The sequence below is a fragment of the Dromiciops gliroides genome, chromosome X (assembly GCF_019393635.1).
Source record: "Dromiciops gliroides isolate mDroGli1 chromosome X, mDroGli1.pri, whole genome shotgun sequence".
Taxonomy (NCBI): Eukaryota; Metazoa; Chordata; class Mammalia; order Microbiotheria; family Microbiotheriidae; genus Dromiciops; species Dromiciops gliroides.
The window spans coordinates 31,855,264-31,997,150 of record NC_057867.1 but is presented as its reverse complement, the minus strand read 5'-3'; the positions used below and the strand labels follow the sequence as shown (position 1 = coordinate 31,997,150).

At 46.9% G+C, this 141,887-nt stretch overlaps 4 protein-coding genes across 7 annotated transcripts; 2 read left to right on the top strand and 2 right to left on the bottom strand.

Annotated features, from left to right (window-relative positions):
* Positions 1–11,161: 11,161 nt before the first annotated feature.
* PNCK (pregnancy up-regulated nonubiquitous CaM kinase) lies at positions 11,162–19,914 on the bottom strand. 3 transcript variants are annotated; one of them, XM_043974956.1, is made up of 13 exons: positions 19,824–19,909; positions 19,330–19,395; positions 18,591–18,696; positions 17,727–17,858; positions 14,853–14,927; positions 14,514–14,652; positions 14,177–14,300; positions 13,729–13,804; positions 13,078–13,190; positions 12,873–12,951; positions 12,700–12,787; positions 12,297–12,452; positions 11,162–11,914 (listed from the first exon to the last, which is right to left on the bottom strand). In XM_043974956.1, exons 3-12 carry the CDS (start codon positions 18,665–18,667, stop codon positions 12,333–12,335), a joined length of 1,023 nt encoding a protein of 340 aa, XP_043830891.1. In that variant the 5' UTR covers positions 18,668–18,696; positions 19,330–19,395; positions 19,824–19,909; the 3' UTR covers positions 11,162–11,914; positions 12,297–12,332. The 3 variants fall into 3 exon arrangements, with proteins under 3 accessions (XP_043830891.1, XP_043830890.1, XP_043830889.1); XM_043974955.1 differs by having other exon boundaries at positions 19,330–19,398; positions 19,824–19,906; XM_043974954.1 differs by lacking the exon at positions 19,330–19,395 and having other exon boundaries at positions 19,824–19,914.
* Positions 19,915–64,630: 44,716 nt separating this feature from the next.
* SLC6A8 (solute carrier family 6 member 8) lies at positions 64,631–76,686 on the top strand. 2 transcript variants are annotated; one of them, XM_043974233.1, is made up of 13 exons: positions 64,631–65,795; positions 69,701–69,832; positions 69,993–70,242; positions 70,386–70,518; positions 71,551–71,685; positions 72,120–72,223; positions 72,348–72,472; positions 73,518–73,630; positions 73,745–73,882; positions 73,978–74,080; positions 74,214–74,280; positions 74,443–74,613; positions 75,088–76,686. In XM_043974233.1, exons 1-13 carry the CDS (start codon positions 65,528–65,530, stop codon positions 75,101–75,103), a joined length of 1,755 nt encoding a protein of 584 aa, XP_043830168.1. In that variant the 5' UTR covers positions 64,631–65,527; the 3' UTR covers positions 75,104–76,686. The 2 variants fall into 2 exon arrangements, with proteins under 2 accessions (XP_043830168.1, XP_043830167.1); XM_043974232.1 differs by having other exon boundaries at positions 64,636–65,795; positions 74,214–74,314.
* Positions 76,687–79,003: 2,317 nt separating this feature from the next.
* On the bottom strand, positions 79,004–112,954 carry BCAP31 (B cell receptor associated protein 31). Its single transcript, XM_043974287.1, has 8 exons — positions 112,811–112,954; positions 111,523–111,638; positions 110,583–110,683; positions 106,896–107,043; positions 84,937–85,072; positions 82,479–82,596; positions 81,419–81,519; positions 79,004–79,716 (listed from the first exon to the last, which is right to left on the bottom strand). The coding sequence occupies exons 2-8, from the start codon at positions 111,612–111,614 to the stop codon at positions 79,678–79,680; spliced, it is 735 nt and encodes a 244-aa protein (XP_043830222.1). The 5' UTR covers positions 111,615–111,638; positions 112,811–112,954; the 3' UTR covers positions 79,004–79,677.
* A 358-nt stretch (positions 112,955–113,312) lies between these two features.
* On the top strand, positions 113,313–133,395 carry ABCD1 (ATP binding cassette subfamily D member 1). The gene is made up of 10 exons (XM_043974424.1): positions 113,313–114,861; positions 119,603–119,783; positions 123,981–124,123; positions 124,234–124,408; positions 126,502–126,596; positions 127,814–127,959; positions 128,097–128,242; positions 129,692–129,776; positions 131,169–131,294; positions 131,633–133,395. Exons 1-10 carry the CDS (start codon positions 113,938–113,940, stop codon positions 131,859–131,861), a joined length of 2,250 nt encoding a protein of 749 aa, XP_043830359.1. The 5' UTR covers positions 113,313–113,937; the 3' UTR covers positions 131,862–133,395.
* The last annotated feature ends 8,492 nt before the right edge of the window (positions 133,396–141,887 follow it).

Here is a 141,887-nt window from a genome sequence, read left to right as displayed (position 1 = left end):
ACAGGGAGCAGATATAATCACAGATTCTCGGAATGTCAGAGCTGGCAGAGACCTCAAAGATCCATTCGTCTGACCCCTTGGTTTTTATACATTTGGAAACTGATGTGCAGAAAGAGGCAGAACATTCCCCCAAATCACACAGCTAGTAAATAGGGCAGGAATCCAATGGGACTATTCAGATTTGTAATCTGGCATTTCTTTTTTTTTGTTGTTGTTGTTTTTGTTTTTTCGCGGGGCAATGAGGGTTAAGTGACTTGCCCAGGGTCACAATCTGGCATTTCTGAACCCAGGAAGCCAAGCAGGATCAGGGCCCCACAAGGAGATTGAGGTGGAGGGGGTCTCCTGTCCAGGGTTCACCATCAGGGAAGCAACAAATGGGCTCAGAAGGAAACCAAGGGCAGAGGCCCCAGGTGGACCATGGCTCCGGCTAATCATTCTCAGCCTATCTCTCTTCCTGCCTCCCCGGAAAGAGCAGCCAGCCCAAGGCTGTTCAACCCACAGGAAGAACTCTGGAAGCTTGGTTAATTGGCTGATAATGAGAGCAGAGAACATCAGGATCTCAGAAAGACTCTCTCCCCAGAGGTCAGCCCTAAGTCCTCATCCCCACCTCCCACATATCCTATCAGCTTCGATCCAACCATAACTAGAATTCCTTGCATCTGGGGCAAGGACAAGGCTACAAAGCACTGGCTGGGCCTCCCCCACTTAGGAAGAGGGGGAGAAGAGGTCAGACAAGGAGCTGGCCCCAACCCACCATCTGCTGGTGTTCCTATTTGAACAAATTCTTCTTGATACCTTGGTATTCCTCCTATATTTCGGGAATGCAAGTGGTATCAGCACTTCCACCCCCCAAACTGGGCCCCTTGGGGAAAAGCCCCAGCTGTCTGCTTGCCTTAACCACGGATCTAATCCTGTCTGGGATTTTCGAGGCTTCCTGGTCTCAGTCACGGAATTGTCTTCTCTCCCTTAGGATGGGCCAGGCCTAGAAAGGACAGCAGCGAGCAGCAGCGAGTTATGGAAATCTTCAAGGCCAAATAGCCCAATCCCCTGTGAAGGGACACTCTTTACCTGGGCTACCTTCGGAACAAGGCTGAGGACCTGAGCTCTGAAAGGGGCGGGTTGCTTTTCAGTGGGCTCATCTCTACTTTGGCCAGCCCAGCCCCTGGGGGGGGGGGGAGGAGGAAAAATAACCTTGTTCTGCACCATGAGATCCTGAGTCTGCTCTTTGGGATTTGGGCAAATCTCTCCAAAAACTGAGTTCCAATCCTGCCTCAGAGACTGACTGAGTAAATCACTTAAGCTCCATGAGCCTCAGTTTCCTCATCTGTAAAATGGAGATGATAATAGCACCTACTTCATAGGGTGATTGAGAAGTTCAAATGAGTTAAGGATCAGCAAAATGTATAGCAAATGATTATTACTGTGGTTTCCCCTCCCCTTCTTAAGGAAGATGGACAGCTTGAAATGGAGTCCCAGCCTTGTCCCACCCAGCCCCAAACTAGAGCAATGAGTACCCTCCATCTGTCACAAGGACGTTATTAAGGGGAGAGTAGCCAGAGCACCGAGGTTAACATCTAGCCTCTGCTACTTAGGCCTTGTGTGACTTTAGGCAAGTCTTTTCCTTTCTCAGGATTATAGTTCCCAGCTCTGTAAAATGATGTGATTGTATCTGATCTCTTCCTGCTCGGATTCTTTCCATCCCCAATTACATCCTCTCCACAGGAAGTTTGTCTTCTCAATCACAAAGAGGCAGAACTGTATAGTGGAGAGAATGCTGCCTCAAGGCTATGGAAGACTACAATTCAAATCCTATTCCAGACTCTTAGAAGTTGTATGACCCTAGGCACGTCCTTTAACCTCTCTGAGCCTCAGTTTCTCCATTTGTAACATCAGGATAATATAAGTACTGACCTCCCATCACTGACCCACAACTCAAACTGAGATAACATGCAAGGCGCTTTGCAAACCTTAGAAGTTTATAGGAATGTCAGCTGCTATTATTATCATTATTAATGGCTCCTTTCATGTAGTTTCTCCACACGCTCCAGCCTCCCAAATCCTCCAACTTTCACTTGACCTCAGCAATCCTTCACGCTATCATTCCCCTACAAAACAAGCAAAATCTGAGGGGAAAAGGCACCTGCCTTCCTCTCCTTTACTTCTCTACAATGGAACTTTCAATCTCATCATTCACTTGGAAGTGTCCTCTCCAAAATTACCAGTGATTTCTTACTTGCCAAATCCAACTGCTCTCTTCTTAGCGTTGATGTTTCTTGGCCTATTGACTCCTCGGCTCTTTTCCCTGAGTTTTCATGAGCCTGCTCTCTCCTGGCTCTCCTATCTGTCCTCAACATCCTTTGCCGGCTCACCATCCCTATCCTGCCCTCTAAGCATGTGTCCCCCAAGGTTCTATGCTTGGCTCTCTTCTCTCTTTATACCCTTTCGGGAACCTTATCAATGGCTAAGGGTTCAATTAGCTCTGTGTAGATGACTCACAAATCTCCCAAAATCTTAGTGCAGCTTGAAAGCTTAATAGATTTAATAACCTAAAGCTCCACTAGCGCTTTGGGGACCCCTTATATATCCAGCTCCAGTCTCTCTCCAGAACCCTAGTCCTGCATCTCCAACTGCCCTATTGGATCTCCCCAACTGGTCTTCCCATAGACGTCTCAAACAAAACACAAATCACCAATCCAATTGATAAACACAATAGACTGAGAACTCATTGACTTCATCTAGATTCCTTTCCAAGCCAATGAATTGCCTGGGGGTGACCAGACTTTGCCAATTCTAGCTTCTGATTATTTTGTAGATCTCCCAAAATTCTCCCCTCCAGAGATTCCCAAGCTTTCTTTTTGTATTTTTGCTTGTTATGTAAAACAGATTACTTTAAGAATTTACGAGATACTTAACCCTCACGAAGATAATCTCTCCACTCTCAGGACTTTATGTAAAAGAATTTAGTCAGTGAAACTCTGAGATAAATTAATCCAGAGGCAATTTTCCCTCTTTTGGTTCGGTTAACCGAAATAAACCCTGTCCCCAGTACCCATATTCAGGTATTCCTAGCGCTCCCTATGGTGGTATCCCAAGTTATAACTCCTCTGCCCTGATTAAAGACCTTCATTTTATTATATTGATTGTTTCATTAATTTCCAGGTTGACACAAATCATTCTCCACATCATTTACCAAAGTGATGTTCTGGCTTCCTTCAAGGTCTCTCATCTTCTGCAAGAAGCCTTTCCCAATCTTCCTTTTTTTTTAAAGGCAATTGGGGCTAAGTGACTTGCCCAGGGTCACACAGCTAGTAAGTCTGAGGCCAAATTTGAACTCATGTCCTTTAAACTCCAGAACCAGTGCTCTATCCACTGAGCCACCTAGCTGTCCTCCCCTCTCCCCCACCCCCATCTTCCTTGTTCTTGGTTCCTTCCCTGTGAGACCACCCCTAGTTTATCCTGTATATGTCGTGTTTGTAATGGGGGGGAGGGTGTTTTGTTTTGTGCAGATTGTCTCCCTGTTAGACTATGAGCTCCTTGAAAGCAGAGATTTTCTTTTGCCTTTCTTGTTTCACCAGTGCTTAGCACAATGCCTGCTACATACACAGTAGGCACTTAATAAATGTTTGTTGACTTCACTTGCTATTCCTAAAATATAGATCAAACTATGCCAGGTTCTTACTCAAGAAATTTCAGTGGCTCCTTACTACCTCTACAATAAAACATAAATCTTTCATTTGGCATCAAAAAGCCCTCCACAATCAAGTTCCAGCTTAACCTCTCCAGGTTATACTGTATTGCACTAACTCAGGTTTCAGGCCACATAGGCCTATTTGCAATTCCCCACACACAGGATATTCCAACTCCAAAGTCCTCAAACCTGGAAGGCACTCTCTCCTTGACTCTGAATCTTTAGTTTCTTTTTTTGTTTGTTTGTTTTTGTTTTTTGTTTTTTAGTGAGGCAATTGGGGTTAAGTGACTTGCCCAGGGTCACACAGCTAGTGAGTGTTAAGTGTCTGAGGCCAGATTTGAACTCAGGTACTCCTGACTCCAGGGCCGGTGCTCTATCCACTGCGCCATCTAGCTGCCCCCTCTTTAGTTTCTTTTTAAGGCTCAGTTCAAAAACTGCTTTCTACATGAGGCCTTTCCTAATCTCAAATTAGTAGGGCCCTCCCTCCACTATTATTTCATATTTATTATGTCTATATTTTGTATTATGCATATAATTTGTATGTATAATGATAACTACAAAATTTACAGAAAACTGATTCCCCACCCAGGCAGGTGAATTGCCTGGGACTAACCAGTCTTTGTCAGTTCCAGACCTCCCCCATCTTCCCCCCCAAGCAACTTACCCCCTCCCCAAGTTTCCCCACCTCACTCCCCGGACTTTATAATTATTATGTGAAAGAGTCCATCTACATTCCGTAGTTTCTATTTAGAGTTAGTAGCCCTCTATACTTAGGAGCAGTTCTAAGGTTTCTTTTGTTAAAGGTTCATTTACATTAAGTAGTTGTACATGACTCTGGAGCAATCTTTTGGTTCCTTTTTGTTCTGTTACCCCATAAAAACCCTGTCCTCTGTTCCCATCTTTGGGTATTCCTAGCTTCTGAGCTTTGCAATACCATCAGCTATAGTTCCTCTTAGTTCCTTATTTCTCCTATATTGATTATTTCCTTAATTTCCAGGTTAACAATAAATTACCCCCAAAATTATTTTATTGAACCAGAAAAAGTGACAAAATTCATTTGGAGGAACAAAAGGTCAAGAATATCAAAGGAATTAATGGGGGAAAATGTAAGGGAAGGATTGTAAACTATACTATAAGGCAGTAATTATCAAAACTATCTGGGGGGCAACTAGGTAGCATAATGGATAGAACACTGGCCCTGGAGTCACCAGGATGTGAGTTCAAATCTAACCTCAGACACTTGACACTAGTTGTGTGACCCTGGGCAAGTCACTTAACCCCAATTGCCTCTGGCTACTGACTAAGAAATAGAAATGTGAATTAATGCAACAGAGTAGATACACAATAACACAACATACAGTAATAAATTATTATAGTAACCTTGTGTATGACAAACGTAAAGATTTAAGCTTCTGGAATAAGAATTCACTATTTGGTGAAAATTGCTGGGAAAACTGGAAAGCAGTCTAGCAGACCAACATCTTTTTTTCCCCACATTTTTATTTAAAGTTTTGAGTTCCAAATTCTATCCCTCCCTCCTTTCTTCCCTCCCCTCCTTAAGGCGATAAGCAATCAGATATAGGTTATATATGTACAATTATGTAAAACATTTCTATATTAGTCATTTTGTATAAGAAGACTAATACAATAAAAAAAAATGAAAGAAAGTGAAAAATAGCATGCTTCAGTCCATGTTCAATCAATCAGTTCTTTCTCTCTGGAGGTGGATAGTCTGCTTCATCATTAGTCCTTTAGGATTGTCTTGGATCATTCTATTGCTGAAAATAGCTAGGTCATTCACAGTTCTTCATCCAACAATATTGCTGTCACTGTGCACAATATTCTCCTGGTTCTGTTTACTTCAGTATACATCAGTTTATATAACTCTTTCCAAGTTTTTCTGAAATCATCCTGCTTGCATAGACCAATTTCTTACACCATTTACCAAGATAAAGTCAAAATGGGGATAGAGCACTGGCCCTGGAGCCAGGAGGACCTGAGTTCAAGTCCAATCTCAGACACTTAACACCTACTAGCTGTGTAACCCTGGGCAAGTCACTTAACCCCAATTGCCTCACCCCCAAAAAAAAAAAGTCAAAATGGATATATTATCTAGATATAAAATCACATCATAAGAAAATTAGAAGACATGGAGCATATCACCTATTGTCATGAGGGTGGTGGTGGGAGGAATGTGGGGGTCCTTAGGTATTATTCAATAAAGAATTATACTTGGAGGCAGCTAGGTGGTACAGTAGATAAAGCACCAGCTCTGGATTCAGGAGGACCTGGGCTCAAATCCAGTCTCAGACACTTCACAATTACTAGTTATGTGACCCTGGGCAAGTCACTTAACCCTATTGCCCTGCCCCCCCCAAATTCTTTTAAAATTCAAAATAAATAAATAATTACACTCTTGCACATAGTCTAATTAGAATTAAAGTGGTCTGTTATTTGGCACTAGAGCAAGTGACCAAGGGGTAAGTCAAAGACTTCACCCCTAAGGTAGAAGAGCTTAGAAACATCTTCCTCCCAGAATAGAAGGAAGGTATGATTTGCTATGATATCTAAAATCTAATGAGTGGTCACCCCAAATTAGAAGCTTTAGCAAGAGTTTAGACTTTTAAATATTTATTAAGGTGCAATCAGAAGTTGGTGAGGAAAGAGAAAGAGGCCAAGACTCCTTTATCTATCTATCTAAGAGAACCAGCATCTCTCCTCCAGCCAAGCTGAGGTCTGGGGCCGAAAAGGACCTCGCCACTCCTTCCTCCTCCCAGATGCCTCCTGTCCAACAGGAAACAGGACCATCTACACACACATAGACACACACAGAGCTCCAAGCTAATTGTTTTGTTGTTGTTGTTGTTTTGTGTGTGTGTGTGTGTGTGTGTGTGTGTGTGTGTGAGGCAATTGGGGTTAAGTGACTTGCCCAAGGTCACACAGCTAGTAAGTGTTAAGTGTCTGAGTCCGGATTTGAACTCAGGTACTCCTGACTCCAGGGCCAGTGCTCTATCCACTGTGCCACCTAGCTGCCCCGCTCCAAGCTAATTGGCTGGTAATTTTGATTGACACAACTAACAGGCAGTTCTATAGATGTAAGTTCAGGATGCCGGGCAACTTCCAGACTCTAAAGTCACATGGTTTCTAAATCACAGGCTTTCTCCTCATGGTGGAGCTTCCCTGCAATATCTGTCCAGCAGGGGGTGTCATTCCAATTCTCACAGTGGCAAAAGCCTTTATAGAGATAGAGGGGGTGAACACCCAAAAATGGCAAGTTCCTTTTTGGGATGGGGTGGGGAAAGCCTAGATGTTGTCATATTCTTAAGAGTTAAGGGGGATTTTAAAAAAATGATGGTCCTTGAAAGAAGCAGGAAAGGGCCAATGGAGTAGGAGAAGTACTGGGGGAGGAGTGGGGCAGTGAATGAGCCTTACACTCATCAGAATTCTCTCTAAGACCTTAATCTCATCAGAGTTGGCTTAAGGAGGGAATAACATACACACTCAATTGGATGGAGTAATCCATGGAACCCTGCGGGAAAATAGGAGGGGAAGGGGATACTGAGGAAGGGGTGAAAGAAGGGAGGGCAGAGTGGGGGAGGGGGAAGTCAGAAGTAAAACACTTTTGAGGAGGGATAGGGTAAAAGAAGATAGAAAATAGAGTAAATATCATGGGGGAGGGAATGGGATGGAGGGAAACAGTTAACAATAGTAACTGTGAAAAAAATTTTGTCACAGAGGCAAGAGTGATGTGAGATGATGATGATTGTTTAATGAATGATTGAATGAAGATGAGAATTGATTGATGATGAGGACTGATTGATGATGATTAAATTGATGAAGATGGGGATTGATGATGGTGAGAAATGATTGGTGATGATTGATGATGATGATAAAACACGTGGTACTTACTTTCCTGGGCTATTGTGAGGAAAATTCTTTGTCAGGTATAAGGTACTATATAAATGTTATCTATTACTGTCGCAAGAATCAACCTCATGGGTTTATTGTAAGGAAATCTCTCTTTAAAGTATTATATAAATGTAGTTTACTATGAAAAGAATGATGAGCAGGATGCTATCAGAAGAACCTGGAAAGACCTACATGAGCTGATGCAACATGAAATGTACTGTATATAAAATAACAGCAATACTGTAAGATGATCTGCTGTGAATGAGTTGATTATTTTCAGCAATGTAAAGATTCAAGACAACTCTGAAGGTCTTGGGGAAAATGCAGTCCATCTACAGAGAGAGAACTGATGGTGTCTGAATATAGATTGAAGCATAATTTTTTTTGTTAGTTCCTTTATCTGAAGTTTTGTTTTTGTCTGTTTTCTTTCACAACCTGACTAATGTGGAAATGTTTTGCATGACTTCTCATGTATAGCTTATATTGAATTGCTTGAGTTCTTGGGGGAGGGGGAGGGGGAGGGGGAAGAGAATTTTGAACAAAAAGTCTTTAAAAATTTGATGTCAAAATTTGTATTTACATGTAATTTGGGAAATAAAATTCTAAAATAAAAAGAAAAGAAAAGAAAGAAAAGAAATGATGTTCCTGACCTTTGGAGTTATCTCTGTCTCCTAGCTCATGTCAGGTGGTATCCATGCCTAATTGACCTTCCTGCCCTATAATGTTATCTCCCCTTAATTCTTGGGTGTGTCAGTCCTGGTATCTAGTTGGTCAAGCTAAACTTTAATAGTCCCTTAATCCTGTTATCTGGTCACCTTTGGTTTTGCTTCTCACTGGAGAAACTTCTGATTTATTCTAAGCCCCAAGTCACTATCAAACTTATGGATAGGAGAAGAATTTATGAATAAACAAGAGACAAGAAATGGATAATTTTTACTACATTAAATTAAAAAGGGTTTGTACAAATAAAAACAATGTAGCCAAGATTAGAAGGAAAGCAGAAAATTGGGGAAAATCTTTATAGACAGTTTCTCAGATAAAGGCCTCATATTTCATATATATAAAGAACTTTGTCAAATTTATAGAAATATGAGTCATTCCCCAATTGATTAAGGCTGAAAGGATGTGAACAGGGAGTTTTCTGATTAAGAATCAAAACAATTTGCAATCATATGAAAAAATACACTAAATCATTATTGATTAGAGAAGTGTAAGTTAAAACAACTTTGAGATGTCATCTCATACCTATCAGATTGGCTAAAATGATAGAAAGGGAAAATGACAAATGTTGGAGGGGACATGGAAAAATTGGGATACTAATACACTGTTGGTAGAACTGATCCAACCATTTGGGAGATTAATCTGGAGTTATGCCCAAAGAGCATTACCACTGTTAAGTGTTTCCCAAGGTGATCATGGAAAAAGGAAAAGAACCTATATGTTCTAAAATATTTAAAGCAGCTCTCTTTGTGGTGGCAAAGAACTAGAAATTGAAGGGATGTCTGTCAATTGGGGAATGACTAAGTAAGTTGTGGTATATGGTTGTGATGGAATACTATTGTACTATGAGAAATGATGAGCAGACTGATTTTAGAAAAACCTGGAAAGATTTACATGAACTGATGCTGAGTGAAATGAGCAGAACCAAGAGAACATTATATATAGTAATAGCAATATTGTTCAAAGAACAACTGTGAATGACTGAATCATTCTGAATATTATAAATACTCAAATCAACTACAAAGGACCTATGAAGATGCTATCCACCTCCAGAGAAAGAACTGATAAATAGAAGTATGCATAGTATGGTTTTACATATATATGTAAAATATATCTTATTAAAAATATATATCTTATATTACATATATATGTATATGTGTGTGCATATGTATCAAATGGTGACCTTCTCTAGTACTGGATGGAAAGGGAGGGAGGGAGAGATAGTTTGAAATTTAAAATATAACAAAAATGATTTTTTTATTTAAATTTTATCCATTGGTGAAGCAGCGTGTGGTAGGAATCAGGAAAACCTAAGTTTATGTCTCGGCTATGTGACCTTGTCCAAATTACTCAACCTCTCAGTGCTGTCCAACACTAGAAGTTACAGAGTGGGCACTGACCTGCATTGTAGAGGGAGTTAGGAAACACTGGACATTCCCTACACCACCAAAATCTCATATTTGATCTGAAGTGAACATACTTTGTAAATACTTTTCCATGAACACACTTCTCACCAGCAGAATATGTTTCTGGAAAGCAAGAATATTTTTGTTCTCCTCTTGGTATCCCCAGATGCTACTGTTATGGGAATGAAGTGGGGCCCAAGAAACCTAAAGATCCCCCCCCCCAGCCCAAAAGAAAGAATCCTTGAACTCTCCCAGGGGAGGGGCAGCTCTGTCTCCCATCTCCAGAATGGGTGTTGCTGCTTAAGACCCTGATCATTGACATGCAAGATATGGATGGGTGTTCCATATCTTCTTCTTTTTTTTTTTTTTTGGTGAGGCAATTGGGGTTAAGTGACTTGCCCAGAATCACACAGCTAGTAAGTGTTAAGTGTCTGAAGTGGGATTTGAACTCAGGTACTCCTGAATCCAGGGCCAGTGCTTTATCCACTGAGCCATCTAGCTGCCCCTGCATATCTTCTTGATGCCCCATTATTCCTTTTCTTTTTCTTTTTCTTTTTTGGTGAGGCAGTTGGGGTTAAGTGACTTGCCCAGGGTCACACAGCTAGTAAGTGTTATGTGTCTGAGGCCGGATTTGAACTCAGGTCCTCCTGAATCCAAGACCAGTGCTCTATCCACTGTGCCACCTAGCTGCCCGATGCCCCATTATTCCAAAACTCCCCTCCCTGTTGTTACATTTCCCTCCCAGTTCTTTGTAATGCTCTTCCCTTTCTTTGTTTTGTAAAGATACAAAAGACCAGTCTTCTCTTATTCCAGAGGGACAGTCACCATGGTGATCCATTCCTGGCCATATATTCCTCTCCTAATAAATTCTCTTTTGATTTTACAAAATTTGTGGTGAGTCTCCAATTCTTTGGGTGAGTTAGCCCCCCAAACCAGGTCACAAGTCCCCCCCAAACACTACCATAGTTCTTGTTGGACTGAATGAAATGAAGGCTTCCGGTATGGAGACCCTGGCCTTTGCTCAGCTCCTGCCAGGCTTCAGCTGGCACAGATAGGAGAAGGCAGCCCAGCCCAAAGACACTGCCATCTCCCTCAGTGTTCTGCCCCATCTTGGTGGAAGGAAGGATGTAGCATTGATCACCTTCTGTTGGAGGGTACCCTGTTCTTCCCATTCAGTTTTCAGGGAACCCCATTAGCCACCCATCTCCTGATATCCCCTTCTCTAAAACTGTCCACAGAAGATTGAAATCCAGGAGCCAAAGCTTCCCATTATCCATGGAAGGCCCCAGGGATCTAGCTGTAGAGTCAGGAGATCCCAAAGAGAACATTTGCACACACACACACACACACACACACACACACACACACATACACACACGCAGCCGCCGCCACCACCTCTAATGATCATATCTTCTCTCTCTCTCTTTTTTTTTTTTTAATAATTTTATTTGCTTGATGAAATGGTAAATGCTGGGTCTAGGGCTGCTAGGGACAAGAAGGACCACAGATAGACAAACAGACAGACATGCCCTGGGTCAGAAGAAAGAGGGAAAGGGATTCCCCATTAATGGAGGAAACAAATTTTGAGCTAGGAAAAACTTTAAAAGACCAACTGAGTCCTTTGCCATCCATGTTAACTGTTGGAGAAAAGGAGACTCTGAGTGTGAAAATTGCTCACTCAAGAGCCTAAAGCTCCTCTGGGATTTGTAGTTCCAAAAGTCTCCATCATTGATCTCCCCCCAACTCTGCTCTCCTCTTCACTGCATCTCCTATGAGGGGGTTGAGGCCCCAACCCTTTATTGGGCCCTTTCAGAGGGACTAAGACAGCCACAGGCCCAGCCCTCACTTTGGGGAGCAGCCCCCTCCTCCTTCCAGCTTCCTAGGCTACACTTTCACTGGGACCTCCTCAACACCTCACCCACCCTCCATGCAGCACCACTGTCACCCCTCAAGCAAATCTGGAATTCCCCAAGACTGCCCCTACCAGTCCCGGGCCTCCACACACAACCAGACAATCCGGTCCAAACCAAGAGACCCAGTGATTGAGGGGACAAGGGTGCCAGGCACAGACAGGGAGAGGGAAAGAGGAGGAGGGCACTCAGGGCACAGGCAGGAAAGAAATTGAGGGCATCATCCATAAGAGCCAAAGGGGCTCTTCTTCCAGCACTTCCAGCTCCAGGTGAAGTGATTTCTGAATTGGGGAATTGGAAAAAGAAAACTAGGCCTCAGACCCCAGCTCCCTGACCAGCACCCAGACAGAAGGCTCTGCTGAAATGCTGTGGCTCCCCATTATCCCCAGGCTCAAATTCCAAACTCTTAGCCTGAAGTTCCAAGGGAGATCTCTGGCCCCACCCTCCTTCTCCTCCAACCTGTTCTCCCTTCTCCCCTTCATTCCCACAAAACTCATTCCTATCTGAAGCTTTGTCCACTGGGTGTCCTGAATTGTCTAACTCAGGTGCCGCCTCCTCCAGGAAGCCCTCCTTGTCCTGCCCCTGCCACCTCCAAGCAACCACTACAGGCCTCAGGACTTGCTTTGTGCCCATGGCCCAGTCCTCCTGGCTGAGGGAACATACCTTGATGAATGGGTAGCCTGTTAGCATGAGGCATCATCACTTTTTCTGCTGTCCTCCCTGAGGGCTGGGCTCAGCAGGGCCCTCATCTCCATCTGCCTCAGTGCTCTGTCCCATCTTGGTGATGTGCCGAAGAAAGGATGTGGCATTGATTGCCCTCTGGATTGTGGGAGAGTGGCTATCAGTCCTAGTTTTGCCCTTGTCCTTCTTCCCAATCTATCTCAGGGTAACCCCATCACTCACCTTTCCCCAGGTCCTTTCCACCCCCAAATCCATCCAGAAGGCAAATCTTTCCATCACCCCAATGGGTCCATTGTCACCACTAAAGAGGGGGAGCCTAAGAGTTGGGTCTGGGGCCATTCATCTCTTCAAAGAAGTCCTTATCACCTCTGGCCTCCCATCTTACCTTCCAGTGGGTCCGGGCAAAGTTCTTCTGGATCTGCTCACTTACAGAACTGAGAATGTTCTTGTCCAGGGCTGTGTCCCCAGAGATCCTAGAGATGGGAAGGGGAATTCAGAGGGTCAGGAGGTGAAGGGGGAAGAGGGGACACCCATCTACCCCCTATCAAAGGTGCTTACCAAAGATGCTGCAGAGCTTGCTCGCAGCTGAACCGCCTCTCAGGGTCTCTTTCCAACAGGTGCCGAATAAAATCTTTGGCTGGGAGTTAGGAAGCTCCCAGTTAGGGAGGGCCTCCCTGTCAATAGTGGCCTCCTACATCACCCCCACCCTCAAGAAGGCCCCAGGACTCTATCCTCCCAGGGCCAGGAGTTGCTGCAAACTCACCCGAGTCAGAGATGTCATCCCAATATGGGGAGTCAAACTCATAGTTGGCTTTCAGGATCTGACTGAAGAGCTCCGAGTCATTCTCATCATAGAAGGGGGGGTAGCCGCACAGACTGGGGGGACCATGAGGATAGACCAATGCAAGGCAGGAGAAATACCAGAGAGGACATTAAGAAACAAATGATAGAGAGCAAGAGCATGTGCACACGAGAGAGAGAGAGAGAGAGAGAGAGAGAGAGAGAGAGAGAGAGAGAGAAGCAAAAGAAAGAGGAGAAAGAAAGAAAATGGGGGAAGAGAGAAAGAAAGAGAAGGAGAAAAAGAAAGGGAGAGGAAAAAAGAGAGAGGAGAGAAAGGAAGAGAGGGAGGGAAGGAGAGAGAGGGGGAGGGAAGGAGAAAGAAAGAGAGAGACACAGAGAGAGAGAGAAAGGGAGAACAGTGGGAGAAGCAAAGCCATCAGCCTGTTCAGGGTCCCACCTCCCAACCCTCTAAGTTTTGATCCATCCCCAGGCCTAAACTTGGCTCCCAGTTCCCCCCCTTTTAAAGGGTTAGGGTTAGTTATCTTAGGGTCCCCTCTCCACCCCCTGGAAGGGGCCTCCAAGCTCAGGGGTAGACAGAGCTAGAACAAGCAGATACCCATTTCTAGTAACTCACAGGATATAGGAGATGACCCCCAGGGCCCAGACATCTACAGCTTTCCCATAGGGCTTCTGTTCCAGGAGCTCAGGGGCTGGGAGCCAGGTACCCAGACACAGAGACGTAGAGAAAGACAGAGAGACAGACAGATGGACACACACACACACATACACACACAGCCGGAAGCACACAGAGACACAGGTATATAGGGCTCAAGAGGCAGAAAACGCAGTCCCCCTGGGCACCACCCTCTGCCAGCCTAGCCCACAGCAGAGAGCACCGTGTGTATGTGTGTGTGTGTGTGTGTGTGTGTGTGTGTGTGTGTGTGTGTAGCCACGTGCCTGCAAGAAGCTGTGCATTTGTATCCCTTTCTTAAAGTACCATCCCCATCCAACAAGCCACCGGGGGCACCCACCATGTCATCTGATACCACCGCCCTCCAATGCCCATAGGCGTTGGCCCTCACCGACATAGCCTGGGGTCCCACAGGCAGTGCCCAGTACATTGCCTTCCTGGATCTTGGACAGGCCAAAGTCAGAGATCATAATCTTCGAATCCTCAAAGGGGGTGGCATACAGGAGATTCTCAGGCTAGAGAGAGAGCACAGATCAGGAGAAGTTGGAGGAGCCCTAACCCTGGGCTGGCATTGAAATCTCCAAGGTCCAGGGCTCCCAGCTAGGCCCCTGGGAGGCTCCCAAGGAGTGGAGACAGGGCTGGACCAATCAGTGGCCGGAGGGGCCTCTGTTTGGCTACAAAGGGCGAGTTTGGCCCTGGGGGAAAAAGAACAAAGACTAAGCAGCTACCTTTAGGTCCCGGTGCACAATATCCAGGCTGTGCAGGTAGGAGACAGCTCCCAAGACCTGACCCACCAGGTGGCTGGCGTCCTTCTCTGTGTACGAGCCTCGTTCCATGATCCGTTCGAACAGCTCCCCCCCTGTCACCCTGGGGAGAAGGGGGCAGAGGAATTTACACTACTCTCCCCTTCCCTAGGCAGCGGCCCAACCCCCCTCCCTCCAATAGAATCGAAGCTACTTCGAGGCAAAGCTTGTTCTGTTTGTGCATCTGACACACAGGAAATTCTCTGTCAAGGCTGGTGGAATTGGGCCCCCTCCCCACCCCCTTCAGTGCCCCATGCCCCTCACAGTTCCATGGCCAGGTAGAGATGGGAGCTGCTCTCATGGACGTCTTCAAGAGCCACAATGTTGGGGTGACTGACCCTGGAATGGCAGCAAGGGTTTGCTATGAGGGGGGCTGCAGGGAGATGAGGGGACCGGGGCTGGGGAAGATGGAGAAGGGGTCAGGGAGGAGGAGCATACCAAGACCCACCGAGATCACTGAGACACTGAGACACACAGCTGTACACAAGCCCAGGGGGGCACACACACACATACATGCACACAGACCCCAAATCACCATTCAGTGAGATGCTACCAAGTGCCTACCATGCACTATGCTAGGCTTTGGGGTCTCAAAAACAAACCCATTATTTGTGTATCTTTCCCAGATAAATAAATATACACAGGGCAGAATTATTAAGTAGACTGCCCCTTCTCCTTGATGAGCCCAGAGTCATCAGATCATAGATTTAAAGCTGGAACGGGCATTAGAATTCATCTAGACTTCATCCCTTCACTTTAACAGACAAGGAAACAGGCCCAGTAGAAGGGAAAGGACTTGTCCAAGGTCACCCATATGGGAAGTGACAAAAGCAGAATTTGAACCTAGGTCCACTGACTCCCTAAACAGTGCTCTTTCCACTTTCTGTGCTGCTCTATTCCCTGGTCCCCACTTCCCCCACATAACCTGCTCTTAGAAAAGGGCATGAGATGCCACTGGTTGATGGGGCCTAAGGCTTAACCTCTACAAAGGAACTGTTGCATCTTAACAAGGGACAGCTTTTCACCAAAGGAATGAATATCTAATGGTAATATTTCAGGCATCAGCTCCCACAGCCTTGACTATAATTTCTATGTAGATGACTGTCACCAACTGCCTGCTAGACATTTCTACTTGGACATCACATAAGCACCTCAAACTCAATATGTCCCAAATGGAATTCATTCTCTTCCCCCACAAATCTACCCCTATTTCTTTTTTTTTCTTTCTTGGTGAGGCAATGGGAGTTAAGTGACTTGCCCAGGGTCACACAGCTAGTAAGTGTCAAGTGTCTGAGGCCAGATTTGAACTCAGGTCCTCCTGAATCCAGGACTGGCTCTCTATCCACTGCACCACCTAGCTGCCCCCACCCCTATTTCTATCTGGGGCACCATCATCCTTCTAGTCACCCAGGTTCAAAACCTTATGGGCGTCCTCCACTCAGTCGTTTTTTAGTCATGTCCCACTTTTCATGACGCCATCTGGGATTTTCTTGTCAGAGATACTGAAGTGGTTTGCCATTTCCTACTCCACCTCATTTTACAGATGAGAAAATAGGCAAACAGAGTCAAGTGACTTGCTTAGGGTAACAAGTGTCTGAGGCTGGATTTGAGCTCAGAAAGTTAAGTCTTCCTGACTCAGGCCCCAACACTCTATCAGGCCCTAGACTAGTCTACCTCCCGCCTAGATTATTGCCACAGCCTTTTAATTGGCTTCCCTGCATCTAGTCTCACCCCTTTGCAACTCATGCTCCACATAGCTGGCCCAAGTGATATTCCTAACACATAGGCCATGCCACTTCTCCTGCTCCAGAAACCCTAATGGTTGCTTATTGCTTTGATGAGGAAATGCAAACTCTTTGGTTTGGCCCTTCATGATCTAGCTCCTACCAACCCTCTCCAGGCTTATTGAACATTAGTCTCATTGAGACATGCTCTTTTTGAAAAGAAAAAAAAAGAAAGAAAAAGTGCAGTGGATAAAGCACTGGCCCTGGAGTCAGGAGGACCTGAGTTAAAATTCGTCCTCAGATACTTGACACTTACTAGCTGTGTGACCCTGGACAAGTCACTTAACCCCAATTGCCTCACTAAAAAAAAAAAAAGAAAAGAGACATGCTCTTTTCCAGCCAAATCAAAATGTGCTCTGCCTATTCTTAAGGCCAATCCCAAACAGGGGTGCAAAGTTAGACATTGCACACACATATCACATATTTGTGCATATCAGTGTGTGGTGGGGAAAGGGGAAAGACTGATCAAGGGGAATTCTCTGCTCAACTCCATGAGCCCACATGGCAAGGAGCCTTTGTGAGGACTCTGTGTCTTCCTACAGAGGATGTGAACAGGGCTGGGGGCTGGGGACTGGGGGGCCCCTTTGGGAACACTGCAGGTGAGACCCTCTTCTGAAATCTCTTCACCTGCAGAGAAATTGATCAGTTGCTGGATGAGAGATGAATTATGGAGCTCCACCAAAACCAATCTCTTCATTCTCAGCGTGGTCATCAGATCCTGGGATCTCAACTGTGGAGCTTGCCAAGAAACGGAGGCCCAGGGAGAGGAGATGGCTTGTCCCAGTCACACAGTTATTGGGATAGCTACTGAAGATGTGCCCCACTCTATTAAGGGTCCTAGACAGAGGCCAGCCCCACCCCCCAAGGCTGTAAACTCAGTGTACCAACCCTGAATACACAGAGATCCATCTCAGGCCTCCTTGGCAGGAAGACCAGAAGCCAGGAAATATTTGACCTAGGCAGAAAATAACCAGTCCCCAGGAGAAATAGGCTAAACCCTCCTCTCATTTCCCACCCCCCCTCCCCTTCCTTTTTTCCTCCTCCTCTGCTTACCCCACCTTCTCCTCTTCCCTCCCTCCTCCTATCCCTCTCTTTTCTTCTCCCTCCCCTACTTTCCTTTCTCAGTATTAGACAGCATGCACACACACACACACACACACACACACACACACACAGAATATGACACACTCAACATCGCAGAGACACAAGAAATGCACAGCCACAGCAAGCAGGGTGTTGGGGGCCTATTGGGAGAACAGTGAAAATCTTCCACTCCCTCCCCCTCCATCCCACCACCCAAGTGAGGACCCTGCCAGGTATACCCCATCATCCCCTTATCCTGCCACCTCCTTACTTCTTAAGAACAGCGATCTCATTCTCGACAGCCACCTCCTTTCCCCTCAGAGCCTTCTTCGGGATACACTTGAGAGCCACAAGTCTTTTGGAGCATAGATTCTGGGCCAGAAACACCTCAGAGAATGCTCCCCTGTGTAGAAAGAAGGGTCCTGGAGGTATGGGGCTGACAGTGAGGTAGTGCTTACACCTCTAGGGGATCACTGACAGGCTACTAGGCCTGCTGAGGGCACTCATAACTCAGGGATACCAACACCCTGGCCTAATATAATTGAAAGGAACTAAGTCCAAATCTCACCTCTGCTACCTGTCCCTTCCCCTCACTGGGCCTGAGTTCCCTACTCTGTCAAATGAGGGAGGTTGGACTAGTTGGCCTCTAAGGTCCCTACCATCTCTAGATTTAGGTGGGAACCTATGTGTGGCTCTGAGTAAGTAATTTCCTCTCAGTGAGCCTCAGTTTCCACCCTTGTAATAGGAAGGGATTAGATTAGATTAGATTATCTTTAAGGTACCTCTTGGTTCTAGCTAGTACTAGCTAGGAACCCAAATACTCCTGACTTCACCAGGGCACAATCCCCCATTAGTTGAGAGCATCTAATACCAGAGTATCCAAAACAAAGACAGAGAGGTATCGGAAGGGCCCCAGTTACAGAAAACTGGGAGCCCGGGCCCTCACCTTCTCTCCACCCAAAGTAGGCCATGCCTCTGGTGCAAAGAGAGATTGAGAAGGGCCTTAAGACAGACTCAGAGAAACAGGAGATTTTGAGGGGCACTGTGGAAATGTCTGTGGAGGGAGGCCGAACATTTGTCCAGAGGTTGGACCAAGGTAGTCGCCCCACCCCCGCCCCCACCCTCTGTCACTCACGCCCCAAGTTTCTCTCTGATGTCATAGATTTTGCCAATATCCTCGGTCCTCTTCTTCCAATCTGAGCCCAACAGCATGTCTGGGAGAATAGAGGGGCTGAGCTGGCCTGAGGGCAGAATGTGGAGGAGAATTAGGATTAGAAGAGCACATCCCAGCTAATTTCCCTTCAGAAGGTTCAGGGAGCCCCCTGACCCCATAAATCCCAGCCCCCCAAGGGAGGACCCCTTCAGGAGGAGGCCAGCCCCCCTGGGGGGAGGGTGCATTCGGTGCTGGGAGACAAGATGCCCGAGTCTGGACAGAGGCAGGGCAGGGAAAACTACATGTCCAGTGTCTGATGTTGCCACAACATCTACACAACACACACACACACACACATGCGAGAATGCGCATGGGTGCGCACACACTGCAAAAATGAGAGGCTGGCTCCTTTCCAGCTTGAACATTGTATGATTCGGTGGTGCCATCCTCAAACATGCATCCAGACAGCACGGTACATGCAACATACACAAAACAGAAACCACAGTATCCAACCCAGCCCCAATCTACCACCCCCAGAAGTCCTCCGCTAAATACTCACACACACACACACACACACACACACACACACACACACACACGCCCAGTCTCCAGACTGCTCCAATAGCAGAAGGCATACATACCATCAGTGCTGTGCCCTACCCTGCCCCACCCCCACCCTCTCCAAACACACACACACACACACACACACACACACACCTACCTCAATTTCAATTCTGGGTCAGGAGGTTCCTTAGAACCAGGACAGCACCCTTGCCCCACTCTGCTCCTGCTTGGAATCCCAGGGGAGAGAGGGAGCCCACAGAGATTCGGGAAGCAGGGGAGGGGGAAGGGAAGGAAGAGTGTGTGTGTGTGTGTGTGTGTGTGTGTGTGTGTGTGTGTGTAGAGGTCTGCCAGTCTGCCTGACCACCTGCAGCTCTGCGGGGAGAGACCACTAGGTCTTGTGGGTGACCAGAGATTGCGCTGACTACAGTTTGCCTGTATCTCTTGAGCATCCAGGTGTGTCTGCATTGAAGGGGGAGGGGGGAAAGGGTGGGAAGAAGGGGATTGGCCGTCAGGTGTATCTGTGTGGCGCTCCAGTGCCTCTGTATACCTGTTCCCCCTTGGTGTGATGTGTGTGTGTATGTGTGGTGTGTGTATCTATCGTGACTGGGGGGGGGACGGTGGGGGGGAGGGAGGGGGGGGGAGAAGCCTTACCTTTCTCCAGCAACTTTCCCTCCAGCCTTGCTGTTCTCTCCCAGCCCAAGCCTTCTCCTCCCTCCTCATTCACCCCCTCCTTTTCCCTCCCTTCCCCCTGCCCATCCCTGCCTGCCTCCCCACTCTCCCTCCCTCTCTTCCTCCCTCCCTCCCTTCCTCCCTCCACTTCTCCTTGTAAGGACATCTAGAGAATCCTCCCAGGAGCCTACATCGCTATAGAGAGGGAGCCCCCAAGCTCTCAGGGTGGGTGGGAAAAGGGAGAGGAGGCAGGCCTAGCTTCTAAGGGATGCCCCTGCCCACCTCCCAGAGAGCCAGGGTGGGGCTAGGGGAGGATGGTTGCTGGGATTCAGGCTCCCCCCAAGCCAGAGAGGGGACCCCATGGAGTAAATGCTAACCCAGCGTCCTAGCCACCTCTCCCAGGCACGGTCCAGACAGAACCAGCTGCACAGAGACAGAGGGAAAAGGAGACATGAAGGCATGCCTGGGGAGAGGTGCAAAGATGGAGCCTGAGAAAACCAGAGGCAGAAACAATCGAGAATGTAGAGCGGAGACCTCCAGACAAAGGAAGAAAAAAGGAAAGAAAAGTAGCCCACACCCCCAGCCCCCTCCCATTGGGGCTCTTTATCTGGCAGGGGGGATTTTAATGGTGCTGGGGACTGGTGAGAAAGAAGGTCTGGCAAGTACATTAGAGGATGCAAGGAGGGGCAGGAGAGGACTGTGGGGGTTGATCCAGGTCAGGGGAGATGGTAGTTGCCTAGAGAAATGAGACTCTATCGGAGAATCCAGATAAATTGCCCAATTTCTCCAGGCAATACAGAACGGCCCAGCTACCATATTGGCTCAGAATTGAGGCTTCTCCAAGGAGGAGGAGCCAGGTTTCTCCTGCAGCTAGGCCTACACTGCCCTGACATTTCCAAACCAGCAAAGGGGATCTTGGATGGGTGGGTGAGGATTGAAAATTCCACAAAACCTCCCCCAGAAGAAAAGTCAAGGACAGGGGAGCGTTCACTGGAATGCTTTTGCTTTTTGACCCATACTGTCAAGAATGTCTGGCACATAGTAGTCACTTAATAAATATTTATTGATGGCCCCATTGGATCTGCCTTTAAGCCTGTCAAGCTTTCAGGAGAGGGACAAATCTACATGGGTTGAGAATCTTCCTAAAGCAAGACCTTGATCCAAAATATTACATGGCTCCCTATTCTAAATGGGATACTCTAATACTCCAGATAGTACCTGACCCGACAAGCGCAAGATACTATGCTTTTAATGTTACTGAAAAATGACATTAGCTTTTAAATTATTTCTTTGGTTTGTATCCCATCATCTTACACAGAGTAGATGCTAACTAAATGCTTATAGTTCTGAGGTTCTGCTTGATATCCATCAGATTGGCAAATTGACCCCCGCCCCAAAATGGAAAATGACAAATGCTGGAGGGTCTGTGGGAAAACAAACTGCTGTAGTACACTGTTGGTGGAACTGAGAACTGGTCCAGCTATTTTGGAAAACACTTTAAAACTATGCCCAAAATGTTATTAAATTGTGATCTAGGAATACTAGGCTTATATATCAAAGAGATCAAAGGAAGAGGGAAAGGATTTACATGTACAAAAATATTTATAGCAGCTCTTTTGGTGGTTGCAAAGAATTGGAAACCAAGGAGGTACCCATCAATCAGGGAAAAGCTAAACAAATTATGGCATATCAATGTGATGGAATACTGCTGTGCTGTAAAAAAAAAAAAAAGATGAAAGGGACAGTTTCAAAGAAACCTGGGAAGACATATGAACTGATGCAGTGTGAGTTGAACAGAATCAGGAGAACAATTTATACAGTAGCAACATTGTAAAGACAAAAAAGTTAGAAAGATTTAAGTCTGATCACCATAATGAACAATCATCATGATTCCAGGGATCATGATAAAATATGTTACCTACCTCTTGATTTTTTTTGTTTGTTTTTTGCGAGACAATGGGGGTTAAGTGACTTGCACAGGGTCACACAGCTAGTGTCAAGTGTCTGAGGCTGGATTTGAACTCAGGTATTCCTGAATCCAGGGCCGGTGCTTTATCCACTGTGCCACCTAGCTGCCCCTACCTACCTCTTGATAGAAAGGTAAAAGAATCAAGAGGCAAAATGAGTCACATTTTTGTACATGGACAGTGGGGGAATTTGTTTTGCTTCACTGAAATTCCTTTATTAGAGCATAACATTTTATCATTCCATCTTTTCCTCTGCCTTACAACCCTTTTCTTAGGGGTAGCTAGGTGGTACAGTGGATAGAGCACCAGCCCTGGAGTCAGGAGGACCTGAGTTCAAATTTGACCTCAGACACTACCTGTGTGACCCTGGGCAAGTCACTTAACCCCAATTGCCTCACAAAAAAACAAACAACCCTTTACTTTGTCCTTTTATCTCTTGGTTCTTTCCCAGGCCAACACCTCTGCACTGACTACATACACTCTTTTCCCTTCCCTATCTCAACCAAATCAACTCTACCCTATGCTCCACATTGAATTCCTTGCTTCTTTATCCTATACTGATCATGCCTTGCCAAGCACCAACTTTGAATTACTCCCACCATCCACTGCCTCTATGTCTATTCACATGTTATTGAATGGAGATGGAGAAAATCACAAAACTGGGTCCCCTACAAGTTTATGCTACATAATGTCAACTGTTCCCCCACTGCAGCAAAGCAATCCTTTTATACCTGCCTAAATCGATTCACTATTCCACACACAATAGTGGCTATTCAAAACTTTTACATCTTTTTTTAGTGAGGCAATTGGGGTTAAGTGACTTGCCCAGGGTCACACAGCTAGTTAAGTATTAAGTGTCTGAGGCCAGATTTGAACTCAGGTACTCCTGACTCCAGGGCTGGTGCTTTATCCACTGTGCCACCTAGCTGCCCCTAAAACTTTTACATCTTGAAGCCTTCCACGGCTCCCCCATCCCCCTCCCTCTTAGCTAAAAACCTTGCAACATACTTCACTGAAAACAAATTAAAGCCATTCCCAAAGAGCTCCCTCTTCTCCCTTCTCTTTAATTTTACATCACTCAGATGCCTTCTTCCACCCTCTCCTCCTTCATCTCTTTTGCACACAAAGAAGTGGCTGTTTTCTTTGCCAAGGCAAACCCTTCAACATGCACAAGTGATGCCACTCTACCCCTCTTCTTCAGAAGATTGCCTCCTCTATCATCCCCATTCTCTCACAAATACTCAGTTGCTCCCTATCTGCTGGTTGCTTCCCTATTGCCTACAAACATGACCATGTCTCTCCAATACTTAAAAAAAAAAAGACTTATTTGATCCATCCATCCAGGCTTGCTTTCAACCTGTATTTCTCCTCCCTTTTGTAGTTAAACACCTTGAGAAGACATCTATAATAGGAGCCTCCACTTTCTTTCCTCTCACTCTTGTCTTAACTCTCTACAGTCTGGCTTCTGACCTCATCATTCAACTGAGACTGCTCTCTCCAAAGTTACTAATTGATCTAGTGCCAAGTCTAATGGCCTTTTCGCAATCTTCATCCTTCTTGACCTCTCTGCATCCTTTGGCACCATTGATCACTCTCACCTCCAGGATACTCTCTTCTCTCTACATTTTAGTGGCACTGCTTTCTCCAGATTCTTTTCCCACCTGTTTCACTTCTCCTTCTCAGTCTTTTGCTGGATCTTCTGCCAGGTCACAACTACTAACCATGGGTATATATACCTACGGTCTGCCCCTGGGCTCTCTTCTCCCTCTATATTATCTCACCTGGTGATCTCATCAGCTCCCATGAGTTCAATTATTATCTCTAAGCAGATAATTCTCAAATCTATTCATCTAGCCCTAACCCTCTCTCCTGACCTCCAGTCTTCTATCAACAACTCAACAGCCAACTTCCATATTATCTTGATCTTTCCTCTCACCATTGTAGCTTTTAATTGTCAGGTTCTTTTTTTGTTGATTGCTAATTCTTCCAGCCTATGTCTTGATTTTGAACTTTATGCTAAAGTTGGATTCTGTTCCCAGAGGAGTGGGGAGGGGCACTGTCCCAAGCTTTAGGCTTTTTTGCACTGGTGTTTTTTTGTTTTGGGGTTTTTTAGTGAGGCAATTGGGGTTAAATGACTTGCCCAAGGTCACACAGCTAGTAAGTGTTAAGTGTCTGAGGCCGGATCTGAACTCAGGTCCTCCTGACTCCAGGGCTGGTGCTCTATCCACTGTGCCACCTAGCTGCCCCTGCACTGCTGTTTTTAAAGTTACTTCTGGGAGTTTGGAAGTTTCTGGTGCTTCCAAGGTAGTGCGATATAGGAAGAGATATGTTCACTGTTATCTTGGTCTGTGTTCTGGTCCTTAGCCAGGAAGGATCCCTAAGCCCTTGGGATGGCAATAGATATTGCTCCTCAAAGTCCCTGATCCTTTGTGACAAAAAGTGCTCCTTTCCACCCTTGAACCTGGAAGTGGGTATAAGCAATGGAGTTGCCAAACAGCATCTGGCCCTGTGTCCAGTGTTAGAACAGGGGACCCCTTGTAATCTCTTTGTGTGTGTGTGTGTGTGTGTGTGTGTGTGTGCACATGTGTGGCAATTGGGATTAAGTGACTTGCCCAGGGTCACACAGCTATTAAGTGTCAAGTGTCTGAGGTCGAATTTGAAATCAGGTCCTCCTGAATCCAGGGCCGGTGCTTTATCCACTGTACCACGTAGCTGCCCCACCTGTGATCTCTTTTTGACCAGTTGCCAGGTTCCCTTATTATCTCTGGCTTGAGAATTCCTGGAGCTGCTGCTGCTTCTGTCACCACCACCTGGTCCCACCACTGCTGTTTCATCCACATGGACTCAGGCAGCTTCCATCCCCAGGTCACAGATCTCTCCTTCCAACCTCCTAAATTGTCTTGGGCTGGAGGCATGTCTCACATTGACCTTTTGTTGGCTCTGCCACTCAAAAATTTGATTTGAAGTGTTATTTTAAAGTTGTTTAGAGGAGAATGTTGGGTTGGGAGAGCTTGGCTGAGTGCTTCCTTTACTCCAACATCTATTTCCTTATTCAGATCAAGGGCTTCACCATCCTCCCCATTACCTGAGCTCAAAATCTCTGTCATCCTTGACAACTCACTCACACAGCCCACATATCCAGTCTGTACCAAACCCTGCCCTTTCTACCTTACAGACATCTCTCAAATACGCCCCCTTCTCTCCTCTAACACTGTCACCACCCTGGTGTAGGCCCCCATCACTTTAAGCCTTCATTATTGCAATGACCCAACAGTTGGGCTGCCTGCCTTAAGTCTCTCCCCCACTCCAGTTCATCCTCTATTCAACTGTTCAGTGATCTTAGTCATCCCCCTTTTCCATTCACTAAATTCCAGGGGCTCCCTAAGAATAAATATAAAATCCTATGCTTGGCTTTTAAAGACCTTCCTTGCTAACCCAGCAGCTTCCTACCTTTCCAGTCTTCTTACACTTCCCCTCCTCCCCCTACTAATTACTCTGTAATCCAGTGACACTGGTCTCCATGGTGTTCCTGGAACATGATACTCCATCTCTCAGCTCTGGGCATTTTCACTTACTATCTCCCACACCTGGAATGTTCTACCTCCTCACCTCCATCTCCTGGTTTCCCTGGCTTATTTTAAGACTCAACTCAAATCCCAACTTCTTCAGAAGTCCTTTCCTGGTCTCCCCACTTCTCCCCATTAGCACCTTCCCTCTGAGATTATATAGTATAGATTTTATATGGTCTTAGTTGTTTGTTTGTCTCCCCATTAGAAAGTGAGATCCTTGAGAGAATGGATAATGTTTTCCCCTTTCTTTGTATCCTCCTCCCTCCCCCTGCCCCCCCACCAAACACACACTTAGCACAGTGCTTGGAACTTAGTAAATGCTGATAGGTTAGGTGGTACAGTAAATAGAGGTCAGACTTGGAGTCAGGAAGACCTGAATTCAAACCTTGTCTTACAATTTTACTTAGCTGTGATACCCTGGGCAAGTCACTTAACTTCTCAGCCTCAGTTTTCTCAATTGAAAAATGGGGGGGGGGGAGCAGCTAGGTGGTGCAGTGGGTAAAGCACCGGCCCTGGATTCAGGAGGACCTGAGTTCAAATGTGGCCTCAGATGCTTGACACTTACTAGCTGTGTGACCCTGGGCAAGTCACTTAACCCTCATGGCCCTGCAAAAAAACAAAAACAAAAAAGAAAAATGGAGATAATAGTGCCATGGGATTGTTATGAGGATCAAATGAAATAACATGTAAGGTACTTTGTCAATCTTACAAAGCACCATGCAGACACTAATTGTTATTATTGAGCATTTTATTATAAGGTTTCTGTTTTTCTTTTTTTTTTAATGGGGAAGTATGTATGGGAGAGAAAAAAACAGATGCTTATTAATTGTAAATGTTAAGAATACAATTTTTAAAAAGCAAATAGTGGTTAAAATATTAATACTGTACTTGGCATTTTGAGCACAAGTTTGCCAGAAACAGTTTTTATTAATTTAACATTATCCTAAATTTAAACATTTTCAGCAAGATGGTATAGTGGATGGAGCACAGTGCCTGGAGTCAAGACCTGAGTTTAAATCCAGCCTCAGAAATGCACTAGCTGTGTATCCCTGGGCAAGTCACTTAAACCTCTGTCTGCCTCAGTTTACACATTTGTAAAATGTGGATAAGATAAGCACCTACCTCGAAAGGTTGTTTTGAGGCTCAAATGAGATAATATGTATAAAATGCTTTTCAAACCTTAAAGTACTATGTAAATGCTATGATTATTAGAGTGAAATGTCAAAACTTGGCATAGTTGCTCCATGACCGTAAATATCTCCCTATACCCCAAGATATCTGAAATGAATTATCATTTATTTGAAAACTATGTTTACATGTAACTGGAAAAAAATACTTTTAAGACTGAAAAAAAACATTTATAGTTATCTTTTTGTTTGTTTTTGTTTTTGTTTGTTTGTTTGTTTGCTTGTTTTTTTGTGGGGCAATGAGGGTTAAGTGACTTGCCCAGAGTCACACAGCTACTAAGTGTCAAGTGTCTGAGGCCAGATTTGAATTCAGGTCCTCCTGAATCCAGGGCTGGTGCTTTGTCCACTGCAGTGCCACCTAGCTGCCCCTATATTAATCTTAAGAAAAAAGTCACATTATACAGATTGGGGTTACCTTTCCAGAGCAATCTTTTAAAAGCTAGCATCTATATAACATTTTGAGGTTTACAAGGTGATTTACCAATATTATCTCATTTGATTATCACAGTAACACCCATAATTATCCCAATTTTACAAATGGGGAAACTGAGGCAGGCAGAGGTTAAGTGACTTGTCCAGGGTCAATACTGCTAGGAAGAACTACTTAATCCCTTCCTTGACCACTCCCCTCCTTTCTGAATGGAGAAGGGTGGGTCATAGCACCATTCCTTCCAGGGATGAGGAAGGTGATGATCTTAACTAGACAAGAAATAGTTCTCATTTTATCTTTGAATTACACATTTTTCTAGAGGGAAAAGTCTGGAAAGGGTTTTTAGACTACAAAAAAAATTATTTCTCGATACCTTCAATTGAATTAAGGAGGAGATTTTTAATATGCCTCCACAAAATATAAAATAGGAAAAATAAAAAATAAATAAATGCTTGCTCCATTGGCTTGGCCACCATATCTTACTGGTGGCCAATCTCATTGGGATTAAGGGCCACTAAGAATGTCTGGGCCTTTTCAGCCAGTGCTGCCTGGTCATAGTTCTCTGCTGACTTCTTTTTTTTGTTTGTTTTGTTTTTGGCTTTAGTGAAAGCTTTAATCCTAGAAGCAACTAAAGAAGTGACAGTATTACAAATACAAATTCCATACAGCAAGATGCATGCAATGATCAAAATCCTAAGTATGAAAACAACCATGAAGAGCTGGAGAGAAGTTCAGCCTTTTACCTTTACTCTGTGTATATGTCTCTGCTTCAAATGTGTTTCTTGTAAACAATATATTGTAGGATTCTGGTTTTTAATCCACTCTGCTAACTGCTTCTACCTCTCTTATTTGGTTTATAAAATCCTTTTTGAGCTCTTCCAAGAAGGCTTTTTGGTCTTAAGACCAATTCTTCTTCCCCTTTAAAGCTTCACATGTAGGCATTTTATCATTGTTGTCCTCCTCTGAGTTTATGTTTTGATCCCTGTCGCCATAATAATTTTCTTTTTTTTTCTTTTTCTTTTTCTAAAATTTTTGGTGAGGCAATTGGGGTTAAGTGACTTGCCCAGGGTCACACAACTAGTAAGTCCACTGACTTCTTACTAGTCATGAGCTAGTCCATCCCAGACCCATCATACTGCTCTCTGGCCATCTTCATTTTTTGCTGCCACATAACTAACTTCCTCCCTGCCTCCCCAACTTCCACCCACCACTAACTCTGGGAACAGTCATCAAATCCATACTACTCATCCCGGAAAAGATGTGACAATTGCCCTATGGTTCCACTCACTATCCTTGGGATTTCCCAGACCAAAATACCCGTCCATGGCCACCACATGCCTATATGTATTGTTTCCATCTATTAATAATAATATCTAGTATTTACATAGCACTTTAAGGTTTGCCCAGCACTTTTATCTCATTTGATCCTCATGACATGAGGGAGGGGGGTAGGTACTACTATTGTTCCCATTTTATAGATGAGGAAAATGAGGTGGAGAGAAGTTAAATGACTTGCCTAGAGTCACACAACTAGTAAACAAATATCTAAGGCACAACCTGAACTCAGGTCTTCCTGACTCCACATCCATTGCTCTTTGCACTAGTACTATATGCTTCTTTTTTGTGGGGTTATAAGGGTTAAGTGACTTGCCCAGGGCCACACAGCTATTAAGTGTCAGGTGTCTGAGGCCAGATTTGAACTCAGGTCCTCCTGAATCCAGGGCTGGTGTTTTATCCACTGTGCCACCTAGCTGCCCCCGCAATATGAGACTTTATCTGAGACTTAAAGGAAGCCAGAGAAGCCAAGAGCCAGAGATGAGGAGGGAGTGCATTTCAGGCATGGGGGATGGATGGCCAGTGAAAACACTTGAAATCTAGAGATGTAGTTGTTGTTTGTCCTTCATTCCTGAGGAGGGCTATGACGTCAGGAGTGACTTGTAGTGAATTGGATTTAAGCGAGGGAGGGCTGTGCAAGGTCACCAACCTCACTCTCTCCTCCAGAGCCATCTGGGTCTGGCGGCAAAATATATATCTTTTTTTTTTTTTTTGGTGAGGCAATTGGGGTTAAGTGACTTGCCCAGGGTCACACAGCTAGTAAGTGTCAAATGTCTAAGGCTGGATTTGAACTCAGGTCCTCCTGAATCCAGGGTCAGTGTTCTATTCACTGTGCCACCTAGCTGCCCCAGCAAAATATATATCAAGATGACTGCAGATGTTTTAAGGCGATTGGGGTTGAGTGACTTGCCCAGGGTCACATAGCTAGTAAGTGTCTGAGGTGAGATTTGAACTCAGATCCTCCCAACTTCAGGGCCAGTGCTCTATCCACTGTGCCACCTAACTAGCTGCCCCTTACATCTAGAGATGTAGTGATGTGTGCTAGGAATAACTAGTAGGTCATTGTCACTGGATCACAAAGCACGTGTTGGGGTAAAAAGTATAAGAAGACTAGAAGAGTGAGGCTGGTTAAGAAGGGCTTTGAATACCAAACAGGAGTTTACATTTGATCCTGGAGGCAAGGGGGAACCACTGGAGTTGATTGAAAAGAAGGGTGGTATGGTCAGACTTGTGCTTTAGGAAGATCAATTTGACAGCTGTGTGGAGGATGAACTAGAGTAGGGAGAACCTTGTGGCAGGCCGACCCACCAGCAGGTTATTGCAATAGTCCAGGTGTGAGGTGATGAGAGTCTGCACCCAGGTGGGAGAAGTGTCAGAGCAGAGAAGAGGGCATACAGCAGAGATATTACAAAGGTAAAATTAACAGAACTTACCACTGATTGGATATGGGGGGTGAGAGGGAGTGAGGAGTCAAGGATGACCCTAGGTTGCAAGCCTGGGTGACCGGTAGGATGGTGGTACTTTTGACAGTAATAGAGAATTTCAGAATGGAGGAAGGTTTAGAGGGAAAGATAATGAATTTAGTTCTGGATATGGTGAGTTTAAAATGCCTATTGGCTATTAACTCAAGATGTCTAATAAGCATCTGGAGATGTGAGACTGGAAATCAGGTTAAAGTTGGACAAATAGATCTGAGTCATCTGCATAGAGATGATAATTGAAACCATGAGAGTTGATGAGATAAACGAGTGAAATAGTATAAAGGGAGAAAACCCAGGACAGGGTCTTAGGGAACCCCCACTGTTAGCAGATGTGATGTGGATGAAGATGTACCAACTGAGACCAAGAAGGAACAGTCAGATAGGTAAGTGGAACCAAGAAAGAGTAGTGTCCTGAAAATCTAGAGAAAAGAGAGTATCAAGAAGAGGCTAAGGAGCAGCTAGGTGGCTCAGTGGATAGAGCACGGGCCCTGGAGTCAGGAGGACCTGAGTTCAAATGCAGCTTCAGACACTTAACACTTACTAGCTGTGTCACCCTGGGCAAGTCACTTAACCCCAATTGCCTCACTAAAAAAAGCCAAACAAACAAACAAAAAGAAGAAGAGGCTGATGCAAAGTGTCAAAGGTTTCAGAAAGATCAAGAATCATGAATACTGAGAAGAGGCCATTAGATTTGACAAAAGATTAGCAGCTTCTGTTGAATCATAAAATTGGAAGTCAATCTAATGGTTAAGAAGAGAGTGAGAGGAAAAGAAGAGGAGGGACTAATTGTAGATGACCTTCTCAAGAAGTTCAATCCCCAAAGGGAATAGAGATATAGGACAATAGATAGTGGAAATGATGGATCAAACATAGTTTCTTGAGCACTGGAGGTATGGCCACATCTGTATATGGTTGGCAAACAGCCAGTAAACAGAGAGTAATTGAAAATGAATGAGAGTAGGGATGATAGTGGGGCAATCTTCTGGAAAAAAACAGGACGGAATGGAATCACATGCATTTAGAGGGGTTTGCCTTGACAAAGAGAAGGGTCACCTCTTCATTTGATACAAGGGTGAATAAGTGGCAGAAGGCACGTTGGTGATATGAGTTGAGGAAGAAAAAAGGAAAGGGAGCTTATGAGGAATGGCCTCGATTTTTTCAGTGAAATATGAGGTAAGGTTCTCATCTGAGAAGGTAGGGGGAGGGAAATCCTTGGGAATTTTGAGGAGGGATAAAAAAGGTTTGTAAAGGTTGCTGTTGTGAGTGGAATAGTGAATGAATTAGGGGGGTAAAAAAGGATTGCCTTAATCATCAGAACCATCAGATATTGGTTAAAAAATAGAGAGATAGATTAATGGAACAGGCTAGACAAGAGAGATTCAGAAACAAGAAAACTCAATAACCCAGTATTTGATAAAGTAGAAAACATAAGTTACCTAGGGAAAACTCTCTATTTGATAAAAACCGCTGGTAGAACTGGAAACCAATCTGGCAGAAATCAGGCTTAGACCAATATCTTATACCATACTTCACAATACAGTTTAAATGGATATGTGACCTTAATATTAAAGATCAAACTATTTAAAAAATAGAAGAGGGGGGCAGCTAGGTGGCGCAGTGGATAAAGCACCGGCCTTGGATTCAGGAGTACCCAAGTTCAAATCCAGCCTCAGACACTTGACACTTAACTAGCTGTGTGACCCTGGGCAAGTCACTTAACCCTCATTGCAATGCAAAAATTAAAAAAAAAAAAAGGAGAGGAAACAAATCATATATCTCTCACAGCCATGGATAAGAGATGTATTGTTAACCAAACAAAAGATAGAGAAATCGCAAAAGATAAAATAGATAACCTTGATTACTTGAAACAGGAAACCTTCTGTAATACAACATTAATGCATCTATAATAAAAAGGGAAGTGGTTAAATGGGAAAAAAAATCTTTGTATCAAAATTTCTCTGATAAGGGCTTGATATCCAAAGCATATGAACTATATCTATCTATCCATCTGGCTACACACATACATAGATAGATGCATATACATATATATGTATATTGTGTAGATACAGACATATATGAACATACACAGACATATATACATATATATGTATGTGTGTTTGTATAAAATAGCTATTCCCCAATAGATAGATAATGGACAAGTGGCTAAAGAATATGAACAAACAGTTCTTAAAAGAAAAACTGCAAAGTATTCACAACCACATGAAAAAATGTTCCAAATCGCTAATAATAGGAGAAATTTAAAATCAAAACAAACTCTGAGGTTTCACCTCACATCCTGCAAATTAGCAAAAATGACAAAAAATGGCCACAGTCAATGTTAGAGAGGTTTGGGGAGGATAGGTACACTGATACATTGTTGATGGAGCTGTGGAATGATTACAACCATTCTGGAAAGCAATTTGGAATTATGGGAACAAAATGACTAAAATGCCCCTTCCCTTTGAACCAGAGACTCTGTTATCAGGTTTATATGGCAAGGAAGCCATCAGTAAGAAAAAAGTCCTCATATACTCCAAAACATTTATGGCAGCACTTTTTGTGATAGTTAAGAATTGGAAACTATGTCCATCGATTAGGAAATGGATAAACAAATTGTGGTACATGAATGTACTAGAATACTACTACTGTGCTATAAGAAATAATGTATGTGAAGAATACAGAGAAGCATGAAAAGAATTATATGAACTGATGCAGAGTGAAGCAAACAGCAGAGAAAACAATACAGAGTAACTACAATGTAAATAGACATAATGACATATCCAAAAAAATCCAAAGTAAATTTAACAAAATTATAAAAATCAAAAGTGACCCAAATGAAGCTATATAAAAAGACACCCCAAACCTACTACTTAATGGAGGTGGAAGATGTTACACATTGCACATGGTTTTGGACTTTTTCAATCTATCAGTTATACTGATTTCTCTCTCTCTCTCTCTCTCTCTCTCTCTCTCTCTCTCTCTCTCTCTCTCTCTCTCTCTCTCTCTCTCTCTCTTTCAACCAGCTTTGTGTGTTGTGGTTGTCAGCTCCGACGAGCCTGTGCCCCTCCACCTAGGCCACTGCTACTCAAGCCTACCTCCTGGTTCTCAGCAGGGGTGTAAAATACAAGTTCTGCCTTAGCACCAGCATGGACCCCTGTAGTCTCCCCCCTGCCCAGGGCTCAGACCACTCACCAGACTGTGAGCAGACTGTGAGCTTAGTTCCAGACAACACTGGCACTTCAGTTGATTCAGAGGCTCTGGGGGGTCTCCTTCTCTGGTGAGGCCTTCCTGGGACTGGATCTGTGTCAGGGTGACTGTGGGGTTGGGCTTGACTCCTGTATTAGCACAGCAGCTCCCTCCTTCTGACCTTCCAAGCCATTCTTGGTTAGAAGATAATTTCAGCACATTCGTCTATGAGTTTTGCTGCTCTGGGCATTTTCCTATAGTGTTATTTGGATGTTTTTTGGAGCGATCGTGTCATGAGTTTGGGAACTCACTGCCTTTCCTCTGTCATCTTGGCTTTGCCCCAGAAGTCCCCTCTCTCTCTCAAAAAAATCCCACAACAGTACTATTTGTCATATGGGACAGCTCTTGGGGAGGTAGTAGAAGGGAAGGGTACATGTAATACTAGGATGATATTTTTTAAAAAGGGGGGGGGCAGCTGGGTGGTGCAGTGGATAGAGTACCGGCCCTTGATTCAGGAGGACCTGAGTTCAAATCCGGCCTCAGACACTAAACAATCACTAGCTGTGTGACCCTGGGCAAGTCATTTAACCCCAATTGCCTCACCAAAAAAATATAAATAAATAAATAAATAAATTTTAAAAAAATAAAATATTGATTAAAAAAAATTTTTAATGATTAACTTGTCACAGTGAGGGTCCAGTTGAGATTAGGTAACATAAACATATAGTGGACCCAGTCAGCACCAAGTTCCTGATTTTCTCCAACACTCTTCAGCAGCATATAAGTAGGAGCAAAGGCAGTATTTGTTGGGAGTAAAACAAGGCTAGGATTTAGGACAAGATCTTCAATAGGATAAAGAGGCAAGGGACTCAAAAGAAGGAGACTGCCAACAAGAAAAAAAAACCCTTCACAATGTAACCCATATGCATGATTTCTCTGTGTACATGCTGTGTTTCTCATCCCCCAACCCCAGTAGAATGTAAGCTCATTGAAGGCAGGAACAGCAATCTGTGTCTAGTGCATAGTAGGTGCTTTTAAAGTGTCTGTTCACGGGGCAGCTAGATGGCACAGTGGATAGAGCACCGGCCCTGGAGTCAGGAGTACCTGAGTTCAAATCTGGCCTCAGAAACTTAACATTTACTAGCTGTGTGACCCTAGGCAAGTCACTTAACCCCAATTGCCTCACTAAAAAAAAAAATAAATAAATAAATAAAGTGTCTGTTCAAGGGGCAGCTAGGTGGCACAGTGGATAAAACACTGGTCCTGGATTTAGAAGGACCTGAGTCCAAATCCGACCTCAGATACTTGACACTTATTAGCTGTGTGACCCTGGGCAAGTCACTTAACCCTCATTGCCCTGCAAAAAATTAAGTTAAATTCAATTTGGGACAGCTAGGTGGCACAGTGGATAGAGCACCAGCCCTGGAGTCAGGAGGACCTGAGTTCAAATCCAACCTCAGACACTTAACACTTAGTAGCTGTGTGACCCTGGGCAAGTCACTTAACCCCAATTGCCTCACCAAAAAAAATGTCTGTTCAATAAATGAGTGCATACAGTGCATCTTGTAATAATTCAGAAATCCCCTGATGGCAGTAAGGGGTGTCAATTTTCATGTTTATACTCCTCATGGGGTAGATACAACACGGGATGCGGCAGTTACTGGTTATAAGTTACTTGCCCGATTGACGTAGGGCTTGATGCCAGGGGCTGCATTTGACAGTGGGAGGAATGATTGAGTTCCACTGGACAGCTACCACCTGCCTTAAGCTGGGCAAACCCCAGCCAGTAAGGTGTTGTCCCGTCATGGTTCATCTTCCTCATTGGGTGCATGGGGATTAAGGTTACAGCCTGACAGGTGAACTGAAGCATTAGCACCAGCAAACAATAAAGTTAACTCACATTCCAAGCCACCTGCCCTAAAGTTGGGCAGTTAGAATGTCCAGACTATGATGACCAGACTCTCAAATGACCTAAAAGCAGTCAGAGACTTTCGGAAAACAGCGGTGATAAACAACGAGCTACGGCAACTAAATGTTGACATTGCGGCTTTGCAGGAAACACGAATCGCAGACTCTGGAAGGCTGAAGGAAAAGGATTACACCTTCTTTTGGAAGGGCAAAACTTCGGCAGAATCATGAGAACATGGTGTGGGCTTTGCTGTGAAAAACACGCTGCTGAAAATTATTGAATTGATCGGCGACGGTACTGAGAGACTGCTCACATTTCATCTGAACACAATCGAAGGCCCTGTGAACCTTATCAGCGTATATATATACACGCTCCGACATTAACAGCTTCACAACAGACCAAAGATGAGTTCTACAATAAGTTGAAAGTAACGCTAGGAGCTATCCCCAGATATGAATTCATCATTCTTCTGGGTGATTTTTTTTTTTAGTGAGGCAATTGGGGTTAAGTGACTTGCCTAGGGTCACACAGCTAGTAAGTGTTAAGTGTCTGAGGTCGGATTTGAACTCAGGTACTCCTGACTCCAGGGCCGGTGCTCTATCCACTGCGCCATCTAGCTGCCCCTCTTCTGGGTAATTTTAATGCAAGAATTGGCTCTGACCATGTGTCCTGGCCAACATGCCTCGGGTCATATGGTGTTGGAAAGATTAATGAAAATGGGCAAAGACTGTTGGAATTTTGCGCTTACCACGATTTGTGTGTAACCAACTCATTTTATAAGTACAAGCCGCAGCACAAAGTATCATGGAGACATCCCAGATCGCAACATTGGCACCAATTGGACTTAATAATAGCCAGGCGATCTGCTCTCAAGTGCATTCTTAACACATGGTCATACCACAGTGCCGACTGTGACACTGATCACTCATTAGTTTGTTGTAAAGTGCGGCTCCGGCCCAAAACATTGCATCACCTTAAACCAACAGGGCGATCTCGAATTGACACTAGCAAAACCATGAATTTCAGCATGGTGGATCAATTTTTGAGATCTTTCAAGAATGCATTGATCGCGTCTTCTTCTGCTACATCAGCTGCTGAAAAATGGAAACAGATACATGAGAGTGTCCAAAGACTTGCTCTTGATGTCTTTGGGAAGAGGACCAGCAAAACGAATGACTGGTTTGAAGCCAAGTGCAGTGAAGTTAATCCCATCGTTGAGGCCAGGCTAAGCGCTCTCATTGAATGCAAACGCTCCCCGAATGAAAGTGCTCTTCAGAAACTATGTGCTGCGAGAAGAAATGCTCAGCAAATCTCGAGGCGGTGTGCAAATGAATATTGGGTTGAGCTCAGTGAGGAAATACAGGTTGCTGCTGACACGGGGAAACATCAGAGGAATGTACGAAGGCATCAAGAAAGCTTGCGGACCCACTCAGAGCAAGACAGCTCCCCTCAAGTCCAGCACTGGAGAGTGCATTACGGACAGAGTTAAGCAAATGGAAAGATGGGTAGAGCACTCTTTTGAGTTGTACACCATCAGAAATTCTATCACAGAATCAGCTTTAAACATCATGGAGTCCTTCCCTGTACTGCAGGAGTTGGACAATGTACCCACACTTGAGGAACTTGAGAATGCAATTAGCTCCCTAAGATGTGGAAAAGCTCCGGGTATAGACGGTGTCACAGCTGAATTGATCAAATGCTCTAAAAACGTCCTATTAAAGACCCTGCATGAATTGTTGTGCCTGTGTTGGAAAAAAGGTGAAGTGCCACAGGATATGTGTGATGTCCGCACAGTTACTCTTTATAAGAACAGTGGAGACAGGAGTGACTGTAACAACTACAGAGGAATTTCACTTCTCAGTGTGGTTGGGAAAATGTTTGCCAAGGTCATCTTGCTAAGACTGCGTAAACTAAGACTGCGTAAACTTGCTGATCGATCGTGTTTACCCCAAATCACAATGTGGCTTTCGAGCAGGGAGGTCAACTATTGATATGATTTTTTCACTTCACCAACTGCAAGAAAAGTGCAGAGAACAAAGAAAACCCCTCTTCATTGCCTTCATAGACCTGACCAAAGCGTTTGATACGGTTAAGAGAAGGTCTTTTTGAAATTCTCTTGAGAATTGGTTGCCCTCCTAAACTCCATAGCCTTGGGGGCAACTAGATGGCTCAGTGGTTAAAGCACCAGCCCTGGATTCAGGAGTACCTGAGTTCAAATCTGGCCTCAGACACTTGACACTTACTAGCTGTGTGACCCTGGGCAAGTCACTTAAACCCCATTGCCTGCAAAAAAACAAACAAACAAACAAAAAAACTTCATAGCCTCATTCGCTCCTTTCATTGCAACATGCAGGGTGTTGTACAGTTCGAAGGCAACACCTCTGAAGCATTCTGCATAAACAGCGGAGTCAAGCAAGGATGTGTGCTTGTTCCTACGCTGTTTGGAATTTTCTTCTCTATGCTGTTGCATCATGCTTTTGGTTCGTCAACTGATGGCATCTATCTGCACTCCTGGTTGGACGGAGGCCTGTTTCACATCTGAGATCCAAAACCAGAGTGAGAGGTAGCACCCTTAGAGACCTGCTTTTCGATGATGATGCCGCACTTGCCTGTCACTCAGAGCATGAATTGCAGACCTTGATGGATCGCTTCTCCCAAGCTTGCACAGACTTTGGCCTAACCATAAATCTTAAAAAGACGAAAGTCATGTGTCAGAGCGCTATGTCGCCTCCATTGATACACATCGGTAGCTACCAGTTGGATATCATAAGCCAATTCTCGTATCTTGGCTCTATTGTCAGTGACAATTTGTCACTTGATTCTGAGGTCAATCAGAGGATTGGGAAAGCTACTTCAACCATGGCTGAGCTTGCCAAGCATGTCTGGGAAAACAGTAAACAACAAGACGAACCAAATTTGCTGTCTATAGAGCATGCGTCCTGAGTACCTTACTGTATGGTAGTGAAACATGGATTACATATACTAGACAAGAGAAGAAGCTTAACAGCTTCCACATGCGCTGCCTTCGGGGCATCCTTGGCATATCTTGGTCAGATAGGATCACCGACACAGAAGTGCTCCAACTCGAGCAACTTCTGAGCATCTACACGCTACTGAAACAAAGATGGCTGCGCTGGCTCAGTCATGTGCACCGCATGCAAGACAGGCGCATTCCTAAAGACCTACTCTATGGCGAGTTAGCCTCAGGCCAAAGCCCTGCTGAACGCCCCCAGCTCCGCTACAGAGATCTATGCAAGCTAGACTTGAGGGCTCTGGGAATGGACATCGGCAGCTGGGAGGAGATGGCCAAGGACTGCGCCCTATGGAGTTCAGTACTCAGGAGCAGCTTGCACACAGCTGAGATGGGCCTTCAAGCTCAGGAGGAAGAAAAATGAATGAGATGCAGGAACCGACAGGCAGCATAGAGTGAAGTTTTCTGATGTCCTCCTTGCGGCAGGAGCTGCGGCTCCTGTATCAGACTGCACAGCCACACTGTGGCCTGTGGCTCTTCAAGGCACTGATCCATGGTCCTCCACGACTGGTGGAAGCCTACTACTACTATCCCCAGCCACAATTGTGGGAGTCCTAAAGTCTCCCTCCAAGCCCAGTATCAAAATTTGAACACCAGTAGGAGGTTCTTAAATACCCTCAAATGGCTGAGGAGATGGTAAAAGGACCCTAAACTGTCTTGAATCTTCAACTCACCAGTAGCTGCTCAGCTATATTCCAGGGAAATAAGAGAACTTGCAGATGAGGTCCATGGGCCATTATTGGTGACATTTTTAAAAATCACGAAGATGAGTAGAGGTATCTCAGGACTGGAAGGAGGTTGAACATGGTTCTGATATAAAAAAAAAGATGGGCAGCTAGGTAGCACAATGGATAGAGCACCAACCTATAGTCATGAGGACCTGAGTTCAAAAATCCAGCCTCAGTTAAGCCTGGGGGAGAGAGAAAGAGAAAGGAGAGGCTGGTACTCAATTTGACCTCAGAATCCTGATGATGAGAATAATGATGATAACAATGACAATCATAGTGCCAGGTAACCCCCAAAGCTATAAATGTCCATATTCAGTATCTGATTAATGATCTCTGATCAATGTTCAGAAAAGGAAATAGAGAAATAGAAGAGGGTAGACAAGGAACTACAGGGCCCTGGGAAAAGGCCTCTCCTTAGGACTTGGAATAGATATAACTGTACTGAAAGGAATGAAGAATATGAAGCCTTAAAAGAAATATGGAAAGACTTGCATGAAGCAATACTGAACAAAGCTGAAGACATCTTTCAAAAACAACCAGACTCAGATGAAAAGCACGGGGCCACTCTGGTACTGACTCAGAATGCCCACACTCATCTGTTCTTTTACTAAAGGGGAAATGAGCTAGCTACAAAGATGCTGCATGGATTGTCAGAACTAGCACTGGTGTGGGGTTTTTTTCTTGTTTTACTGATTTGGGGGGGAATTCATTTGGGATCAGAATGGGGATCTGGATGATGTGTTGAGACAAAATTAATTAGTGGAAGGAAAAGAAAAATGAGATCTCTCCCAGAAACTCTAAGAAATCTCTTCACTCATGTGACAAGGTACAGGGGAAAGGATGCTGGATCAGGATTTATCCGACAAGTCCCAATTATTTCTCAGTCCCTTAGTGTCTCCTGAGTGAGGTACTTTATCACTCTGAGTCTCTAAATTGGACTAGATGACCTGTAAGGTCCCTTCTACCTCTAAAGCTGTGATCTCACAACTGAGCTGACTGAGACATTGACAAATTTAGGTTATCTAACCTTATCTGGGCCCTAGATGCTGCAAAGAAATCCTGTTATACCAGCCTAATTGATCGTCTCCTTAATCCCATCTTCTGCCATCTTCCCCAGCAGAATGCTTCCTCAATTATCTTCTTTCTTTCTTTCTTTCTTTCTTTCTTTCTTTCTTTCTTTCTTTCTTTCTTTCTTTCTTTCTTTCTTTCTTTCTTTCTCTCCTTCCTTCCTTCCTCCTTCTTTCTTTCTTTCTTTCTCTTCTTTCCTTCCTTCCTTCCTTTCTTTCTCTCTTTCTTTTTCCTTCCTTCCTTCCTTCCTTCCTTCCTTCCTTCCTTCCTTCCTTCCTTCCTTCCTCCCTCCCTCCCTCCCTCCCTCTCTCTCTCCTTCCTTTCTGCAGTCAGGGTTAAGTGATTTGCCCACGGTCATGCAGCTAGAAAGTGTCCAAGGCCATATTTGAACCCAGGTTCTCCTGACTCCCGGAAGAGTGTTCTATCCACTGCACCACCTAGCTGCCACCTAGCTGCCCCTCCTCTCTCTAATCTTAAAACTCTACCTATCTACTAGTTCTTTCCCTACAGCCTACAAATAAAGCCCAAATGGCCTCCATGCTTAAAAAGTCTTCACTAATCTCTACCAGTCCCTCATATACTTACTTTTTTTTTTAACAAGGCAATGAGGGTTAAGTGACTTGCCCAAGGTCACACAGCTAGTAAGTGTTAAGTGTCTGAGGCCGGATTTGAACTCAGGTCCTCCTGAATCCAGGGCCGGTGCTCTATCCACTCTACCACCTAGCTGCCCCCCCCATACACTTACTAGTCATGTACCCCTGGGCAAGTCACTTAACCCCAATTGCTTCAAACATCCAGTTGTCCTGATCTCTCTCTCTCTCTCTCTCTCTCTCTCTCTCTCTCTCTCTCTCTCTCTCTCTCTCTCTCTCTCTCTCACCACTGGACTCAGATGGCTCTGGAGGAGAGAGTGAAGTTGTGAGGTTGGTGACCTTGGACAGCGCTCCCTCACTTAAATACAATTCACTGCTAGTCATGACATCACCCTGATGTCATGGTCCTCTTCTGGAATGGAGAACAAACAACACAACAACCAGCCCCTCAAGCTATTGTCCTATATCTCTTCCTCATTTTCTCAGCCAAATAGGTTGAAAAGGTTGTCTATACTCACTGCCTCCACTTTCTCTCCTCAGCCCTCTGAAATCTGGCTTCTGACCTCCTCAATCTGCTCTCTGCAAAATGATCAATGATGTCTTCATTTCCATATCTTCTGGTCTTTCCTCAGTCCTAATTTTTGCCCACCTCTCTGCAACCATATTTAACCTTGTTGACCACCCTCACCTCCTGGATACTCCTCTGGGTTTGGGGACATTGCTCTCTCTGGGGTTTCTTCCCACCTGCCTGACCACTTCTCACTCACCTTCACTGACTCATCATTCAGGTCATAAACCCTCACTGGGAGTGTCTCCTACAGCTTTGTTCTAGTCCCTCTTCTCTTCTCTCTACAGTGACCTTATTAGTTCTCTCCATCAGATGACTCCTCCATCCATATATCCGGCCTAGTCTCACACCACTAATTGCCTATTGGATATTTCATACTGGATGTCCTAAAGGGTGATAACATTAGCAAATTAGTGGAGCATGGAAGTAATTACCTGTTATATCTACGGATAGGAGAAAAGGTCATGACCGAAAAAGAGACAGAGAGCTTCACAGGAGGTAAAACGGATAATTTTGACCACATAAAATTAATAAGTTTTTGCACAAACACAACCAATGCAGTTAAAATTAGAATACAAGTAGGAAACTTGGGGGGGGTAGAGAATGTTTGTAGCAAAGTTTTCTGATAAAGATCTCATTTCTCATTCTAAGAGTAACCCATAAATGGCCAAGGACTATGAATATGCAATTTTCAGAGGAAAAAAATCCAAGTTATCAATAGTCCTCTGATAAAATGCTCTAAATCACTAATAATTATAGAAATGTAAAGTTAATTAAATTTAATGTAAATTTAATTAATGAAAACAATTCTGAGGTGCCACCTCATACCCATTAGATTGGATAAAATGACAAAAGAAAATGACAAGGGGGACGCAATAGATAAAGCACAGGCCCTGGATTCAGGAGGACCTGAGTTCAAATCCAGTCTCAGACACTTGACACTTACTAGCTGTGTGACCCTGGGCAAGTCACTTAACCCTCATTTCCCCGAAAAAAAAAATTGACAAAGGCTTGTGGGAAAACAGGTACACTAATGCACTTTGGATGGAGCTATAAACTGGCCCAACCATTCTGGAAAGCAATTTAGAACTGTGCTCCAAAGGCTATTAAACGGGGGCAGCTAGGTGGCACAGTAGATAAAGCACCAGCTCTGGATTCAGGAGGACCTGAGTTCAAATCCAGCCTCATACACTTGACACTTACTAGCTGTGTGATCTTGGGCAAGTCACTTAACCCCCATTGCCCCACAAAACAAACAAACAAACAAACAAACAAACAAAAAACCTTGGAGACAAAAGCTATTAAACTATGCATACTCACCAAGACTACTACTAGGGCTATACCCCAAACAGACCAAAGAAAAAGGAAAAGAATCCATAAGTACAAGAATATTTATAGCTGCTCTTTTTGTGGTGGCAAAGAATTGGAAACTGAGGGGATGTCCATCCATTGGGGAATGGCTGAACAAGGTACAGTATTATGTATGTGATGGAATAGTATTGTGCTGTAAGAAATGGTGAAGGGAACAGTTTCAGGAAAGCATGGAAAGATTTGTATGAATTGATACAAAATGAAGTGAGAACAACTTATAAAGTAACAGAAATATTGTAAAGATAATCAACTTTTTTTTTTCCAGATAAAGAGCTGATGGAGTCAGAGAGCACAGTGAAACATTTTCTTCTTTTTCTTTTTTTTTTTTTGACATGACTAATGTGGGAATTTGTTTTACATGACTGTATCTATTTGTAATAGGGTTGGTTTTTCTTGCCTTTGCAATGGGTGGTAGGAGGGAGGAAGAGAATTTGGAACTGAAAAATAAAGCTGAATTAAAAAAACAAACAAACCTGGATGTCCCAGGAACACCTCAAATTTAACATGTCCCAAACTGAACTAAGTTCCTCCCCAACCCACCTTCCCAAACCCTTCCCTCTTCCAAGCTTCCCTATATCTATCTGTCAAAGGCATTCTTCCCGGTTGCCCAGCTTCATAACCTTGGCATCATCCCAGTGATCTCTTCACTCTCCCTCATCCCACATATCCAAAAGTTCTTGCCAAATCTTGCCCTTTTGACCTTGCAACAATATCTGTCCCATGTGACCCCTTCCCTCCACTCACAAAGCTACCACCTTACTTCAGGCCCCCATCACCTCTTTTTTTCTTTTCTTTTCTTTTCTTTTTTTTGGCAGGGCAATGAGGGTTAAGCGACTTGCCCAGGGTCACACAGCTAATAAGTGTCAAGTGTCTGAGGCTGGATTTGAACTCAGGTACTCCTGAATCCAGGGTCAGTGCTTTATCCACTGCACCACCTAGCTGCCCCGCCCCCCATCACCTCTTGCCTACATTATTGCACCAGCCTCTTCCTTGGCCTCCCTGCCTAATGTCTCCCCTTGAAGTAGGGATGGATTTGATTGATCAAATTGATCATAAGGTGTCCCAAAAAATTACAAGACTCAATGACTCAGTTTCCCAAGTTTTCCTAAAATACTGTGAGGCCACAGGGAGACACCAAGGAGATAAGTGTCTCAGATTGGGAGATGGAAATGGTTATATTTATGGTGAGAAAAAGTAGGTTATCTCCTTGTTATCTTAATCTCCTTCTTAAGGAGGTACTTGGGATATCTTATCTTAATTTGAACTTCCTGGGGTCCTAAGAAAACCCCCGAGGCAGGTACCTTTTTTCTTGGAGGTGTGTTTTTGGGGTTTATACATCATAAGGTGAACCTAAGGACACATTTGGTTCCTAAAGACATGCTTAAACTTGTCAGACCCAGAGGGTCTCTGTGTTTTTGATATCTCTTTGCTTAAGATCTGGATTCTAGGTGTCCTGCCATCTAGGAATATTAAGGGCTATTAATGGTCAATGGTCTCTGGTTACTGTCTCTGTTGATGGTGTTGGTTGGTAGAGACTTGAACCCTCTTGGTTACAGTACTGTTAATAATGTCATGGGGTGCAGAGCACCCCAGAATTTCTCTGGGGCACACCGAGGAATCTTCTCCTTGAGAAACTAAACCAGAGGACAGATAACGCCTAGAGGAACCAAATCAGACTGAGCTAGCTTGGGATTCCTACCCTTCATTCTGGTCTCCCTTACCCTGGGGAGATAAATTTGGGTGTGGCTGCGGCCTTTGTGTCCTGAAGAGGGATCCGTAGCCACCCCTCACCCAATTCCTCTAGTCACTACCAGTGGGGGATGGTCCTCCACTCCTCACCCAATTCCCCCAGCTACCACCAGTGGGGGATGGTCCCCTCTCACTAAAGGAACTTTTCACGGGCAGATGGGCCACCCCCATCAGTCCCCTATAAAAGTACCTTCCGGTCTCCTGTTCCAGGAGATTTGGTACCTCTGAGCCATGTGCTTTATGCCAAATCTCCCCATGAAAAGTCTAAGGATTTCTTTCATGGTTTCCCTCCCCCCACCCTTCCCTTCCCTTGGCCCTAAATAAACTATCACCTTATTCTAACTACGTTTTGTGTGCAAGAGGATGTAATTCTTTAAAGAGGAATTCCCAAGAACCCCAACCCCAACCCGTACCCCATTTTCCCACCATATCATTTGGCACCTTCAACGTGACTGGGTATTGGATTTCCCTCTGCTCACCATTCAGCACCCGGAGGAGGTAAGAACGCATTCGGCATAATCTCTCCCCCTGACCCTTATCAGGGCTCGGGTTTTTCTCTCTCAAGCGACTGGCAGAGTAGTTACCCTCCCTTGCCGGAGGCCTAACCGGTCGTCTGAACCACGTTCAGACCAGTAGAATTCTCTGGGCAAAGGTTTAAACGGACCTTAGGCCCATGGGGCAGAGAGTGAGCGTTCCGAAAAATTCTCCTCTGGGATGCATCCTAAAAGATTGGAATAAGCTAGAACTTACAAACTTGAAAAAAAGATGCATGATACATTTTTGTAACGATTTATGGCCGCATTATCCACTAGGAATGGAAGGAAACTGGCCTGTACACGGCACCCTTAATTATGATACCATCTTGCAATTGGACAAGTTTTGTAAGCGTGAAGGGAGATGGACAGAGATTCCACACATATCGGCCTTTATGATTTTAAGCCTGAAATCAAAAGAACAGAGTAGGATATGCCCAGCAAGGCTAATTGAATCTCAGAAGGCTCAGGATAACCGTAAAAGGCCTTCTTCCTCACAGGGGGTTCAGGTATCACCCCATGACAATAAGAACACAAACCTTAGTTTCTCTATTAACCCTTTTAGGTACTATTGATCAAGTCTTAGGTTATCTGTTAACCCCTTTTAATTACTTTTTTTTTTTGGTGAGGCAATTGGGGTTAAGTGACTTGCCCAGGGTCACACAGCTAGTAAGTGTCAAGTGTCTAAGGCTGGATTTGAACTCAGGTCCTCCAGAATCCAAGGCTGGTGCTCTATCCACTACACCACTTAGCTGCCCCCTAACCCCTTTTAGCTACTATTGATAGGTTATCTGTTAATCCTTTTAGCCTCCTCCATCACTCTCACTGCAGCCCATCCTCCACACTGCTGCCAAATGGATTTTCCTTAAGCATAGATATGACCCCTAGACAATCAACTCCCTTGGTTCTCTATTACTTCTAAGTCAGAGGTTCTTAACCTGGGACCCATTAACTTGTTTTTAATTTTTTTGACAACTGTGTTTCTTTTTTTTTTAAAATAAAAGTATTTTATTATTTTCCAGTTACATGTAAAAATAGTTTTCAACATTTGTTTTCATAGGATTTTTAGTTCCAAATTTTTCTCCTACCCTCCCTTCCCTCCCTCCTCCCCAAGACAGAAAGCAATCTGATATAGGTTATACATGTACAATCAAATTAAACACATTTCTGCATTAGTCATCTTGTGAAAGAAGAATCAGAGCACAAGGGAAAAACCTCAAAAAAGAAGGAAAAAAACCAGTCCAAAAGTAGAAACAGTATGGTTCAATCTATATTCATAGTCCACAGTTCTTTTTTCTGGATGTTGAGAACATTTTCTATCGTGAAGTTCTTTGAAATTGTTTTGTATCATTGCACTGCTGAGAAGAGTCAAGTCTATCACAGTTGTTCATCACACAATGTTGCTGTTATTGTATACAATGTTCTCCTGGTTCTGCTCCTCTCACTCAGCATCAGTTCATTTAAGTCCTTCCAGGTTTCTCTAAACTCCTGCTCATCATTTCTTACAGCACAATAGTATTCTATTTACATTCATATACCACAACTTGTTTAGCCATTCCCTAATTGATTTGACAACTGTATTTCAATATAATTGATTTCCTTTGTAATCTTATGGATTTTAAGCACTTGAATTACCCTGCCAAAGGGATGCTACACCAAAAAAAAAGTTTAAAATCCATGTTCTAGCTCCCTGTTTAGCTTTTAAACATGATCTGGTCCCAACCCGTCTTTCCAGTCCTTTTTAACCTCATGCCCAATTCTATGGGCAGCTAGGTGGTGCTGCAGTGGATAGAGCACTGGCCCTGAAGTTAGGAAGACCTGAGTTCAAATCTCCCCCAGACACTTACTAGCTGTGTGACCTTGGGCAAATCATTTTACACCAATTGCCTCAAACATCTGGGGTCATCTCCATGGTCTGGATGTTATCTTGCCACTGGACCCAGATGACTCTGGAGGAGAGAGTGAGGCTGGTGACTTTGCACAGCCCTCTTTCACTTAAAAATCCAATTCACTGCAAGTCATGAAATCACCTCCCCCACGTCATGGTCCTCTTAGAGAGCAAAGGACAAACAACTGGAACAAGAACACCCAATCCTCTACTCTGGGATCCAGCCAAACTGGCCTTCTCTCTGTTCTTCAGATGTGCCATCTCCTCACTCTTGGCCTTGGCCTTGTTCTGCATGTGGAGAGTGTTTCCTCCTCACCCCCACCTCATAAAGCCTCTTACTTCCTTCAAGAATCAACTCAAGAGCCATCTATTTCTTGAAGCCGGATTCCCCCCACTTTTGAATGAATGAAGCAATGAATAACAACAAATGAAGCAATCAGTTGGCCACCAAGCATTTATTAAACATTTCTTTGTGCTTTGTGTGCAAAATACTGTGATAAGGGCTGGAGATAAAAAAGAAAAGTAAGAAAAGTCTCTGATATCAGGAGGTGATATCATGATTTGCAGTTAATTGGATTTAAGTGTGGGAGGGCTGTGCAAGGTCACCAACTATACTCTCTCCTCCAGAGCCATCTGGGTCCAGTATATCAGGATGATTGGAGAAGACCTGATGTTTGAAGCAATTTGGGTTAAGTGACTTGCCCAGGGTCACACAGCTACTAAGTGTCTGAGGGGAAATTTGAACCCAGGTCTTCCCAACTTCAGGGCCAGTGCTGCATAGAGTGGATCCATGGTGGATACACTATGCCACCTAACTGCCCCCTCTAGGAGTTCACATTCTAAGGGGAGAGACAACACTTCTGGAACAAAATGGCCAGATAACTCCCTCCCAAACAACCTTGTACTTAAGGACTGGATATATTTGTATGTATTCACTGCTCGTTGATGCAGTATATGTAAATTTCTCCAGAGTAGGGATTGTTTCATTCTTTGTACTTGGCAGTTTTGTAGAGCACCAGGCCTGGAGTCAGGAAGAACTGAGTTCAAATCTAGCCTCAAACTCGTACTGTTATCTTGGGCAAGTCATTTAACTGCTCTGTGCCTTAGTTTCCTCCACTGTAAAATGGGACTGATAATAGCACCTACTCAAAATGGTTGTTATGGGGATCAAATGAGATCAAATTTGTTTTATTTTATTTTTTTTTTTTTTGGTGAGGCAATTGGGGTTAAGTGACTTGCCCAGGGTCACACAGCTAGTAAGTGTTAAGTGTCTGAGGTAAGATTTGAACTCAGGTCCTCCTGACTCCAGGGCCGGTGCTCTATCCACTGCGCCACCTAGCTGCCCCACGATCAAATTTGTAAAGAGCATTTGGCACCGTGCAGGCTCATCAGAGGTACTATTTAAATGATTATTCCCTTCTCTTTCTTCCTTCCTCTGTAGGGCTCTGCTTCTTTCTCTATAACTGAATTGTTATTAGATTGTGTCCTAAGCTTCTCTGAATTCCCAGAGACTTTCCCATGGCTTTGGGCATGGCAGGTCCTTCACAAGGGTTGGCAGATGCCGATACAATTGCAAAAAGGTGCATTTTGCCTACAAGATCTTGACCCTATTAGAGCTGCCCAACAATGTAGCCAGCTCCCTTGAGACTGAATGAGCTCCCTGCTGGCACTAGAAAGTTAGGTCTGGGAAGTTTATGGCTCCTGACCTGGAATGGACAATGGACTTGAAACTCCCTTGTGGGAGGCTGAAATTCCCCAGTTCTCAGCTGGATACTGCAGTGTCTCCCAGCCTGACCCCTAGGGGCTTGAAGTGTTATTGCAAGGGGTCTAGGCTCCATCTGCACACCAGGCCCAGGGCATTCCTGTTTTCCTTTCACTCCATCCAGCAAACCATGACTCAAATAAACAAATATGGCCTCTGTAACTTAGATGAGGGTGATGTATCACATGCAAATGATAGCTTTTGGTCATCCAGCCTGCATTTTCCTAATCAACAAATTTGTTGTTGTTGTTGTTTAGTGGTTTCAAGTGTGTCTGACTCTCTGTGACTCCATTTGGGGTTTTCTTGACAAAGATACTGGAATGGTTTGCCATTTCCTTCTCTAGCTCATTTTACAGATGAAGAAATTGAGGTAAGCAGGGTGAAGTGACTTGCCCAGGTTCATACAAATTTGAACTCAGGAAGATGAGTCTTCCTGACTCCAGGCTCAGCACTCAGCTAGCTGCCTGGAATTAATAAATGCTAATGTTTAACTTAGATCTGAGTTCAAATCCTATCTCAGATACTTAGTGGTTGTGTGACCCTGTGCTTCTGGGCCTCAGTTTCCTCCCCTGTAAAATGAGGAGGTTGGACAAGACGCCCTCTCAGGTCCCTTCCAGCTTTAGATGTAGAGTCCCATGTGGGTCCTTGGGCAAGTCACTTCCTTTCCCTGAGCCTCAATTTCCTCCTTGTTTTCCTTTAGAAAATCTTTCTTCCTTGAATCCAAATCAAGCAAGCCTCACAGCTGAGGAGGTATAAGGAAGATTAGGGTAAAAGTATAACATTCTGGATCCTGCTATCTTCTGGAGACCGATGACTCCAAGGAGATGAAAAACCTGGTGGATAGGCTGTGAGAGGGGCAGGGGATGACCTCAGCTTTCCCACCTGTAAAATGAGTGAGTCAGACTCCATGAGAGACACCTGAGATCTGCTGCTACAGATGCTAACATCTAGCATTTATGTAGTGCCTTGAGATTTGTGAAGTGCTTTCCATGTGTCATCTCTATGATGGAGGGCCTTCTGCTTCAAGGGAGGACAAAAAAGTATGTATTTCTTCACCACAAGCCCCTCTCATTCAGAAGAGGGGTCCTTCTTTTCTGACTCAGGACTAGAAGGCTCAGCCACCTAGGGATGAAGAAGGCCTCTCAATTCTATAATTAAATTCAAGAAAGTTGTAGAGGCTTTGGGGCTACTCTCCCAACCCCCAGTAAGACTGACATAGCAGGTTCCCAGACCACACATGCCACTTCTACCCTCAGGGTTCTAGGGAGGTGGTTTTACTAGCACTATAATTCATAAGCCCGTGCGGGGGGGGGGGGGGGGGGGGGGGGGGGGGGCCTGCTGCCCTCAATGATTGTCAATTAGTCAGACAGACTTAATTAGCTTTTAGTTTAGGATACTTACTGAGGTGTCATGGTAAGAACAATTGACATAAAACATCTTCCCCAAAAGATTGTGAAACGCTCTCCCACCAATACCAGATGGAATCCAGGGGAAAGTAGCCTTAACCTTAAAGAGCTCAGGTGGCAACTTATACCATAGACTCAGAGGTCACACAACTTTCCTCTTCTGAGTGGACACTAGAATACCAGAATTAAAACTAGTTTGCAAGCCCTCAGGGTGTGACTAAGTGTACTCAACTAATCCCAACATATTTCCTATATAATATTATTTCATTTCATTCAATAACTGGAAGCATTCTACTCCTTCTCTACCTGAGTTCTAAAATCAGCAGTTCTCGAAATGGGATTCTTGAGACCAGAGGGTTCCCAAGACCCTTTCAGGAAGTTGGCAAGGTCAAAACAATTTTCATATAATACTAAGACATTATTTGCCCATTGAAATGCTCCTCCAAGATGGCAGAGAACAGGCAAGAACTAGTCTCAGCTCTCCCAAATTCCCCTCCAAACAACTTTAAAATACAAATTCTGTAGTGGCAGAGCCCACAAAAGAATAGGGTAAAACAATTTTCCAGCCTGAGACAGCTTAGAGAGTCACCAGGAAAGGTCTGTCGTACCAGAGTGAGAGTGGATTGCAGTACAAAGCAGGCCATGCCTTGGCAAGCCAGCAGCAGGTGTTGAGGAACTGAATCAGCAGCAGCAGCTTCCAAAATCCTCAGCCCACACATGGTAAGGAGGTCAGACAACTGGTCATAAGGAAATTATAGGAGTCCCTTTGCTGGCACTAGGTGCAGGACTCTGTTGCATTGCCCATACTTGGATCTGGGTCACAGTCCTGGGTCACAATCCCAGGGTGAGGAGGAGCACTAGCACAACAAAGCTTGCAGCCTCAGGGGAGCAGGGAACTGGTTACAGTTCCAGGGTGGAAAAGAGTGCTTGTGATCATTCACAGACCGGAACATTGGCCAGAAGAGTAGTAAACACACCTCTCCTTAGATCATACCACCTTGGAAGAACTTAAAACTTACAGACCTCCAGAACTAGCTCTGAAGACAGCTGCAAAAATACTCCCCTGAAATTTGGAACAGTGTTCCCTCCACCCTGGGAGCAGAACTCAATTTTAACATAGAGTTAAAAGTCAAGAAATAGTCTGGGAAAGTGATCAAACAAGCAAACAAACAAAACTTGTCCATAGAAAGTAACTATGAAAAAAAAAAGAAAGTAACTATGGTGACAAAGAAGATCAAAACACAAACTCAGAAGAAAACTGCTACATTCAATGCCTCAAAGAAAAATGTGAATTGGTCTCAGGCCCCAAAAGAATTCCTAAAAGAGCTCAAACAGGATTTAAAAAATCAAATAAGACAGATAGAGGGAAAATTGGTGAAAGAAATGAAAGTGATGCAAGAAAACCATGAAAAAGAGTCAACAGCTTGGTAAAGGAGGCACAAAAAATACTGAAGAAAACAATAGGCCAAATGGTAAAAGAGGCACCAAAATTCACTGAAGACAAGAACTCCTTTAAAAGTAGAATTGGGGGCAACTAGGTGGCATAGTGGATAAAACACCAGCCCTGGATTCAGGAGTACCTAAGTTCAAATCTGGCCTCAGACATTTGACACTAGCTGCGTGACCCTGGGCAAGTCACTTAACCCTCATTGCCTCGCCAAAAAAAAAAAAAAAAAATAGAATTGGCCAAATGAAAAAGGAGGTACAAAAGTTCACTGGAGAAAATAATTCCTTAAAAATGAGAATTGGACAAATAGAAACTCCATGAGACACCAAGAAACAATAAAACAAAATTAAAAGAATGAAAAAATAGAGGAAAATGTGAAATATCTCATTGAAAAAACAACTAACCTGGAAAATGGATCCAGGAGAGATGATTTAAGAATTATTGGAATAGCTCAAAGACACAATCAAAGAAAGAGCCTAGACATTTTCTTTCTTTCTTTCTTTCTTTCTTTCTTTCTTTCTTTCTTTCTTTCTTTCTTTCTTTCTTTCTTCTTTCTTTCTTTCTTTCTTTCTTTCTCTCTTCTTTCTTTCTTTCTTTCTTTCTTTCTTTCTTTCTTTCTTTCTTTCTTTCTTTCTTTCTTTCTTTCTTTCTTTCTTTCTTTCTTTCTTTCTTTCTTTCTTTCTTTTTCCTTTGGTGAGGCAATTGGTGTTAAGTGATTTGCCCAGGGTCACACAGCTAGTAAGTGTTAAGTGTCTGAGTCCAGATTTGAACTCAGGTCCTCCTGACTCCAGGACCGGTACTCTATCTACTCTGCCACCTAGCTGCCCCTTAGACATTATCTTTCAAGAAATTATCACAGAAAACTGTCCTGATATTCTAGAACCAGAGGGTAAAATAAAAATCAAAAGAATACACCAATCCCCTTCTGAAAGAGATCCCCAAACAAAACTCCCAGGAATATTATAGCCAAATTCCAGAGCTCCCCAGGTCAAGGAGAAAATATTTCAAACAACCAGAAAGAAACAATTCATATCATGAATATCATGAAGCCATAGTCAGGATAACACAACATTTATCAGCTTCTACATTAAAGGATAGAAGAGCTTAGACTATGATATTCTGGAGGGCAAAGGAACTGAGATTAGAACCAAGAATCACCTACCCAGCAAAACAGAGTATAATTTTTCAGGGAGAAAATGGATATTCAATGAAATAGAGGACTTTCAAGCATTCCTGATGAAAAGAAAAGAGTTGAATAGAAAATTTGACTTTCAAATACAAGACTCAAGAGAAGCATAAAAAGGTAAAAAGGAAAGAGAAATCATATGGAATTCAATAAGGTTAAACTGTTTACAATTTACAGTTTACAAGGGAAGATGATATTTGTAATTCTTTTTTTTTTTTTTTTTAGTGAGGCAATTAGGGTTAAGTGACTTGCCCAGGGTCACACAGCTAGTAAGTGTTAAGTGTCTGAGGCTGGATTTGAACTCAGGTCCTCCTGAATCCAGGGCCGGTGCTTTATCCACTGCGCCATCTAGCTGCCCCCATATTTGTAATTCTTAAGAACTTTTTTGTTATTAGAGAAATTAGAAAGGGCATATATAGACAGAGGTCAAGGGTATGAGTTGAACATTATAGGATGATATCTAAAAATAAAATTAAGGAGTGAGAAAGAGGAATGCACTGGGAAAAGGGGGAGAGGAAAGATAGAATGGGGTAAATTGTCTCACATAAAAGAGGCATGAAAGAGCTTTTACAATAAAGAAGAAAATGGGGAATGTGGGGGGTAATTGAACCTTACTCTCATTTGATTTAGCTCAAAGAAGGAATAACATACATACTCAGTTGGGTATAGAAATATATCTTATAAGAAAGTAGGAAGGGAAGGGGATAAGAGAAAGGGGAGGGTCCTGATAAAAGGGAGGGAGGATTGGGGGAGGTATCAGTCAGAAGGAAAACACTTTTGAGGATGGACAGAGTGAAAGGAGAGAGAAACAAGGATAAACAGGGAGGGAAATAGGATGGAGAGAAATACACAGTAATCATAACTGAAGAAATTTTACAGCAAGTTTCTCTGATAAAGGCCTAATTTCTCAAACATATAAAGAATTGAGTCAAATATATAAGAATAGGGGGCAGTTAGGTGGCACAGTGGATAGAGCACTGGCCCTGGATTCAGAAGGACCTGAGTTCAAATCCAGCCTTAGACACTTGATACTTACTAGCTGTGTGACCCTGGGCAAGTCACTTAACCCCAATTGCCTCACCCCCCAAAATTTATAAGAATATGAGTGATTCCCCAATTGACAAATGGTCAAAGAATATTAAAAGGCAGTTTTCAGATGAAGTGATTAAAGCTGTCTGTAGTCATATAAAAAATGCTCTAAATGCACATTAAAACAACTCTGAGATACCACCCCACACCTATTAGATTGGCTAATATGACAGAAAAGGAACATGACAAATGTTGGAGGGGATGTAGGAAAATTGGGACACTAATGCACTGTTGGTGGAATTGTGAACTCATTGAAGCATTTTGGAGAGCAATTTGGAACTATACTCAAAGGACTATAAAACTGTGCATACCTTTTGATCCTGAAATATCACCACAAGGTTTATATCCCAAAGAGATTTTTTAAAAGCAAAAGGACCTATATGTGCAAAAATATTTATAGCAGATCTTTTTGTGGTAGAAAAGTGGTGGAAATTGAGGGAATGCCCATCAATTAGGGAATGACTGAACAAGTTATGGTATATGATTGTGATGGAATACTATTGTGCTACAAGAAATGATGAAGAGAATGCTTTCCAAAAAACCTGGAAAGACTTACATGAACTGATGCTGTGAAATGAGCCAAAGCAGGAGAACATTGTATACAGTAACAGCAACATCGTGAGATGATCAGTTGTGAATGACTTAGCTCTTCTCAGCAATACAATGATCCAAGACAATTCTGAAGGACTCATGATGAAAAATGCTATCCATGTCCAGAGAATGAAGTGATGGAGTCTGAATGCAGATGAAAGCATACTTCTTAAAACTTTCTTTATTTTTCTTGTTTGTTTCTGGTCTGTGTTTCCTTTCAAAATATGACTAATATGGAAATATGTTTTGCATGACTGCACATATATAACCTATATCAAATTGCTTGCCTTCTAAATGAGGGGTGAGGGGAGGAAGGGAGGGAGGGAGAGAATTTGGAACTCAAAATTTCAAAAAGCAAATATTAAAAATTTGTTTTTATATGTAATTGGTAAATAGTATTTCATTTTTTCCAATTACACATAAAGGTAGTTTCCAACGCTCATTTTTTAATAAGATTTTTTGTTCCAAATTTTTCTCCCTCCCTCTCTCCCTTCGCTTCCCCCTTCCCAGGACAACATGCAATAGGTTATATATGTGCAATCATGTTAAACACATTTCTACATTAGTCATTTTGGGTGTCATTGGGGAAAAAATAAAATCAAATAAATGGAAATGCTCCTCCATTTTCCAATTATGTATCAGTATAAGGCCAAATTTTCTTCATATACTTCAAGCAAAACAACATATCACAAAATATTCAGTGCAGAAGCAGATATGAGGATCTAGCTATCTCTATAAAGCCAGATATTAAAGAGATTTGTCTCTTTAGGGATGCAACTATTTAATATTAATATATAAATATAGATTTTTATATGCTCTCTGTTTTAATTTCTAATATGGTAAATAACTAGACATAACCCACATGAACTGAAGCTCTTTGGGTCTTCAGTAACTTTTTTTTTGGTGAGGCAATTGGGGTTAAGTGACTTGCCCAGGGTCACACAGATAGTAAGTGTTAAGTGTCTGAAGCCGGATTTGAACTCAGGTCCTCCTGAATCCAGGGCCAGTGTTCCATCCACTGTGCCACCTAGCTGCCCCTCTTCAGTAACTTTTAAAAATGTAAAGGGGTCCTGAGACAAAAAAAAAAAAAAACAAAAAACAGGAGAGCAGCTAGGTGGCACAGTGGATAAAGCACTGGCCCTGGATTCAGGAGGACCTGAATTCAAATCCAGATGCAGACACTTGACACTAGCTGTGTGACCCGGGGAAGTCACTTAACCCTCATTGCCCTGCAAAAAACAAACAAACAAAAATAGTTTGAGAACCTCTGCTCTAGGTTGATTGGTTCATTGATTCAATAGGTGGAGACCACTCCATACACACCCCTACCAGAATATCTGGTAGAAAGAAGGAAGAACACCTATAACCTGGAAGAACCCAACTCTAAGCCTTGCCAATCCTTTGCCTACTGTGGGAAAGGGTACTACCTATTTATCCAGCATTACTCCACCCCACCCCACCCCCTTTACCAGTCACCTCAGTAGAGAGTAGTAATTAATCACCAGCCTTTTGGGAGAAAACTACCCTCATGACCTTCCCTTTCTTTCATCCCCACCCATCTCAACTCTCTCCCTGCTTTATCCCATTGCAACCTTACCTACCTTTCCTATTGTGCCCTCTGGAATTCCTGTTCCATAGTGAGCAAATTCCTCTTCATCCTGGGCTTCTTTCGCTCACATTCCTTCCATCTATTATCTGGGACTTACTGAGATCTTGCTCCTTTCTGACACCAAATACCTGGTTCTCCTCTTCAGCACTGGTGGTACCTTGTGTTCCAAGAGAGTGGGTGCCGTGGATAAAGCACTAGCCCTCGAGTCAGGAGAACCTAAATTCAAATCCAGCCTCAGACACTTACTAGCTGTGTGACCCTGAACAAGTCACTTAACCACCATTGCCTCCAAAAGTCAAAAAATAAATTGTCCAATGTCCTCACAACACACTGGGACTGGAGGGGATGTCAGAAGACTCCTTCCTCCCCACTATCACTTCCAGATGCTCCCTTTACTCATCAGCCTTTCCTCTTTTGAAGTCTTACTGAATCAAAATTTGCCACCTAATCTGAAGTGCAATAGTTGCAATATGCCCACCACTAAGACACTCTCCATCCTTTCTCAAGGAAGTCCCTACTCCAGCCTGCCTTCTGCCTCTACTCCCCAACTCCTGCCTTTATACTAAGAAACTTTAATATCCTTATAGACCAGTTCCTAGGGCTCCTTTAAACCTTAGCCACATTTAGGGATGGTCACGCATTGGGTCTCATCATTGTCTACAAGCATTCCACTTCCCTAAATAGAGAGTCTGGCATTCCCCTATCTGATCATAACTTCCCATCATTCTGCTTCAACCCTCCTAAGTCAATTGTTCATTCTCACCAAGCATCCAATCCCTCCAGCCCCTCCATACTCTCTCATACCCCTGCTCTGACTTTAATATCCTCTCTCTCCAATCTCATCTCTCAGCAGTCTTCTCCCTCAGCCCGTGGTTGCTTGGACTATGTCTCTCCTCTGCTCCTACTCACAAACTGCTGAGTGAAGTGGGGATGGGCCGATTCCAAATGAATGTTACCAACCTCAACTGGACCCTCACTGCAGCAGGGCTTTCCTTTTATTTCTTCCTTGATTCCTTACCTCACTCCTCAAGGAAGTGATTTCTTTTTTTTTCTTTTTCTTTCTTTCTTTTTTTTTAGTATTTTCTTTTATTTCTGCAGGGCAGTGAGGGTTCAGTGACTTGCTCAGGGTCACACAGCCAGTAAGTGTCAAGTGTCTGAGAATGGCTTTGAATTCAGATGCTCCTGAATACAAGGCCAGTGCTCTATCCACTGTGGTACCTAGCTGCCCCCAAGGAAGTCATTTCTAACTTTCTCTTCTTTTCTCAAACCTTCCACACCTCTCCCTCACCCCTCTCTCTTAATTTACCTTTTATTTTCCTGAGAAATCAGAGGCCATATGACACGAATCCCCTCTATTTCCACTCTCATCATCTCAAAACCCCTTGTCATTATCTCCCACCTTCTGCTTTCCCTCAGCCTTTGACAAAGTGAACACCCTTTTCTTGGCCAGAGACAATTTTCTACCAGTACATTGGATCTCATCCCCTCCCATCCTCTCCATCAGTTTGCATCCCTAATCACCCTCCAGCTTTCTCAAATCTTCAACCTCTCCCAAGCAATTGGCGCCTCTCCTACCACTTACAAACAAACCCATTTCCCCTCATCCTTAAAAAGACTTCATTAGGTGGGGCCAAGATGGTAGAGATTCAGGGAAAAGTACTGTCAGCTCCACACCCACCCCCTTCAGACCAAAAAACTAAAACCTTCCTCCAAACAGATCTAGAAAACACACCAGACCAAATCCTGAGCAGAAAATCCAAGAAAAAATCATAGTGAGTCATTTTTCCAGTCCAGGTCGACAAAGGGAAATAGACAGAGAAGGCTTCGGACACTGGAGACTGGATCTGGCCAGAAAGGCACCCCACAGAGCAGAGCATTCCAAAGCAGGGAGGAGCTGCATACTAAGGCAAGAGGAGGTCCCAGCACAGAGGGGCCTAAACTTGCATGTTATGTGGGAACAGGTGCCAACTGGCAGCTCTATCACTCACTATTCAGTTCTGGGCCATAGATCATGGCAGGCTAAAAAAGAGATCTGCCTTGTGCCGAGGGGTGGTGTTCCAAGGTGAGGAGAGGTCTTGGGCTTTAGGCTGTGTACCAAGAAAGGAGCAAGTTTAGAAGCCAGCAGCATCTGTGTAGCTCAGAGCCCAGGAGCAAAGCAGGGTCTCCGGCCCCATTTGAATTGTACAAAGGAACAACTAAAGCAGGATTCTTAGAGCAAAGGAAAGTCATCTCTAATCCCTCTGAACCAGTAGGGCTTCCCAGCTGCCTGAGAGTCCAATATTAGTCTACTGAACCTCCAAATGGGGCAGGCACACAAGCCTGTTGCTCAGACCCAAATCCAGGTCAGGAACTTGCAGAACTCAGACAAGGGGCAGCAAATAGATTTTGCCCTAGATCAGACCACTTTGGGAGCACTGAAAGCCTTCAGGTACCTAACCTGAGCTATCTCTGAGATCCTAGAATAGCACAACACTCAGGACCCCAAGAAAGCCACAGCACACTTTCCAGAAGCACACACAGCCCAACCCTAACATACGGTACAAAGTCAAATCCCACCATAAGTTATTATGGTCACAGGGACGCTCAAGACACAAACCCAGAAGAAAATGACCCTAAAACATTTACAAGCAAAGCCTCAAAGCAAAACACAGCTTGGGCACAAATTCAACTGGGATCCCTAGAAAAGCTGAAGTAAGAATTATTTTTAAAAAGAATTTTCAAATGTTTTTAGAAAAAGCCTTTTCTCTGCTATCACTTAAAGCTATCATCTTATATCTTTCCTTCCTTTCTCAGCCAAACTCCTTGAAAAAGCTGCTGTCTCCACCCACTGTCTCCACTTCCTCTCCTCTTACTCCTCAATCCTTTGAAATTTGTGTTCTGACTTCCTCACTTAACTGAAACTGTTCTTTCTGAAGTTACCAATGATGTCTGCTTTGGTTTTATTTATTTATTTATTTAAAATATTCATTTTTTAAAATATTGAGTTCCAACCTTACTCTCTCCAGTCCCTCCCCCATCTATCGAGAAGACAAGCAATATGATAGCCATTATACATGAGAAGTTATGCAAAATATTTCCATATTAGCCATCTTGAAACCCCCCTCCAAAATCAAGAAAAATAGAGTGAAAAAATGCTTCAATCTGCACTGAGTTCTTAATTCTCTTTCAGAAGATGGATAGCATTTTTTCATCATGTGTGAATATTGGAAAATAATGTCTTTTTTGTGTGTGAGGCAATTGCAGTTAAGTGACTTGCCCAGAGTCACACAGCTAGTAAGTGTTACGTGTCTGAGGCTGGAATTGAACTCAGGTCTTCCTGACTCCAGGGCCGGTGCTCTATCCACTGCACCGCCTAGCTGCCCCAATGTCTTTTTTTTTTTTTAATGAGTTTCAGGGCAACCAGGCAACTCAGTGGATAGAACACTGGCCCTGGAGTCAGGACCTCAGTTCAAATCTGGTTTAGACATTTGATACTTTACCAGCTGTATGACTCTGGGCAAGTTGTTTAACCCTGATTACCTCAAAAAAAAAAAAAAGAGTTTGAACTGGCTATTTTCTTTTATTTTAAATAAATTTTATTGATTTTTTTTTTGCTGTTATAGCACAAAATTTTTTCCCAACATCCTCCTCCCAAAAAGCCATCCATTATAACCAAGAATATTTTCCCAAGAATATATATTTTTTTTTTAGTGAGGCAATTGGGGTTAAGTGACTTGCCCAGGGTCACACAGCTAATAAGTGTTAAGTGTCTGAGGCCGGATTTGAACTCAGGTACTCCTGACTCCAGGGCTGGTGCTCTATCCACTGTGCCACCTAGCTGCCCCCAAGAATATTTTTTAAAGAAAGAGGAAGGAAAAAAAATGCAATGGTGCCAATACATTTCAAATAACTGGAAAAAAATCTGAAAATATATGCAATGTGCCACACCTACAGGCACCCTGCCTCTGCAAAGGAGTGGGGCAAGGAGGTCTTCTCATATCTCTTCTTCCAAACTCAGCATGTTCTTTGTAATTTGGCAATATCCATTTCAGATTGTTTTGTGGTTGTTCTTTCTGTCTACGTCGCTATCATCATTGCATATATTGTTCACTTGGCTCTGTTTACTTCACTCTGTATCAGTTGTTATAAAGCTTTCCACGCTTTTCTGTATTCATAGAAGTCCTTATTTCTTTTTGGGGGGGGTTGTTTTTTTCTTTGTTTTTGTGAAGCAATGGGGGCTAAGTGACTTGCCCAGGATCACACAGCTAGTGTCAAGTGTCTGAGGCCGGATTTGAACTCTGGTACTTTGAATCCAGGGCCGGTGCTTTATCCACTGCATCACCTAGCCATCCCGAAGTCCTTATTTCTTACAGCCCATGAACATTTTGTTACCTTCATGTATCTCAATTTGTTTAGCTGTTCCCCTCTCTCTGGGCATCTACTTTGTTTGTAGTTCTCTGCTTCAACAAAAAATATGGCTATAAATTTTTGGTGTACATTGATCCCTTCTTTGGTATATATGGGGCCCTTCTTCAGGTATATGTCTAATGGTGGAATCCCATGTTCAGAGGACCCAATGCTCTCTTAATTGCTCAGTCTTTTCTCAGTCCTAACCTTTCTCTACCTCTCTGCTATATTTGGCACTGCTGACCACCCTTTCCTCCTGAACCATGGTTTTGTTTGTTTGTTTGCTTGTTTGTTTGTTTGTTCATTTGTGATACTTTCTCTTCTTGGTTTCCTTCCACCTGTGTGACTTACTCCCACTCAGGTCATGCCCTAATTGTGAGTGTACCCTAAGGCTTTGTTCTAGTCCTCTTCTTCTCCCTCTACTCTTTCTCTTTTAGTGACCCCATCTTAGTGACCATAGATCTATTTACTTACTTACTTACTCACCCATTTATTTATCTATCTATCTATCTATTTATTCATTCATTCATTCATGCATCCATTTATTTATTTGTTTATTTTTGTGGGGCAATGAGGGTTAAGTGACTTGCCCAGGGTCACAGTGTCAAGTGTCTGAGGCCAGATTTGAACTCAGGTACTCCTGAATCCAGGGCCGGTGCTTTATCCACTGCGCCACCTAGCTGTCCCCAAAACCCATTATTTTTTCACAGGGATCAAAGAGTGTGTACCAATTGCCTGTTTCAAACTGGATGTCCCAGGAACACCTCAAACTTAACATGTCCCAAACTGAACTCATTTCCTCCCCAACCCACCTCCCCAAACCCTTCCCTCTTCCAAGCTTCCCTGTATCTGTCCAAGGCACCACCATTCTTCCCATCGCCCAGCTTCATAACCTTGGCATCATCCCAGTGATCTCTTCACTCTCCCTCATCCCACATATCCAAAAGTTCTTGTCAAATCTTGCCCTTTTGACCTTGCAACAACATCTGTCTCGTGTGACCCCTTCCCTCCACTCACATAGCTACCACCTTACTTCAGGCCCCCATCACCTCTTGCCTACATTATTGCACCAGCCTCTTCCTTGGCCTCCCCCTGCCTCATATCTCCCCTCACTGCCCCCCATCCTCCACACTGCTGCCAAAGCAATCAACTCCCATGGCTCCCTATTACCTATAAGATGAAGTATAAGTTTCTCTGTTTAGCCTTTGAAGCATTTTGAAATCTGGCCCCCACCTCCCTTTCCAGTCCCATTGTATGTCCTGCCCTCTTCCTTCCATACTTACTCTTAGATCTAGCCCAGCTGTCCTCTTGTGGGGGCCATCTCTGCCCAGGTCATCCCCAAAGCCGCTTCACAGAATCTCTCCCTGTCTTGGTCCCTCGAGAACTTTTCTCCTCTTTCCTCCCCATGCCCATTGCCATCCTGCTCGGCCAACCTGGTACTTCACTCTTTGCCCTAGAGGTCTGCTGTATATGCTTATTAGAGATGTTGTGGTTGTCCCCCCCCCCCATTCTAAGGTATCCTGGAGGGGAGAGATTGTGTCCCCAAGGCTTGGCACAGAGTAGATTGTCACCTGATAAAGGCTTCAGGGGATGTGGCATTTCCTTAGTCACTTGAAGTGGGGAAGGAGTGGGGTGATTGATTCAATTGTGCCTGTCCCCACCCCCGCCCCCCCTTACAAAAGAGATACCTTCCTCCCTGTACCTGGGACATACCCTCCATGCTAATGTCAGAAGTGGCTTTGCTCCAGTACATGGGGCTCTCCCAGCCTGCTCTGGCTCCCTCCCGCTCCTCCCAGGCCTCACCACTGAGCAACCCAACCTTCTGTTGTGAGATCTGTTGGTCCCCTAGGGCGGGAATTCTAGGGGACAGCAGCTCAATCTGGTTTACTCTGGGACTGGATTTACCAGCTCCAAGCTGGCTAAAGGCTTAGCTTGCTGAGCCTTAGGCCTGGGCACTGGGGCCCTTGACTGGGAGGAGAAGGAAAGGAGAAAGGAAGGAAAGGAGGCAAGAAGAGAGGAAAAGGGAGAAGGGAAGGAAGGAGGGAGAGAAGGAGGGAGAGAGGGAGACAGGGGGATGAGTTGGCCCTCATATCCCCAGGAAACCACCCATTCTGCCTTGGGTACAAGGCAGTTAAGTGCTGAAACTTAGGCCTGGGATGGTGGGCACAGGAGTGACAAGTGCAGCTGGAAGTTCTGGGGAGGTGCCTCTTGGGCCCGAAGGGGGAGGTTCCCTCAGTGGTCACCAGAGGGCCGCAGAGCCACACTCCTTCCTCCCTGAACCTCTCTCCCTTTGGCGGGGTGCAGAGGATGATGGGAGAGGGGAGAGTCTGGAATCGGGGAGACGGCTTAGTAGGCTGGTGCAATAGTCCAGGAACAATGTGATGTGAAGGGGTGATTGTGCAGGGAAAAGCAAAGGGGACAAACTCGAGAGGCCTACTGGGAGACCCTTGAGGAGACAGGGTTACTGATTCAATATGGGGGCTGGGAAGAGATTGCAGGCTGACTCTGAAGTCAATGAATCTGGGTAGCGAAGAATGGTGGTGTTCTTGACAGAAATAGGGAAGTTCAGGAGGAGGGGTGGATTTAGGGAGAAAGATAATGAGTTTTGCTTTGGACAGACTGAATCTGAGTTGTATTTGAGCCATTCAAGTGGAGGTCTCTCTTGTGTCAGTGTTCATGCAATCATTGCAAACAAGCAAAGAAATATAGGACTTCCATTTCTAGAACCCTTTAAAGTTTGCAAAGTAGCTTCCTTCCAACCACTCAGTGAATGAGGGAGAACCATCATCCCCTTTTTCCAGCTGAGAAAGCTGAGGGTCAGAGAGGTCACACATACAGTAAGGAATTAGCCCAGACCTAGTTTCAACTCTTATCTTCAAGGACTACAAATGTAGCCCTTTAGCTAAGACTTGGTTTTTCCCTTAGAGTTCACCTACATTGATACACATGCGGATCCAAATTCAAGGCCCTTGGGGCCAACCCTGCCAAGTCATTCACAACTAGTACTGTGGCCTTGGCTGAGTCACTGGATGACCCTGCTTGCCTCTGGACACAGTCAAAATTAGGCTTTAGGAATTTATCTCTTGAACTACTAGCTGTGAGAGGGTCAGATTAGGGAAGAAGGTGGATAATGAGGGCAGCAGGTTGGGGAACTAGATTCAATTCCATAAACATTTCTCTGAGGTCACTACCAGTTTACTGACAACACACGCACACCTACCTCTTTGTCTATTTCTTCCATTCACAGAAAGGACTTTTCTCTTTGTTTAAGGAGGGCCATTTTTGTTTGTTTGTTTGTTGTTGTTGTTTTTGCAGGGCAATGAGGATTAAGTGACTTGCCCAGGGTCACACAGCTAGTAAGTGTCAAGTGTCTGAGGTTTAATTTGAACTCAGGTCCTCCTGAATCCAGGGCTGGTACTTTATCCACTGCACCACCTAGCTACCTCCCTCTTTATTTGTTAATGACCAACTGTTCTAATTCCCTCTCAGGCTCAGAAATGCCCATCCTGCTTTGGGTTGGGAGCAGGAGGTTCATTCCTGCAATCAAAGACAAGATCTCCACCAGAAGGGGACTCCCTAATACACCCCCAACCAATTGCTTTATGCAGATATGGCACCACCTCACTTATACTCTTTTACATTTGCTGGGGCCCAGGGAAGTTGTTACCAGCCCAAAGCATACCCCTGCATATCCCTTTCAGCTCTTAAGGACAGAACCAACTCTATTATCATTTTGTTTCAATATAATCATTGATGTTGTTGCAATATAATCTCATCTCTGCTGATAGTTTAGTTTGTTTGTTACAGTTCTTATCCTTTTACAAATGTATCCGTCCCCTCTATGGAAGCAACAAGCCATACATAGTAGTGAAGAATAAAAAAAGAGAAAACCGCAAAACTAACCCATTAACTGTGTCAGACAGTGTAAGTAATATTCCATACCCCTAGTCCTCCACCTTTGTGAAAAGGGAAGTCCATCACCTCTTTAAATGAGGGCAGTGAAGCTACCGACCCAGAAAGGGATGTTCGGTTAGGTCAGCTTAGCAACCAACCCCAACCCCCTATCCTTAAGTTCATGCTTCCCCATTTGCCCCCTTGGGCCTTCCTACGAGCTCCATTCAGTGCCACGGAAGGGCTAGAGATGGGGTAGGCAAATGGAAGGGGGGGGGGGTGAGTTCAGGGAGCAGACGGGTCTAGGCTTATGGGGGGAGAAGGGAGAGAGGGTGGGCAGTGTTGAAAGGTGCTTCGGGTTGCAAGGGGGGGGGGGGAGGGCGAGGATCTGAAGCGAAGCCCAGGAAGAAGGGGGCTGGGGAGGGGAGAAGAAACGAAGCCGGAAGGTGGGGGGGGGGGGCGGACAAGCGTTCTCGAAGAGAGGGAAGTAAAGGTTATGGGGAGGGCAGGGAGGGCAGCGATAGGAGCCAGGGCTGGCCCGAAGGATTCGCTCTGCGGCAGCGGCAGCCTGGCAGGAGGGGGGAGCTGGGGGTGCCAGGGCCGAGCGCTGTAGGGCGGGGGGCGGGGCGGGGAATCCGCTAAGAAGCCTTTGCCAGCGGGGGCCCAACCCATCCCAAGCGGGCGTGCTGGGAGGAGGAAGGCAAGGAGGTGGGCGGAGTGATGGAGAGGGAGGAACGAGGAGCTGGCTGTCGGGGGTGGGGCGACAGTGACATCACCTTGGAGCAGGCTCTTAAGCGGCCCGGAGCCGGGGGGAGAATTGTTCTGCCGGCTGGGGAGAGAGAGCTAGGAGGTCGCAACGCAGGATCGTCCTCCCGGACCCTGAGCCGCCGGGGACAGATCAAGGTTGGGGCAGAGCCTCTGGGGCTCCGGGCAGAGGGGCCCCTCGCCCCTGCCCCGCGGGGCCGCCTCGCCGCTGGCCCCCGCTTCGACCTTCTCGGCCGCCGACTTCTTCCAGAGTTCGCAGCCAGCGGGCGGCCGCTCGCCCCTCGGCATTCTATGCCTCCCGGAGTGCCCAGGTGAGCCTCGGGCCCCGCTAAGCCCCTACAGGCGCCGCCCCCCCTCTGTAGCCGCCACCGCCACCGTCACCACCGTCGCAGCAGCCGCCGCCGGGCCGGGTCCCCAGCAGCTGTCCGCGCCTCCCCCCTCCAGCCCCGGACACACATGAGATTCTTCAGGCTGACTTTCAAGTGTTTTGTCGACTGCTTCTGAGTACCCCCCGCCCGCCCCCTCGAACCTCACAGCCCTTTATCCTCCCCCCCAACCAGGGGACTCCCCATCCTTTCCCCTTCCCCTTTCCCCTTCCCTTCCCTCTGGAAAATCGTCTCCCCCCTCCCCAAATTCCGGGGGCAGCTTCCTTGCTGCTCCCCTAGATCCTGGGCTCGTGCCCTCCTCCCCTAATTGTTAGGGGCATCTGCTGTCGACTGTTGGCGAATTCATTAGAGGGGATTTGGGGAGACCACCTTGTGCGTCGGAGCACCCGGGCCTCCCGGGGTGTCCGACTCCTTTAAAGGGGACAGGAGTACCTAGACAGTGTCCTTTGTATTCTCTCCGTGATCCCCCCCCAACCCCAATCCGAGCCCTCTGTCGTATTCCACACAAACACACACGCATACACACAAACACACACACAAGACACACACACCCCCAGCCCTGCCCTCGTAGCCAAGCCATGGCGAAGAAGACCACAGAGAACGGCATCTACAGCGTGTCCAGAGAAAAGAAGGGCTCGCTCCTGGACCCCGCGGACGGGCCCCCCCCAGTCAAGTCGGAGGTGGTGGCAGCCGGGATGGGGGGCCCGAGTCCGGGCCCGGGCCTGGCCATTCCGCCCCGGGAGACGTGGACCCGCCAGATGGACTTCATCATGTCTTGTGTGGGGTTCGCGGTGGGCCTCGGCAACGTCTGGCGTTTCCCATACCTGTGCTACAAGAACGGTGGAGGTGAGTGTCGCTGGCCTGCCTGCCGGCCTATCATCTCTTCTCTCGTGGATGCTCACCCCCCCCCCCCCCCGCCTTCTCGAACCCCTCCTGACCTAGCCTCTGCCCAGTCCTGCTCCTGTTCCCTCCAACCCCTGTTCCCCAGCCCCTAATCCTTGGCCAGCCCCATTCCCTCCTGTCTGTCTCAACTCACTGCTTCCCACTCCAGCCTCTTTCCCTTTTCCATTCCACACACCCCTCCATGGCCCTGGTCGTCCATGGCTTTCCTCCTCCCTCAGGTCCTCCCTACCCGGTCCATCCCTACCCAGTCAGAGATGCCAAAGTCCATGGACAGGGAGGACCCGGAAGGGGAGGGGAAAAAGGGTTGTGTGGAGATGGGGAGGGGGGAGGGTAGCAAGAACAGCAGCCTGTGACTGGGGTCCTGAAGCCCCCTCCCCTCCCTGAGGCTGCAATACTCTTCAGGGGTGGGAGTAGGGGCTGTGAGATTCAGCCACCCTAAGGCTGGAAAGCTGGAAATGGGAAGGATAGTGGAGACTCTTTGTGGGGGTGGGGGGGTGGACACTGGGAATAGTGAAGGAGACTTTAAAGGCCAGGGAAAGCCATTTCTGAAGGCTTTTACCCCCTCCCCAATCCATCTCTTGGGAGCTGACTGCCCCTTTAAGAGCATGGACTCCTGGGAGAGCACTGGGAGGTGAGTGTCTGGATGACCCCCTCCACCCCCCCCACCTAACCCCCCAACCCACAGTTCCATACTGGGTGGGTGCACCCCTTCCTTTCCCCCCTCCCTGTGCTGCACAATGGGCTTCTCTATGTGACTGCCCGTCATCTTGGGTGCTTCTCTGCCCCCTTAGGTATACAGGCCTGGGTTTATGTACACATGCGTACACACTTACACGTGTTCTACGCATGTGTTTATCATTCATGCTCATCCACATGCTGTTACATGTGCATGTACGTCCACGGTGGGACTAGGCATCACGGAATACACGCATGCATACACAGCCCTTGCCTGTATGCATACATGAGTGACACGTTTCATGTATATTCTTGGCATGCCCATAAGGCTTATGGAGTCAAAATTTGCACTCCAAGGAGGGGGGAGGGTACTAGTGGTGAGGGTTCTTTCTCCATACATATATACATTATATCATCGAGGGGCTGCTTGGAGAGGGAACAGGGTCCCAGCAGCACTTGGGCTGAGAAACCCAGAAATCAGATGCCCCACTAAACTCTCAGGAAGGAGAGGATTGGGAGAACTGGGACTTCATGGGACCTTCTTGTAATCTCAGGGTCTCAGTGGGTTATGGGCATTGCCATTGTTTCCTCTCTCTCTCCCCCAGCCACTGTCCTTGGCCTTGACCCTTCTCCTAGCCCAGTCTCCTAGCCTGAGGATCTGGGGAGGAGGGGGACATGAAATGAAGGAGGAGGCTCACTCCTATCTGCCTCCTTCCTCTCCAGTGGAGAGAGAAAGCAGCTCATCAGGCCTCGGACCACAGCTGCTTCTGGCTGTCTCTCGTCTGCCTGCTCTCACATAGCCTCCATCACCTTCCACTTGTCCCATGTCTGTGTCTCTTTGCCTGTCTGGCCCATTCTCTCTCCCTTTTCTCTCCCTTGTGCCCTTTTCTCTCCCTTGTCTTTGGTCTCTGTCCCTGGCTCCTGTCTTTCCGTCTCTGGCCCCTGCCCCTGGCCCCTGCCCCTGGCCCAACCTCGGGCTCCATTTTCCATTTCCTCCAGAAAGCTCTCCCCAGCCCTCCCATCTGCCCAGGTTGTGGGACCCTGGGGCCCCTCCCTTGCTCACCAGCTGTCTCCACCCCCTGGCGTGTGTTTCTCTCACATGCATGCTCGTGGCTGTTGCGTCACATGACGCAGTGTGTCGCAGACACATGAGGCAGGCAGGCTGGGAGCAGGGATTACGTGTGACCTGAAGCTGGAAGGGGTCTGAGCTCTGGGTCGCCTGCCATCTGCCTCTGGCTCTTGCCATTCACGCCCACCTGTGTGTTGCTAAGGATGAGGATGGCATCATGAATAACCAAGATGATGGCCTCTTCCCTCTATCCCACATCCAATCCCCGGCCCTCCCAGAGCTGCCCTCCCCTTCTCCCCACAACTTGTCCCAACCTGCCTAGGGTGGAGACGGTGAGGCCCTAGCAGGGGATCTGGGCAATGAGGAAGGCCCATCCCCTCCTAAGCAGGGGAAGACAAGACCCTTGTGGTCCCTCCTTCCCCTCTCCCCCCTTCCCCCACAATTGGCCACTGTCAAAGCTACCTCCCCCCCAATTTCCAGCTCCCCAGCCCCTGGGGTGGATAGGGTAGGGACTGACAATGACTGCTAGGCTGGGACCCAGGCTTACTGGCCCCTGTAGCCCCAGGGGTCACTGCAGGTGGGAGGAAGGGGCTTCAAGGACCCCAGTTATTTACTGCTTGGTCCTCACCCCAAGTGTGGTGTGGTGTGTGTGTGTGTGTGTGTGTGTGTGTGTGTGTGTGTGTGTAGGAATCCATAGGATCTTCAAGTCAAACCTAGTTTTGAATCCTGATTCCATCATGGCTCTCCTAGGTGACCTTGGGCCAAGTCACTTCCCCTCTGGGCCTCTGTTTCCTCAAATGTCATTTCTGCAAGGTCCTTGGCTTTGGGATCTTGTTCCCCCTTCCCCAAAGCAGTCCCAATGGAAAGTTCCAATATGATGCACTAAAAGGCCTCTAGGTGGCGTGGTGGACAGCAGGATGGAGTTGAGGTCAAGAAGACCTGAGTTTGAATTCTGCTTCCCACTTCTTAGCTGTGTTGTGACCCTGGGCAGAGGGAATTACAGGGGATTACAGCCCCTAGCTGTAGAAATATGGTGGCTTTTCTATTTCCTGCACCCCTCCTGTACTTTGAGACCCCCTCTTTATTTACTCAGCTCATGATGGCCTGGTTGGCAGCCACTGTGCCAAGCTTTTGAGGTACCAGAAGCCCCAGGATTTTATGGTTCTAGTGACTTGCCCACTGGTACACTACTAGGCAGGATTCAAATCCAGGGCTTCCATCCTAGAACTATAGCTGCCATATAGCAAGGTTACCAGGTTCTAGAAATCCCAGAAGCCTGTATCCCCAGGCTAGACTGAGTGCCTTGAGTCTTTACTTCTAGATCTAAATTTGTCTCCATTTCCAAATAGTCTACTCCCCTTCCCTGCAAAACCATCCCTTTACTAAGGAGAGCAGAGCAGTTTCAGGAAAAATCTTTGATCAACCAATTCTGACAATTGCCCCCAACAAAAGGGGAGGGGCCGACAAAGTTGGCCATTGTGATTACCCAATGTTCAGTTAGATTCTGTCACTTGTCCATCCCTGTGCCCATCTTTAGCTCTTGGTTAGCCACCTAACTCCCGACCAGGAGACCTGGGACATTGGCCAACCAATCGGTGGCATCTGATTGTGGAGATAGTAGGAGCCTGCAAACTCACCTGCTTGATGGTGACAAGCCAGGAGCATCTCCAATGGCCTGTCCAGGAGAGGTTGGAGGAATCCAAATGGGGCAGGGTAGCCTTCCCAAAAGAGGGGCCCCTTGGAAACAAAGGCTGCTTGACTTAAGACTGGCAGCCTAGTGGGATGGGGAAGCACCAGTCAACCAAGGTGGGCAGTAACCAAGGGAAAGGGAGGACTTTGGACAGCTTTCAACCTGTCCAATGCATTCCCCCCCACCCGACCTCATGGGGTAAGACAAGATCTGTCTCATGTGATAATTATGGCAACCCTGGGAGGTATTTTCTAAATAGGGAACTTTGAGGCTCAGGGGCTAAGTGATTTGTCCCTGGTTACTCAGTTCTGGGGAATTCAAACCCAGCTCTCCTAGGAAGAGATGATAGATTGTCTTCTGAAGGGATAATTGAATGGCATGTGACCTGGGTGTGATGGGTTTTTCCCTTCACAGGAGTATTCCTAATCCCCTATCTTCTGATTGCCCTGATGGGCGGGATCCCCATCTTCTTCTTGGAAATCTCACTGGGCCAGTTCATGAAAGCCGGCAGCATCAATGTTTGGAACATCTGTCCCCTCTTCAAAGGTTGGGATCATTGAGTAGCTGCCCCACCCCCATGGGGCAGAGAAAGAGGCCAGGGGCCATTTATTTTAGGCTATGGGTCTGAGGAAGGACAGGCCTGGGTGGCTGGGTGGTAGGTGGGGGTATCAATCACTTTCCTTTCTAACCCTCTTCTCCCCCCCAGGCCTAGGCTTTGCGTCCATGGTGATTGTCTTCTATTGCAACACTTACTACATCATGGTGCTGGCCTGGGGTTTCTACTACCTGGTGAAGTCCTTCACGGCCTCACTGCCTTGGGCCTCCTGTGGGCATGACTGGAACACCCCAGAGTGTGTGGAGATCTTTCGCCAGGAGGATTGTGCCAATGCCAGTGTGGCCAACCTCACGTGTGACCAACTCTCAGATCGCCGCTCCCCTGTTATTGACTTTTGGGAGTGAGTCCCCATCCCCCTGAACCCTGCTTGTTAGGAATCTGCCCATGGAAAGGCCTCTATCCCCTCCCCTCCTCCAGTCACTTCCCCATAGGTCTCCCTTTTCCTTCCTGCCCCTTCATTCTCTTGACATCTCTCCCTTCCAGAAAGAAAGTCCTTCGCCTGTCTTCAGGTCTAGAGGTGCCTGGGGATCTCAATTGGGAGGTGACCCTCTGCCTTCTAGCCTGTTGGGTTCTGGTCTATTTCTGTGTCTGGAAGGGAGTCAAGTCAACCGGAAAGGTAAGTGCTCACCTCACCGTGCCAGCTGACAGGCCAAGCTCCCCACTCCTTGCCTCCATTCCTATTTGGAGTGCCCCTCCAGTCCAGCCCTGTGCACATGAGGGGACCTGGCATCTGGGAAGAGGCCACGCTCTCTATGGGTTCACAGCCAAGCCATCCTGCCTATCCCCTACACACAGGGGCAGGCAATCCCCACTTATCTGCTGCTCTCACCCCCTTCGCTCTCAGACTGCGGCTCATGGGCTGGGATATAGATGCTGTTTCCATAGTAACAGCCTAACAATGTTCCATCCTGGCCCCTTTCCCAGTCCCAGCCCTGTTGGGGGAGGGGAGGGAAGAGGATAGCCCTGCTCCCCTGCTAGTCCGACCTCCCCCCCCACCTCCTGCCCACTTGGCCAAGGGTGGGGGGTAAGGGGGCTGGTGCTGGCATTCCCTCTGCCCCACAGCAGGTCACAGGCCGCAGGATCTGACCCTGCCCTGGATTCTCTAGAATCCAGTATGGAGTTGGAGGAAAGGGGGAGGTCACCACTGCCTCCTTAACTCTCTCTACTCCTCCCCTCCCGCTCCTGACCTGACCCTATTGTCAGGGATGGTGGGGGTGTGGGCAAAGGGGGGGGGTGGAGGGTTAGGCCTCCCTGTGCTCTTGTCTAGCATTGAGACAATGAAGGAGAGAGGAGGCTGGGGAGAGTAGGGGCGGGGGAGTTTGGGTGGCGAAGATGAGAGAACAGGTGAACAACAAAGGACTGTGGGCCCAAGAAGAGGAGTTTGCTGCCCTCCCTGTTCTGATCCAAGCATCTCCACCCCTGTAGCCTGGGCAGCTGCTGGAGGCGGGGCGAGGGTTGGAGGGGGGGATTAGAGACCCAAGGCCTTTGCAGCAGCAGCCTTCGGGCCTCACTCAGCAGGCCCTAAGAGGAAGCCCAGGGAAGGAGGAGGGGCTGGGCTAAGCTGGGAGGCCTAGCTGGAGGAGGTAGATCAGGAGCTTGCTTGCTGAGCCTCTGACACTTGGCGCTGCCCATTTTGGTGCTGCTGCAGATTGTTTATTTCACTGCTACATTCCCGTATGTCGTCCTCCTTGTCCTGCTGGTGAGGGGTGTCATGCTACCAGGAGCATTGGATGGCATTATCTACTATCTCAAGCCTGATTGGTCTAAGCTGGGGTCTCCACAGGTAAGTAGAGGGCCCCCCCCCATCTCCTCCCCCCCCCCAAGTCTAAATTAATTTAGAAAACAAGTTGATCCAGACTCAATTTGGAAAACAAGTCTTGTGGAGCAAAAATGGCCCACTGAGGCAGACCAGGAAACAAGTCTTCATTTCTAGTCTTAATTGCCTGGAGCACTGAGTCCCATGGTCAATGGATGCCAGGCAGGACTCGAACCTTGAACCCAGATCTTCGTGACTCTGAGGCCAGTTAGTTCTATCACAGAGCACTCTGAGGTTGGCATTTACAAAGGAGTAAGTGGGGCAGTATTGGGATTTTGTATTCTAAGCATCCTACATTGGCTTGTTGAGTTGAATTGAGAGAAGTCCACTCAAACCTGGTGCCTTGCTGCCTGGGGGCCCTCCCTGGGCTCCTGACCTCTGTTCATTGTACATTCTTCCAGGTGTGGATTGATGCTGGCACACAGATTTTCTTTTCCTACGCCATCGGCCTGGGAGCACTCACAGCCCTGGGCAGCTACAATCGTTTTAACAACAACTGTTACAAGTAAGAAACCACCCCTCCCCCCTCTTCTTCCCCCCCCCCCCCACCAGATGAAGTCTTCTCTGGAAGTTGGCTCACCTCACCCTCAGTGGCATATGCTAAGCTCCTCTTCTCTTGTGTGTCGCAGGGATGCCATCATACTCGCGCTCATCAACAGTGGTACCAGCTTCTTTGCTGGTTTTGTGGTGTTCTCCATCCTGGGTTTCATGGCCACGGAACAGGGTGTACACATCTCCAAGGTGGCTGAGTCAGGTGTGTCAGGGTCTGCTGGGGGCATTTGAGAGACACACACACACACACACACACACACACACACACACACACACACACTTCACACTTAAGGGGGGGGGGGCCTGTAGCGCATGGGAAAGGGGACTAGGTTAGGAGTCAGATACTCCATTCAAAGCCCCATTGTAATGCCTCCTGGAGGCCAGCTATCAGTTTGTGGGCCAGAGCCCGGGAGGTAACAGCTGACATTTCTAGCAGAGGGTTCTCATTGGACCAATGCCCCAATTGTGGGAGGGCGCTAGCATGGTATCATCATTTCATAGGAAAGGAAACAGGCCTAGAGTAGAATTTGAACTCTTAACATGAAGCCTAGCATTGTGCCTTCCATTTCAACACCAAGTGCAATAAGACCCACAGGCCCAAGTCCCGCAGGGGTGAAGGGAGCCCATAAGGTAGCCCCCCTCTTTAGTTTAGGCTCATTTGTTTAAAAAAAATGGGGGGTCCTCTAAGTGGAGGGTTGGGGGCTTGTGCTTTCCCCTTGTTCTCCTAAGTTCTGGTGGCCAGTTTCTAGGGGTACAGTTCATGCCGAAGGGAGAAGGGGAGTGGTATTCTGGTCCAGTAGTCTCTGGCCCCTGCTGTGCTGCCCCAAGGGTTAATGGGTGACCTCTCTGGTTTCAGCAGCTGCTGCAGACCAGCTGCCCCTCCCTGGTTAAGAATCAAATGTCAGGCTGGAGGAGGGGAATGGAAGGCACAGTCATCAGATCGTGATTGGGGTGGGGGGTGGAAGGAGGGTCATAGGTCTGGACACTTGATGAGCTTAGGATGGGAGCTAAGGCCTTCTTGGGTCCTTGGGTAAACAGCTCAAGGTAATTGAAAGGTGGGCAAGAGGCAGCAATATCAACAGCCACTTAGCTTGGAAGGGCTTGGGTTAAGGAACCAGCCAGTCTGAGGAAGTCTGTGTTGCTCAGGTGGGGTTGCCTACCATGAGAATAGCATAGAGGTCTCCATTGATGGTGAATGGTGGGAGAGCTGGAGAACAAGCCTGTGTCTTTGCTCTGTCATCCAACAGGACCAGGGTTGGCCTTTATTGCCTATCCCAGGGCTGTCACCCTGATGCCTATGGCCCCACTCTGGGCTGCCCTCTTCTTCTTCATGTTACTGCTGTTGGGCCTGGACAGCCAGGTGGGTCCTGGGCTGGGAGGGAGGGCCAAGGGCCAAGGAGGGAGGGAGGCAGCCTCTGCTTGGTTCTAAGCTTTTTGTCCCTCCCTGGCTGCGTGGCATCTTGGCTGGCTGCAGTTCGTAGGGGTAGAAGGATTCATCACTGGCCTCCTTGATCTCCTCCCTGCCTCCTACTACTTTCGTTTCCATCGGGAGATCTCTGTCGCTCTGTGCTGTGTAGTCTGCTTTATCATCGACCTCTCCATGGTTACTGAAGTAAGTCGGAAAGGGGGTGGGGGAAGAAGGGAGAGGGGCCGGCCAAAATCTTGGACTTTTCCCTCTGACTTTGGCTTCTGTTTCCCTCCCCAAAGGGCGGCATGTACGTCTTCCAGCTGTTTGACTACTATTCGGCCAGTGGTGTGACTTTGCTATGGCAGGCATTCTGGGAGTGTGCAGTGGTTGCCTGGGTTTACGGTAAATGACATGGCTGGGAAGAAGGGGAGCATGGGGAGAGGGGTGGGGAAGGTGGGACAGCCATCCCATTGGCCAATGGTTGGATTGGCTCTCCTTTCTCCTTCCCCACCCCCAAACCTGTTCCTTCCACTAGGTGCTGACCGGTTCATGGATGATATTGCCTGTATGATCGGCTACCGGCCTTCCCCTTGGATGAAATGGTGCTGGTCCTTGTTCACCCCACTGGTCTGCATGGTAACAGCTAGGAGGGGGGACCGTGTGAGGGATGTGACTGGAGGATCACTAAAGATGGCGGGAGGCTGGCTGGGGGCAGGGGGGGGGCAGCCGCCACCCAGTAACAAGTCTGACTTAATTCCCCTCAGGGCATCTTCACCTTCAATGTGGCCTATTACAAGCCACTTGTCTATAACAACACCTATGTGTACCCGTGGTGGGGCGAAGCGGTGGGCTGGTGCTTTGCCTTCTCGTCCATGCTGTGTGTGCCACTTTACCTACTCTACCACCTCCTCGGGGCCAAGGGGACATTCATTGAGGTCAGCCTCCCCAGTCTGCCTTGGGAATTGGGTTCACTTGGTTTTTTGCACCTGGGATCAGCAATAGCCTTATTCTATATTCTTATTCTTGCCTGTTTTAAAACCCAGACACTGTCCCCAGGGTGTTCTGCTTGCTCCCCAGTCCCCAATCTGGCTAGAGAAACAGGCAAAGATAACATTGGGCATTGCCCAGTCGGGTGCTGAGCCCAAGAAGTATCCCAGACACTGAGGTCTAAGAGGTCCAGGGAGAGCCCTAGGGGCTAGACCTTGAAAAATGGAACTGGCATATCTGGGGAGTCAGTCCTCAGGCAATGGGGGAGGGGGGAGAAACTAAACCTTGATGTGGGTGTCAGGAAGGATGGCCACTGGATTGATGGCTGAGGCAAAGGAAGAGAGGGATTCTGGGGATTCCAGGGGATTCCTGGGAGATCCTGTTGGGAGGGACTAACTCCCTTGTCTTCCCCCCCCACTCAGCGTTGGCGTGACCTGACCCAGCCAGTGTGGGGTCTCCATCACTTGGAGTACAAGGCTCAGGACTCTGACGTCAGGGGCCTGACCACCCTGACCCCAGTGTCTGAGAGCAGCAAGGTCATCGTGGTGGAGAGCGTCATGTGACCTGCCCTGAGGGGGTGGGGCAGGAAGGGGGCACCTGCCTCTGCCCCAGTGTACCCCAAGCCAATGGGAGAGACAGCCGAGCTCTCCCTCTCCTTCGCCTATCCCCCCCACCAGCCTCCCTTCTTGTAGCCATAGTAAACCCCCTCTCACTCCTTTCAACCCCCCTCACTGAGACCCTGGGGAGGGGGAGCCTTTTCTGTATGATACTGATAGAGGGGACCCGGGTCAGGCTGGGGCCATGCCATGCTTGTATGAGTGCTTGAGTCGAACTGGTTTTCTCTTTTCTTTTTTTAAAATAAAACACCAAAAAAAAAAATAAAATTTTAAAAAAAACACCCACCAAAATCAAGACCCCGCCCCCCACCAATGGCACCTAGCCTAGTTAGTGGGAATGTTGTTTTCCACTTTAATTGCCCACCCTCTTCCCCCAGTTGGGAGCAGGGAGCTGACCTCTGGAGGAGCCCCCTTTTTTAGTGGATGGGGACCCCCTGGGCCTCCACTCCCCTCCATCCTTGGGTGGGGGTGTATGTGTGGAGCAGCTCAGCTAGAGTAAACAATTGGAGTATCTTCTCTTCCCCTGCCCCAGGTTACATTGTTGGTTAGTAGTCTTCTGGGCCCCAACCAAGGCCAAATTCCCCATGACCCCCCCCCCCAAGATAAGGTGTGTATGTGTGTGTGGGTGGGTGGTGTTTGTGCGTGCGCATGTATGTACATATATACAGTGGCTATATAGATATATACAGTATATAGATATATACAAGACATATATATATACAGTATATAGATATATATGGAATTGAGAATACCAGGTGTAAATTATGCCTAAGGGCAAAGAAGACTTGTATTTTGCACATTTTGTAAAAACTCTAAGAGAACTGATTTCTGCCTGTATATTTCTAAAAAGAGAAACACCCTCCACCCCCCCCCCCCAACCCCAAGAGAGCCTGATAGAGATCTAATTTTGTTAGAAAAAAAAAAAGCTGAAAAAAAGCTTCGAATCCTGGCTTTGTCACAGGTTTTTGGTTCTTCCTTCCTGGCCAACAAGAGCAGCGAGGGGGACTCTGATCTCCCTCCCCAGCAATGCCGCCTGCCCGTGGCATGGTGCCTGCTATTCTGGCCCTTTAGGAGGGAGGGAAGGGGTGGCTCCCTAAAACACCAGCCTGGCATAGCCCAAGGTGCCACTGTCCATACTTGGCCCCTGCCCCAGCATCCCAGGAAGGGGAGGGTGATCGGTGCACCAGAGGGCACCTGAGAACCCATGCCCGTGTTCCCCCTTCTATGTCTGATGCACTTGGCATTATCTCAGTCTTCCACATAGAAGCTTTAAAACCCGCCTTGTGTCAAAGCAAAATGGGCCCAAAGGAGACCATGCCCAGTCCAGGTCTTGGGCCCTGGGACATCCGTGACTGCTAAAAAGCCACCTGCAAACATAGCAATAAAGACATGTCATTTTTCAAATTGTTGCTCGCTCAGTCTTTCCTTTGGGGGACAGGTGCCCCCAAAGTGGGTTTATGCGCATCCTTCCCGTAATCCACATCAACAAGCCTGAGAACTTGGCTTCTTCACTGTCCCCCTCTTGTTTCTCATAGAATTTTTTTCTATTCCTCTCCACATCCTTTTTCACCCTTTCCAATCTCTAAAGCATTTCAAGTTTCAAAAGTTGGGATCCTCATGTACTTTCCCAGGTCTTTGTCCTACATGTCTCCACCAGGAACTCTTTCCTGAGCAGTAGCCACAGACCTCTTTCTGTCTGTCCTGGGCTGGGAAAATGACTCACTGGGACTTTTTCCTCCCATTCAGTTTTCTTGGCCTCTTGAGTAGCCCTGGCCTTCGGGGGCCACACCTGGGCAGCCATGCCAGAGCACCCCCCCACCCCCCCAGCTGTTTCCTTCCTCCTCAAATTAGCCCACATTTTGCTCATCTTGTCACCTCTTTGGATCGCTGGCACTCAGTAAGTAACACAAATCCTTGGACTTGTGGAATCTGGGCAGAATGAAATGAAGTCTTGCTTCTTGGCTTTCCTTCTGGATCTCATTGGACAAGTCTTAGAGAGGGGAGTCTTAAGGCTCCTTAAAAAAAGGCTTCTTGGGGAAATACCTCCACCTCAAACTTCCCTGAATGCTTCCACAAACTTAACGGGGATGACTCCCTGCTGGGGCCTCAGTCCCTTTATAAAATAAGGGGGTGGACATTTCCACCCATTAGTTTTGACTCAACTTTGGGAAGTTCTTCCTCACTTTTCCTATTTTCATCTTTTGCTGCTAGAAATGCTTGGAACCAGCACCTTAGTTTCCTCATCAGGGTTGTCGAAGTCCAAACGAGAACCAAACGAGAACAAGATATTTTGCAAACCTATCATTTAGTTGCTCCCTCCAATTCAATAAATCCAAGAGAAAAACCATATATATCAAGGATTCCCACCATCCTCGGGAACTGGGAATTGAAAATGGGGGAAGTCCTAATGTGGCCTCTTGCCCTCTACCCTTCCACCCACCCCTTCCAGTTCTAGGGGAACTAGAACTGTGTCTTTAGGCATCCCTGTACTTGCTCTTTGGCCAAAATCTTCTCCAACCAACTTTGGTCTCTCCTTTTTGGTTCCTCCAAATTTCACCCAGGAGGCCTTGAGCCCAGCTCAAGCTTTTTTTCCTCTGATACTCTGAAAGCTTCATGGTTTAAAAAAAACCACCAGGAACCTGGGCAGCCAGGTTCTAGTCCTGAACCTGGACATCTTTGGGCTTGATGGGGAGTGTCTCTTGGGGGGAGAGGCACCTAGTTCAACCTTCCTCACCAGGGCCTCCCCCGCAACTAGAAGCCTGCTACTTTGAAGTGGGGAGCCGATTTCACTTAAGGCCAGCTTGCTGAGTTTTTTTATCTGTCTTCTTTTTCCCATTCCTACTTATGCCTTCCAGGGCAAATCCAGTCAATTTAATTCCCCCCCTCCCCCTCCCCCAACAACCCAGAAGACAGTCTGCCCTGTAAGTTCCTCCCTTACTCATCTTAGATTTGCCTTCCTTGAAGCCTTAACTGCCACCTCCTCCCTGAAGCCCACCCAGCTTTTATTGCTTTCATAAAAGGCTCATCAAATGAGCTTGTTCAATAAATATAGCATCAGCCCCACCCTGCCCATTGGAATGCCAAAACAAAGGGGCAAAGTGGCAATCATTTTTATTCCCAGGACAGTAGGGGCTCAGCCAGCTCTCTGCAGAGCTGTGTCCACTTGGTTGGGAGGGCTCCCCCCCCCCGCCCCCCTAGTAGGAGTATCTCAAGGAGGTAGGATTGGCCACGCTACACTCCAATCTGGGATGGCAGAAAGACCCATTTCTTTGGCTAATGCCAAAAAGTCTTAACTGTGTAGAGGGCAACCAGAGACATGCCAGGCCAGCTCCAGGGGAGGAAATGCAAAAATCTAACCTCAACGGCCACTCAGATGCCAGAGGAAGCCTGTATGGAAGGCTGGATGCAGCAAGGTGATGACCCTACCAAAAGTCTACTGTGACACAAGAGGCCATAAAAGAGTCACTGGTTGACCTCAGACTCTTCTGGTGAGAATCCTGTGGACTCTGTCCTCCAAAGGGAAGGACCCAAGAGTCTAGAGGTGGGGCAAATGAGGTATCTGACAAGGTGACAAGGAAGGAAGGGAGGCCAAAGCCAGCCCGAGGTGGGTGGAAGTAGGAAGAGAAAGCCAGAAGTTTTGGAAGGTCCCTGGGCCCTTTGGACCTTTGCTCAACTCATAGCCCCTCAGTCCAGTCTCCTCTTCTGGGCCACACAGGTCAAGTCACTTTGATTAACAAACTTTATTTCTCCAAGAGAAGCTCTGTGTGCACACAGGAGGGAACCACCCCTCAAACCAAGGCCAGGAGTACCGACACTGGAGAGAACACAAGATTCTTCATCCCAAGAGAAAAAGCAGAGGGCTCTTCAGAGTCAAAACCACCACCGCCCCAAACCACGAACCACAGCCCAACCAAATCTCAGGTGCCCCCTTCTCAGACAGCCAACCCTGTTGTTCTTTGGAATAGGAAGAGATGAAAGTAGATGGGATGGAGGGGGGGGGGAGGAAGAGGGGCTAAATGAGAAAGGGCCCAAGCTTGTGACCATCCTGTCTAGGCACTGCCCCTACCCCCAATCCCCAATTGCTGGGATTGCTTTCTAGATTCAGGATAAGGTGAGGGGGATGTGTGTGTGTGTGGGGGGGGGGGTGGTTCAGTGGTCAGAGTCAGGGAAGTTTATTTACAAGCTGAGCAAAGCAATTGTGTCAGCAGCGGGGCATATGAAGCCTGGGGAAGGCATGGGCCCAAATACCAAGTTAAATGAGGCTCGGATGGGCAGGGAGCACATCCCTGCATTCCCCCTTTCCAATGTGAACCAGAGAGAAGCAGCTGCTTGTGATGAGGAATGGAAGCCCGCTGATGGAAGGAGGGGGAGTTAAAGAGGAAGGGAGCCAAGCCCTCACTCTTCTTTCTTGTCTGTCGGACCATCCACTGCAGCCTGGAGGGGGAAAGAAAGCAGAGGAGTGGGATGGTGCAAGTGGCAATGGGGAGAGAATACACACTCCCACCCTGGGGCTCCATCCTCTAACCCCACCCTTCTCCACTAGCCCCAAAAGGGGTTTGCCTCCTTCCCTGCCAGAAGTGTCCGAGCTGGGGGCGGGTAGGAAAGTCAGCCTCCCGAATCTCAAATCCAAGTTAAATCTTAAAATGGGGAGGCTCTCCCGCCATCCCTGGCAGGAGCTCGGAGTCTTGGAGCCTGTGGCTGTGATGTGGCTGCCAGGCCCCAGCCAGGAGCCTGGTGACTGAGACGGGGATTGAGTGAAGCCTGGGAAGACAGCCGAGCGAGCGGCTGCTTCAGGAGGGGTTGGGAGGCTGGGCCCCCGCCAGGGTGGAGCCAGCTGGAAGGGACCAGACTCTCCTGTTTACCTTCCCAGAGCACCAGCAGGAACCAACTCTACCACCTATGGCGCGCCCCCCCTGCCCCTCCCTGGGCCTAACCAACAAAGCCGCTAGCCCAGAATGTGGAATGGGAGCAGACCAGCCACTACCACCTCTACCCACGGCTGCCCACTGAGTTTGGGGGGCTCCTTTCCCACCCTCACCCCACCCAGCTGTGGCAGGAGCCCACAGGGCCAGAGAGGGCAATGACAGGGAAGCACTAAACAACTTGTAAGGCCCCAAACTGCCTCCTTGGCTACTTTGGGCCTCAAGCTCTGGCCTTCAGAACATGGTAGCTACCAGGGCCCACCTAAGGAGCTCCATGGTCAACCATCATGTGGCTCCCAACCCCCCTGCAGGGCAGGACTGGTCGTGATTGCCCAGAATAGCTACTGGGGGCCTATAAATAACTCCCCACCCCAACCTGAGACAAGATCACTTGGGCTCCAGAGTCTGCCCTTGTGGTTTCAGAGCTATTTTGGGGTAAGTATGGGGGTATGTGGGAAAGCTGGCCCACACCCCAACCTGTCATGTCCATCTCTGACTCAAGAGAGGGCAAGGGCCTGCTGCCGTCACTTAAGCGGACCTCTGGGCAAGGGGAAAGTGGCAGCGCTAAACCCAGGGAAAGGAAGCACTGCTGGCTTTTTTCCCTCGGCTATGTCCAAGGGGAAGGGCCCATACGCATTGTGGGGCAGGGCCCACACTGGTCCCCTTGCAGCCAGAGGGCCTGTCAGCAGCAGGGGAGTGATGGAGAAAGAAGTTGCTGTCTCTAGCCTATGCCCTCTCCACTTGCCCTAATACTGCCAGGTGGAAGTGTGTAGGAGGTATGACCTCAGACCGTGGAGCCAGAGCTTTGCCTCATTTCCTCAACTGTGTCCCAGCTCCTGGTATGGACACTTTACAATGAGGACACAGAGAAGACACACGAAGAAATCTAAGAGAAACTGAGGAGCTGCCTGAAGCCATCCACCTGGGACACAGCCACCCCCTGCCACCCTAGCAGCACCATTCCCATACCCAAGGCCCTTCTGGCCTGAAGCCTGGGAAGGAGTCCTCGAAAATGCCCTCCACCTACTACATGTGCTGGCTCCCATTCTCCCCCTTAAGTGCTGGCCCAGCAAGTGGCATCACTTGGCAGGGGGAGGGAGGCCCAGGCTAAGGCTGGTTTCCTTTTCTTCTACGAAATGCTCTCAGTGTCCCAGGGGATGGGGTGCCCCACCCCCCACCGCACTGCCACCCAGGCGCCAATCCCATGCACATACCTGGAGGCGGCCATGCTCCTCCAGCAGACGGTCATACTCCTTCGTCAGCCCTTCCGACTGCTTGCGCATGGCCAGAGCCTCATTTTCCGCTCTCTCCAAGTCTTGGAAGAGGACACAGACAGGAGACAAATTAGGGTGGGAGGGCATGGCTTGTGGTCTGCAGGTCACAAGTCAATTTTCCAGGGTCCTCTTGGCTCAAGCCAGTAGGAGAGAGTTTAGGAAGAGTCACCAGTCCGTCTGCCCTCTTCCCTATCACGCATACTATATATATGTAGTATATATAGTCAGGATCAGAAGAAAGGAGAAGTCCATCACAAAAAGGCATCCCAATACCATAAAGGGATGTGAGAAAGCCAAGGCCACACCAAGTGTCCACGTGTGAGAGATATGTGGATCAATTTGCTACCCAGATGTGCTGGCAACAACAAACACCCCAATATCCACAAAGTCTGGAGGGAGTAGGGGTGAGGGGGCAGAGTGGGAGCAAGGAAACAAACCAACCGACCCTTGGGCCATTTTTGTCCATCTGGTCCTGGGCCCAGCCACCTTTCCCCTGCCAGGCCACCTCTACCAGCCCACCTGCCTCGGCAGGGGAAAGAGCTCCTGTCTCTCAGGCCCTCCCCATCATTGGGTGAGACAATCTCTCTAAGCAGAGGTGTCGGGAGAACAGATGGGAATGGAGGCATGGAATGGCTTGGGAAGCTCCCAGCCCATCTGGGCTTAGGAGAAATCCAAGTGTTCGCTCCCTCCCTGAACTTTGAGCCTTCTCTCTACTCTTCACTCCACCCCCACCCAGCACCCCCTTCTGTTCTCAGCTCAAAGGTATCTCCCCCTTGGCAGAGCTCTTCTACATTGTGCGCTGCTGCAAACACTATCCGGCTTTCTCTATCCACTGGCACTGCCAGCTCCTGACCTCTGCTTGGCATCTGCCTAAGTGTGTGAGTGAGTGGGGCGGGGGCAGGGGTGCCCTGGCAGGGAGAAGCCGAGGGGAGAAACTCGGCGGTTTTTCCCAGCACAGGGGGCAGCCCAGGGGCTCTCTTCTCAAGGGCCCAGCCCTTACTTCTCTTACTGACGGCCAGCTCCTCAGTCAGTCTCTTGAACTCGGCCTTCAGGTTTTTGTTCTCCTCTAGCACCGATTCATCGTTCAGGTCTGCTTTAGTGGCACTGGTGCCAGCTTCCTAGGAAGAGCACCAAAGAGGCCTGGGTTACCCAGCTTGGAAGGCATGCCCAACTCCCAGGAGACTCAGACCCACCCTTCACCTCCCAGTCGAGTTGCTATGTTAGGGAATAAGGGAGAAAACCCTCTCTGCCAGCCTAGGCCTAAGCCCCTGCCCCTGAGTGGGCCAACAGGAAGTCTTACCCACAGTTTGGGCTAAAAGCTGTGTCAAAAAGCCAGCCTTGGGGGCAGCTAGGTGGCGCAGTGGATAGAGCACCAGCCCTGGAGTCAGGAGTACCTCAGTTCAAATCCGGCCTCAGACACTTACACTTACTAGCTGTGTGACCCTGGGGTTAACCAACTGCCTCACTTTAAAAAAAAAAAAAAGCCAGCCTTCTGGGGAGTGGGGAAGGGGAAAGCAGGCCATTTACTTGCTCACAACCCCCATGTCTGGTCTGTTGATTTTACCTTTTTAACAGCTTTCATACACACCCCCTCTGCCACTGCCCCCACCCCAGCGCAGGCCCTCACCTCCTCAGGCCTTGAGTACTACAATAGCTGCAGGTGGGTTTGCCTGCCTCCCATCTTTCCCCACTCCACTCCATCCTCCATTGAACCGTCAAACCGATCTTTATAAAGTACAGGCCTAACCATGTCACCTGCCACCCCTGCCCACCCCCACCCCCACCCCCACCCCCACCCCCACCCCCAGTGGCTTCTATCAGCTCCAAGATCAAATATAAAATCCTGGTTGACATTCAAAGCCTTTCGTAATCTGCCCCCTCACACACACCTTTCCAGGCTTCTTGTGCTACTCGCCCCCATATATACTTTGTAATCTAGTAACACTGGCCTCCGTGCTGCTTCTCACATGAGGCTCTCGGTGTTTTCATTTCTGTCCCCTGTGCCCGGAATGCGCCCCACCCCCCCTCTGCATTTGGCTCCCTTCAACGCTCGGCTTAAATCCCACCCTCCACAGGAAGCTTTTCCCGATCCCCCTTAATGCTACTGCCTTCCATCAGTCAGTCAACAAACATTTATTAAATGCCTGCTATGTGCCAGGCAGTGTGCTAAGTGCTGGGGATACAAAAGAAGGCCCTCAAGGATTCTCTTCAATTTATAGAGCACTTAAGAACCAGCCCCCCCCCCCCCCGCCCCGCTTCTTTTCCTTTTTCCTCACCAATCTGTGGGCCCAGCAGGTTGCCCAATTCTAGCTGATCTCTTTGGCCAGGTCTTGCCTGTGGCCCCTATGATCACACCAATTGATCCCATTTTATACCTCCCTGCCTCTGATCTTCCACTTCAGCCGAGATAACACCATGGGCAACATCTATGTAGCCCCTCAGCCAACAAAGTCTTCAAAGGCTGACCCAATGCAACTGTGGTCACTCATTTCTGTCCTCTCAGCACTTAGGGATCGAAACCTGCACTAACCTAGCAGTTAGATACCTCCCACACAGTGGTGATCTGACAGTCTAGGGATGCAAAAAAGAAAAAGGGAAGGCCAGATCTGAGCGGTAGTATCTCTTAAAGCTAAAGACAGTACTGTCCAACTAAAATGGATCCCCCTAAATGACATCCTTTTGCTTCAATGTCTAGTCTAAATACCTTAGAGTTCCCAGTGAAAGGTTTCACACACAGGTACCACACCATCCAGGCTGCTGGCTCACTGGTTCCCCTCAGAAAAAGCCCAGGGGGTATGCTGGAGCCAGCTCAGACTGGCTAGCAAAAGCCAATTGACCAATTAGGCCTTGATTTATTGCTATGTTGATTGTCTAAAGCAGGGGTGGGTAAACTACAGTCCCACTGACTCGTGACTTTGTGCAGCCTCTTTTTGTACTGCCCCTGCTTGAGCTAAAAATAAAAGAAAACTTTAATTTTATTTCAAAATGTAAAAGCCATTCTTAGCTCAAGGGCCTTCAGGCTGTGGTTTGCCAACCCCTGGTCTAGACTTAAGAAAATGATGGAGAAAAAGTTAATAAAGTTGATTTAATTTGTATTTCCTGTACATATTCCTCCCTGAGATCCAGCTGTTGACCATTTATCAGCACAGGGAAAGTGACAAAGCAAGCCAGGAGGGGGTAAGGGGCTCCCTCTCTCAACAAGAAAGACCTTAGAACTGAGTCAGCACCACAGAGTCCAGCCCACCCAGCCAAGCTTCTTAGGTCTCGCCACAAGCTAGCAGTTCTCCAAGATGTTATCGAAAGGGATATTTGCAGGCAGTATGGGGCAAGGCTGCTCGGGGACCTGGCAGCTGAAGCCAGAGCAGGAGCTCTTATGCTTGCCCAATGGCTTGAGGCTGCCCACCTGGCAGAACCCCAGGGCCATCCATCACGTGGTGAAGGGAGGGGCCAGAACTCACCTTCTTCAGCTTGTCATTTTCTTCTATGTATTTCTTGGCGGCTTCGCTGGCACCCTCAGCCTGTTTTTTGAAGGCCTCATTGGAGGCCAACAGTGTGGCCTGCTGGGAGATAAGGGTCACCAGGCGTCTGAGCAGGCTGCGATTGTTTAAAAAGGAAGAAGAGGGTATTAAAAAAAAATGGAGCTCAAAAGGGAGAATGAGGGCATGACCTTTAGCTCGTCTCCAGCCCTGACCGGTACTTCCTGGGTTATGGGGAAGGCTCCTGTAGCATCCCTGCCAAGGCATCCACCATAGCTTACATCTGAGGTAGCCTGCTCCCTAGCGCCCTCACAGAGAGACAGTCTCCACCCTTGAAGGGCTGGGAAGTGATCCCATCCCATCACAAGTACAGTTACCTGAAGAGCTGTCTCCAAGAGCATACCAGGCTTGCTATGCCTTATCAAACTCGCCCCCTGATCTTAGGCTTTTCTTGGTTTTTGTTTTTTTGAAGGGGAGGGAGAAGCCAAAGTGAGAGGTGATGAATAGAAGCTCTTACTGCCCAAACCTGCTGATTATCTACATCACCTAGGGCTAGGCCCGGCCCTGGCCCTGGCAGTGTAAGGCCCAGGGAGCCAGAGTTGTGCAAGGCATTCCTATGGGGGCTGGAGAGGATCCTGCCTTAACTCCCACAGGGCAAACCACATTGTGTGGTAGATGGCAGGAATTGAGGGAAGGACAGACCCTTAGACCCTACTTTACCTTCCCTTTCCAAACTCCTAAGTAATACCTTGAATGGCCACAACACAAGGCAGGGCTCCCAGCAAGGGGGAAAAAGAAAACCAGGCCATTGGGTCTCTGACTAGCCTGAAGAAGTGAACACAGAGCAGCTGAGCCAGCAATGTAAGGGGCCTCAGTCAGGAGTGGAAGGATAATCAAAACTGCACACAGCCTTCCAAGAGTGCAGGGCCTAGAGCCGAGGTGAGGTCCAGGGCCTAGCCTGGCTGCACCCTCCTCCTCCTCTGCTTGTCTCAAACCCCTGAAATCAGGGGAGATACTTCTTGGCCCACCTCATTTAGGGAGCTGTTGCTTTCCCCACCCCTGCCCCACCCTATTCCCTGGGGGGAGAGGGATTTGTCAGGGTATAAGAACTTCTTTCCCCCCTCCCAACCCGGCCCAAGGACACACAAGTCACAGAACTAGAGAGTGAGCTCCCAACTCCATTCTCAGAAAGGGATAGAGAAGAGACAGGAAGAGCAGGGGGCAAAAAACCTGGGCCCGAGCTACAGCTGACCTGGGCCCTCTGCTGCTCTTTTCTTCTTCATCCTCCTCCTCTCCCCTACCTCTCCCTGCCCCAAACAAATGCTCACATTTTCCTTGTGGTTTCAATGGAAAAAACCAAACCAAACCAAACCAACCCTTTAAAAATAAAGAGCCTGGAGACTGCCCCCAGTACCACCTGGGCCTCTCACGGGGTTTTGCCTTGCCAGGCCCAGTTTTAAGATGGGCACTCGGAAGAGAGAAATGGGGGTGGGTCACGGAAGGCTGTCCCCTTGCCTTTTTTCATTTCATTAGCAGTTCTTCAGTCACATCCAAGTCAGGGGTACAAGAACCAGGGGGCTCCCCCAGGAACAGGCCCAGGGCTGGCCGGACTGCTGCCATCTGGCAAGAGCAGTGAGTTTCCAGTGACATGTACCCTCTAAAATTAGCGGTCTCAGGGATCTCGTGGCCCAAGGCTCAGATTTCCCTAACTCAGGCTGTAGGACCCCTCCTCAGCCAGGCCCTCGGCACCAAAGGCCTTCCACCAAGGGCCAGGCTGAGCAGCCCAGGAGCAAGCAGGAACAACCAAGCCAGCGACCAACCGTCTCATCTGCACACAAAGAGGCAGCCTGGAACCAACCACTGGGGGGTGGGGGGCGGGGAGGCGCAGTGGAGACGAGAGATAGATGGGGACCACAGGGATTGGCAAGGCAGCCATGTCTGAGTCAGATCCCCCCCCCTCCTGCCAGCACAAAGCCCTCTGGGGCTCTAGTGCAGAGGGAGGCTGACGCCAGGTCTGGAGGACCACCCCCTCTGTCGAAGAAGCAAGGGACTTCAGAGTGCCACCTGGTGGCGAAGATGGGAACCAATGGGCACTGAAGGACCTTGGAGCCCAAGCTGGTGAGCAGAGACAGCACTTCCCTCCCCCTCCCAGACAAGTGGCTGAGAACAATGAGAACTCTGGTAAGTACCCAAAGCTGCATTGTTAAGAGGCTGGACCCAGGGTAGTGGTGGCCTCCTTCCTGCCACCACTGGAGCAGGGGAAGAATAGGCCTCAATCTGAACCTCTTCCCTGTCCCTCTCTGGGCCAAGGCAGAGGAACTACCAAACCAGGATGATCTGCAGCCTGTCAGGGGCCTTCTGACCAGAGGCCTCTCACTTTACCAGGACCATCATCAGCCACCTCCAAGTCCCTCTTCCTAGCCTTCCACTCACCTCTTTTTGGTCTGAGGAAGACAGAGCCCTGGATCTTACCAAGGATCCATGCTTGGGCCCATGAAAAATACTTTATGAACCTCAGAGAGGACTGCCCAGCCCTCTCCTGTCCCCAACCTGCCTATTTCTACTGCCTTCAAGCATGTTGTGGCCTTTCTCCGTCCTCTCTCTTGGACTTTGCCATCCCTTCTGACGCCGTTAGCTGTTTCCTTCCCCATCTTCCACAACCATAGTCACCTGGTTCTCCCATTACCCAACTGTTCCTTATCTGTCTCTTTTCCTGAACCATCACCCACCCTCAACCCCAGGGGTCCCTTCAAGGCTCTCTCCTGGGCCACCTTCTCTTCATTCCCTCCTTGGTGAGCCCCATGGACCTCTGTGGGGAGATGACTCCAAAACCCACACAGGCAACCTTCATCTCTCTTCTAAACTCCAGTCCTACATCCCACTACTGGGATGTCCCATCTGCACCTCAAACTTCCCTATTTCTGCTATGGACACCACCTAGTTAAGCAGGTTTACAATGTAGGAGTCTTCCTTGACTCTTGATTCTTTGGCATCCTCCATATCTAATCACTTGCCAAGCTTTATCAAATCTACCCCCACCACCAATTCTCCACTTTGGCGCAGGCCCCCATACCTCTCACCTGGACTAACCACTTCCTCTTTGGGGCCCCGCCTCCAAGTCTCTCCCCTCTCCAATCCATCCCTCACATAGCTGCCAAAGCAGAGATCAGATCACATCAGCCCCCTACTCAGAGATCCCTAGGGGCTCCCTAGTGCCCACAGGCCAGAATGCAAGCTCCTCTGGGCCCTTCCCAATTGGGCTCCAGCCCACTTCTGCAGACTCCTTTTCCTATAGTCAGTCCAACCCCACTGGCCTACTTTCTGGTTCCCAAACATTCTCCCCCTCTTCTCTATGCCACTATATAGAGGCTGTTCCCTATGTTCCCCAGAAATGTACTCTGGTCCTTCGAATCTGGAGCTTCCTGTCAAGCACAGCTGAAACACGTCAATCTTTCTACCCCTTCTGGTTGTCCAGCCTCTGCACTTAAACTTATCAGAGGTTCCACTCCCCAGTACACCCCGGGGAGAGGGGCATACACAGTGTCTTCCACTGCACTGTTTGGGGAGGAGTTTTCAAGCCTAGCCCCCCATTTTACAGATGGGTGGGGAGGGGGGGTCTCCCAAAATAGTCACCTTTTCCTTTTTTTTTTTTGGTGAGGCAGTTGGGGTTAAGTGACTTGCCCAAGGTCACACAGCTAGTAAGTGTCAAGTATCTGAGGCCGGATTCGAACCCAGGTCCTCCTGACTCCAGGGCCAGTGCTGTATCCACTGCGCCACCTAGCTGCCCCACCTTTTCCAATGTACAAACTGGAAGAAACCAACAACAGAAAGTTGGCCTGTAGGCTGTGAGCCAGGAAAAAAAATTGGGCTGGATGTCAAAGACCACCATGAAGAGCAGAAGACATGCCCTACAGCCTCCAGTAGGTTTTAATTCTAGTCTGGGTGGCACCAGGAATTAAGGATGAGGGAAAAGGTCCCCAGGTACGCTACCAAGGTGAAACCAGAGAGGGAAGGGAGGGAGTAGTGAGGGGTCACTGCCAAGCGGACTCTTCATAAAAGAGCAGGTTCCTCCAAAGAAGAAAAGGGGAGAAAAGCCTTCAAGCAGGAGGAATGAGGAATAAAGCTTTTCTCGTCTCTACTGGGAGAACTGCCACGCCATGTCATGCCACGCTGTACCTTCCCCTCTTTGGCGTAGGTCCTGTCTGTGGTACCACTATTCTCCTGCTCATCCATGCTTCAAATCTCAGTCACCCTAGAGTCCTCCTTTCTTCCAATCCAGTCAGATGGTGAGTTCCACTGGTTCTGGAGTCCTTCCCGAATTTATCTTCTTCATTCCCATGAATAAGGACCCTAGCTCAGCGCCCCCCCCCCCCCCATTCTCATCTAAACTACTGCAATAGCCCATTCCAACTCTGCACCCGCTTCTTCTGAAGCCTCACTCTGCTCAGGCATGTCTTCTACCTACAACACCACCCTCCCAAATGAATCCCTACTGGTTGAGACTCAAGGCTTAGTTAAACTTCTGTCTCTTCAGAAAAACATAACCCCTGTACCTTTCTCTCCTTCATGCACTTACATTTTAATTCATACAAGGGTCATACTAGTTATATCCTAAGAACATAATTCCTACTAAGACTACATAGGGGTCACTCCTATTAAATTTTAAATTCCTTCAGGGTTAAGGACTGCATAGGCCCTGTCAAGCATAGGCCCTTGCATATCAAATTACAAACGGAAAGGTTTACAGTAGATCAGTGGTTCTTAACCCAAGGTCCATGAACTTCAATATAATTCATTTCCTTTTTAATCCTACGTATTTTATTTTATGTATTTCAAAACATTCTAAGAAGGGTCCCTAGGCTTCACCAACCTGCCAAAGGGGTCTGTGACCCAAGAAGTTAGGAGGCCCTGGACTAGATGGAGGCCCTTCTAGCTCTCTTGTGCTTCTGAGGGCTTATGTCCAACTGGGGCAGGGGAGTGCAGCTTCCTTTCTTAGGTAAGGCTGGTTCCCTGTTCCTCAGGAGGTCCTAACTCACTTGGAGCAAGATGGCCCAATGTGATGGTTATCTAAGCCAACCTGTCTCTGAGACGATACTCACACCAAACTGGCCTTTGCCAAAAGCCTCCGGTGAGGGGAGGGGAGGGACCCACCAGCCCCCAGAGGCATCCATCACTCGGGAACAGCTTGAATGAACCTGAAGCTATCACCCCCTGCTCCAAGCTCTGCCCTCTGAAGTCAAACAGTGGTAATTCCTCTTCCATGACAACCAGCAGCACTATGTATTTAAAGGGCTCTTGCATCCCTTAAGTCTACTCTTCTTCTTTTTTTTTTGTGAGGCAATTGGGGTTAAGTGACTTGCCCAGGGTCACACAGCTAGTAAGTGTTAAGTGTCTGAGTCCAGATTTGAACTCAGGTCCTCCTGAATCCAGGGCCGGTGCTTTATCTACTGCGCCACCTAGCTGCCAAGTCTACTCTTCTTCATCTCCTATTCCTTTAGACAGGTTGGTGAAACCTAGGGACCCTTTCTCAGGGCCATGGTATAAAATACATAGGGTTACAAAGGAAAATAAACAGACTGAAATACAGTTTGGAAAATGTATTTGAAAATCTAGAGCCCCTGGGTTAAGAACCCCTAATCCTAGTCTAAGACCTTAATTTTGTTTTTTGTTTTTTTTTTTTTAGTGAGGCAATTGGGGTTAAGTGACTTGCCCAGCGTCACATAGCTAGTAAGTTGGCAAGTGTCTGAGGCCGGATTTGAACTCAGGTCCTCCTGACTCCAGGGCCAGTGATCTATCCACTGTGCCATCTAGCTGCCCCAAGACCTTAATTTTTAAAATTTTTTTTTTGGTGGGGCAAGGAGGGTTAAGTGACTTGCCCAGGGTCACACAGCTAGTAAGTGTCAAGTGTCTGAGGTCACATTTGAACTCAGATCCTCCTGAATTGGGCCCGTGCTTTATCCACTGTGCAACCTAGCTGCCCTAAGCCCTTCATTTTGTAAGAAACATTCTATTCCATATGGCCCTAAAAAACTCCAACAACCTCCCCAGTTCCCTTCCCCATACTTTTGGCTAAGCTCACCCTGAGAGCTTTAGTTTATACTCTCAACTCCATTCTCGCAGGACTAGGCCCCACTGTGGTATTCCTTCCTCACTTGCCTGTCCTTGCTGCCATCTTCTGTACATCCCTTTTTAAAATCTACATTGGATGATTTCCCTGTGCATCCAAATCAGTCTCTTCAGAGAGATCGCTTTCCTTCATGTAAAAAAACATTCTTTCTTGAGAGCTCCCCACCCCTCCTGGCCCACTTTCTTAATGGAATTTTAGGCCACAGGATCCTCCCTGTCTTTTCTTTGACACATTTGCAATCTGCTCTCCCCAAACCTAGGGTCTGTGCCTAGCTTTCTTCTATCTCCTGCAAAAATTGAAGATTTTTTTTTCTCACCAAAGCTCCCCTCATTTCCACTCAAGCACCCAGTTTCTCCTTGTTTGGAGGAGAAAACACTTGACTTTCTAACCTTCACTATCCAGGCAAAACTTGTTGCCAGAGTGCCACCTACTGGACAGCAGAGGAGTTCACCTGGCCCAGACAGGGGACTTTGCCCATGGCCTTCAATCACTTACCCCTCAGGCCCACACTTCTGACCATCCTTTAGCAGGCCTCCTTAAGAAGGGACCACATTATAATTTGCATTTTAACAGTAATTTATATACTTCTTATGTTCTGAATAGATTGTCAGCTACTTGGCATCCTCAGGTACCTAGCACAGCATTATATAGAGAAAAGGGGCTTACTAAAGGTGTGACTTTTTAAAAATTTTTTTAATGCTTAGAGTCCATTCAGGTTGCAGATCTGCATTTGAGCACTAGGAAAGCCATTTGAGGGTGGCAACAAGGAAGTGGGCAGACTGTCTATCCCTAGAGATTAGAGGAAGTAACTTGGGACTATGATTCTTATTCTAGGATCCTAAGAACTAGGGAATATACAGGGTGGGCCAAAAGTTATGATGTTTTCATAACTTTTTTTTGAAAATTATTTTTTATTTTTCACCATTTATGAGATTTGATTTTTCACATGTAATGTAAATTCATTTCCTATATATACTGTATATGATGCGATGGTATGGTAAATTAAAAACAAAAAATAAAGAAGTTATTAAATATTGAAACCCCTTCATGACTTTTGGGCTACCCTGTCCTAGTAGAAAGGCTGAATTCCAAAAACTTAGGAGAAATGATGGGATCCAAAGCTACTGGGTATACTTGGCACCTTGTAGGGAAACCTGAAGCCAAACCTGATTGTATCCAGCAGAATTTAAGTTCCTAGACTAGGTACCACCTTTGTATTTTTTTATCTCCAGAGAGAAACTCCCAAAGGCAACGAATGACATAAAAACCTCAGCTGTCTAGCTCTAACTGATCCTACTATACACATCCAGGCCTACTCCAAAGGACCAAACCCAGCCCAGGAAAGGATATACCAAAGACTGGGCCACAGATTCACTTTCTTTTTTTTTCTTTTTGGGGAGGCAATTGGGGTTAAGTGACTTTCCCAGAGTCACACAGCTGGTAAGTGTTAAGTGTCTGAGGCCGGATTTGAACTCAGGTACTCCTGACTCCAGGGCTGGTGCTCTTTCCACTGCGCCACCTAGCCGCCCCCACAGATTCACTTTCAAAGAAATCAAAAACTTTAGTATTAAGCAAGCCCAAGGGTACAGCACAAGGAAGTCCCCAAGAAAGTAAATCCTCTCAATTTAACAAAAACTGCTGGGGAAATTGCAAATCAGTCTAATAGAAATTTGGTATAAACCACGATTTTACACCATATACCACCAGCAACTACAATTGGATACCTGAGATAAATATGTATTTTTTAAAGCCCATAAAAATTTAGAAGAGCAGATGCTATCTGCCTTTCAGAGTTATGAGTAGCTGATGTGGTCTTCAAACAAGGGATAAAGGAAATTATAAAAGATAAAACAGATCATTTTTATTACATAAAACTGAAAAGCTGGGGCAGCCAGGTGGCGCAGTGGATACAGCACCAACCCTGGAGTCAGGAGGACCTGAGTTCAAATCTGGCCTCAGACACTTGACACTTACTAGCTGTGTGACCCTGGGCAAGTCACTTAACCCCAACTGCTTCACCCCCCCCCCAAAACACAACCCCAAAACTGAAAAGCTTCCAAACAAATAAAATTAATGTATCTAGGCTAAGAAGGAAGTGGGAGAATGGGAAATATAATCATTGTGTAAAATTTCTCAGATAAAGATAATGGTAATTCCTCACATAAGGTATCCATAAGATCAAAAATCACTCCCCCAATAAGTAAGTGGGCCAAAGGATATGAACAAAGCGTTCTCAAAATAACTGCCAACTACGTACTTCAACACAACCCTGAGATTTCACCTCACATATAGTAAATTGGTAAAGATGACAAAAGATGGCAATAGTTAATGCTGGAGAGATGTAGAAAAATAGGCATACCAATACATCATTGGTGGAATTGTGGATCAGGATGGTCAATTTGGAAAGCAATTTGCAACTATGCAAGTGAAGTGATAGAGTATATCTATATTCTTTGACCCAGGGACTCTCCTATTAGGCTTATACTCCAAAAAGAAGGTCACTGCTAAGAAGAAAGGTCCCATATACACCAAAACATTTATAACAGCAAAGAACTGGAGAAAAAGTAGAAATCCATTATTTGAGGAAACAGCTGAACAAACTGTGGTACATGAATGTAATGGAATATTACTGTTGTAAGAAACGTGAATACGATGAATACAGAGAAGCACAGAAGGACACATGAAAAACTGAGGCACAGTGAAGCATTCAGAGCCAAGAAAACAACATACACGATGACTATATCAAAGTAAATGGAAAGAACTACCACAAAACAATCAAAAATGAATGCTGCAAAAAAAAAAAAGTGAATGCTGCAAAATTACAAAGAAGAGATATGAAAAGATATCCCCTACCTCTTCTTCCTCTGAAGAAGCAGAATGCCCACCTGCATATATTTTTAGATTTTTTTTGATGTATTGACCTGTCTTGCTGGTTTTATTTTTCTTCTTCACTCACTCACTTTTTTTTCCATTAAAAAATATTATGTTATATAAGATAGAGAAGAGCAGGGATACTGGGAGAAATCCTGGTTACATAAAAAACAAAATAAAAATAGCAGTAAAAATCTATTTTATTAAAAAAATATTTCATTCTTCAAAAGTGGATCAAAGGATATGAAAAAAGTGTTTGCAGAAGAATTGCAAGCTATTAACAACCACATGAAATAATGCTCCAAATCACTAATAAGACCCTGCAAATTGGCATGGATGACAAAAAATGGCAAAAATCAATGTTGGAGGGGATGTGGAAAAATAGGCACACCAATACACTGCAGGTGGAACTGTGAATCAATACAACCATTTTGGAAAGCAATTTGGAACCATGCAAATAAAATGATAAAGTTTGTTCATACCTTTTCACCTAGAGACTCCACTACTACATTTATATACCAAGAAGGTCATTGATAAGCCCTTTCCCCACCCCTGTTAAAAAAAAGACCTATATACACCAACATATTTACAGCAGCACTTTTTGAGACAGCAAAGGGAAAATAAAGCTGATGTTCATCAACTGGGGAATGGATAACCAAACTGTTACAGAAATGTTAATTTTTTTTTTTTTTTTGGTGAGGCAATTGGGGTTAAGTGACTTGCCCAGGGTCACACAGCTAGTGAGTGTTAAGTGTCTGAGGCCGGATTTGAACTCAGGTCCTCCTGACTCCAGGGCCGGTGCTCTATCCACTGCGCCACCTAACTGCCCCTACAGAAATGTTAATGGAATATTACTATGATGAATATGATGACACAGAGGACCATGAAAAGATTTACAAGAACTTATACAAAGTGAAGTAAGCAGAACAAGGTAAACAATATTAATTATTACATCAAAGTAAATAGAACCACAAAAGAATTGAAGATGAATGTTGCAAAAAGATCTTGGCCCCAATGAAGAGATATGATACCTCTGCCTGCTCTTTTCCTGAGGGGAGAGGGAGGGTACGCTAGTGCTAGGTTTACCATTTAAAGGTTTGGAACATTACATACGCCAGATTTTTTTCAATGTATTGATCAGTTTTTTTCCCCTTTAAACTTGTTATATCTCACAGTTCCACCAACAATGTATTAGTGTGCCTGTCTTTCCATACCCCACAACAACACTGATTATTCCCATCTTTTATTATCTTTGTCAGTTTGTGAAGTGTGAGGTAAAACCTTAGGGTTGTTTTAATTTGCATTTCTCTAATTCTTAATGATTTGGTGAATTCTTTCATATGGCTATTAATACTTTGCAATTCTTCTTAGAACTGTCTGTTCATACTCTTTGATCACTTAATTACTGGCTTTTGGTTGATAAATTTCTGTCAGTCTATATATCTTGGATGCCAAACCCTTATCAGAGGTATTTGATGGGTGTAACTAAGGGGGAGAGATGGGGGAGGGGGGAGAGAGGAAGAGAAATCTAAGTGATGTAAAAACAAAAGATATTAATAGCCACGCCCCTTTTAAAGAAAATACAACGAGGTACCATGCACAAATATGGCTAGGTGAAGGATTTAAGCAAAGGATAGAGGCAGTCATAGATAATAAAATGGCTAGTATCCATTACATAAAAATGAAAACTTTTCTGCACAAAGAAAACCAATGAAGGTAGAAAAGAAGCAGCTAACTGGGAAAAATCTTTGCAAGAAATCTTTCTGTTAAAGGTCTGCTATCCAAGATAGAGGGAATTGAGATATTAAAAGCAAGAGTCATTCTCAGTGGATAAGTGGTCAAAGGTCATAAATACGCAATTCTCCAAGGGAAGAGATCCAAGTTATCAACAATCATATAAAAAAAAAAAGCTTCAAAGCTCCAATAAGAGAAGTACAGGGTGTTCCAACATCTTAGTGCAGTTTTAAGTGAAAAAAGCTTAAAGCTTTTCATCTTTTGTCTTCTTTGGCACTCTTGGATGTGAAGTAAAGAGCTGTTTTAATTTATGCCAAGTATTACAAAAGTCAGTACAGTTTTAAGCTAAGAAAGAAACTACGCTGACATTTCTAATACCCTATATAAATTCAAACAACTTTTTACTTCACATCTAAGAGTCCCAAAGAAGACAAAAGATGAAAATGGTAAAAAGTTGGAGGGGATACAGGAAGACATTGATATGCTGTTGGTAAAACTGTGAATTGGTCTAACAATTCTGGGACACAAAGTGAAATTATACTCCAAAAGTCATCCCATACCCTTTGACACAGCAATAGTATTACTAGGAATATTCCCCTAGGACGGCAAAGACAGAGGGAAAGGTCCTGCATACACAAAAATATTTAGAGCAGCACTTTGGGTAGTAGCAAAGAATTGGTAAATGGCTAAACAAATTGTGGTCTGAATGTAAGAAAAATATTATGCCCTAAGAAATGAATATGAACAATTCAGAGAAATTTGGGAAGACTCTAATGAACTAATGCAGAGTGGAATAGGCAAAGGAAGATCAATTATTTAAAGGGGAAAAAAATGCAAAGACTTCCCAACCCTGATCAATGCAGAGGCCAATGATGACTTCCCAAAATTGATGGCGTCCCTCATACCTCTCCACAGAAGACAGAATGAGGCCTATGTGTTCAGGCCTAGCCAATGTATTGATTTGTTAGATTATACTTATCTGTTACAAGATAAGAGGTGGAGGGGGAGGGACACATAAATAGAACATTTTTTAGGAGAATGTATTATGTGGCTAGGAGAACTACCTGCTCCCCAAGAGAGGAACTGACATGGTTAACCTCAACCCGGGAAATGTATTCCTTTAAGAGATGATATTGCACAAAACAAAGCAAAAAAAAGAGATTATATTTCTTGCTCAGAAAAGGGTGCCACTAAGAAATATAACAGGTGAGGCTATGGATACGATCAGCTAGTGTAAGCAAAGAAAAGTAGACCTATACTAACAAAATTTCCCCTTCCCCTCCCAGAGAGCCATTCCATGTAACAAATATTCTTAAAGAAAGAGGAGAATAAGCAGCAAGACAGGCCAATGCAAAAAAAGTCTACAAATATCTGCAGTGTTCTCCACAGGTGTGTCTTCGATCTCTCTTCTTTGGGCACACGCTTGTTCTTTCTAATTTTGATTATTCAGTCGTAGTTGTTCTTTCCATTTATTTTGTTGTAGTCATTGTGGATGTCGTTTTCTTGACTCTGAGCACTTCACTGTGCATCAGTTTTTCATTCAAGTCTGTGCTTCTCTGTATTCATCATTTCTTACAACACAGTAACATTTCATTACATTCATGTAATGAATAAATAAACTGTGGTTTGTTCAGCCGTTTCCTCAAATAAAGGGTATCTACTTTTTCTCCAATTCTTTCCTGCTATAAATGTTTTGGTGTATATGGGACTTTTCTTCTTAGCAATGACCGTACGGGGGCAGCTAGGTGGCGCAGTGGATAAAGCACTGGCCCTGGATTCAGGAGTACCTGAGTTCAAATCCAGCCTCAGACACTTGACACTTACTAGCTGTGTGACCTTGGGCAAGTCACTTAACCCCCATTGTCCCGCAAAAACAAACAAACAAAAAACAAAAAAGAAAAGAAAGAAAAAGCAATGACCGTACAAACCTAGTAGTAGAGTCATTGGGTCAAAGAATATATTCTTTATCACTTCATTTTCATAGTTGCAAATTGCTTTCCACATTGGCCATCCTGATCTACAATTCTACCAATGATGTACTGGTATGCCTATTTTTCTACATCCTCTCCAGCATTAACTATTGCCATCTTTTGTCATGTTTACCAATTTGCTGTGTATGAGGTGAAACCTCAGGGTTGTGTTGATGTGCATTTCTCTTATTAGTGATTTGGTGCATTCTTTCAGATGATTAACAGTTTCCAGTTCTTCTTTTGAGAACATTTTGCTCATATCCTTTGACCCCTTATCTATGGGGGAATGGCTTTTTGCCCCATGCCTTCTTATATTCATGTGGATAGACAAAGTTACCAGAAATTCCAAGGAAAGAAGAGTCCATGAAGTTTTTCTCCCACAGGGCAATGAGGGTTAAGTGACTTGCCCAGGGTCACACAGCTGTTAAGTGTCAAGTATCTGAGGCTGGATTGGAACTCAGGTCCTCCTGAATCCAGGGCCGGTGCTTTATCCACTGTGCCACCCAGCTGCCACGATCCATGCAGTTTTGAAAACAAACAAGGAATTAGCCAGAAAACAACCAAACCTCTGATTAGACCTTTAAAGGTTTATACTAGTGAATACAGAGCATAGGAAGACTTATACAAACTGATACAAAGTGAAGTAAGCAGAACCAGGAAAGAAATACATACACTGAATACAATGTAAATGGGAAGAACAATATAAAAATCAAAAAGCTTAATGCTGGGAAATTAAACTGACCAAATTTGGCCCTAGAGAAAAGACAAAAGGTACCTACACCCTCTTCTTTGGGGTTCTTTGCACAGGTAGGGGAAGGAATATGGAGCATTGTACATAATAACAAATTTTTCCTGTGTTGTTTAATTTTGCCAAACCGGCTTTCCCCTCTTTTCCATACAATAAGAAGGGTCAGTCATTCGCCACTGTCAATAAAAGTAGGAGACTTGGCAATTGGATGATTCTAGGCAGATAGCACAGACAGACATCTCTTAACAAAAATCTGGATTCAATAGTCATTGATACACTACACCCTCTTCCAGAAAATCTGGCAATTAGTGATTACAAATCCTCTAGCAGACAAACTTGCATAGCACTGGGGAGTATCAAATGGACAGTTAGATTTCAAAAGCTGGGGGAAAGGTTTACAAAGGTCTAGCCAGTATTTACTGTGATTGGGGAGTGGGGTGGGGTTAGGGGAAGGAGGCAAAAGGCAGCTAGGTGGCTTAGTATAGTGCTGAAACTGGAATCAGGAAGACATGGATTCAAATCTGGCCTCAGGCACTTAATAGCTGTGTGATCCTGGACAAATCACTTAACCCTGTTTGCCTTAATCCACTGAAAAAGGAGAAGGCAAACTACTTCATTATCTTTGCCAAGAAAACCCCATGGACAGTATTGGCATGCTATGGGTCCATGGGGTCATAAAGAGTCGGACAAAAATGAACACCTGAACAACAATGGAGGTAAAAATTCTGAGAAAGGAGCCCCACTGGTGAAACTGTAGCACTGAAGCCCTAAGAAAAAAACTTGTAAAGACATGCGATCTGACAAGATCCCAAGAGAACCTTGAATCTAAGGCACAGTAAGACCTTAGAGCAGGGGTAAGTAAAAGTGTAGGGAAGCTAGAAGTAACCTAGCAGGTATTCTAGTCAAGTTTATTAGGCAAGAACTTTTTTTTTTTTTTTTTGCTGGGCAACTAGGGTTAAGTGACTTGCCCAGGGTCACACAGCTAGTAAGTGCCAAGTGTCTGAGGCCGGATTTGAACTCAGGTCCTCCTGAATCCAGGGCCAGTGCTTTATCCACTGCGCCACCTAGCTGCCCCAGGCAAGAACTTTTAAACTGAGAAACTAAAGTGCCAAGCGAAGGGATGAAAGAATGGTAAAAGAAAGCATCAGCAACTACTGACTGATTTATAGGCCAACCTAACCCAGATTATAAATGAACCTCAGTGAGAATCTGGGAAATGTGGATGGGGGAAGACTGAGTCCCATTTCAGAATCCTGTAACTATTGGAATGACGCCACCTGCCGGAGACTTACTATAGAAAAGCTCTGCCATGAGGTGAAGGTCTCTGAAGGCCAGACCATGCATCTTTTCTTTGGTGTCAGGGAGGAAGAAGGGGGAGCCTGGCACTCTGACTCATGCTCTTTCCTGTGGACTCTGGCGGAGAGCAGAGCTAGGAATGCTCTCTCCCTTTAATAGATAGGAATCTAGGCCTTTTCTTTTCTCTCTCTCTTTTTTTTTTTGGTGAGGCAATTGGGGTTAAGTAACTTGCCCAGGGTCACACAGCTAGTAAGTGTTGAGTGTCTGAGGCCGGATTTGAACGCAGGCACTCCTGACTCCAGGGCTGGTGCTCTATCCACTGCGACACCTAGCTGACCCTTTTCTTCTCTCTTTACCAAATTCTTATTCTCCTTAATAAATGCTTAAAAGTCTAACTTTTGCTAAAGCTTATAATTTATAATTTATTGGCGATCACTCATTAGATATTTTGGACAATATAGCTAGAATTTTAGCCCTTAACAATCCAGATATATCAGCAACCCTTCAGCACTTTTGAGGGGAGGAGGAAGGGAAGTCTTGTTTTTGTTTTTTTTTGCAGGGCAATGGGGGTTAAGTGACTTGCCCAGGGTCACACAGCTAGTAAGTGCCAAGTGTCTGAGGCCGGATTTGAACTCAGGTCCTCCTGAATCCAGGGCCGGTGCTTTATCCACTGCGCCACCTGGCTGCCCCACGGAAAGGGAAATCTTTAGGAGAAAAGAAAGCAAAATGAGAAGACTGGAAATCAAGCACTGGGTGGAGACTTGATGGCAATTCATACTTAGAAACATAAATATTTGTCTTTTAAGGTCTGAGGAATAGAAAATCTGTTCAAGCTTTGTTAAAGCCATCTATATCACCAAAGGGAAGCCAGTAATCTGAGCAGCAGGTCTAGCTAAATTGGGAAAGGCTCCGACTAGAGGAGGTTGTCCACAACTCATGAAGACTGTGTACTATGGCACAGAAGGACTGAAATCTGTCAACAGAAGTAATGCCCACCCCAATGTAGCCAAGGAAAACCAGGGCCTGGTTACCCCCCAAGACGGATATGGAAGACCACACCCCTGGTCAGGATGCCTCCATTTTGAGCAAATGCTGTCACATACAGAGAGGTTATTAAGACCCTAGAAGTGGGAATAACTTCCCCCCTTGAAAGCACTTGGCCATCAGCAATTCTGTTTCCCAAGCCAGGTAGAACATTAAGCTTCTATGTGTATTAGAGGAAGGGAAAACAAACAAACAAAATCTATCCCATAGCCGCTAAGAGTTCTTGGCAGCTTCATCAAGAGACAACGGCACTATTTTTAGCCCAGTTAGGGAAACACATCTGGGCCATTTATGGATTATTCTCTAGAGTAGTCAGAGAGCAGGCATGACTCTGAAATCTAGTTTGCATTGAGTGAAGGTCCACAGTAGAAGTGGAACAATCACCTACCTGGGCAAAAAAAGTGAAGCAAGTCTAAAGCAGGTAATCCCAAAGAGAAAGGCACTGGGCTTCCTGAATGCAGCTGATCACCCTCCTTAGTTTATTGCCCGTAGCACGACATCTGCCCCACTGATTTTTTTCTTGGCCATGATAAGCCTAACTTAGACCCAAGTGCTTACAAAGTGCTGCTGACTTAAAATCCAGTTTACTGGGAGCTGAAAATCCCCAGTTACTCTTCGAGGTTCTCAGTAGACCTTTGACTCCAACCATGCTTTGTAGTCCTATAGCTTCTTAGCAGAAAAGTCATGCTGGGGATGAACGAGCTGGGAACTAGACAACAGCAATACTTTGCAATATACTGTCAGGCCTCTTGATAAATTAAAACCACTGGTGGGATCCCTGCTGCCTAATATTTATAAACTCACCTAACACTAGAGAGGTGACAGAAGAGGATCACATGGCAGGGGGTGGGAGACAGGTCAATTCTGGAAACTCCCAACAGTTGTGCTTAATTTGGGTTCCAAGGAGAACCCTAGTATAATTAAATGGATGGTGTCTGGACATTTGGAAAAAATATATTGCCGAGCCAACATAATTTAGGAAGGTCAAACCAACTTTCATTTCCTTTTTCAACAGTATTAGTAGACTGATGACCTAAAGTCTTGAAATACTCTTGAAGAAGGACAAAGCATATTTTGGCCAAGATAGATGACAAAACCTCACACCGGATCTTTGGGGCCAAGACGGAAAAGTGGCTGCGATGGTCAGAAAAGAGCTGAGGGCAGAAGCTAGGTGGTACAGTGAATACAGCACCAGCCCTGGAGTCAGGAGGATCTGAGTTCAAATCCAGCCTCAGACACTTAACATTTACTAGCTGTGTGACCCTGGCCAAGTCACCTAAAGAGCTGAGCTGAAGCCTGAAGGATGACCATGGGCCCAGAGATGGGACAAGGCCATCCTGGGCACAGAGCGTCTTATTAAGCAAACACAGCAATGGGGAAGGGTATAATGCATTTTGGGGAAAGAGTCTAATTTGACTAGAGCTTGTAGCATCCAAGGGGAAGAGTCAAACACTAAAAAAGGTTGGAACTAGGTTTTGAAGGCTTTTTAATAGCACGTGATCTGCACTTACCCAGTGGGAACAGGAAACAAATCAACCTGGAGTCCATGAATTTCTTTTTAAATATTTTGATAATTATTTCAATATAGTTGATTTCTTTTGTTTTTAAAAAAGACCAAAGAAAAGTGTGGGTTAAATGACCATACAATTCAGTTGATCTGTCAACACAATCAGTCTCTTGTGGCACCCCAGAGGGCCCTGGGCTCAACGTCAACACAACGGAGACGATATGCTTATTCAATTTACATCCAGCAAATCTGGACAGCTACTTTCCCGCTGACATCGCCGTAAGCTCGTTTTCATTAGAAGTGTTAATGCAGAGGCGAAATGACCACCTGTCATGATGCTGCCGAGGATTCCCCTGTGGAGTAGGTCACACTAGAGGATCTCAAGGCTCCAGGATTTTATACATAGTGCCAAATGAGTGGCAAATAGTGCTAAATGAGTGGTATGATGAGTGCAACAGAAGCCAGAGTGGCTGGGCAAGGGGAGGGGAGAGAAATAGCTGCAGGGTTGGCCGTCTGTACTGGAGCCAAAGCAGCCTTAGTTCTGACTTTGCACTCCCACCTCCCCACCCCACCCACCGCCAAAGCCAGAGCCTCACATTTCTTCCACTGCCCATACGATGTGCTAAAAAGAACACTAGGGGCAGCTAGGTGGCACAGTGGATAGAGCACCGGCCCTGGAGTCAGGAGAACCTGAGTTCAAATCCAGCCTCAGACACTTGACACTTACTAGCTGTGTGACCCTGGGCAAGTCACTTAACCCCAATTGCCTCACCAAAAAAAAAAAAAAAAAACACTGAATTTGGATTTAGATCCAAAAGCCTGAGGTGGAGGTGACATGGAGCCTATAAATAGCAAAGCCAGGATTTGAACAAATCACTTACCCAGTTTCTCCATCTGTAAAATGGAGACAATTTTCAGGGCTTACTCCACACTCTAAGGAAAGCATTATATAAGTGTAATCTATTATTTGAAACTAACTGGGACAAAGACCACATATTCTACATCAGGGCACCCCCTAGGATCGATAAAACCACTTCTTGCCCAGGTGACTGGAAGCACTCGACTTCCCCTCACTTCCAGCTACATCTTATCCAAAGCCTCCTAGAGAAATGACTTGGCTCCTCCCTTTGCGGGGGTTAAGATTATGGGATTATTAGGGCAAGATTTGGAACTCCTAGGCTCTCCGGCTCTATCCTAGTGGTACTAAGTTTTTAGACTTCTTTGAGCTTCATTATTTCAAAACATAAGGAAGAAATGAAGAAAAGGGAGAAAAATCCTTCTTTGATGCTTGGAATTCTGGGATGATAGGTATGGGCCAAAGAATTACCATTATCATATACAACCCTACTGATTCAACCAGTGAAGACCTTGATAAGCTGGGTTCTGACTACGGCTTTTGTTCATACCTCAGCAGGTCCATGCATTGTCTAAGAAGAGCCCACTACCAATGAGTTCCTACTTTCAAGTACTTCCAAATTGCAGGGATGGGGAAAAGGCCCTTCAAGATCACCCAGTCTCTTTGGAGTAATTGAAATGGTTACCAGAGAGCTTCTGCAGTCATGGCCAGCTCACGACCTCATAGTGAGCTATTTTGAAATGAGTTTCAAAAAAATTTTTAAGCAACTGTTAGGAAGTTCCAAACTGAAATCCATCTCCCCAGGACTTCAACTTACTCCATCCTAGCTTTGACTTCAGAAAAATAACCTAGCTTTCGATAGCACATCATTTGGACCCCACGCCCCTAAAAAAGTTTTCATTAGTCCCATTTACAAATTTTACAAATTAAGATCTTGGCCATGCTTACAGAGTTGGCCAAGTTATCAGAGGCAAGATTAGAACCTAAGTCTTAAGTCCAGAGCTCTACTTAACAGGACAGCTCTGCAAATGTTTGTGAACAGTTATATCCCATTAGATTATAAGCTCCTTGAAGGCAGGGAATGTCTTCCATCTCCTTTTGTATCCCCAACACTTAGCACGGTACCCCAGCACATACTAGACATTTAATAAATGCTGCTTTATGTAGTATCTTGTTACTATCAACTCCTTCACATTTGCTAAGTTATACACATCTATGTGGAAATATACCAATAGCCCTTTTGTACCACCCCTTACGTGCTGCTTTGCAGGTGCCCCCTCTATCACTGTATTTCAGTTGTAGGTCTCAGGAACACAAAAGTTCATTATCTGTCATCTTGTCCAAAGACCAAGCTCACTTTGTTCCCCATGAACAATGACCCAGATGTGTGTGCCATTCCTGAACTCAGTTATGGTCTTCTGTGAATTACTGGGCATTCTATTGTAGTCAGTGTCTCCATAACAACTCGGTTTATCATTTAAACTAAAAAAATCAAAGGGAGGGAATAAAAGAATGCAGATACGAATATTCTTGATCAAATCAGCAAGTCCCCAGCTAAAGAAGTGTGCCCAGGCCATGTGAAATACATTCTGCTCCTAGACAAAAGGTTATCATTCTCTTACCTTAAACCATGGTTTTGAATAATAAATCCTACTGATAGCATCGAAATATGTAGTCATTTGTTTTCCCTATCATCCTCTCCCTCACAAAGCCACTCCTTTCAAAAGAAATAAGATGAAAGCCTCACTTCTGCCTGTGTCTCCCCCCTCCCCCAATCCCTAAAGCCCTTTGGGTTCCTGCCCAGAACTTCTTCATTCCTGGAGATCCTTTCAGATTTCTTTTGGTCATATTACTTATTCCCACATACATCAGTAGAAACAGGGAGTAGGCCAGCAAGTGGGGTCAATCTCTGCAGGCTCTCTGCCACATCCTGGGTACATTTACCAAGATGAGAGTCTGATTTCCTACTGACTATCTCAGGCCCACAGTTACCTGAGTACTGCCGCCTTGCAGGGGAGTCACAGGGAGAATTCTTCTCACTAGTGTCACTGACGGGATTCCTCCCACTTGAGAGTGCCTGTGAAGCCTCTCCCTTATTCCGAGGAGTGCTGAAAGGGTCCTGATCTAAGCTCTATGGGAAAAGCCTCCCTAGTTCCAGGAACTGATTTCTTCCCCTCCGCTTGTACCACATTCTTCTACTCCATGACCCCTGGCTTTGGTTTCAGTTCACCCCTTTCTCCCTCCGCCCCACACCTTCTTGCTAGACAATTTCTTCATCCCATGTACTCAGCCAACTAGCATTTCAAGTGCTTACTACGTGGCAGGCACTGGAGATTCAAAGAGAGAAACAAAACATCAAGTACCTTATGTTCTATTGGGGAGAAGGGAGGACAACATATAAACAGAAAACTATCCAAACATTCAAGGAAAAAAACCAATGGTTTGGGGAGAGAATATAGGACATGAAAGGAGAAGTCAGGGATCCGATAAGTCAGAGGTGAAAAGGAAGTTGATGCGGGGTGAGTGATGGAATGTCACATATGGGAAAAAGAGCAAATTTGGGCCAATTTGGCTAGAACATAGAGGACATGAAAGAATAGTTCAAAAGAAGCCTGGCATGACAGGCCAGAGGCCCAATAATGCAGGCTTTTACATGCCCAGCAGAGGGTTTGCATGTTTCCCTAAAGGCAATGGGCACCAGAGCTGCTTCCGAAGTATCCCTTTGGCAGCTGTGTGGAGAAGGCTTTAATAAGGGAAAAGACCAGAGGCCCAACAAACTCACAATCCCTGCTAATCACTGAAAGAGTTCCCTTGGTTCCCATACTTCCTTGAATCTTTATATTAGGGGTTAGTATTTTCTAGTGCCATCTAGAGTCCTTAGGAAATCACCCTGAAAACTCCCCACAGCAAATGACTTACCTCGACATTGACTGCTCACTATAGACTCTGAGGCCTCAGCCTCTGCTACTTAAGCTGGGCTGAACTACTACTCTCTTCTGCTCTTTTGTGCCAACCGGCCCAGATACAGCCCACCAGTCCCAAAGAAATATCGCCAGCCGGACTAAGAATCAGTCACCTCTTAAAAGTCGCACTCATTTGTTGCTGGATCTCAGACCGAACCTTCTTAGTAGCAGAGCCAAGTGGCCAGCATGCCAGAGGTATGGACATGATGTGGTATTCCAAGGCCTCAGCACTCTTCCCATGGGATGGGGGTACAGTATCTAACTTGGGCAGGGAACACTTCTATCGCCTCTCTTCTTCCCACTTCCCAAACCAATCCCACACAGCTCTAGTCATTCTACTCAGGCCACCCCAACACGGATGTTGACATAGCTGCTCTCAACTCTCAGGGACACTTATTTGGATGTTTCTATTCATATTCCAGGCAGGAATGACCTCTATTCCTTCCTGCGGTCAGATTAGACTCAGTACATTTGGAGCAGCACTAGAACCTTACAGCTGGGTCCTTGAGAGGAACAAGGGCTCACACTCAGAACTAGAAGGGACTCTGAACATCACCTAGTCCAAGTCCCGAGTCCTTCACTCTTTGGGAGACACAGAGCCCATTCTTGTCTAAGCACCAGGACCTGATCTGGCCTCCTGAGGGACTGGACTGACACCCCAGAAACAGTTTTGGTTTAAAGACAGGAAACCAAGTCTCCTGGCTTCTGACCCCTTCTCCCCCCGCCCTCAATAGACTCTGGTGACCTAAGAGAGAGGAATCCTGTCACACAAGCTGCTGCAGGCCTCCCTCTGTGCCCCCGCCCTCCTAAGTACTGGAGACTCACAAAGACAGCAGCAGAGAGAAGCCAGCGATGTGGAGGTTTCTCTGGGCTCGGAACAACTTCATGTGGAAGTGCTCCATGGCTCCAGGGTTATTCTGTAGGTTCACTTTCTCTGTCACGTCATCGTACTTCCTGATCTCCCGCACGGCATCTGTTGGGGAGCACGAGAGGAAACACAGGAAGGGGCTCAACCACACCCCAGTGAGTAGAGGCTGCAGTGTTAGGCCATGACGTTGCTTTGCTGGTCCCAGTTCACTCTAGTTCCACTGTCTTCTCGTCAAAACTCATCTTGGTGAGCCTCTCTTTGATACAGATCTTCCGGAAAGCCAGCCCAGAACCCCAGCCCCTCAAATCCCCCTACTGAAAGAGCTGGAAAATCTGACATTCCCAAAGAGTGCGGAACTCCCTCTCCACCCAAGGACAGTGAGCCTATTCCATCAGAAACATCTTAACTGTGGATGAGGACTGATCTGAGGATGAGGACTGGGCTGAAAAAGCCCAGCCTTAAACTAAGACAGTCATGTTTTTAGAACTTCATCTCTGGGGGAGAGGCAGTGGGTTGGTCATGAGAGAGGACAGGATGATATCTACCGAAGGATAAAGGAGGACCTCACTAGAGCGCCACTTTAATAATTAGAGTCATCTGGTTCCAAAGGCCCCATGATGAAAACCACTATCTTACCTTCTGAGGGAAAACTGATGACCTCTAGGTGCAGACTGAAGCAGGCTTTTTCTTCCACTTTTATTTTTTCTTGCCTTTTTTTTTGGGGGGGGGGGGGCTGGGCAATGAGGGTTAAGTGACTTGCCCAGGGTCACACAGCTAGTGGCAATTGTCTGAGGTTGGATTTGAACTCAATTCCTCCTGAATCCAGAGCCAGTGCTCCATCCACTGCACCACCACCTGTCCCTCTTTTTTTTTTTTTTTTAACAATATGGCTAATATGGAAATGCTCTAATGACTTCACATGTAAAACAGATATATTACTTTCCTTCTCAATGGGTAAGGGAGGGGTGGGAAGGATAGAGAATTTGGAACCCCAAATTTTAAAAGGTGAATGTTACAAATAATTGAAAACACTGTTTTGAAATGGAGGTCACCTCTCAAAAACATGTTGTTTTTAAAAAAAAAAAGTCAATCAAAAACATTGTAGGGGCAGCTAGGTGGTGCAGTGGATAGAGCATCAGCCCTGGAGTCAGGAGGACTTGAGTTCAAACCTGGCCTCAGACACTTGACACTTACTAGCCGTGTGACCCTGGGCAAGTCACTTAACCCCAACTGCCTCACAAAAACAACAACAACAACAACAAAAAAAAACCCTCACATTGTAATCCTGTTCATCAAATCACAAAAAATTCTGCTCCTCCAGAGGACCTTTGGCAATCAATCCAAATTCACCTACTTTTCACTTGTGTAGTTTTGATTCATGTTGCTATGTTGCAGAATGTAGACAATATTCATTTTTTCATTTGGTCTAGACCTTTCTTAGAGAAGAGCTGAATGACTAACTTAAGCTCTGCCTATGTGTCAAAGGCAGGCCTTAAACCCAAGTCTTCTGCAGCCCAACACCAGCCCTCTACCCTGATGCCTTTCAACTGCCCAAATCTCTTCGTATTAAGTTGTAAGCTGACAGTAGAGCCATGCCTAACAAACCCAGCAGGGCCTGGCACAGGACCAGGCATCCAGGAGCACTACTTTAGGAAGGCAGAGAGAGACCTTCCACGGGGCATCTAGAGTGTTTAACTGGCCCTCATCACACAGTTCCCGTACTTGGATAGCCTCATCTCAACCTCCAGAGTGATTTTGTAGAAACCTTAGTTACAGGATGAAAGCCCCAAAATGAAGTCTAATAGTCCAAGGATTCTATGAGTCATCCTCTACCAGATGGCCTTACTTCTCTAATCTTTCCCTCCACTACTTTCCTTTTGCCTAAGGGGTCTAATTAAATCTGCTGATAAGAATCAAAAAGGTGGAAGGAAAACCCAAAGTAACTTGTTAATAAAGGGCACCCCCATCCACCTCGCTCTCTTCACACCCAGCCTTTGGTCGACTTCATAGGTAAAGGGAAGGGCTTTCATCCAGTAGTCCCTGTTGAGTCCCAGAGTGGACTTGTCTCTCATCGATTTTTAGATATATGCTAATAGTTGTATTTTGTTGTTTTTGAGTTGTTTCAGTTGTGTCTGACTCTTCTCGACCCCATTTGGGGTTTTCTTAGCAAAGACACTAGAGTGGTTTGCCATTGCCTTCTCCAGCTCACGTTCATGTTCATGCACATGCACTCTCTTGCTTTTCCTGCATGACCAAAAATAGCTCACAATTCAACTGTCATTACTGACAAATGGCAGGGGGGCGAACACAAGAAAGAAACAAGAAGGCTGAGTAAACTATCTGTCATTATCCAGTCAAAATGGGACCATAGAAGTAGGGTTGGGAATCAATAATCCCAGAGCTGCCAAGCCCCCAACAACCCCCAGAAGGGCGATTGTGTCCTCTGCCAACTCACTGCCCTAACCAAAATATGTGTAGTCAAGAAAGTAGGAGCACACGTGGCCTCTGGATGGAGATGGAACACTGAATTGAGTAAAGAGTTCCTAAAGCCACCCCACCCTCCCCTCAAAAAAAAAATCCTGGTCTCAAAATAGCCCCAAGGACAACACAGAGATACTCTTTTGCCACCACCTGGTTCAAAGCTTTGGTAGTGAGAGCACTCTGCTTAAAAAGCAGCTACCTTCCAGAATTTTTCTATGGGAAAGTGTCATATATAGCCATGGGTATGGTATACAAGCTGCTGGCATTGCATATGTTTGAACACTGATGGGTCACACCCATCTTGCTAAGAAGCAACCTTGCCTGGACACATCCCCTTGAGTCTTGTGAATTAATCTGCCAAGCCCCAGGAACACAAGTTAGGAGCATAATATTGTTTCAGGATGGAGTTCTTCCCTGCTTGGGCTAACAGGAAAACATGAGACCAGTTAAAGAAGCCATTAAAGCTCTTTTGGAACAGCGGCATTTTCTTCACCCCAGGGTGGGGTGTGATTTGCCCCAAATCCCAAAGTGGGTTAAGAGATCTAGGTTCTAGTCCCAGTTGCAACACCAATTTCCAAGTCCAACATTTTTTAATCCATTGCTTTTCTTTTCTTTTCTTTTTTTGCTTGTTTGTTTTTTTGCAGGGCAATGAGGGTTAAATGACTTGCCCAGGGTCACACAGCTAGTGTCAAGTGTCTAAGGTCGGACTTGAACTCAGGTCCTCCTGAATCCAGGGCCAGTGCTTTAACCACTGCGCCACCCAGCTGCCCCATCCATTGCTTTTCTTGATTCTTTGTTAGGAAATTCACCTTTTTTGCCTTTCTCCTGCCACAGGCTCTTCAAGGATAAAAAAAAAGAAATGGGACTTTATTTATTTTTGCAACTGTTATGGACCTAGCTGGTTTGATCCACTGTCCCTAAAAGTCTATACTGGTTACTATGAGAAGCTTGCCCAAGCCTGAGGTCCAGATCTGTTGGTATTAATGAGAAGGCAAGGCATCCTGGGGACCATCCCAAGCATATGTGGATCGATGGTATCATCCTGTTTATGAAGGGTATCAGAGGACAGATGCCTAGGATGTATACAGAGTCTGGTGGAAGAAATGGAATTAGGAGCGATTCCTATTTGGGGGACTGCCCACAACCACATCTCTGGTACTCACCAATGAGAAGCAGCACCAGGATCACAATGAGAACCACAAAGAAGGTGTTGCCATAGCTCACCACCAGCTGCACCAGGCGAGACTTAAAGATCTTCTGCCATCTGAGGAGAAAGAAACAGAAGCTGGAGGTACTCAAAGTATGCTGGGGTACCTCCCTTTCAGTCCCAGTTAGTCTAAAAGAAAGTTAGCTTTACCTTATTATCCCACCCTTAACACAGAGCTACTTTCTCAACTTTCCAGTTTGGGGAGTCTGTGCACTTGGACAGACGATTGCTTAATTCCAATGGACTGACGATTCTAGAGAGAAGCATTAGGTAAGAGATACAACTAAGGAGAATCAACTTAGAAACCTTGGATGTTGGTTGCATAAGGACCCCCAACCTCCCACATTCACCTCCATCCCAGACAAATTACACTAGTAACCTGGCTGAACAGCAGACACCCAAAGGTGAAAGGGAAATGGGGGAGAGGAAGAGAAATTGGTAGGTTTCGTGTGGGTAAAGTGCTTTATATAAAATGCTATGGGGGCAGCTAGGTGGCGCAGTGGATAAAGCACCAGCCCTGGATTCAGGAGGATCTGAGTTCAAATCTGGCCTCAGACACTTGACACTTACTAGCTGTGTGACCCTGGGCAAGTCACTTAACCCTCACTGCCCCTCAAAAACAAACAAACAAAAATATTATTGGCAGTTCAAGCCCCATGCAGATGGCTCTGCCTCCATTTATGAAGAATGGCAACACTCATACCCAGGAAAGCTCAGTCATTCCACTAGGGAAATCAGCTACCCCCTTCCCAACAAGCTCTACTTGCATCAGCTTGGCCTGACTCGTGGGGTCCTATGGATTAGCCATCAAACTTATAACACACAGGTCACTGGGCTCAGAATTGCATAACTCAGGACACCACGAACCCTGAAGTTGATCACTTGATAAGCTGTACCTTTTGGGAGAAATGAAAGGAATGCAGAGTAGCAGCACAGCAAAGACCTCTGCATAGAGGAAAGTAGCAACTGCAGTCCACTGGAGACTCATCCTTAGTCACTAGCTGGTTTTGACCTGGAGGCAGAATAAACCAACCTTTTAAAAATCTGGAAAGACTTGAGAAAACACAGGCAGTAAGAAGGGAGGGTTGATCAATCAGCTACAAACTCTGGAAGAGACTGTGCTCATCCATACCTCATCAAGCCTCCTCCTCAGCTTTCAAAACCATATTACCTTTCTTCAATAGGAATTCAAACAAGCAAGGGAATCGAGCCACGTTAACAAGACTGGAGGAACCTCTCAACAACTTCCAAAGGACCAGGGGACCTCCTGGTTCTTGTAAATAAGTTAATTTACCACGTGACCTACCGAAACCTTGAGAGTAGGGCTTAAAAAGGCCCAAACACATGAACTGCCAGTCATTCACAGGACTACGATGGAGTGCCTTAAACCAGGCACCCAAATAGAATCTTGAAATGCCAGAAGTCAAAACTAGTCGACTTCCAGCGAGAAAAGCACTAAAGAGAATGTGTTTGATTCCCAGAACAGGCACCTGGGTGACTAAGTCATTTAACCCCTCTGGTTTAGTCTTTTTTTTTTTTCGTCCGTATAATACAATGACACATGAATAATGATGGTAACAGCAGCTTACGTTGACGTAGTGACTTAAAGTTTAGAACCGATGCGTGGTCTAGATGACCTGGGCCCCTGCAGGGAAGAATCTGGAAGGGGCTGGCTCTCCCATATAGGTCTGAATAAGGTCCCCTTCTCTCCCAACAAGTAACCCTACTCCACCCCTCCACTGGAACCTGATCGGGGCTCCGTGACTATGCAGAAGAAACCCTTTGCTCACGCCCTCCCCAAACGCACCTCCAGACCGTTCTTCCCAGGTACCTTGAGCCAGATCTGGTAAGCTGGCCATGCCAGGCCGGGGACCCGGGCCCGCTAGGGTTCTGCTCTGTTGGCAGCAGCCACTCCCACCGCGTGCGCGGCCTCGCCCGCCTCCCCCTCCCCGTACCCTTCCCCCTCCCCCCACCAGCTCAGGGGCGCCGGCCCTCTCCACGCCCTGACACCAGGGACGGCCCCAGTCCCCCTCTTCCCTGGTCTTCAGCTCCACGCCCGGAGGCCTGGCCTCGCAGGCAGCAGCCCCCCTCGCCTTGGGCGAGCAGCCTCGCGGGGGGCCTTTCCCCCGGCTCATAGTGCCCCCGGCCGCCCCCGGGGACGGGGTGGGCCCGGCCGCGCCTTACCTGCTCGCCTCTTGCACCACAGCCGCAAGATTTGACTGCTCGAACTCAAAACTCTCACGTCTAAATCCCACCCCTCAGCCTTGTGTGCACAGGCCGGAAATAGGAAGTCGGATGGTCAGGCCCCGCCTTCTCTCCGCCCTCCCACCAATCACCGCACCGCTCCTTACCTACTGCTGGCGCGACCTCAGAGGGCAGGCAGGAAAGCGTGAGTCCGAGAGTGCGCGTACCCAGGAAAGAGACCAGAGGGCGCTCTCTACCGGTGACGGCTACCCCCGGGGGCGGGGCCAGCCGGAGGAATGACCTCTCTAGCCAGCTTAGTCCTCCAAGTCCTCTATGGTTTTCGGAGGCAGGGCTGGGAGTAGCTAGAGGCGTGAGGTGGGCGGGGTCGCTGTAGCCCGCGGCGGGCCGAAGCAGCTGCAGCTCCTCCTCCTCCTCTTCTCCTCCTCCTTCCCCCCCCCCCATCTCGCTCGCCCCCGGGGAGGGGTGGGTGGGGATTATGGGCCGGTGGCGGAGTCACTGTCGCTCCAGTCTGGCTGAGGAGCGGTCGAGTTTGCTGCCCTGGGGAGGGGCCGCGCCCTGGGAGGAGGAGGAGGAGGAGGAGGAAGAAGAAGAAGAGGAGGAGGAAGAGAAGATAGCACTCCCTTCCTAGGACCCCCTCCGCCCCAAATCCTGAGCCTCCCTACATGGTCCACGAGGCTGTCGGTGGGGGGGGGCGGGTAGGGATCACTGACTGCCTGAGGAGGGTAAAGACCGATAGAAACTGACAGAGGAGAGAGCAGAGGAAGAGAGAGGAGAGACAAACTGGGGAGAGAAAAAGTGCAGAGGCAGACAGGAGAGACAGACAGACAGACAGACAGACAGACTGAAAAAAAGACAGAGAGATAGAGGAGGGGCACCGAGGAGAGACACAGATTGATAGAGAAGAGAGACACAGAGGAGAGAGAGACAGAGATCCCCGGTCGGTTGCTGAGGCAACCAACCCCAGTGGACGCCCTGTTGCACCCCCCACCCCGTTCCCTAGGAAACGGCCTGAGGGGCCTGCCCGTGGGGCTCTAGTTGCCCGGGCGACCTTCCCAGCAACCTCTGCGAGAAGTTCGCGTGCCTGCCCACCCTCCCAGGCGGGCACCATGCAGGTGCTCTCGAAGCCGCGGCCCTCCCGCTCGGCCTCCCTGCGGCGCCTGGCCGTAGTGCTGGCCCTGACCGCCTACGGGGCGCACAAGCTGTACCCCCTGCTCCGCCAGTGCCTGGCGACGCCGCCCCCGCCGGGCCCCCTGGCCCAGGCCTTGGCCGAGGCGGAGGCTCGCGGGACCTCGGCCTCGTCGGGTGGCACCGGCGGGGGCAGCGCCAGCGCCAACCGCGTGTTCTTGCGGCGGCTGCTGTGGCTACTGCGGCTGCTCTTCCCCAAGGTCCTGTGCCGGGAGACGGCCCTGCTGGGCCTGCACACGGCTGCCCTGGTGAGCCGCACCTTCCTGTCTGTGTACGTGGCCCGCCTGGATGGCCGCCTGGCCCGCTGCATCGTGCGCAAGCAGCCGCGGGCCTTCAGCTGGCAGCTGCTGCAGTGGCTGCTCATCGCACTGCCCGCCACCTTCGTGAACAGTGCCATCCGCTACCTGGAGGGCCGCCTGGCGCTGGCCTTCCGCAGCCGCCTGGTGGGGCACGCCTACCGCCTCTACTTTAGCCAGCAGACCTACTACCGAGTGAGCAACATGGACGGCCGCCTGCGCAACCCTGACCAGTCCCTCACCGAGGACGTGGTGGCCTTCGCCGCCTCCGTGGCCCACCTCTACTCCAACCTGACCAAGCCCCTGCTCGATGTGGCGGTGACCTCGTACACCCTGCTGCGCACGGCGCGCTCCCGGGGAGCCAGCACGGCCTGGCCCTCGGCCATCGCCGGTCTGGTGGTCTTCCTCACGGCCAAGGTGCTGCGGGCTTGCTCTCCCAAGTTCGGGGAGCTGGTGGCCGAGGAGGCCCGCCGCAAAGGGGAGCTGCGCTACATGCACTCCAGAGTGGTGGCCAACTCAGAGGAGATCGCCTTCTACGGAGGCCACGAGGTGGGGAGCCCACGGGGGTGGGGAGTGGGGGGGGAGGGGGAGGAGGGGGAGGGTTGTGGGGGGAGAGAAGGGGAGGAGTGCGGGGGCGGGGGGGGGGGGAAGGCAACGGGAGGCTGGGCCCATACTGGGGAAAGGCTTCTTCGGGCCTTGGAGTTGGTGGCAAAAATGAGGAAGGAAAGGGAGGAGGGGTAATGGGGTTAATGGTGGAGGAGGAACCAAATATGAGGTGGGGGGGGGGGGTCAGACTGTTCAGTCGAAGAAAAGAGAGGTTTCAGGAAAGGCTGGATATTGACATAGGAGTACTTGGCACAAGGCACCATCATGATGGTGAGGGGTTCTCTCCCAGAGCCATCTATGTTACAAACTATTCTTTTACACTTCTGTTTATGTTGTTCTGGAGACTGGCTGCCAGAAAATCTTAGCGGTTTCAGACTAGAGCATCCCATTCAAGTCTCAGCTTGTCTCTCTCCATTCCCAAGAGCCTGCCCGGCCCCCTCTAGCCATGTTCCTTGAGGTTCTTCCCAGTCTTCTTCCATGCTGTAGGCGAACTCCCTTCTGCCCAGAGCCCCAGGAAGTCCCTGGGCTGGCTCTGTCTGTCCTAATGACTGAGCTGGGAATGAGCCAAGGACTGGGGATGGATTCTCTGAGGCCGGAGCTCTTGGCTTTTATGCTGAGGGGTGGGGACGAAGAAATGCCGAGTCAGAGGGACTCAGAAAGACAGACTGCAGGGCTTTCAAAGTTTGGGAAATCTGGAGGATTGTGGGTTCCCGAATGGAGGGAGAAGGGCAGCTTGGGGCCAGGGAAGGGGGGAAATCCAGAACTGCCTTTTGCCATGTGACTTGAGCTGCTTGAATCAAGACCCAGCTCCTTGATGGTCTGACCCCTCCCTATTCTCAGTCGTTGAAACCCAGGTAGCCCTGTGATGGGCCTCTGCCAGGCGGGGGTGTTCAAAGAATGACTCAGACCCAAGCGGGGTTAACAAGCGGCACCAGCACTGACTGGCCATTTGGGGTTAGGGGTCAGGCCTTTTCTGACCTCCTTCCTCCTCTCTGGGATCCAATCCCTCAGTGGCTCCTGCCTGCAGAGTTGCTGGGCCAGATTGGGGCCCCGGGGCCCTCCCCCTTCCTCATTTCCTTGAAAGGGAGGGAAGGAGGGGATGCTGAGATAACAGACCGAGCTGACAGAGGTCACGGGGGAGTTGTGTAACTCCTGTTTGTCTTGGCCTCGGCTGCCAGCTTTCTCTTTGTAGCCTTTCCCCCTCCCACACTCTGCTATAACCTATTTCCCGCTAGGGAATTAGATACTCGAAGACTATCTTGAGCTCGTTCTCCCCACCTCGACAGGGGCCCCTCCGGAGACAAGGCCAGTATGGGCCACTTCCTGCCCAGGCTTCCCTACCACGGGAGGGTGACCGCCCTTCCGCAACCCTGGCCAAATCCCACTGCCCTCTTGGGAGCCTGGCTCCCAGATCAGCCTGGGTCCCTGCCTTCCTCTGGCAGAAACTGCCCCCGACAAAAAGATCAGGAATAAGATCTGTTCTAGTTTTCACTGCCAGTGGCTAGGGCCTCTGGAATGTTCTAACCAGGCGGAATGAGCCCCAGCCTTAGCTGCATAACCCTGGGGCTCCGGGAAAGGTTACTCAAGGCCAATGCTCTCTTTATCGCCTCCTCCTCTCCCCTTCTGTGGGCTGCTGCTCCAGCACGCAGGCGCAGGCTTCCTTCTTTCACTTTCACCCTTCGCTGCCCAATGGAGGTCTCCGAAGTCCCCCTGCCCATCTACGAACTTGCACCTTGAGCTCTTAGTGGGAAGGGGCCCTGAAAGGGAGGGTCTTTCTCTGAGATCCCTTTGTAGGAAACCTTTCTCCTGCATTTGTTGGGCCGGTGCCACATGGCTTGTGGGGAAAGTGTGTATTCAGATAGAACCAGTGGGGAGGGGGAGGCATTCCGTACACCCTCTTCACCTTCTGAGAGCGTCCAGGACAGGGACCTGCCCCTACCTTAAGATTTTGAGCTAAAGGGCAGAAGACTTCAGATCCCACCCCCCACCCCCAAGCTCCCCCAGTGAGACCTTGGAAGACAGTAGTGAAATTGTCAAGCAGGGCCTGCCTCCCCTCATGCCCAGCAGGACTCTAGATCTGAGGGTGCTCCAAGAATGCAGACTCATCTCTTTACTGGTGGAACTTGCTCCAAGCAAACCCAATCCAATCTCTGCCAATCTGGATTTATAGGACAGATAATTAGAGGAGGAGTGCTTATTGGCTTTATCAAAGCTTTTGCCACAGGACAGCAACACAGCTATTGTGGCAGCTGGGCGACAGCTGCGTTTGCCTCAGTTCTCTTCCAGAAGCATTCCTGAGTCCCTGCTCTAGATGCTGTTGGGGATGCAGAGAGGAAAACCACCAGCAGCCTTGCCTTCAAGGAGCTTACAGTCTAGTACTGAGTTGGAAGGCTTCTATGCAAATAGCTACAGTACAGATCAGGGCATAATAAGACAGTGCAATTTCGGAGAGGACTTCTGAACCCCTGCTCCATGAATTTGCTTTTGCAAATATTGTGCTAGCCATGTTTCGATCTAATCGGTTTCCTCTGTAATACTATGTATTTTGTTTTATGCATTTAAATCCGTGATTCTGAGAAAGGGTCCATAGGTTCCTCCAAAAAGGTTAAGAACCTCAGTATAGTGGCTAGAGGGCTGGCCTGGGAGGGAGACCCGAGTTCTACAACCCTGACAGATATACTTTGGCTGTACGATCCTGGAGCAGCATGATACAGTTAAAAGAACGATGGCTTAGGAGTCACCAGAGCTGGTTTTGAATCCCGATTCTATTCCTTACTAGCCGTGTGACTTGGGCAGGTCCTTGGGCCTCAGTGTCCTCACCTGGAAACTGAAAGAGTAGCTCCAGGTGGCCTCTGAGGTGCTTTCCAGTCCTAGGACAATTTGCCTGAGGACCCAGCTAGAGCCAGGGCTCCTGACTCCAGTTTGACTATTTCCCAGATCCGAGTTATAAATTCAAAAAGCGATTCTGTCCAGTGTGTGAGAGACGAATTGAACAAAGAGACTAGAATTAAGGAGGCCCACCAGACTGAGGTTAAAGGAAAGGCTAGGAAAGGGGGTGTTTGGAGGAGGGCAGTTGAGGGACCTCACGGTGGATTGCCACCATCTTCTCTGTAAAGGCACAGTCAAGGTCAGCTGCCAAGATTGCTGATGGAGGTGGGGTTAGGAGGCGAAAGAAAAAGAAGATGCTGTGGACGCTAGCTAGTGAGTCAGTCCGAGATGAATCAAAGTGGCCAGCAAGCAGGGCCTGCCTGAAATTTGGCGCCAGGTGTCTGGAGAGGGCCCAGTCAGCCGAGTTTCAGGATTTCAAGTTCAGGCTCTCAGAGCAGTATTGGAGAAGGGAATGGTCAGCTTAATAGGGTGAGACAAAAGCAGGTCATGAAATTAGATCCTGATGTCAAGTTTCCTCATCTGTAAGAACTAGATGAACTAACTCTAAAGACACTTCCAGCTCTTAAGCCCATGGTCTCTCCTCCTTTCTGGGGTTGATACTACCACAGAGCCCCCTTCCTTTCCTCTCCCTGCCCTGATTCTATGACAAGAAGGTAATTTGAAAATAGTGTTGAGTTTAAATTCTGGCTCTGATACCAGCTGTGTGACCTTGGGCAAGTCGATTTACCTCCTGAGTTTCTACATCTGTAAACCAAGGGGGCTGGGGGAATGATAATAGATGTACAGATATTGGAAGGGCCTGAAAGGCCCATTGAAATGAAAGTTGTCTCAGCCTATACAGGAGATAAGAGACTGGAGGGGAGAGGAACGAGCATTTGTTACTTCTAAGGCTGCACCAATGGAGATAGAAGTGTCCTTAGTTTCCCAAATAACATCTCAGAATGAGCTATCTCACAGAAACAGTGTTACATATGGTAGATAGTGCAGTTGGTACAGATGTAGTCCAAGTCGCTTCATTTAGCCACATTGTAGATTAAATAGAACTTTGTGGACTGGCCCAAGAATCTGCCCACCATGTACATTTTATCATTGTTTCTGTCGACTCTCACCACTTGTAAACTCTATGACCTTGGTTCCAAAGTATCTAAATGTAAAGGACTGTTGGGAACAAAACCCATTACTGAGCTGTGGATATGCATGTGGGGTGTGTGTGTGTGTGTGTACATATACAGAGTGTACACATACTTTCATAGGTTTACCCCAATTCTGAAGTCTGACTTGTAAATGTCCCTTATACCTGAGTGGCAACCATTGTCAAGGGTTTCCCTCCCTTCCTCTTCCCATTGTTAAGAATGAAAAGAGTGGGGGCAGCTAGGTGGCAAAGTGAATAAAGCACCAGCCCTGGAGTCAGGAGGACCTGAGTTCAAATCCGGCATCAGACACTTGACACTTACTAGCTGTGTGACCCTGGGCAAGTCACTTAACCCCAATTGCCTCACACACACACACACACACAAAATGAAAAGAGTGGTTTAGACTAGAGGTTATTAACCTAAGTCCCATGAACTTTTTCCAAAAATAACTATTTCTATATCACTGGTTTCTTTCATAAGCCTATGTATTTCTTACATTAAAACCACGGTTCTGAAAAGAGATTCATCCCTCAAATGGTCCAGGACACCAGGTTCTTGAGTCTCTGCAGTCACATGATTACGGCTGCTCACAAGGGCAGGGGGTCAGTCCCCGAAGGCAGGGGGAGTGGGCGAGCCGTACCTGAGCCTCTTTTTTCATCCAGGTGGAGCTGGCCCTGCTGCAGCACTCTTACCAGGACCTAGCCTCCCAGATTAACCTCATTCTGCTGGAGAGGCTCTGGTACGTCATGCTCGAACAGTTCCTCATGAAGTACGTGTGGAGTGCCTCAGGCCTTGTGATGGTAGCTGTGCCTATCATCACTGCTACTGGATACTCAGAGTCAGGTAAGAGGACCCCTGTGGGGAGAAGGAGCCCACAAAAGGGCCTAGCTCTCGATGTGACCCCCACTGGGACTGGAGAAGAATTGGAGAGAGCTGTTCAGTCAGGGCTCAGCTCTCCCACCTACTCCTCATATCCCCTGAGCTAAGTCACTTGACCTCTGAGTTCACTTGTAAGAACCAGAAGAACTCCATGCACTGTACCTGCTCCACGTCTGTGTTCACTGCCTTAAGGCCCTACATTCAGTTAATGGCTGTGTCAGGACCAGAGCCCAGTTCTCTTGACTCCTTCCTGGTCCAGGCTTCAGCTCTTTATACTAAAAATAGGTTATCCTTTCCATTTCACTCTTCCCTGCCCTTATATACACATCTTCTCCACTAACCCCAATTTTTCTTTCTTTTCATCTCAACCCTTTTGTACTCTTCCTCAGGCAAACCACCCAAACTGCACATAAAAAGCTTCATTTGACCCCTCATCAAATACACAGATATACTCAGGCATGAGTGTGCACACAGTTTATTTTCCTTATTAAACCATTGATGGATCCATCACAGTCTTTTCCCACCTCTTTCAGATTGAATCCCCTCATAGGGAACACAGATAACCTTTATGGAGACAGCGTTGGAGGTTTTCTTGGCAGAGATACTGGAGTTGTTTGCCATTTCCTTCTCCAGGTCATTTTATAGATAAGGAACTGACCACTGTATAATTTTGATTTGATTTTCATTGATACCCTTTTTAACATTGTCTTCATTTCCCAATATATCCCTCTCTTCTTCCATGCCCAACAAGCGATCCCTTATGACAAAGAATAAGAAAGAAAAGGGAAAAAAGGTCAGCAAAACCAGCCAACACATCCACCATGTCTATGGTTTATGCTGTAGTCTCCTACCTTGGCAAAAAAAAAAAAAAAGAGTTGCATTTTCTTAACTCTTCTATGGGGCCAGGCTAGTTAACACTGTATAATTATAATGACCAAGGACCCCATAGGCCTGGTAGGTAGCTGCTATCTGCCTTTCTGAAAAATCCTACCCTACCCCAAGCTTAATTTTTTTCCCTGTCCTGCCAAAACAAGGTGTGTCCGAGCAGGAAGGGATATGGTTTGAGTTTTATTAATGCTATGCACCCTTTATTCAAATCTTTTCTCATTTTTTCCTTTGACATTCTAGACCTTTTGTTCTTCTGTTATTTTGTTTAGTTCTAAAAATCTATCTCATGGCCTAACCGTGAGCAGTGAACGTCCCTCCAATTATTTGTCTCCCTTTATTTCTGCCAACAAAGTTTTGTAGTTTTATTTATATAAATCCTTGGTGTGTCTTGGTAGGTTAACTCAAATATTTTATGCATTTTATAGGTATTTTGAATAGAATTTCTCTTATTTCTTTGGGGGTTTTTTTATTAATATTGTATAGAAGTGCTGGTGATTTTGTGGATTTAGTCTCTATCTTGCTACCCCACTGAAACCATTAATTGTCTCAGTTTCTTTGCCGATTCTCTGGGGTTTTCTAAGTGTGTCTTTGTGTCATCTGCAGATAGGGATGGTTTTGTCTCCTATGCTAATGTGTGTGCCTTTGATTTTGTTCTTTTGTTATTAATATAGGTAGCATTTCTAGAACTGTTGGGGAGAAGGGGGCAAACACATACACACATACACATACACACAATATAGCCAAGCCTTCAATTACCTGACCCTAAGGAAGTTTCATGCTCCAAATACTACTTGGCTTGTTTTCCAGCCCCTGTCATCTACAGGGTGTGTATGGGGCTGGTACATGTTGGGGGGATGGGGAGGGGAATAATAACTGCTGTGTTAAAATCATTACCCTTCTCTGGCCTCATTTTCCTCATATGTAAAATGAGAGAGCCAGACTAGATGATCTCTTCCAAGTCTGACATTTCATGACTATGAAATATTTATTGAGTACAATCTACTCATTCAACAAACATTAAGCTGTCTATTTTATGCAAGACACTATGAGAGATATACAAATAAAAGTCACTCTCTAGTGGAGAAGACAAGACACAGAGTCATGAAAAAAGACAATTAATGCTCAACTGATCCAGTGAGGTCTGCCGACAGAAAGCTGACCACTGGGGACTGGACGTGAACTAGAATTTAAATTAGCAGATTCAGAGCCTCTTAGCTGAAGGGGCAGATTCCCTCATCCTGATAAAATGGCTTATTGCCCAGAGTCTTCAGGAGTAACTTCCTGATCACACACAGATAACCGGATAAGGTCTCACCTGGAAGGAGATGTCCAGGATCTGATTGTGCCTAATGGACACCTGCTGCTGCCATTGCCCCCACTGCTTGAGCAAGGAGGGCTCTGCTCCCATATGTGTCTGACCTCACTGGGCTTGCGTATGTTTAGCCCTTGTGCCCAGTGGATGGTGCCCTGGAATGCTCTCATCTCACTGTTCAGTAGGCAGCAACCCATTCTTTCCCCTCTTCAGAGTCCTTTTCCCCTACTTGCCAGTGCATTCCATGGAGGACCATAGAGGCGTGGCATGTTAGAGGTAGTGGGGACCTTAGAGATTAGCCAGCCCAACCCCCTCACTTTACAGATGAGGCTCAGAAGGGTCTTGTTAAAGATTCCACAGGTAGGTGGCAAAGCTGTAGCACAAACTGAAGTTCCCTGACTCCCCAGTCCAGTGTTTTTGCCACGGGCATCAGCTGCCTTTTCACTCCAGACCTTGCAGACTTGTAGTATGACTTCTTGTAATGAATTCTTCCCCTCCCTCTTCCCTGATGCCTCCCCCTTCCCAGCACGGTGTAGGTTCCCTAGGCTTTCACCTTCTCATCTGGAAAATGAAGGGTTTTAACTAGATGATCCCATACATCCCTTCCAATGCCCAGAACCCATGATTCCAAATAGCTTCTCAGTACCATGTTTGTTGCAGAAGTGGTGACTGCTGATTCCTGTAGCCAGGTTCCCTTTATGTGATGGGATGGCAGTCCCCTGTCTCTCCTTAGCCAGAAATACATCTATCTCTCATCATTGGTTCACCCCCAGATGAAGGTGACAGAAGTCTTTGGTCCAGGGAGGGCCAGAGAGGTTAGCTAGTTAAATCCCTCTGGGTTCAGAGAGGCACCAACCATTGCCATTGGGACCATACAGAGTGTGCTGGGGGCTGTAAGGCTGCCTTCTTGTCTGCCCCACCCAAAGAAGGATTGAGGGCTGTGGGGCAGAGGTGACCCATGGCTAGGAAGGCCCTTGGCACGCCTCTACATGCCAAGCACTAGACTTGTTCAGGCCATTTCACTTCCAGTGTCTCAGTTGGTCCTCATGACGACCTAGTAAGATAGGTAGAGCCGAGATGATTCCCCCTGTTTTACACATGGGGAAACCAAGTAGCAAAGCCAAGATTAGAATATGGATTTCCTGAAACTCCTGAGTAGCTCCGTACTCTGTCCACTCTCCGTTCCTTGTCAGCTAGTCATTAAACTGGGTGCCCAGCCCAGAAAAATAGGCAGTCCCAGCCCTGTTCTTGACAAGCCAGGGACTGAATATGTTCCAAATACTTGGTTCTGTCTTGGGGGTCTCCAAGAACCACTCTAGTTACTGCCCATGTTCAGCCCAGAGCCAGCTGGAGAGAACAAGGGGGAAGGAATGGGACTATCCCTGCTACCCTATTCAATTTCTGAGACCATGCTGTGGAGGGCAGGCTGATGACAAAGCAGCATCCAGCACTGACCTCATTCCCCCCCCCCCCCTCCAAGAGCTTCCGGTCAAAGTAGAGAGACAAACCTCTCTCCCATGTGAAAATATGCCAAATGAATGATCCAGACAGTATCATGGGAGTTCAAAGGAAGGAGCCTGGGCTGGCAGGGAAGGCTTCATGGTGGCATCAACTTTGAGCTGGGCCTTAAAAGGCGCATGGGGCAATGTGAGGCAAGGTGTATTTGGGGCAGTGAGAAAAGCGGGCTTGCTGGAGCAGGGGGTACTTGTAGGGTGCAACTATGAAGTAGGTTAGGCCCAGGTTACCAAGGGATTTGAATATAGCCATCCAAGAAGTTTGCATATTGTCCAGGAAGCAATTGGGAACTGTTGGAGATCCTTGAGCACAGGGATCCCATGATGCAATGCCTGCCTTAGGAAGCTTGCTGTGTGAAGGTGGGATTGGAGCTGCCCAGAAGGCCAGGCCATGTGAAAGGTGAGGCCAGTGGCTAACTTTCCATTCTTCCCCCGGCCCCTGTACAGACTCAGAGGCAGTAAAGAAAGCGGCCTTGGAGATGAAGGAAGAAGACCTGGTCAGTGAGCGCACCGAGGCGTTCACGATTGCCCGTAACCTGCTCACAGCTGCTGCAGACGCTATCGAGCGAGTTATGTCATCCTATAAGGAGGTACTCTTGCCCCCAGCTTGCTCCAGGCCGCCTGTCTGAGGGCCAAGCCAAGATTGACTTCTCCTCGCCTCTTCTGCCCCACCCCCACCCCCACCCCCACCCCCGCCCAGGTTACAGAGCTGGCCGGCTACACTGCCCGAGTGTATGAGATGTTCCAAGTGTTCGAGGATGTGCAGCGAGGTAGTTTCAAGAGGCCTGGGGAGCTCGAGGACTCCCCAACAAGGGTGAGAACTGGAGCTCTTATGAGACACGGGGTGCGTATGGAGGGACCCCTGAAAATCAAAGGTAAGGACCCACTTTCTGTCCCCTTTCATTCATGCACCTGTTGCCTTTATTGAATGGTTGCTATCTTGTGTTGCCCCTACTCATCAGTCTCCATGGTTCCCTATCGCCTCTTTAAGTGTATTGTTCACAGTCCCCTCCGCCTCAGTTCTGCCCTGTGTTTCCAGACTCATCTCCCTCTACCCCTGCACCAGATGGACCAAGTTTATATGGTTCCTGCCTACCCTCTCGATTCCTCTCTGTCCCTCTACATCCCCCCTATCCTTCAGGGCCCTGTCGAGGTTCCTGTCCTTAGTGAAGTCTTCCCTAAGTGGCCACACTGGGTACAGAAGCCTCCTCCCCTTCCACCCCCAGGGGAGCATGCTTTATCTGTCATGTGGCTCTTCCCGTTGGCGGCTGCTGCAGCTACATGTCATAGCACACAAGCTAGACTTGGTGATAAAAGGGAAAGTGGGTGTTATTGATCATCTAGTCAGGCGAGAAAACTGAACCCCAGAAAGGTAACTTGCTCAGAGTCCCATGAGGAGGTAATTACTATGCCAGGCCCGCTGACTCCAATCAACTGTTGTGCATGGTCCTTGAGTGGCTGCTGGACCATCTCTTTGTTGTTAAGGAATTCCTACTGGTCCAGTGCCCTCTGGGATCTCTGTCAACTTCTCTATGTAGATGCCCTGTAACCATCTACTGCACAAATTCACAGATGTCTACATATGATCCCAGTGTGTGCATGCTCTCACTTGCATGTGTGTGAACACACTCACATGTGCACACTCACTCACACGTATGTGAACACTCACATGTATGTGCATGTTCTCACACATGTGTGCCTTCCCACATCTGAGAGTGCCCACAAATTGTCTCTGCCCTGCTCTCTCTTCTGCCTAGCCCTCCATTTCCTTGTAGCCCCTGCCTAGTTCAAATCCTGTGCTGGCCTCTAGAGTCAGTCATTCTGCCCACACGAGTTTTAGACATAGAACTCCAGGCAAGGCATCATTGATCCCCTACTGTGTGACTAGCATCGCCCTAGGCACTGGACAGAGCTAAGGCTCCAGCCCTGCCCTCTACTCTGAGGCTTCTAATCAAGTTCTTAGGGAACCAGGGTGTCTATGGAGGAACAATTGCAAATGATCTAAGATAGACTGTCTGTGATGGGGAAATGGTTCCACTTGGCTAGATGGTAGGAGAGACATGTATAAGGAGTGTTTAGGGAAGGGTTGGGAGGAGAGTCACCGGGTTTGGAGAGATGGGCACAGAGATGAGGATGAAGGTGGGGGGTGGGGGTGAATAAATGGCAACGCATGTGTGTGTGTGAGTTGTATAGGAGTGTGTGTGCTCAAGTGTGCATGTGTACACTTGAGCATGTGCGTACATCTGAACACATCTGAGTCATGTATATGAACGTGTGTGTACACATCTGAATGTGTATATATGTGAGTATGTAATACATGTGCATATACATCCGAATGTGTGTGTGTGAGAGTATGTGACCATATGTGCGTATATGTCTATGTATGAATGTGTACATGCTCAAGTATGTATGTACACATGCCTAAATGTGTGTATGTGTGTGTGGATTGTGTAGAAGTGCATATATATGTACATCCAGCTGTGTGTTCAGGTGTGTATGAGTGTGAGAACATGTGTGAGTATGCATACATCTGAAGTGTGTGGATTGGAGGACTATGGGTGAAATGTGGAGAGCCAGGCAGGGGAGCTGAGACATGACTTGGAGGTGGGCAAGGGAGAGACTGTTCCTGTTCCCAGAGCATTAGGTATGATGGCTTCTACCCTTGGGGACCCCCCAATAGACTATATGCAGGGATCCAGGAAGAGCCTCCTAGTCGTGCCCCATCCCAGCTCCTGGTCACTTCCTCATCATTGTGGCCTGTCCTGCATTCCATCCTCTGACAACTCAGTGGGATTCTCACTGGCTTCCTGGGGAGCCGCGACTCTTGGGCTCTTTGGTGCCTTCCCAGGCTTCTCAGCAGCCTGCCCCTCTCCCTGGGCAGCCCTCCACCACCCCCCATGCCTGCCTGCTTGCCTGCCTCGGGGTAACCAGCCTTCCTTGCTCTTTCTCCCTTTTATTTTCCCCTCAGGCCAGGTAGTGGATGTGGAGCAGGGGATCATCTGTGAGAACATCCCCATCATCACCCCAACAGGAGACGTGGTGGTGGCCAACCTCAACATCAGGGTAGGCCGAGGCCCAGAGGAGCTGGAGGCTCCATGTGCTGTCAGGCGCTTCTCTAGGGGCAGCGAGGAGGGAGTGTGAAGGCAGGCAGCTAATGCTACCCACTGTCACGTCTAGAGAGTTCCCGAGGTTCCTTCTAGCTCTGGTTATGGTACCATAATCTGGAGGTGAGAGGGCTTCCCCAGAGATCCACCTCAGGCCCGCATGTGTTGGCGGCAGGACGATGCCCCCGGCTCCAAGGTCAGTGTGAGCGGCCACATCTGCTGCCAACAGGGCAGAGCTGATCAAGTAATTGTCAAGAAGTGGCCAAGGGTCCCTGGCCCTGGCTGCTAGCAGTTCTCCTATCTCTCAGTCAGCTCTGGATCAGCTCCTCCCACCTTCCAGGCAGATAGGGAAAGCAATTGCAGCCTTGCCTCCCCATGCCCCCATTACCCTTTGAACCTCCTGCTCTTAGTGACCTATGAGCAGAAAAGGTCTGCCGTATTATTAGTCCAAGGGCTGAGTTCTGCCTGCAAGGCAGTCAGCTGAGAAGGAAAGTCTCTTGCACATGCACTAGGGAAGCTTTCCATTGAGAGAAAGGCCCAGGTGGGCCAGTCATCCCTTATTCATGGAGCCCAGCATGGGGCAGTTGGGGGAAGGGAAAGAAGAGAGAAAAGACCTCTCAGTGCTTGTTCCCAGGGAGCGTCTGATCACCTGGGAACAAACCAGATTCCTGAACAGGAAACAGAACGTTTGAGTGTTAAGTCAACTGATGCCAATTTGAAGTGTACTGCTTAAGAGAAAGGAGAGATCAATGTGTGTGGAGGAAGGTGGGCCCAAGGAAGGCCTCAAAGGAAGGACGGGAGGCTTTGAAAGGCAGCAAGTGCTTGCTTAGCACATGCTTATATGGAAGACAGGGCAAAACCCCAGCAGCACTGTGGGTAGAAGAGCAAGCTAAGTGCTGGAGAAGGCTTCCTGGGAGAGGTGGGACCTGAGGCAGGCTTTAAAAGGCATGGGGCCAGGAAGGAAGGCCTAGGACCTTCCAGACAAAGTTCTGGAGGTAGCCATGAGCCAAGTAAGGAGAGTGGCCAATGGTGGGACGGAGCTAGACCGTGGATGCCTTTGACTGGCAGGCTCAAGATTCCAACTTGCTGCAGCAGGGAATGGGGAGGAAAAGAGGGGAGGGAATGGAAGTCTCCCTTAGTCCACAAGGCTTCCCTCTCCTATGTCTCCCCCTATAGGTGGAAGAAGGTATGCATCTGCTCATCACTGGCCCCAATGGCTGTGGCAAAAGCTCCCTGTTCCGCATTCTAGGGGGGCTTTGGCCAGCCTATTCTGGAGTCCTCTACAAACCCCCACCGCAGCGTATGTTCTATATCCCCCAGAGGTGAGTAAGACTACAGGCCTGCAAGGCCCAAACAGAAGCCACTCATTGGGATGGCACGGGCAGGGCAAGGAGCCAAGCCAGTTCATGGGTGGACAGCTAACCCCCCCCAACCCCCCACCCCCACATGTCTCTCACAGGCCCTACATGTCAGTGGGCTCTCTGAGGGACCAGGTGATCTACCCTGACACAGTAGAGGACATGAAAAGGAAAGGCTACTCCGACCGCTACCTGGAGGCCATATTGGACATTGTGAACCTCAACCACATTGTCCAGAGGGAAGGAGGTGAGTGCTCAGGGATTGGGGGAGGTCCTGGCTTGATGGGGGCCCCCCCTTCCCCAGCACCCCCACATCCAGGCACATAGGAGTTGCCTTTCCACAGCATAGACGGTACATGTTCTCGCATTGGCCTCCCGGAGTGGCCTAGACAGCTGTGCCCTGGCTTTTGGCCAGCTCCCCCCTACCCCCGCAGCCCAGGTTCTTCTCTCTCCTTGTGGAAGCTCTAGCCCTGATCCCCATTTTCATCTGGCAGTTGGTCAAAGGGCTCCCCAACACAGGGGATTTAATCAGAGGCCACAGAAGAGACCGTCTGGAGCAGGGACAGAAAGAAGTCTGCTCTGTTCATACCCATTGCAGGGAAATGCTGGAGCCTGGGAACTCTGTGATCATGAGGGAAAGCTGTCAGAATGTTCTGTCACCGGGCCTTCTCCCCTCTGTACTCTTTGGGCTGTGGCGGAGTCGGGGGGGGGGGAAGGAGAGTGGCCCCCAGCCTGGGCTCTGATGGACCCAGTGACATGGTAGTGCATCCATCCATTTTTTCCTCCGAGGAAGGGAACAAACATTTAGGCAATGCCTGTGCTGTGCCAGGCACTGTGATAAACAGTCTCTCATTCTAGCTAGAGCAGTGTTGTCCTGGGTCCCCCCCGCTCATCCATCAGGCTCATCCCTACCCTGGCTCATGTGCTCTCTCCTCCCTTGCTGTCCTCTCCCTGCTCCTCCAGTGCTCTCAGGCCTGCCACAAGGCCTGCTCATTCCCAAGGAACTCCAGTCCTCGTACTGCTCCTTTCTCCATTGGAGACCAGCTAGAGGGAAGAAGCCTGACTCCGATGGGCAGCTCTTGCCCAAGACCACTCTTTTGGCTTGTTTAAACCTTGACGGTTTAACCCCTCGTTTTTATATTCTTGACTACACTGTTGCAAACCCTAGCCCCAGCATGCTTGCTCTGGACTCTCAAGACTGGGTTTCAGAGCCATTTCCTGGCTGTGCGACCCCGGTTCCAGCACAGTCCTCAGTTCTTATTGACTGGTCACTAATGTTGTAGAGCATCCCTTTCTTCAGCTGTAAAATGTAAATGAGTCGAACTACCTCCCCACCCCAGGGTTGTTGGAAGCAAAGTGTGGTCAAGGGCCCTGAGTTCAAGTCCAGACTCACATACTTAGGCCAGTTCATCTCTTTCGGCCACAATTTTTTCATCCGTAAAATGGGGCTAATAAGAGCACTGACCTGTCAGGGTCCAATAAGATCATCTAAGTAACACATTTTGCACATCTTAAATATAGAAGTGCTAAGTACTGTCAAACCCTACCACACTAGGCCCAACTCCAGGACAAGGAGCAATCTTGTCTTTTCCCCACCCCTCTGAGAGCACTCACTGGCACAAGCCTAGGCATAGTACAGCTGCTAAACAAACCCTTTGAACTGCATTGGAGCCTCTTCCTTTCCCTCCTTCTGTAGGTTGGGAGGCTTCCTGTGACTGGAAGGATGTCCTGTCCGGTGGGGAGAAGCAGAGAATTGGAATGGCCCGAATGTTCTATCACAGGTTACTTAGGGTTGTGCTGGAGAGAGTGACCAGGCCCAAGTGGCCAAGGCAGTGGGGGGTGGCAGTCTCTTGGTATATTGGGATGTCCCTCTGGGGCATCCACAGATGAGAAGACTCAAGAAAGCCTCAGAGCTGGCCCAACAAGAGGCTGAGGCCATTTTGTTCTCCTGAACAGAAGAAAGTGATGGGAGAGAGTCCAGGTTGGAAAGAAAAACCACACTTCAGGATGGTTTGTCTTCTCAGATGAGGGGTCTGGGGGTAACCCCAGAGGTGGGGACGTGGTACACCTCAGGGTCCCTGGGCCAGGGGCAGGAAGGCTGTGGGCCTGGCCTTTTGCCATTTGTGTCCTTTCACCCACAAGCCTGGTCTAAGTAGTTGGGAATTTGATCCCTTTCCTCATTAATGGATGCTTGAGATCAGAGATGTGGCACTGGACAGGTCCTCAGAGGTTTCTTCTTCATTAACATGCACTAAATGTACTAAACCCGGGAGGGGTATGGGGGGGTCTACCAGGTCTAGTCTCTGACCAGGAAAGCCAGACAGTCCAGACTTGGGCCAGTGAGTGGATAGGGCACAGAAGCACTGAGTCCTAGAAAGGCAGTGTGTTTGGCTAGCGATGCTGGGAAATTAAGCAGGAGAAACGATCTCCTTTGGAATTCCTATCCCAAGGGTCTTCAGTCTGAGAGTGGCATGTGCTGAGAAGCCAGAAAGCACTAGGTGTGTCCCAGGGCAGAGCCCACGCCCTCTGCCAGCCTGCCTCCTGCCTCCTGCCTTCCCTCTTACTCGCTTGTGGCAGGGGTGAGCAGGAGCCTCTGGAGGCTTAGGCAGACTCTCAGGGAAGTCCTTGGCTTCTCCAGTGGGTGGGGGAAAGGCCTTGGATTTTGCAAGTCCAAAGCTAGTTTTGGAAAACCAGCTGAGGCCTAGAGAACTTGGCACTTGCCTAAGATGGCATAGTAAATTGTAGAACCAGGATTTTTTTTTTCTGGTAGGGCAGTGAGGGTTAAGTGACTTGCCCAAGGTCACACAGCTAGTAAACGTCAAGTGTTTGCGGCCAGATTTGAACTCATGTCCTCCTGAATCCCGAGCTGGTGCTTTATCTACTGCACCACCTAGCTGCCCCCAGAACCAGGATTTTAATCCAGGTCCTGTGACTCTGAAGCCTTCCTTCGTTTTGTTGTATCATGGTGCCCTGACCCCTTCCTTTTCCAGGTGATGGAACTGAAGCCCAGAAAAGTGAACTGACTGACTGTCATAAGGTCTTGCCCCTAGCAGACATGGGGCTTGAACTGGCCTTGAGGGGTGGGTAGGGTTTGTGACCAGGCAACAGTGAGAATAAGAAGGGTTTGGGGTTTTTAAGGGGAAGGATTTGTGTTCCTCATTGTCTCCCTCCAGGCCCAAGTATGCACTTCTGGATGAATGCACCAGTGCTGTGAGCATTGACGTGGAAGGCAAGATTTTCCAGGCTGCCAAGGATGCAGGCATTGCCTTGCTCTCCATCACCCACCGGCCCTCCCTGTGGTAGGTGTCCCCTCCCCGAGATGGAGCACCAAGCTCCAGCCATGGTGCTTTCTACCAGCTGAGTCCTGAATGGAGACCCTCTTGGTCTGGCTGGCTCACATTTCTGTTCGGGGCTCACAGTTCCCTCCCAAAGGCCCAGCCCACACAGGAATCAGCCAGCTGCATGGAGGATTGCCCTTTGGGTAGAGGGAACAGAGAGGATATGGGGGAGCTGTTTGCATGAAGGAGCTAATATGAAAGGGTGACAGTGCAGAGTAGAGGTGCCAGCTTAGGAAGAGCTAGCCCAGGACCTAGTGCTTGGGCGCCCACCCACTGGCTTCCTCCTGTTCACCCAACAGGAAGTATCATACACACCTGCTTCAGTTTGATGGTGAAGGGGGCTGGAAATTTGAGAAGCTTGACACCGCCACCCGCCTTACCCTGAGAGAAGAAAAACAGCGTCTGGAGCAGCAGCTGGCAGGCATCCCCAAAATGCAACAGCGTCTCAGCGAACTTTGCGAGATCCTCGGCGAGGATGCAGACCTCCACCATGTTGACCCATCTCAGTCCTCCTGCCCCTGCCCCTGAGGCCCTGGCCTCAGCCTGGGCCTGCTTCTGGCCCAGGAGGCCCTCCCATAGCCAAATATCCCTGGACACTCTTGTCCTGTGTCCCTTAACCCATGGCCCTCCCTCATCCTGTCCCCCTGCCCCAGAAATCTCCCCAGATCTTGCACAGGAAGCAGTGGGGTCTCCCTTGCCCTACCCCTCCCAAGGATATAGCTAGAACCCTGTGGTTCTGGTCCCCCTCCCTGCCTAGGGACTCGTTTCCTGGTTGGGGAGGGGCCTGAGGGAGGGAAAGTTGGGGAGATCTTTAGTCACTGTGCCACGTGCCCAGCCAACAACCTGTCCTGCCCCAGGTCTGGATTAGCTGGAGGGAGGAAGGGGGAGGGGGGCTGGGTGGTAATTAGTAACTGTGAAGTAGATAGCATGTATGTAGCCAGGGTCCTTTCCTTTTCTCTGGGGGGTGGGGGGGAGGGGGAGCCGGGTTGTTGCCCCACTTGTTCCACCAAGCATCCTCATCGAGTATTCTTGGATGAAGGCAGAGGTGTTAGGTTCTGTGCCACAACAGATATGGTGAGTGGGGAGCCTGGGACCACTCCTGCCACATGGCCAGCCACAGTCCACGTGGAGGGTTGCATATTTGCTCATGATCCTCTCTCACTGCTTCTCTTGTCCCTTCCCCTTTCTCCAAAGTAGGGACCTCTCACCAAGACATCTTCCCGTCTGCCAAACTGAAGTGGTCTCCTGGCAAACTGGGAACCACTTCATCAATCTTCTCCAACACCAGTTGTTCCAAAGAGCCCTTGCCCACCCACCCTCCCATAAGAGGAAGAGTTGCACAATATTTCCTACTGATGAGAATGTAGTCTTTTCTCGGTCTCTCAATAGTACTATCTTGGTCTTTTTCTTTCTCTTTTTTTAAGTAATTTATTTGATCCAGTTTTATATTTGTGATGATTGCCAATGTGAGTATTCCACCAGAGAGATGGGGAGGTAGGGACAGAGGTTAGAGGGAGTACTCCTTTGCCCAAGTTTTGTTGGCATGAAGGGTTTGATCTGCCCATGCTTTTGTCCTGGTGTATCAGTACTGGGGACGGGGTGGAAAGGAGAAGGGGAGCAGTGGTCACTGCTCGTGTAGGCCAGTTCCCCCCAGGTTGTCACCTGTAGCTGTGGGCTCACCCCAACTCCCATTGACACCAGCTAACACTGCCAACTACCTACCAGCCAACCAGCCAACTCCCCATGCCACCTCACTGAAGTGAGGGACCTAGGGAAGGGGGAAGTATATCCCTCTGCTTGCCAAAACCACTTTACTCCTCCCCCACCCTCCCACCCCCGTGGAGGAGATAGATGCTGTGAGGAATCCCTTCGTTTCTTCCCCTGCCCCCTCCCCAATGCCAAAGTGTACTAAGGAGGAGAGTCAACTATGCAAACCCACACAATCACTTGTGGATGGAAACTCAACAGAAGCCACGTGCCTTAGCTCTCCTTCTTGGGGCTGGGGGTGAGCTGGGCCCTCCTGTCCTCTCCCACCCTCTCAGTAAAGAAAATGTGTTTGAAATCTAGTCCCTGCCTCTTTATTGGGGGGAGGGTGTTTGACGGGACTGGGCTAACCCTACCCACAGCCTGAGGCCTCTATCTCCTCCCAACCCCAATCAACTCTAATTTGTTCTCACGTGCAGATCTCTAAGCGTTTATGGTATATCATCTTTTGTTCTGGGCAGAGCGATATGGGGGCAAGGTAATTTAGCTATCATTTTAGAGGGGAGGAGGAAGGAGGACTGGGCATCTTCGTGTAGCTTGTGTACATTATGGGCTTGGGACGCCTAGCAGCTGTGTGACCCTGGACAAGTCCGAGGGAGACTCCTTTTCCTCCATAAAAGAGGGGAGGGGGTCGCTACCTCTAGTAGCAGCCAGATGTCAAGTGCCTTCACAGACCTTCAAGTATTATCGAGATGCCTGCTACAGACAGGGAAGTGGCATGATTAGCAGTAAAGAAACCAAGTTCAAATTCTGCCCCTGACAGTGGTGACTAGGAGCAAACCTCAGAACCTATTTGCCTGTCTGTAAAACGGGATCCTTGGTCCGTCAATAAACACAATATTCGATTCCTAAGGGCCAGGCTCGGCTCTAAGCTTTGAGGCTATAAAGAAAGCCTAGGCCCTGCTCCCAAGGGCTCACAGTCTAATGAGAGAGACAAGAGACAAATAAGCTATAGACGGGAAAATTGAAATAATCAGAGAGAAGGCACTAGAATTAAGGGGCAAAGGGAAAAAACTTCCTATAGAGGGTGGGATTGTAGGTGGGACTGGAAAGAAGCCAGGAGGCAGAGAGAAGCATTCTAGGCATGATGGATAGGCAGAGAAAGTGCCCAAAGTTGGGAGATGGCTCGTGTGACAAACAAAAGTCGGGTGTCATTGGATAGAAAAGTAGGTGCTGAGGGCTGAGTTGTAAGGTATAAGAAGACTAGGCAGAGGGGTGCAGCTAGGTGGCGCAGTGGAGCCCTGGATTCAGGAGGACCTCAGTTCAAACTGGCCTCAGAAAATTGACACTTCCTAGCTGTGTGACCCTGAACAAGTCACTTAACCCTCACAGCCCCGCAAAAAACAAACAAAAAGAAGAAGACGACTAGGCAGGGGGCAGGTTATAACGGTCTTTGAACACCAAACCAGATTTCATATTTGATCCCGCAGCCACGTGTTGGGGGAGGGGGGCAGAGAGTGATATGGTCAGACCTGTGTTTTAGGAAGATCAATTTGACAGCCTAATGGAGATGGATGGACTAGAAATGGGGAGAAATTTGAAGCAGGGAGCCCCATCAGCAGCTATTGCAATAGTCCAAGCATGAGGGAATGAGGTCCTTCACCAGAGTAAGTGGCAGGATCAGAGGAGAGAAAGGGGCATATTCAGGCGATGTCATGACGGTAAAACTTGACAGCTCTTGGCAACAGATTGAATATGGGAGGTGAAAGTGAGTGGTCAAGGATGACAAATTTCAAGCTTGGATGACAGGGAGGATGGTGGTACCCTTGACAGTAAGTGGAAAGTTAGAAAGAAGGAAAGGTCTGTTGGTTTGTTTTGGGTTTTTTGGGGGCAATTGGGGTTAAGTGACTTGCCCAGGGTCACACAGCTAGTAAGTGTTAAGTGTCTGAGACCGGATTTGAACTCAGGTCCTCATGAATCCAGGGCCAGTGCTCCATCCACTGCGCCACCTAGCTGCCCCGAAGGAAAGGTTTTAGGAGAAAGAATGATTTTGGTTTTCGACATGTCAAGTTTATCCAGTTTGAGATGTCCACTGAGAATTTGGAGGTACAAGACTAAAAAAATTGGGGGGGGGGCCGCAGGCAATGAGGGTTAAGTGACTTGTCCAAGGTCACACAGCTAGTAAGTGTCAAGTGTCTGAGGCCAGATTTGAACTCAGGTCCTCATGAATCCAGGGCTGGTGCTCTATCCACTGCACCACCTATCTGCCCAGAGACTAAAATTTTTAAGAAGAGGTGAGGGCTAGATAAATAGATCTGAAAAACAGCTGCAGAGAAATGATCCACGGGAGCTGATAAGATCACCAAATGAAATAGTATAGAAAAAAATAGTACAGAATAAGAAGACAGAGGGCCCAAGATAGAGGTCTAGGAGACACCTGCCTTTAGTGGGCATGACTTGGATGAAGATCCACCAAAGGAGACAGGAGCAATCAGTAATTGGGAATATTTTTTTGGTGGGGCAATGAGGGTTAAGTGACTTGCCCAGGGTCACACAGCTAGTACATGTCAAGTGTCTGTGGCTGGATTTTGAACTCAGGTCCTCCTGAATCCAAGGCCGGTGCTTTATCCCCTGCGCCACCTAGCTGCCCCCTCAATTGGGAAATATTTAACAAAATAGACAAAATGCAATAAAATAGAAATAATATTACATTTTAAAATTAAGTTGCTATGTGAGCCACAGTTATCCCTCTGTACGGATTTGCCCCCCCCCCTCTATTTGAGTTTGGTAGTGCCACTCTATACCCACTAGCAGCTGTTACTGGATGCTCTGTTTTGTTTGGCTTTGGAGGAAGACCAGAGGTGGGAAAGGGAGTGGGGGCAGGAGATGGTCGCACTCAAGGGAGTGAAAGAATAGTGGAGAGTGGGACAGAATAAATTGCTACTATAGGCTCACCTTTTCTCACTCGATTTGTAGATTTGAGTTCCAAGGTACTCCTCCAGTTCCCTCTAATCTTGCAGTTACTTCTGCTGCCACCAGGGAGTGTAGGTGTAAAGGTTTTGTTGGTTCCGCCACTCCACCCCACCCCCTCACCCCCACCTCCCACTTAACCATAAGACAATGAAAACATTAATTTATTCATCAATTCGTTGTTTTATTTTACTGCTTAATCAAAGGGGAAGAAAGTGTAAGAAGTGAAAGGGGCTCCTAGGGAGAAAAGATTACAAAACTGCATTGGCCTCCTACCTGAGTTAACATCCTTGGGCTCCATTCCACCTGGCTTTGGCTTCATTTGGTTCTGTTGGTAGGGAGCACCTATAGATAAGTCCTGAGGCTTGGGGGAAACAATCACGCTGGGGAATCCCAAGATACAAACAACAACAGTCCCTGCCCTCTACTGGAGGGATGCACTACATACACAGGTCATTAAACACACGGTTATTTGGGGTGGGAACTTGAACAATTTGAGGGGGGGCAGCTAGGTGTTGCAGTGGATAGAGCAGCGGCCCTGGAGTCAGGAGGACCTGAGTTCAAATCTGACCTCAGACACTTAACACTTATTAGCTGTGTGACCCTGGGCAAGTCACTTAACCCCCATTGCCTCACTTAAAAAAAAAAAAAACAACACACAATTTGAGCGGTCAGAAAGGTGGCACCCTGAACTACGTTTTAGAGGAAGTGAGAGATTCTTTTCTTTTTCATTAATTAATTAATTTATTATTTTTATTTTTAAATTTTTTGGGGGGGGAAGGAGAGACAATTGGGGTTAAGTGACTTGCCCAGGGTCACACAGCTATTAAGTGTCTGAGATCAGATTTGAACTCAGGTCCCCCTGACTTCAGGGCTGGTGCTGTATCTACTGCACCACCTAGCCACCTCTGAAGGGAGGGATTCTAAGAGGCAGATGTGAAGGATAACGTCACCATAGTGTCTGTTAAGTGTTTTCAAGTTTGCAAAGTGCTTTACAAATACTAGCTCATTTGATCCTCCCAAAAACCCTGGGAAGGAGGCACTATTATTATTATCATCTCCATTTTACTGATGAGGAAACTGAGGCTATAAGAGTGACTTGGCCGGGGTCACACCAGCTAGTGTCTAGGGTCAGACTTGAACTCAGGTCTTCCTGACTCCAGGACCAGCCTTCTATCCACTGAATCACCTAATTGCCACCTCCCAGGCATGGGACATATGCACAAAGGTAGAGGGATAATGAAATGTTGAGTTGAGCAACCAGCTTGTTGGCCTGACTGGAATGGAGAGTGTGTAGAAGAGGGAGTAATGTGAAATAAGAGGAAAGATATGCATGAACATCTTCACATTGTGAAGATCATTACACCTCCAGCCTGAGGAGTTTATATACTTTTTCTTTTCTGGAAATCGAGGCTAACTGACTTGCCCAGGGTCACACAGCTTATAAGTTGAGTCTGAGGCCAAATTTGAACTCAGGTCCTTCTGACTCCAAGGCCGGTGCTCTATCCACTGCAGCAGCACCTAGCTGCCCCCTATACTTTTTCTTAGAGGTGATAGGGAACCACTGAAATTATAAAATGGGAAGTTTATAAAAAATGGCAAATCACTCCAGTATCTTTGCCAAGAAAACTCTAAAGGAGTCACAGAGTTGGGCACAACTGAAACAACTGAGCAACAAATTATAAAATCCTGTTGACAACTTCCCTTTTCTCTTTTTTTGTAAATCACAAAAGTATTTTATTATTTTCTGTTTACATGTAAAGATAGTTTGTTTTTGTTTTTTTGGTGAGACAATTGGGGTTAAGTGACTTGCCCAGGGTCACACAGCTAGTAAGTGTCAAGTGTCTGAGGCTAGATTTGAACTCAGGTCCTCCTGAATCCAGGGCCGGTGCTCTACCCACTGCACTACCTAGCTGCCCCTTAAAGATAGTTTTTAACATTTGTTTTCATAAGATTTTTAGTTTCAAATTTTTCTCCCTCCCCCTCCAAAAGACAGAAAGCAATTTGATATAGGTTATATATGTACAATCACATTAAACATATTTCTGCATTAGTCATTTTGTGAAAGAAGAATCAGAACAAAAGGGAAAAACCTCAAAAACAGAAAACAAAGACAAAATTTAAAATAGTACTGTTCAATCTTCATTCAGAATCCACAGTTCTTTTTCAACATTCATTTTCATAAGATTTAGAGTTCCAAATTTACACAGTTCTTTTTTCTGAATGTGGAGAACATTTTCTATCATGAGTTCTTTGGAATTGTCTTGGATCATTGCACTGCTGAGAAGAGCCAAGTCTATCACAGTTGATCATCATTCAATGTTGCTGTTGCTGTGTACAATGCTCTCCTGGTTCTGCTCACTTCACTTGGCATCAGTCCAGTTAAGTCTTTCCAGGTTTTTCTGAAATCTGCCTGCTCAGGGTAGCTAGGTGTTACAGTGGATAAAACACTGGCCCTGGATTCAGGAAGTCCTGAGTTCAAATCCGGCCTCAGATACTTGTCTCTTGCTAGCTGTGTGACGCTGGGCAAGTCACTTAACCCTCATTGCCCTACCAAAAAAAATTAAAATTAAATCTGCCTGCTCATCATTTCTTTTTCTTTTTTTTTTTTTTTTTTAGTGAGGCAATTGGGGTTAAGTGACTTGCCCAGGGTCACACAGCTAGTAAGTGTTAAGTGTCTGAGGCTGGATTTGAACCCAGGTACTCCTGACTCCAGGGCCGGTGCTCTATCCACTGCGCCACCTAGCTGCCCCTGCTCATCATTTCTTACAGCACAATAGTATTCCATTACATTCATACAGTACAACTTGTTTAACCATTCCCCAACTGATGGACATTCCCTCGATTTCCAATTCTTTGCCACCACAAAGAGAGCTGCTAGAAATATTTTTGTACATGTGGGTCCTTTTACCTTCCCCCCCCCCAGGGCAATGAGGGTTAAGTGATTTACCCAGGGTCATACAGCTAGTAAGTGTCAAGTGTCTGAGGCTGGATTTGAACTCAGGTTCTCCTGAATCCAGGGCCAGTACTTTATCCACTGTGCCACCTAGCTGCCCCCCCTCTTTTCCCTTTTTTATGATCTCTTTGGGATACAGACCTAGTAGTGGTATTACTGGGTCAAAGGGCATGCACAGTCCCATAGCCCTTTGGGCATAGTTCCAAATTGCTCTCCAGAATGACAACTTCCCTTTTCTCAGCTCACATGGCCACCATTCTTGTTCAGAGGGACTCAGTTTACTTGGGAAGCAGGAAACACACAAGATTCCCATGTGAAAAGTTAGAGAGCAGGATTTTTTAAAAATCTCTTTATGTCTTTGTCTGCCTAGAATGCACTCTCTCCTTACCTCCTACCTAAGGTGATCCTCCTGGATCATTGCTTTGTGGCAGAGGGGCTTGGGTAGTTCAATAAAACTCTGGGTTATGCTGTTCAGGGAGGGTTACCCAAGACAGACCTGTCATAGTGGAGAGTTCCAACAAAAGGTGATCCACTAGAGAAGGAAATGGGAAACTACTCCAGTATCCCTGCGAAGAAAACCCATGGATACTACTAAAACAAGAAAAGATATGACACCAGAAGATGAGCCCCTCAGGTTGGAAGGTGTTCAACATATGACTGGAGAGAAATGGAGAACAACCACAAGTAGCTCCAGAAAGAATGGAATGGCTAGCCCAAAGTCAAAAGGAAGCTTAGCTGTGGCTATGTCTGGTGATAAAAGGAAAGTCCAGTACTATAAAGATCAATACTGCATAGGAACCTGGAATAGAAAATCTATGCATGTCTTGCCATCTTGGTGAATGGGGAGGGATGGGAGGGAGGAAGAAAACTTTGGAACTCAAAATCTTATAAAAACGGATGTTGAAAACTCTATATGGAATTAAAAATAAAATACTAGCTACAAATAAATAAAAGTCACGGGAAATGGAAAAAATAACACAAAATCTATGAACCAAGGTAAGCTGGATGTGGTTAAACAGGAAATGAAAAGTTTATATATCACCATTGCAGGTATCAGTGAACTTAAATGGATGGGAATGGGTAGATTTCTTTTCTTTTTGGTTTGTTTTTGTAGGGTAGATTTCTTTTTAAAAAATTATTAAACCTTGAAAAAAAATTCACAGGAAGGTGGGTTAGCAGTACCAAACCTGGAGCTCTACTATAAAGCGGCAGTCATCAAAACTATCTGGTACTGGCTAAAAAATAGAGTGGTAGATCAATGGAATAGGCTAGGCACAGGAAATGCAGTAGTAAATGACACTAGTAATGTAGTGTTTGATAAACCCAAAGACTCCAGCTTCTGGGATAGGAACTCAGTATTTGACAAAAACTGCTGCGAAAACTGGAAGATAGTACGGCAGAAATTAGGCATAGAGCAACGTCTTACACCTTATACTAAAATAAGGTCAAAATGGATACACGATTTAGACATAAGAGGTGATACCATAGGTAAATTAGGAGAGAAAGGAATAGTCTACGTATCAGATCTTTGGAAAGGAAAACAGTTTATGACCAAACAAGAGATAGAGTATATTATAAAATGCAAAATGGATGATTTTTATTACATTAAATTAAAAATTTTTTGTACAAACAGAAGCAATGCATCCAAAATTAGAAGGGAGGCAGAAAGCTGGGAAACCATTTTTGTGGCCAGTACTTCTGATAAAGGCCTCATCTCTAAAATATATAGGGAACTAAATCAAATTTATAAGAATCCAAGTCATTCCCCAATTGAGAAATGGTCAAAGGATATGAACAGGCAGTTTTCTGATGAATAAACCAAAGCTATCTATTCCCCTATCCCCTATAATTGGTCTATAATGTTTACCTTATATTTTTCCTGGGAAATCTCTAATGATTAGAGAGATGCAAATTAAAACAACTCTGAGGTACCACCTGACACCCATCAGATTGGCTAAAATGACAAAAAAGGAAAATAATAAATGTTGGAGAAGCTGTGGGAGAATTGGAACACTAATGCATTGTTGGTGGAGCTATGAACTGATCCAACCATTCTGGAGAGCAATTTGGAATTATGCCCAAAGGGCGATAAAGCTGTCCATACCCTTTGACCCAGCAATACCACTTTTGGGTCTTTTTCCCAAAGAAATCATGGAAAGGGGAAAGGGACCCACATGTACAAAAATATTTATAGCTGCTCTTTTTGTGGTGGCAAGGAATTGGAAGTTGAGGGGCTGCCCATCAATTGGGGAATGGCTGGACAAGTTGTGGTATATGAATGTAATGGAATACTATTGTGCTGTAAGAAACGATGAGCAGGAGGAGTTCAGAGAAACCTGGAGGGTCTTGCGTGGGCTGATGATGAGTGAGATGAGCAAGAACCAGAAGAACATTGTACACAGTATCATCAATATTGAGTGTTGATCTACTGTGATGGACTAGATTCTTCTCACCAATGCAATGGTACAGAAGAGTTCCAGGGAACTCATGATAGAAGAGGATCTCCAAATCCAAGGAAAAAAAAAAAAGAACTGTGGAGTATAGATGCTGAATGAATCATACTATTTCTTTTGTCAAAAAAATTATTAAACTTAAATAAATACAAAATGAGAAAAAACTTTCTATGTAATCAGCAAAACATATGAGAAGATTCAATATAAAACAATAGATTTCCATTTCAAGAAAACCTATGTAATAAATACTACACATTGTTTTCAAAGCTACCTTGATTTCCCTTGCTTCCTTCCAAGTTTTTTTTGTTCTCTGCTGTGCACTTTTTATTCTCCCATCCTCAAGCTATAATTAAACACAAATATATACATATATACACGCATAGATATATGCACACACATACATACATATACATATATATAAGACCATACTATGCATATTTCTATTTGTCAGTTCTTTCTCTGCAAGTAGAT

Coding starts and splice junctions, on each gene's coding strand:
- ABCD1 (XM_043974424.1), top strand. CDS start 113,938: ATGCAGGTGCTCTCGAAGCCGCGGCCCTCCCGCTCGGCCTCCCTGCGG. Junction 126,597..127,813: donor TGGCCAACCTCAACATCAGG/GTAGGCCGAGGC, acceptor CTCCCCCTATAG/GTGGAAGAAGGTATGCATCT. Junction 129,777..131,168: donor GCCCGAATGTTCTATCACAG/GTTACTTAGGGT, acceptor GTCTCCCTCCAG/GCCCAAGTATGCACTTCTGG.
- SLC6A8 (XM_043974232.1), top strand. CDS start 65,528: ATGGCGAAGAAGACCACAGAGAACGGCATCTACAGCGTGTCCAGAGAA. Junction 71,686..72,119: donor CTAAGCTGGGGTCTCCACAG/GTAAGTAGAGGG, acceptor ACATTCTTCCAG/GTGTGGATTGATGCTGGCAC. Junction 74,081..74,213: donor AGTGGTTGCCTGGGTTTACG/GTAAATGACATG, acceptor TCCTTCCACTAG/GTGCTGACCGGTTCATGGAT.
- BCAP31 (XM_043974287.1), bottom strand. CDS start 111,614: ATGAGTCTCCAGTGGACTGCAGTTGCTACTTTCCTCTATGCAGAGGTC. Junction 107,044..110,582: donor CCTGGTGCTGCTTCTCATTG/GTGAGTACCAGA, acceptor GCTCCCCAACAG/ATGCCGTGCGGGAGATCAGG. Junction 85,073..106,895: donor TTCTCTCTGCTGCTGTCTTT/GTGAGTCTCCAG, acceptor AAACAATCGCAG/CCTGCTCAGACGCCTGGTGA.
- PNCK (XM_043974954.1), bottom strand. CDS start 18,667: ATGCTGTTGGGCTCAGATTGGAAGAAGAGGACCGAGGATATTGGCAAA. Junction 17,859..18,590: donor ATCAGAGAGAAACTTGGGGC/GTGAGTGACAGA, acceptor CTTTCTACACAG/GGGAGCATTCTCTGAGGTGT. Junction 13,805..14,176: donor TGGGACCCCAGGCTATGTCG/GTGAGGGCCAAC, acceptor CCTGGCTCCCAG/CCCCTGAGCTCCTGGAACAG.